Source organism: Equus asinus, chromosome 15 (assembly GCF_041296235.1).
Source record: "Equus asinus isolate D_3611 breed Donkey chromosome 15, EquAss-T2T_v2, whole genome shotgun sequence".
Lineage (NCBI taxonomy): Eukaryota > Metazoa > Chordata > Mammalia > Perissodactyla > Equidae > Equus > Equus asinus.
In genome coordinates this window covers 49,738,804-49,876,794 of record NC_091804.1, presented here as the reverse complement: position 1 = coordinate 49,876,794, position 137,991 = coordinate 49,738,804, and the positions used below count along the sequence as shown (strand labels likewise).

Genomic DNA, 137,991 nt, shown 5'->3' with positions numbered 1-137,991 from the left:
TGAGGGGTCTAAGGATGAGCGCGACCTCTCCCTGTTGCTTTCTTCATTGGCTTCAGGCCGCCACCCTCGCTGGCGTTCCTGCTCCCTCCCCAGGGGTGCTTTCTTTCTCCCTCCCTTGTTGGTGATGGGTGCCAGCTTAGTTCATGGTCCCGGTGCGGTGCTGAGCTGCTGAGGGAGCTGGAGGTCCCAGCAGTTGGTGCACAGTGTTCACTGATCCCCATTTTCAGTGGGGTGTCTCCCCCACCTGCACAGGAACCCTCTTTCACCCTTTCCAGGCAGGAACCCCCAGCCTTTGCTCCCAGGGGCAGAGAGGATTGGGTGCCTAGTTTTGTAGGTGGGCCCAGCATGGGGAGGCCCACCTTGCAGAGACCTGTGGCCACTGCTGCTTGCTCGCCGTCTCCACCTGCAGAGGCCCTGGGGCCCTCCTCCCCAGCCTCAGGCTCCGCCAGTGCCGCTATGGGCTGCTTCGCTGCATTGCTCCCCCTCGAGAAGTGGGCTGGTCGCCGGCCCTCGTGGTCCTAGTGAACTTGTGCCTCCTCTGTTGTTCTGTTAGTCCTGAGCTCCTTCATCCTTGCCCGGATTCCCCTGGGTTCCTGGCGTCCTGGTGTGTTCTGGGCCTTCCCAGGGAACTGGCTCTGGTCGTGTTCTGCTCTGTTGGTTTTTGGGGGCTGATAGGAGGCAGTGGTAGTGTTTGTCCTATTCTACTTTGCTTTTATGTGAATTATTTTAAAACCTTTTTCTAGTCTTTCCTCCTGTCTTCTTTTTGAGTTTTATTTTTTCTGGCGTCTTCAGTTTAGTGCTTCATTTGTTTCTGGTCTTTCTGAGCGGAGCAGATTTCTGCCTTAGTGCTCTTTCTGCAGACATCCCACAGGCTAGGATAGAATGCTTTCCTTGTCTCTAAATACCTTGTAAGTTTTTTGTTTGCTTCTTCAACACAGGAATTCTCTGAAAGTTGGTTTTTAATTTTCCACATATGTATGGGTTTTTCCTGTCTTTTACAGAACAACTTTTTGCCTGTTTCTCTCATTTATCACATTGTGATCCGTGAAGATGGTCTGTATAAAAAAGCAGTTTTTAAAAGACTTGCATTGTGACCTATGTGGTCAATTTTTAAAAGTTCTTTGTGCATTTGGGGCTGGCCCCGTGGCCAAGTGGTTAAGTTTGCATGCTCTGCTTTGGCGGCCTAGAGTTTCACTGGTTCAGATCCTGGGCGCGGACATGACATTGCTCATCAAGCCATGCTGAGGCGGCGTCCCACATGCCACAACTAGAAGGACCCACAACTAAAAATACACAACTGTGTACCGGGAGTCTTTGGGAGAAAAAGGAAAAAATAAAATCTTTAAAAAAAAAAAAAAAGTTCTGTGTGCATTTGGAAGGAATGCACCTCCTTCGTTTGGCAAATGCCACGTGTGTGTCAGGCTGAGATTACGAATTGTGGTTCAAACCTTTGCTCCTGTGTGTGCCCGGCCTGCTGTTCCGAGGGGCCTGTGGGACGTCTTGCACTGTGGTTGGATTTGCCACCTCCCGTAGAGGTGTCTCGTGTTTGCTTTCACAGGTGAGAGCTGTGTGAGGCGCACATGTATTCCTTCCGGGCTGTGTTCTCTTTGTGTGGCCGGTGATGCCAGCTCATGGTCCCCTCTTTGCTTCCTTGAAGCCTTGCGTTCACTTCTCGCTTCCCTCTCTACAGACAACTCCAGCTTTCTTCCTCTCCATAACTTCCTGGTGTAATTTCCTGACGTGTAATTGGAACCATCTCTCTTTTTCTTACTAAGAAATATAGTTTGTTTTTGTTTTTGTTTTTGTATTTTTTTAGGAAGATTAGCCCTGAGCTAACTGCTGACAATCCTCCTCTTTTTTTGCTGAGGAAGGCTGGCCTTGAGCTAACATCCGTGCTCATCTTCCTCTACTTTATATGTGGGATGCCTACCACATCATGGCTTGACAAGCTGTACCATGTCCATACCCGGAATCCAAACCGGCGAACCCCGGGTTTCCGAAGCGGAACGTGCACACTTAACCGCTGCGCCACCGGGCTGGCCCCAGAAATATAGTTTTTATTGTTAGCATCCTCATATTTATAAATCTAATGCGAATATAAACTTTGGTCAGGCATTATCTCAAGGTGATTTGATGAGTTGTAAAAATCTCTTAAAACTCAGTTATTTCACTTATGTTTGGTTGAAAATAGATGCTAGTTGAGGGAGTCAAATGACAGCTGCCTGCCTTTGGCTCACTGAGCAGGCCTGAGAGGCCGCCTGTGTCACGCTCTCACAGTCGCCCCACTGCCAGTGAGACATCGCCCGTGGACCCTGTGGGGGTCTAGGTCGAGCTACAACTTAACCCCGCTTGTGGAGAACTATTCAAATGAAGACGATGCCCAGGGCTAGCCTCCTCATGGTGTGAAGGTTGTTTAGAAGAATTTCTCGAAGTACTTTTGTATGTCTGAGAAATGATTATATTCTTCTTTCTGACTTCTTAGTTATTCTCAAAAGTAAATTCTACGTTCTCAAATATAGGCAAATATTTTATGTTTAGGCTCTGGGTGTCAAATATTGGAAATTATCAAAATGTGGTTCATCTTAAATTGTGTTGAAACCCTAAAATCTTTTAAAGTTTGGGAAGAAAATGAGATATATTTATGTGCGAAGGTAGCGTGTGAGGTAGGAAGTGCTTGCAGTCAGCGGGCTGCCGGGGTCGGGCTGCCGCCTCGGGTGTGGCAGGCGGGTGCTGCAGCCAGTCCCGGCGGCCCAGAAGCTAGACTGAGGCAGCGGGCTGTGCTCTCGTCCCGGACGTGAATGAAGCAGGAACCTGCAACAACCCAGCAAGGAAAAGACCGACAGCACAATTGAAAAATGGGCAAAGGACTTGGATAGACGTTTCTCCAGAGAAGATAAACAAATGGCCGGGACGTCCATGAAAAGATGCTCAACATCACTAATCGTCAGGGAAATGCCAAGCAAAGCTACAGTGAGAGACCACCTCACACCCATTAGGTGTGACTGTTAGCAAAAAACAGAAAGTAAGGGGGCTGGCCCCGTGGCTGAGTGGTTAAGTTTGCGCACTCTGCTGCAGGCGGCCCAGTGTTTCGTTGGTTCGAATCCTGGGCGCGGACATGGCACTGCTCATCAAACCACGCTGAGGCAGCGTCCCACATGCCACAACTAGAAGGACCCACAACGAAGAACATACAGCTATGTACCGGGGGGCTTTGGGGAGAAAAAGGAAAAAAAGTAAATAAAATCTTTCAAAACAAAAAACAAAAACAAAACAAAACGAAAAAAACAGAAAGTAAGTGTTGGTGAGGATATGGAGAAATTGGGACCCGTGGGGTTGTTGGTGGGAATATAAAATGGTGCAGCTGCTGTGAGGACAGTCTGGTGGCTCCTTAGAAAGTTAAGCATAGAATTACTGTGTGATCCAGCAGTTTCACTTCTGGGTTTATACCCAAAAGATCTGAAGGCAGGGACTTAAAGAGATACTCGGACATGAATGTTCACAGCAGCATTATTCACACCAACCAAAAGGTGGAAGCAGCCCAAGTGTCATTGACAAATGAAGATGAACAAAATGAGGTCCATCCATACAATGGAATATTATTCAGTCATAAAAAGGAAGGAAATCCTGACACCTGCTTCAGCGTGGATGAACCTCGAGGACACTGCTCGGTGAAATAAGTCACAAAAGGAGAAGTACTGTACGATTCCACTCATGTGAGGGCCCTAGAGCTGTCACATTCGTGGAGACAGAAGGTGGGATGGTGGAGCCAGGGGCTGGGGGAGGGGTGGGAGTTGGTGTTTAATGGGGACAGAGTTTCAGTTTTACCAGATGAAAGGAGTTCGGGAGATGGATGGTGGTGATGGTTGCACAAGCGTGTGAATGTGCTTAATGCCACTGAACTGTTCACTTAAAAATGGTTAAAATGGCAAATTTTATGTTATATCTCTATTTCCCAATAAAAATATATAAACCTAGATTTAATTGTGTAAGAATGCTATGCTTTTTTAAAAAAATTTACAGAAATTTATACATGCACAAAAATGGAAGGAATATAATAATGAACTCCTCTGTCCCTGTAACTCAGCTTCAGGCAAAATTTCATTTCTTCTGTACCTCCCCATTCTCCCACCCTTGCTGAGTTGTTTTAAAGCGATTCCAGAGATCTCATCATTTCATTCATAAATGTATCTCTAAAAAGAAAAGGGCTGTTTAAATCCTAGCCACAACATCGTCCCCATCTTTAACATCAGCCCTATCTGGATTGCTCCAATTGGCTCACAGCTCTTCACGGTTGACTTATTTGAATCAGGATCCAAACATTGCATCGGGTGATTAGCTCTTAAATATCCTTTCATCACTAATGGCTCCCCTTCCTTTCTCCTTGCCATTTATTTGTTGAAGAAACTGAATCCTTTGTCCTGTAGATTCCTGCCTCCTGCGTTTTGCACACCCAGGGTCTTGTTTCTAGAGGCTGATGAGACTCCGGTTGTCTGCTGGCACTAACTAGCCACCTCCTTTGCTGAAGTTGGGATTGACCTGTGTGCTCAGGGCTCATCTGTCTGCCTCAGCCATTAAAACTGAGGCCTTTAAAGAAGCGTGTGGGGCAGAGCAGTGTGAACCAGGACCCACAGCCAGCAGGGCACTGTGGGAGTCGGCTCTTAGTCCTACGTGTGCAGAGACCACGCCTGCCACACAGCACTCGCCAGTGTGTGTGGAAACAAATGCTCGTGGGGCGGGCGGGCGGGGGGTATGTAATGGGTCAGAGTGTCTGGTGGGGTGGAAAGTTCTGGAGGCGGATGGTGGTGATGGTTCCACACAGCGTGAATGTACTTAATGCACCTGAATTGCACACTGTGATTAAAATGGTAAATTTTAATTGTTGTGTCTATTTGGCCACAATAGAAATAACAAATAGAAATATGGTTGCTCTTTTTAAATATAAGAAGGCTTTACAATATAGTCAGGCATTTTGAGAATCTATTGGAAAACTAAGTAAAAACACATGTAAATATAACTATTTGAGAAAAATGTTTGAATCCCTATTTTAGTCACATATACCCTCTTACAAGATGTGACCTAGTTTATGAAAGACACCTTAATTTAACAACATATTTTCAAATAGTTTAGCTCTTAATTTCAACCTTTTGTGTTTTTGAAGATAGCGGTTTTCATGTCTGTGAATTTGGTACATTAATGATCGTTTCTCGACTTTAGGAATTTGAGAGTGTATTTTGCGGTAAAACGGGCAGAAGGCTAAAGCTGACCAGACCAGACTCTTTGGTGACATGTCCTGCACAGGAGAGCCTGCAGAGTAGCCCAGCCGTGGAGATGAAGTGACCAGGCTGGACACACTCCTGGGCGGCCTGCCGTCCCTGTGCCACCCTGAGCGCTCCCTACGGTCCTGGAACTCTGCGCTGACCGGCTCCCTCTCAAGGGACGTGACGCAAGTCGATGGGACTCCAGTGGGGACTTTGGAAGCGCATTTTGTAAAAGTATTTAGAACAAAATACTTATCCATTAGTGTCCTCATAGACCATTTGGGGATGAAGACATCTTGATAATTAGTAAGTAATTTTTCAATTATCTGTCTGATTCCATCATGTTTTCTTAACATGATAACTTAAAAAAACTAACATCCTTGGTAATTTCTTCAGTCTTAAAAGGTACATTGCTTTTTATTTATTTTATTTACATTTTAAATATGCCCCCTTAGCAACTGGAACAAGTTAAATTGTTCTTAACTAGAAGTAGTTTGGAAATTTTATTTCATTTGTTTGTCACTTCCCCTTGTAAGGATTTCGTCTCAGAGTACTGTATTGCAAAATGCAGTCCTATTTTAAACCTTCGCTATAAATTTTCCAGAGACTTCTTTTGTCCATAAATGAGACCTTGTCATGGTAGATTGCTTCAACGCCCTCATTCTCATACTGAGAGTCTGACTTTCTGTGTAATAAACTGTAGTGTTTGGAACTGAGTTTTTCAAATGAGTGGCTTTATTTATTACAAGAGATAATACCAATAGCCTTTAGTGCAATACAAAGTCACCATCAATAAATACTGCTAATCGGAGATAGTGAAAAGTTTGTACACAGAAGCAGGTAAATCAGACCAGACCTTTGTAGGGAAGGGACACCGTGCGTGAGAGCCTTTATTTTCTTGTTAGACTGTGGCCGTCATTAATCTGAAGATTTAGTATATCATTTTATTGGGATGGTATCTTAGTCTTTACACAGATGCTATGTAAACAAGTTGCTAAGTATTTTTTATCTATGGAATTGTACAGAACTTGTTATATGTACACCCTATGTCCTCTCAGATGCTGGGTTTACGGTTTTATTACGTAGGGCCTGTGTCTGAGGTATGCGGGTACAGCTGAATGGACCAAGGTCAGTACACGAAGAGACAACAGCTCGATGCAGGATGCTCTCAGGGACCAAGTGTCCAGTCACTGCGAGTGAGGACCTGGAGGGGCAGGCCAGGAAGGCGTCGCTGGACGTCACGGCACGGTGTGTCGTCCACTCCTTAATACCAGACACTGCTGCTCTCTGGGTGTCCTTCCACAGCTCACTGCTCAGCTCGGCATCGCTTTCTCACTTGCTGCCTTAAGTTATGTTTTAGGAGCTTCTAGGTCCTGATTTTTCCCCAGTGCCTCCCATCACGGCTCCTTGGCAGGCTGAGGTGTCGCAGATGCCAGGGGTCCCCTGAGCTCCAACAGCACCAGGAAGGCCAGGGTCACCAGGCAGCCCGGGCTCACCAGGGGCCCCGTCTCTGCCGTCTTTGCTCACGCCCTGCACGCCTTGCGGTCCTTGAGAGAGACCAGGAAGGTGAGTGTAGATGCAGTAAGAACAGAACATTTGTGGTCAGCATGCCACTCAGCTCTTTTCTTGTCCTAGCTTATTTCTGAACTCTGGAAGCGGCCAAAGGGAGGAGCGCCCAGGCTGGGAGAAGGGCAGGGGCAGACGTCTGAAGTGGGCAGGGGTGTGGCCGGCGCAGCAGGAGGCCACGCAGAGCCACAGGGAGCTGGGCTCTGAGTTTGTCCTAAGGACGCCGGCTCCGACTTGAGGAGAGTTAATTGGTGCCATGTGACGAAGGGATCTGGAGTGAGCAAGGGGGGTGCTTGGTGAGCGATGATGGTGACAACCATGGGGGTGGACTGGGTGTGAGTGGAAGAGGACGCCCCCACCAGGTGGTGGGCACCTGCAGGGTGGATGGCAGGTGGAGGCAGAGTAGGTCAGCAAAGGAGAAACCAGGAATGTGGGGTGCAGCCTCCAGGCCGGGACAGGAGGGGAGGGCGTGTGGGGTGCGAGGGGAGGGCCCCACCCACGGTGTGGAGGGAGCGCGGAGAAGAGCCGGAGCTGACAGCTGTGTTTTGGGAAAACCAGGAGGCCTTAGCCTTCCGGGATGTGTGTGCAGAAGAGAATGACCCCGGGACAGTCTGAGAAGCTCGGGGTGGACCACGGCTGGGCTGGCCTTTGCCGGGGACAGCGGCGCCTCCGCCCTCGTGACAAAGCATTTATATTCAGCATTAAAAACTCAGACATTCGGGGTATGTGTGGGTCAACTAAGAGAAAATTCTGTTAGAATTTAACTGAAATCGATACTAGACAGCTTTACTAAAGCAGAATTTAACTGAATCTACTCGACTAAAATAGACCCGGGGGCCTGTCCTCGACTAAAATAGACCCGGGGGGGTCTGTCCTCGACTAAAATAGACCCGGGGGGTCTGTCCTCGACTAAAATAGACCCGGGGAGGGCCTGTCCTCGACTAAAATAGACCCGGGGGGTCTGTCCTCGACTAAAATAGACCCGGGGGCCTGTCCTCGACTAAAATAGACCCGGGGGGTCTGTCCTCGACTAAAATAGACCCGGGGGGTCTGTCCTCGACTAAACTTCTGCATGACGAAGTGGTTACTAGAACCGTTCCTAACCTGCCTCTCAGAAGCCTTTGCCGAGAGGAAGGAATGGTTCTGCTAGCAGACGATGAGACGTGTTCATCACCCAAAGTTATACAATGGGAAGGATGCCCCAAACACAAGCTGTTAGCAACAACGGCCTCGTACCTTGGAGCCCCTGGTCTCCGTCAGGCCCGTCCACACCCACGCCAGCTGAGCCTTTGTCTCCTCGGTCCCCCTGGTTTCCTGTCAAAGGTATTTGACACACACACATGTTGAGAGTGCCAGATTCAAGTCTGAAGACAGACTCTGGTGCAGGGTCATGGACCACACCATGTGTGGGTGGCCCCGCCTTTGTACAAGTGGGGTCCCTACTTTTCAAGCTTCTCACTGAAGTGGAACATGTGGTCAAGCACACAGAGCACAGCGTAGAGCTCGACGGAGTCTGACAAAACGAGCCCACCTGTGCGGCCAACCAGCACCAGGGCAGCCGCTTCTGGCGGTGTTTTAGTTCCATTCAGAAGGCTTTTTGCCTGTTAAACAGCTAAGTGCTTATTTTGTGTTCCTATTTTCAACATGATTTTTGACCCACGAGTTATCTACAGGTGTTTTCAAATGTTCTTCTAATTGTCATTCCCATCTCCCACCTCCTGCTGGTTTGGTCTTGGTGGCCACAGTCACGGCAGGTGTGCTGAGGTCTCCTGGTAGGAAGGCCCCTGTGTCAGCCTGTGCCTGATGTGATGTCGGTGCATACAAGTTATTCTGGAATTAGGTTCCTGGTAAATGGAACCTTTTGTCAATACAGCGACACTCGTAAACCAAACAACATTCTTTGGGGCGGCCTGTCTTGCCTCATGTTAATAGTAGCAACCCCAGCTCTCTTCTGGTTGGTGTTTGTCAGTATCTCTTTTTTGATCAGATGCGTAGGCTTGACGAGCAGTGTGCGGCCACTGGGCAGTCGGTGCTCATCATCCCCTATTACATATGGACCACTGGTGGGGATGGCGTCCGTGGCCATGGAATTACAAGCTGACCTCCCCACAGGGCGTGGGCGTTTCCCGCATTGAGGCCCTTAAGTAGTTGGTTCCAGTGCAGTGTCCCTGACCCGCTGTGTCCCTGACCCACTTTGTCCCTGACCCGCTGTGTCCCTGACCCGCTGTCTCCCTGACCCGCTGTGTCCCGGGGGGAGAGTGGGAATGGAAGCTCAGCAGTAACAGGGCTTCTCCCTGAGGACCTGCAGTCTATTTTCTTATTTCATCCTCACGATAACCCTCGGATGTCCCATGCTGCCATATTGAAGGGACCAAGGCGCCAGGAGATGGAACGACCTGCCTGCCTCCTCCGGAGAAAGGCCATCTTCAGATGGAGTGAGGAGCCTCAGTGCTCCTGGAGGACACACACAGACCACTGTGTCTCTGTGGTGGCTTCACTTCAATATTGTCATGGTATTTTTCTGGGGAACCAATATAGGTGATTAATGCTGTTTTTGAATTTTATTTTCAAAAGACTTAAAGGCATTCAGGTCCCTATTTGAAGAAAACCCCGTGTGGTCTTTTATTTGAAGACAGCCACCCCTCAGTGCCCTCTCTTAGCGTGGCAGCCCACAGACGTGGGCACTTGAAGAGCTGTGTGACAGTTAATTTTGGACGGTCTCATAGCTGGGATGAGCAGATGACTTTGACGTTTGCCCTCTGGCACTGAAACTGTTAACCTCTAAGAATCCTGGAAACAAGTGAAGTGGTACCACTAATGATGGAACTCCTTCACCTGCCAGCAGATTTAACGTGAACCTCACAGAGGAAGCAAGGAACTCACAGAATTCAGTGTCCCTTGGAAACTTTTTCCTTAAGCTGTTTTTTAGAAACAGATTATTTGGTCATTAAGTTGGAATGAATGGAATCATGAGCTTTAAATCCTTCACTTGGGCCGTGGGGCTGGCTGACTGGATGCAGCCAACTCTGGGCAAACCGTTAGAACGTTAAAGTGAACCAAATGTTAAAGGTTAGTGTCCGACAGTTCACAGAGCTGTGTTATCCGTGCCCCGGAAGCCCCATCTCTGCCTGAGCACGGGGCCTCCCTGGACGTCAGCATGGTCACTGTGAACAGACGGGACCACGAGGGGGTCAACAGTCAGAGTGAGCATCCGTGATTTTGTCTTGTTTATAAATTATGTTTCCTAGTTCTTTATGGTCTTTAAAGTGGATTTTTCCAATTTTATAATTTTTGCCTTCTGTAACAGAAATGTTCATATATGCCAGTTTTCATTAAGGTATGTGCTATGAAGTATAAATGGAGTATTCATTCCTCACATTTTTATCAAACTTTTCTCCCCTAAATGTTGTTTTGATGGTATTTGAGAAAAACATCACATTTTTAAAATATTACAGTACGTGTGGGGTTAGTAAGGGCATTCACAATACTGGGCCCCGAAACCATGAAGGCCCCATTTCCCCTGAGCACACCTGGCTCACCGAAGCGGCAGCCCAACCTTTCCCAGCACTTGCAGCATTTCCAGAGGAGCCGTGTGGACTGAGAGGAGGTGGGGACTTGAGGCCACTCAGACGCGTGTGTTAGACACGGTCTTTGTAAGGCTGGGCAAGGCCAGAGCACCTGCCCACGGGCTCGGGTTCAGGTGAGCTTGGGTCCCAGTTTTCCCTCAGGTTCTCTTCCCTCCCTTGTCCCTGCAGAGGAGAACTTCTCTGCGTGGAGGGATCACGTTTCACAATGTAGGGGATGTCTGGGCAGCTGTCATGTGGCTGGGGGGCTGCCCACAGTAGAGTGGCCATGTGGTGGGGCCGACAGTACTCACCTCTGGGTCCGGGGTCTCCCAGCTCTCCGGTGGGACCACGATATCCAGGGGGCCCTCGAGCACCAGGGTGGCCAATGGAGCCTGGGGGCCCCGGGGGTCCCGGGGGTCCAGCTGGACCAGGCCGACCGATGGACCCTGGTGCTAAAGGCTTCCTCAGGTGAGCAGCTAACTGTGCAATTTGTTCTTTTGGAAAACAAAGACACAAGCATTTATTCAAAGAGCATTATCAAAAGTATTTTATGTAAAACAAAATATTTAAAGTGCCTTTCAGAAAGAAGTTTTGTTTGTTGGTTGAAAATGGCTTTAACTGCCTTAGGGTAAGTCGTAGATGCTGTGAGATTTCCTCTGTGTACCAAAGAGGGAATGACAGGCCTAGAAAGGGGATTCTGTTTGTTTTGGAGCTCCTTAAAATTCCTGTGGATCAGAGTGGCCAAAAGACGTCCACTTGGTCCCTCAAAGCCGAAAGGGCACAATTATTTGTCCCTTGTACCCATTCATTCAGCAGACACTTAGAACATGCGCCGTGTGCCAGGCTCTGGGAATCCTGCCCGAGGGAGCCCTCGTCTAGTGCAGACAGACAGACCAGAGCACCAGTGTGGACCTCCAAGGACCACAGGCCAGCCCGCAGCTCAGCTTGGCTGGGAAGCAGTGGAGGATGAGGCTGGGGGTGAAGGTGGGGCTGAGGCATGTACCCCCAGGTGCTCGTGGGGCACAAGGAGCCACCTGTGGAGGGGAGAGCGCTTACCACTGACCATGCTCCCGCACAGCTCCCGGATGTGCTGCTCGCTGGCCTCTTTCCCCTGAAATTCACCCCCCAAATTCATCAGCATACAGGGGCATTCTGGCAGCTCTCTGAGGCGCCCCCACTCTCACACCCTGAAAGGTAACTGATGACCGATGACTGAGCGCAAGGAAGGAAAGAAACACGTACCGGGACTCCGGGCTTCCCAGTGATGCCAGGCACGCCCTGGACACCCTGGAAGCCCACAGGGCCCGGGGGGCCTGGGACGCCCTCCACACCGCTGGTGCCATTGGGACCCTGGATGCCTTTTGGGCCCAGCTCCCCTCGACTGCCCGACTGGAGAGAAAGAGCAGAACGAGGTGGGTCGGGGGCGAGCCATGCCCAGGAGCTGCCAGCCCACATGCTGTGCCCTCTTGGCTGGCAGTTTCCACCTTGCCCGAGTTCTGAACAGAGTGGTCATTTATGATCTGCAGGCCGTCAGTGCCCCACAGGTAGCCTGGTGGCCCAGAGGTGGCCTGAGAAGCCAATGGGCTCCTTTGGATATTGTCACTGGAACATCTGCCAGGTACTCACCTCTCCTTTGGGTCCCACAGGGCCACTGGGACCCTGCAAAAGAGAAGGGGTACATTCTAATTACTCTGGTGGTGGTGTTAGCTGGGTGGAAATTAACTCCCAAGGAACGACTCTAACACATTATTAGCTGGGGATGGAATAAAAAATCAAACCATCCACCGAACTGCTATTTCACTTTGCCAAAACAGCAGCAGCCATATCCTTTTACCCTTCTAGGTACGTGTTTTACTATGCTAGGATTGTGTTCTATCTACTGATCTTTTTTAGCTTATTTCTGCAACGCGTGTTTTAGTAGCTGTGTGGTGCTTTTTCTCGTGGATGTGGACTTTGTTCCCACTCTTTCTTCTTGTAAGCCATGCCGAGCTGAACGTCTCTGTGCTCAGAGCTCCCCCATCTCCAGCTGTGTCCACAGGAAGCTGCCCGCTGGATGCAAACAGGGACACAGTCCCACCAGACAGACGGCCCATGACCGACTCATCCACGTCGCCATCTGGGTGAGAGCCTGGACACCACGTGCTGCTCGGGCCACATCACTGACTCCTCGTCGAAGCCACAGGGAGAGTCTGGGGTGAAGCTGGTCAGCCCACACGGCCCGACTGCCGAAGTCGCTGGGGCACAGTGCAAGGCTTCCCGGCTCGCAGGACTGCCACCCCCATCAGATTAACGGGAGATGGATTCCCAGGGTCCCGTTTGTCAAGGTTGTCTAGGAATTCGCCAAAATAACGCACACAGAACTGAGGTTGTCTTGGCTGGAGACATAAGAAGTTGTACTGGGCCACAAGGTACTGCCAGAGGATCCCTGGGGCTGAGCCATTTCCATCTCACCCAGACACAGGAAAGGCTTAACTGCAGAACTAGGAATTCTGCCATGTGGGGGCCAGATCTGTCCTGCCCCAAACTCCCTGATTGTTCTGGTTCCGTTGCCTCCAGGAGAAATGTGAATCTGTCAACGAACTCAATCGAGGATTTTATTTTAAACTTAACCTGTTTTAGTTCTGTGGAAGCAGAGTCTGCTTTAGTTAAAACTCAGCTGTGACTAATGCATGCTGAAAGGCCACTGCTGGAGGGACTTTGCAGGCAGCGTCTCTGTGCAGGAGAACCCCAGAGCCGGGCCTGCGGCCACCCCTCCCCAGAGGCCCAGCCCAGCCCCACCCGCTGCCTTCAGGGCCGCTCAGGGGCCGGGGCCTCCGTGACGCAAGGCTTCCCCCCTGGGAGTTTCTCCTTCTGCCAGGATGTGCAGGACCCAACCTCCTCCACAGGTGGGTGCCCCCACGGATCCCCAAACATGACTGGTTCATCTCAGCTGTCAATAAAAGTGGAGTCAACTTAATCACACTTACCAGTTCTCCCTTGTCCCCGGGAAGACCATCGGAACCTGCGATCCCCTGAAAATGATAGACCCCAAAGTTAAAGAACTGTCCGTGCCTTAAGCCGTTGTCAAACCTGGGTGGCAGCTGGTGCAGCAGACCCAGGCCCAGGGCAAGGACGCCAGGCTGAAGTCACTTGTTGACATGATAAGGCTTTTCTGCCAAGCAGAACCACAGGCGGGTTTCGACTGATCTAGGTCCTTGACCAGCATAAAAAGGGCCTGGTGCTGCCTGGAGGCCGGAAGAAGCTGAGCCATAGGGACACAGGCCCCTCCCACCCCTGAGCCTTTCCAGAGAGCAAAGTGCTGCCAGAGGAGTGAACACATTTCTAGTCTGCTTCTGGAACCCGATTCTGTCCCCTTTGCATGATCACTTTCCCAGAAGCTCAGCAGGGAACATCCCCTCCACTTTGAGGGTCCCAGAGGAGCCACCAGGCTGGAGGCAGCTGCTGTTGTACCCAGGAGCTAGCTGGCAACGTTGGGCTGCCCTGCCATTGCACCCAGGAAGGCGGCTCACATGGGTCCTGGTCCCCGCTCTGGCTCCGGGGCTGGGTGCCCAAAGCTATCGTCACTGCTCAGAGGGAGCAAGAACCAATGACAAAGATGGAAGGAGGGAGAGAAATGAGAAGTGAGGGTGCCACTCAGAGCTCCGAAGACGGCCCCACATCCACATCTGACTTCACAACGGGGGTGCCCACTCACCTGTTCTCCCTTAGGCCCTGCGGCTCCTCCCGGGCCCTGCAGCAGAGAGAAGCCTCGGCATTAGGGGGTTACAGGAATCCCGAAGGTGACCTGCCCGAGCTGTGGAGCCAGGAATGTGCACGCTGCCTGCACAGGGGGCTACATGGAACAGGCTCCCTCCCCTGGACTCAGTCCCAGCGACAGACTGTGCTCCATGTGCATCTCCTAAGTGTCTCGGGGGTCTTTCTGTAAACCCGCCTCATCTTTCTAGGCACGCCACAGCGTCGCACCACATGGGGCACCACGATGGTCTAACAGCTCTCTCCCACGTTTGCAATCCCAGTGAATTGGGTATTTCTGCGCACGCGATCCTGGGATAACTTCACAAGGTGGAATTGCTGAGTCAAAGAGACAAAAGCTGACATGAATCATCTTCCCAGTAGACTGGGAGATTAGGGACATGTCTGGGAAGCAGTAGGATCGCCCCTAAAATATTATAATAAAAACTGTCCATTTGCCCAAGAGCAGCCTGACTGAGAACCCGCCCAAAGGGCAGGACGGTGGGACTTCCCTGTGAATCCAGGGTGCGGTGAGGGCAGGATTGGGCAAGGTGGTGAGAGACCCAGTGACTGGCCCCTCACCCCACTGGGGACGGGCCAGTGCCCAGGGGCTCCTCTCCACCCTCTCTGAGGCCCCTGGCCCAGCTGGTGTGTCTCCGACCCCTGGAGGCTGTCCCAATCCAGGCTGGTAGTTTCCATGGCACCCTGTCACTGCCCGAGATGAAGGGGCATCTGGGACTTTGGCTGCTGGGCCTCCCCGTCTGCAGCGATGTCAGGAAGCAGGTGTGGCCTTCGCAGGGCCTCGAGTGCACCTCTGGAGGGCTCTGTCACTGCCCGGCAGGCGGCGGCCACAGAAGGCACTAGGGGTCCCCGAGCACCCGGTGCAGCGTAGCTGGGCCGGGCAGGAGTGTAGACACAGGCCCACAGCCTGCTCCCTGTGACCCAAGGCTGTGCCCTGGCCACCAGGCAACCACCAACCAGCCTGGGGCACTCTGTACCCCGACTGTCACAGGACAACGGGGACCCCACAGTGAACCTACTGGCTGTCGTAAGACCACTAGGAAAGTGTCTCGAAAAGTTAGACAGCCAGTTACGGTAGTTTAGAGGGATGGTTTTCACACTTACAGTAACGTCACCCTGTGCCAAGTAAATCCTCTGCGGAACCCGACAGATAGAGTGAGCAGAGGGCCAGGAGCCGCTGGCCCCGGCCCCACAGGCCCCACAGGCCCCACAGAGCCCGGAGTGTGCAACTGCTGGGCACCAACAGTGTGTAAGACGTCCCTGCAGGACCTCTGACATAGGGCCCCCGTCTGTGTGTCCCATGGGACTGTGGATGTGGGGGTAGGGGTGGGACACCCCTTGCTGGGACAGCCACTTACCCGGTCACCTATGTCGCCTCGGAGACCCTGGGGACCCGGCAGCCCGGGGTCTCCCACGCTGCCCTTCCGGCCCTACGGACAGAGACCCAGCTCATCAGTACCCACCAGGGAGCCCAGCAGGGACCCTTCACCCTGCCCAGCTAGCCCACCTGGGCTCACTGGACAAAAACCCTGACCCCAAACCTCACTCACCTGGAAACCTCGGACACCAGGGGCCCCAGGAGGGCCTTGTGGGCCCAGAGCACCCTGAAAGACAAAAGGAAGGTATGAGTCCAGCTCTGCTTTCCCCAAGGGGCTGGGCAGACGCAGGAGCTGGTCCTCGGCCATATAGCCCAATTGCTGGGGACAGAGGCGGGGGGCCATCCTAGGGGGAAAGTGGGGGGGGTTGCAGAGGTCAGGCATGCCCTCAGGCCCCATGCATCAGCCAGACTTGGTGCCACGCACCACTACCCAGGGCCTCCTGGAGCCCTGCAGCTGATGTCACCATATCTCCGTCTATGGCGGGAACATGAGGCTTGGGGAACTTCCACTGCAACTCCTGGGGCCCAAGGTGGGCAGCTCCCGTCAGCCGGGCATTGTGGCTTTGTTCCCTCAGCACAGAGGTCTCAAGGACAGGACCGCTCCAGCCTGGCCCTCACCATCTCCTGGCTTTCATGGGCTCGGCCCATTGATGCGTCCAAAACACCGCCCCAGCCCCCATGGAAACTGGGCCACACAGAGGCAGCTCCATGCCAATCCTCCCGTCCCAGGCTGTGCCCTCCACTCACCGCTGAGCCCCTGTGGCCAGCCTCGCCGCGCTCCCCAGGCACGCCAACGTCTCCCTACACACAGGGAGGAGGTAGTGTCAGCAGGGTCCACGCGCTGGGGTTAGGGGTGAGGGCAGTGGATACTTACTGGGATGCCAGGTTCTCCCGAGGGACCAGCCTCACCCAGCTCTCCAGCTCTGCCCTGCAGGGGAAGAGACCCTGAGTGCCCTCCCACATCCCCCGCATCCAGGACCGAGGTGCTGGCCCCCCTCCCGGAGAAAGAAGCCACGTACCAGTTCTCCCTTCTCGCCCTTGGGCCCTGCTCGTCCTGGGAGACCCTGCAGGGCAGAGGTCAGGGGTCAGAGCTGCCGAGGCCATGGGCAGCAGCACACAGCCCGAGGCAGAGCACCCTCAAACAGCGGGCAGTCTCCCCCAGCCCTGCTGACCCTGACGAGGGCCTCCAACAGTTTCCTTGGCCTCAATGCAGAGACCCTTGCATGAGCCCCCGCTCAGGGACCCATAGGAGACACCCCTGTCCTGGGAGTGCCCCCTGGCACAGTCCCTGGGGCCACTGCAGGAAGCCCCGTGCACTCACCGGCAGCCCGTTGGGACCCTTCTCCCCTGGGGCACCATTGCGACCAGCCTCTCCCTGCAGGAGATTGTGGAGGAAAGGGGTGCTGAGGCCCAGGAGGCTGAACTCCCTGAAGACTCCTCCTCCCCTGCAGGCCGCCAGCTGAATACCAACCTTCTCGCCATCGAGTCCCGGCACGCCATCCCGGCCATCCTTGCCCGGCATGCCCTGGGGACAGAAGACAGTGTGAGACTGGGCAGGCAGCATGCCCCTCGCTCCCCCTCATCCCCAATCCTGGGCAGCTCCCTTCCCCATCCCCCGCCTGCACTGGGCCTGCCCCTCTTGGGCCAGAGGATCCTGAATGCCCTGGGGTATCTGTGGTCTCACGGCTCAGTGGCCACGTGGTAACCTGTGCTGTAGGCAAGGGGGCATAGGTGCACAGAGGGGCTGCCAGTCTGAGCCCACGCCCACCCTCCACATCTGCCCAGACTCGTAACAGTGCCCCAGGGAAGTCCCGTTGTAGCCCGTTTTACAGATAGGGAAACTGAGGCTGGGTGCTAGGATTTGGGCCCAGGCCTGCCTGACCTCACACTCTGGACTAATTCTGGAACCGAGGACACAGCCAAGTGCTGGGAAGGTGGCAGCAGGGCAGACGGTCTCCCCACATTTCCCCTCGTCAGCCCTGCCTCCTCAACCCCCGGCTGTCCTACACTGACGGGGGCACCCAAGAGCCTGTGCTCTAGGGCCACAGTGGGGAGGGGCCCAGAGAGGCCAGGAGGGAATGCAGGTCTGGGCTGAGCGTGGGCACGTAACAGTGACGAGGGGACACAGGTGTGGAGGGCGGGCGCCCTAGGACCCTCTGAATGCCCGCACCTGTGCCCACCGTCTACCCCACCTGCCCTCACGTCTCACGTTCCCCTGGAACACAGATGAGCTCAACCTGAGACCCTCTACCTCCTCACGGTCAGGACAGCAACAGTTTTCAGGCCATGCAAAATGAAAAAGGGGGACTGTTCAAGCACTATTGCACATTTCCAGATGCAACAGCAGAGCGTGAAACTGAGTGAGGGCCACACGTCCGTGCAGCCGCCCATGCAGAGCCCAGGACCTTGGAAGGAGGATGACCCCCGATGGGAAAAAGAGCGACATCAGTGTCTGCCCCAGTGCTGGGTAACACATACTCACCGGCTCTCCACCCGGCCCGGCCGCTCCGGGGACGCCTTTGGGACCAGGTCTGCCCTAAAAGATACACAAGGGCCGCAGATGGGAGGTGAGGAATGCTCCTGCAGATTATCTCATGGGTTCCTGGGGGCCCGGGCGGGAGCCGTAGGCACACCCAGTGCCCATCTTAGCATCCCGTGGACATTGCAGCATTGCGCAACCCCTCATGGACCGCTGGCTGCTAGGCTTAGTTCAGGGGAACACGAGCTTGTTTGGAGGCGTCCGCAGGCGAAGGCCAGTTTGGGGACGGTCGCTTCAGTTCATTTCATGAGATGCTTAATCGTCTCTTGGCTTCACTTGTGTTCACTTGCTCAGCCCGAGAGTGGCTTTCTCTGTTCATTCATTCCCAGCGCAAGGCCGAGGACCACTGTCCAGGGCTCTCGACTACATGTGTCAGTGGCCAGAATTCAGACCCAGGAGTCTGGTCCTATGGCCCCTGTCCGGCTACTCCAGAGAGGAGCTTGTCGTCAGATGCAGCTTCAAGGAGCCGCTGGGGGCATGCGGGCCAGGCTGTGGGAGAAGAGCCTGGGGCGGGGGATTGCAGGGGGCCCCTCCGGCCCAGCCCACACAGGAGCAGTGGTCCCCCACCCCACGTCCCCCGGCACGTGCCATCCCTGTGTCCTCCCCCTCCCTGGAGATGAGGTTCTTCTCAAGGAAGTTCTCCCACTTACAAGGTCACCCTTGGGGCCTCGGAACCCCTCCGGGCCTCTCTCGCCTCTGTCACCCTGAAATGACAAGGGGAGACAGGGACAGATTTAACAACAGGAAGTAAGTGGGAGAGCTAGACTGAGGTGTGACTGGCTGGGGTCAGCCCCGGAAGTGGTCAGAGAGAGCAGGACTGATGCTGCTGAGGGTGGCAGAGGCCAGAGAGAGGCTAACCACACCTCACTTTATGTCCAGAAAGAGAAAGAACACAATCTCCCGTGAAAGACAAACTCCTTTGGTAAACTGGCCTCCCCTGGTATGCCCACAGGTACCTGCCCAGGTGTGCCCCTCAGGTGTGCCCACTCATGCCCCACAGGTGTGCCCACAGGACGGCTCAGCCCCGGGAAGGGCCCACGTAGCCCAGTGGGGCTGGGGGGGGCATCTGAGTGAGGGACAGGGAAGGGGACAGAGCCTGGGTCTGCCAGGGGCCACCCTCCACCCTAGACACGCACGTACCACTTTCCCGGGAGCTCCTGGGATTCCGGGGGGCCCTCGGAATCCAATGGGACCCTGTGGAGGAGAGGGGGGCATCTGGGGCCTCTCATCTGAAGCCTGGCCAGCATCCCCCAAAGGACCCAGCTCCACCTGGAGGGGCCCTGTCGCGAGCACCCCCACCTCAGCACCTCCCCAGCAGGTTTCTCCCCAATTATCCACCCAGCAGTCCCCAAGCCCCTGTCCCCCTCCTGCATTTGCCAAGGTCTCCCCTCCTGTTCCCCACTTGCCCCTCCCCATCCCCTTGGGCCTAAGCCACAACAGCCTTCTTAGATCCCAGTTTTGGGAACCATGCACGTAAGCGGAGGCCCAGAGGCAGCCTTGCCGAAATCACACGGTCCACCTATGGCCACAGGTGAGGACTGGTGCTCATGGGGTCCATCTGACATCTGCAGTGGCCCCCCAACCACCTGGGCTGACCTGGCGCTGGCCCACATCCCCCAACGGGCTGGGCTGGGTGGGGGCTGGTAGACTTACCCGGTCCCCGGGGGGCCCGAGTGGCCCTGGCAGTCCTTGTAGCCCCCGAGGACCCTGTGGGGAGAGAGCTGAAGATGCAGGGCCCGGGCCAGCAGCCCCCAGGGACTTCTCACACCCTGGGAGCCACCACGGGGCACTGGTATCTTCCCAGAAGCCCTTGGTTTCAGCTCAGGACCTGGAGGGGGACGGGGGCCACCCTCCTGGGATCAGCAGCCTGGTGGAGGCAGGACCCTGGCCTGGTTTCCTTTGCGGGTGTTGGTGGACCGTCCCCTGCAGCGCTGAGCCGCCCAAGGCGGTGGTTGTCTAAGCGGCTCCTATACTGTGTCCTTACCCCTGTCCAGCCCCCTCCACTCACCTGCAGCCCCACGGTGCCTGGGATGCCGGCGGGCCCAGGGGGGCCGGGGTCACCCTGCAAAGGAGGTGGAGAAAGTGGTGGTGAGCAGGTCAGCCCCGAGCTCTCCCGGGAGCTTTCATGCCCACCGGTCCCCTTGCCCACACCTGTGCAGTGGCGGGCATTGCCCCACTTCACAGCTGAGCCTTGGAGGCTGAGGGGGCACGTGGCCCCTGTTCCAGCAAGGCCCCCAGTGCTTCCCAGATGCCTTCTCCTGGCTGGCATGGGACCCTTCTGCTGGCCACTCCTGCCATACTAGAGGGCATCAGCTTGGCCCCCAGCCTGTGGGTGAGGACTGACAGATGCCTTCCATTGGGCAGGGTGGCAGAGACCACCGGGCGCGGGGGCATCTGTCCCAGCTCTGCCCAGCCAGGCCTTGGGGAGGCATGCGTGGCAGCTGCTCAATCAGTGCACCCGTGATGCAGCCAGCACCCCCTCACTCACCCCACCAGAGTCCCAGTCCCCCACAAGCGCTCTTCGCTCCCTGCGGCCACTGCTTGGACCAGCAGTCCTGACACACCCGTGACACGCCCCTGCTCACCTTCTCCCCGTCCTTGCCGACTTCTCCTTGCTCCCCTTTGTAGCCCGTGGGTCCCTGAAAGCCAGTGGTGGGTGACAAGTCACAGGCCCACCTCCCAGCTCAGGTGGAGAAACCGAGGCCTGGTTGGGAGGGGGCAGGGCTGGGGGGGGGCAGGGGGTTTGGGGCCTGATGCCAGCTCTCTCCTGAGCCCTCTCTCAATGCCTCCCAATCCTGAGGGACACGCCAGCGCCCACAGGTCACTAGTGTCAAGGGGGGATGGAGACAGAGCCAGGCCCCCAGGCAGGGCGGGAGGCCAGCCCCCTTTCTTCCTGCGACAAGCCTGGAGCCAGGGCAGACTTTCTGGACCCCATCCCCTACCCGCCAGATCTCAGAGCTGGAGGCTGGGCTGCCTCCCATGGGCCATGAAGGCGAGCCCAGATCTGAGTCACCCCGTGGCCACCACTCACCTTGAACCCTGGCATTCCTGGGGGTCCAGGGGGGCCGGGCGGGCAGATGGCCGGGCACTGTTGGAAGACAGAGTGGTCAGCCCCCTCCCAGACAAACAGGGCCAGACGGCAGCTCTGAGCAGGACGCTGAGGTCAGCACTCAGGGGCCCTGAGATGGGCCTTTCTGCACGGGTGGAGGGGACCTCGGGCCACACAGGGGCCTCCTGGGGAGCCCAGACAGGGCTTCATTCATGCTGGCCGCGGGATGTGGTGAGGTGCTGCCGGAGCCAGACCTTGGCGGCCGGGCCCCTCACAGCCTCCTCCTCACAGCCCGGCTCCAATTTCCCAGCCTCAGTGCAGACGCCAGGTTCAAAGCAGCCATTCAGCACTGGTGGCTGCTGGCCTCACAAAGGGGCCTTCATCCTGTGCCCCGGCTCCCTGCAGGGAGCGTCAGGCCAGGCTTATCCTCTAGGCACAAACGTGCTTTAGGAGGAGATGTGTCCTTCAGACACAGACTCAAAGCTCCCTGCCTCAGATGGCGTGGGGATTCTAGATCATTCCATGGCTGATCTGGCACAGAGCTGGCACCATCAAACTCCTCCCCAACTGCTGCTGCCCGGCCCGTCATCAGGGGCCCAGCCATTCTCCTCACTCTGGGAGATCCCTCCCCTCCCTCTGGGACACCAACCAGTCAAGCGCTCGGGACACAAGGTGGGGCGAGAAGAGCTGGCAGACAGCACCAGCGGGTGAGCCAGACTGGGCCAGCTTCTTCCTTCAAGAGCACAAAACCCTCCTCCGTGACCCCAGCTGCTGACCCAGCCCACAGCCGCACACAGCAGAGAAACAGACCCGGGGCCGCCCCAGTAGCTGTTTTTCTTTTTACACGAGTGACAAAGCTCAAAGACCAAGACAAGAGTGAGTCTCAGACTCTAGTCCAGAACTTTCTGTGGTGGGCAAGCATTGTGTCTGCGCCACCCAGTGCAGCCGCCATTGGCCACGTGTGGCTGGGAACACTGAGTGCAGATTTGATTTTGCTTAAGTTAGGTTCACGCTGCTGCATGTGGCTGATGCATGGGGACAGTGCAGGGCTAGAGAGTGGCAGAGGTGGGGCTGGGGGGGCTGTCCCTAGGGAGCCCCTATCCCTGCCCTCCTGCAGGTAGGGAACCGGACCCTCCCCAGACAGGTCCCCAAGGCTGTGGACCCAGCCAGAGCCCCTCTCATCAAGGCAGGCACCCCCCACCCCCTGCAAAAATGGTTGCAAGTGCCTACCTGAAGGTCAGTAGCGCCTTCGGGGAGGACCCCTGGGTGACCCTGCAACACAGAGATGGCTGACTTTGACACCACCCACCCACCCTCCCTGCCATCCACCACCTCCAGACCACCAGGAGACTCGGGGCTCTTCATCCCCCAAGGGTCACACTCTAGGCCTCCCTCCCCAAAGCGGACAGTGCTGGGTTCTGGGGGCCCATCTGCCAGGCAGGTGACAATGACAAAAACCACCTGTCCTGGGGACAGGGTGGCCGCTGGGCCTGAGCCCTATCCCTAAGTTGGCTGACCTCTGCTTCAGCCCTGAACTTGGCCCATGTCTGGGGAGTGGATCTGGGAAGGCTAGGGGGCCTGGTGACAGGGACATCAACAGTCACCCATGCCCGGAGTCTCTGCCTAGTACTTACAGGGGGTCCCGGAGGTCCTGGGGGGCCAGGGAGGCCTGGAAGTCCGGAGGGTCCCTGGGGGGGATTATGCCTTAGACAGAGCAGGACCAGCACCCTGCCCTGAGGTGAGGTGACCAGCTACTTCCAGAGAGAAACCTCCCTCCCTGACTGTGCCCTACGGGGACCCGCCCAGCTCCACCCACCTCCCCCGGCCCCGGCCTTTGCTGGGGTCCTCTGTGCTCATGAGGTCTGGTCTGCCCCTGTCCCTGGAGGTCAGCCAGGGCTTCCATCAAGGCCCTCCAGGAAAGGAAAGTGGGGGAGGGAGGAGGGGAGGGGGAGGAGAGAGAGAAGAAAGCGGGGAGGGGGAGTGGAAGCCCCTGGAGGATGAATCTGGAGCGTCTCTGCCTGCTGCTGCTGATGAGCCTGCCTGCTCATACTGGTCGGGCAAGGTCTGGGGCAGCCACTCACCGGGGGGCCACGGAGGCCGAGTCCACCTGGGAGGCCACTCACCCCTGCCTCTCCCTGGGGGAGGTAAGGAAGTAAGAGATGGGGGATGGCACCCAAGGAGCTCTGGGGATCCTGGGGAGTTCTGACCTCACTCCTGAATCCCCCTGCAGGGCCAGTCTGCCCACCCTGAAGGGACAGGGGCTGCAGGTGGGGGTCAGGTCCCTGTCCCCGAGGAGCCCCGCCCCCAGCCCTGATTTGGGTCCAGGCAGCCAGGTGGGCTCAGGGTGTGGAGGGCACGCTTGGGTGGGGAAGGGCTATCAGTACTCACGGGGGGTCCGGGGCGGCCTTTGCCCTGCAAAGCCAAGCAAGGAGTCAGAACTTGCTAGGGGCAGGAGGCGGTTTGCCCACAGCCCTCGTCCCTCAAGACGGTCAGGTGGGTCCTGGGGAAGAGCTCCTGGTGCAGGAGACCCTCCCCAGGGGAGAAAGGGCACAGCCTAGATGGTGTCCCAGGACCCCAGCCCAGGGATCAGCCCCCGGGAAAGGCAGAGACAGGAGACTCCTGGAGGACACCCCACCCTGGTGGGACCTCAAATGCCCACTGAGAAGAGAGGCGGTACTCACCCCCAGCCCAGGCGGCCCTGGGGGTCCCAGGTTTCCCTGTGGAAGGAAGCGGGCGTCAGGAGTGGGCTGGCCCTGGCACCCTCGCCTGTTTGCAAACTGGTCCCCCTCCCTCCCAAGTCCATCCTACAGCTCCTCTGAGGAGGGGTCCCCGCTCTACAGAAGGCTGAGATGGGGGGGACCTCTGATGCCCCAGTGCTCTGGGACGGCTCCTCTGCCAACAATCCTGCTGAGGAAAAGCCAGAAAAGGTCCTTTCCCAAGAGCCCTGCTGGAGACAAATGTGGAGAGGAGGACCACGTGCGCTGGGTGGGCCTCCAGGAAGGCCCAGCAGCAGGGCTGACCTGAGCCACACAGAAGCCCTCCGGTTAACCCACCTCAGAGGTCACTGAGACCTCCGACCTCCCAGGGAGCCTGGAACCTGGGGAGGCCTGGTCCTCTTCCTTCCTTGCATCCCAAAGACACTGTCCTTGCACCCTGTGCCCCTGTGCTCCCGCCCCCTCCACCCCCCGCAGGGTAAGTCTGCCCCTCCTGCAGCAAGCCTGGAGCTAGCCTACCCTCCCCACCTCCTCCCGCCCCCTCAGCACTGAAGGACCCGCTGGCCACAGGCAGCCACTCTCCCTTATTTCCAACTCAGAACACTCTCACCACTGAGGCCCCAAAGGCAGGGCTGTGTCCTTGTGTCCCCCCACCTGACTTCCCTGCCCTCTGCGCCCCAAGGAGGACCATGGGGCGGACAGTCACTTCTCGCAAGGAGGAAAGTTGAGCTCAGTTTTGCACTCAGAAGTCACGAGAGAAAGATCCTTCCTGAAGAGGGTCAGTCAGGAAGTGGTCTCAGTGGATGATGGTCAGACTTAGGGGACAGGCTGGGTGGCATGGGCCGCTCGGGTGGGCACAGAGAGGGGGTGGCGGTGCACCCGAGGAGGAAGGCACATAGAATCAGTCACCCCCAACCATACCAGCCTCCCAACACGGTCTGAATGCCAGGACAACTCTGAGCAGAGGCGAGCGTGGGACAGAGCACCATGGCCACTCGCCACCCCGTGCCCACCTGCCCTCTCCACCCCACCACAGGGCAGGACCCAGCCAGCCCCAGTCCTGCAGCTGTCCTCAGAACCACCAGCCCCATGCCTTGTGGACAGAGGGTCCTTGGCCTGGCCACCTCTGGCCAGGGACCTTGCCCTGAACTGAACTGAAGCCACTTGATGACATGGTTCAGGCACTTACCCGTTCTCCAGGGGCACCCTTGGGTCCTGGGGGTCCATCACGCCCTGTCAGGCCCTGGGGAGGGAGGCAGAGGGCTTGAGGGGTCACAGGGAAGGACATGCTCCCCGCAGGGGGACGATCAAGCTTTGAGCCCTTCCATAACTAAACAAGAGTCCAGAGAGGCCACAGAGGCCCACGGCTCTGGCACCTTCCTCTCCTGGCCCCACCCACTGTCCACCTGGTATGCCAGGGGCTCTGGCGGGAGGAGGGGCCGCCAGCGACAGGAGCTCCAGCAGGCAGGAGAGTTCGCTCCTTAGACCCCATTCCAGTCCTCACAAAGCCTGCTGGCCCTGAGGCCAGGCCTTGAGCCCTTGATGACCGATGGCAAGGCAGTCTGGAGCTGGGAGGGGCCTGGATAATGGGCGTTTGTTCCCAGACAAGCAAGAGCTGGTGGGACTTCCACCTCTGCTGTGGGTTGGCTCTGTCTGTGAGCCGCCAGGCCTTGGGCAGACACTAACCGGTCTGGGATGAAGGCCAAGGGACCCCTGCTGGGGGACATCCGGACATCTCTGGGCACTGGGCTTCCTGCTTGAGCAGGCCCAGCTGGAGAACAGCAATTACCTGACTCCAGGCCCAGAGGGGAATGGGAGGCCGCAGGGGGAGAGTGCTCTGGGAAGGGGGAGGAGAAGGGCTCTGGGGAGGGAGAGGGGAGAGGGACTCTAGGTAATGGTTGGGGCAGGGGCTTTCTGGGGAGGAGAAGGGGAGGAGCTCTGGGGACAGCGGCACACTCACGTCCACACCGGGCAGGCCTGGCAGCCCGGCCTCTCCTGCTTTCCCTGGCTTCCCCGGAGCCCCTTTCGGTCCCTGTCGGAGGAGAGGGCAGAGGCGTGAGAGAAGGTCGTCCGCCAGAAGCCCTTGGCCTTCACGGAGAAGAAAGGTGTCTTCCAGCTGGGGCTCTAGCAATTCGAGATGGGCCTCTCTCCGCCCTGCAGACCCTGACCCAGCTGGGGCTCCCCCGCCCACCCCTTGCTGGCTCTGGGGGGGCTGCCCTCTCTGCTGACCTCCTCTCAGTCATACCTGTAGGACATTCACCTGGACCCTTGGTTTACCTGGTCGCTTCAGCCTCCCCAGCTAAGGACTGCTGGGTCGCTCTGTGGGACCCCCAGTGAGCCCAAGGACCCTCAACTCCTGGGTCTGAACAGTTGCGTGAGGGCTCATCTGTGGGACCTCTGACCGGCTGGACGTGCAGGGCTGTATGGACCCCTCCCCTGGCCTGTCCGGGCGCCGGCCCAAAGAAAGCTTCAAAGCCAGACCCTGCCCAGAGACGCTGGGCCCCGCGCTGTCCCCTCCCACCCCTCCTGGCTCAGCCCTCTGAGGCCCAGCGCCTGGGAAGTGGTGCAGACCCCTCTGTCCTAGGCCCACCTCCACCCCCCAGACCAGAAGGGGGCTGCCCCTCTCCCCACTGCAGCCAGGACACTCACCGGGGGCCCAGGCAGACCTGGAGGGCCAACTTCTCCCTGTAGAGGAGGAGACGCCCACACGTGACCAAGAGTCCTTAGAAACCCCGTCCTAGGAGAGAAGAGGGGAGCCCCTCACCCCTCGTCCACATGTAAGGGCCACCTCCCCTCTAAGGCCACATGCAGAGGCAGCGGAGGGGGGCAGGGTGAGCTGGACAGATGGCTCAGTGCCTGCAGGGCCCGCACAGCTTTTGGGGACCACTTTCAGGTCACAGGGACATGATCCCCAGAAAGGAGGGGAAGAAGCATGAAGCCCCTCCTCTCCACCCAACTGAAAAGCTTAAGAAAGTGGGCCAAGAGGCCTCCCGCTCCGCCTGGTCGGAGGTAGCGGCCCCCTAGATGCATAGAGGCCCAGGAAGACACCCCAGCCTCTGCCCTCACCTCCTGCCACGACCACTAGGCCTGGAATAAATCTTTCCCCAAGGCTTCCATGCCAAGTCTTAAGCAGACGTGTCCCCAGAAGGAACTATTCAGCTTGGCTCCAGTCAGCCTGGGAGCCCTGGGGCACCAGGTGCCCAGCCCCCACAGGAGGCCGGGGAGGAACACCTGAGCAACTGCCCTGCGAAGGGTCGGGGGAGGCTTAGGGCCATCAGGGCCGGGCAGGGCCTGGAGACTTCAAAGGAGGCTGAGGACCCATGGGGGATGCACCCAGGGAGCCATATGGGTGAGGAGAGGCCTTGCGGGGGTTCTCCGCCTTTCATGGAGGGGCTGGATGGGGGGCTTTCACCCCAGGTGGTCCCTGTCGGGGGGCAGGATTTCAGCCGCCTCTCCATATTGCTTGGGCCACACTTGGACTGAGGCACCCACGGAGTATGCCATCTCTGGGGCAGAGCCAGCCTCCAAGCTCCCTCCAAGGCTGGCTCCAGCCCCCAGCAGCCCCCACAAGACCCACCCAGAGGGACAGGACTCATACCTCCACCCCCAGAATCCAGGAACACGGGCCCCTCCATTTCCAGTCCAAAGACCACCATGCGGCACCCCCACCTGCTCTGGGGATGCCATCCCCATGGGGTGTGCCCCAACTAGAAACAAGGATCATCTTTGTCCCGTTCCACATCCCACAAGGGGTGCTGGCTCATCACGTGATGTAACCCAGCTCTGGGAGGTGGACTGAGCATTTTCTCCATTGGGCCTGGGGGCTCAGGGAGGTTGAGGTCAGAGCTGGAACCCCACAGAACCCTCCGTGGCCCTTCCCAGCCCCCAAACTCACATCGATGCCGTCCTTGCCGGGCTTCCCAGGTGGCCCTTGGGGACCAGGGGGGCCTGGAGGTCCCGTTTTCTGAAAATGGAGAAATGTCATTAGGCAGCTGTGCCCCTGCCTCCTGTGGGGTGGGTACCCCTGGTTGGCCCTCAGGTCAGCCCGATGGAGTGTCCCTCTCCCCGATCCCAAGCACTGGGCCCTGTCAGGGGCACAACCCTGGACCGCCTCAGAGACCCCCATGGCAATATCCATGCGCAATATCCATGCTGCTTGTTTGTTTGGCCAAGACGGGTTGCGTCCCAGCCCAGCAGGGAGCCGCTGGGAACAAAAGCGACATTGTGCGTCCTTGTTGGCGGCAGCAGCCAGACCCCAGCCAGGCAAGGACGGGGTGGCCTCCTGGGCTCATCCCCAAGGTGTCCCGGCATCTTTGGGGGTTCAGTTGGGCAACTGTGACTCCGTGCCACAGATGGCAAGGTGGGCTATGGGGCAACAAGGCTGCACCAGCTTCTCCAAGCGCCCACGGCCCACAGCATCCCGGCCTCATTCACTGGCCCAGAGTGGCTGGGGTGGGGGTTCACCCCTGGCTGCACTGCTTGATGTCTGAACTCAGAGCCCTGGATCCCCTACTCTGGGCCGCTGTTTGCCTGTGCGAGCCCAGCACACCTGTGGCCCCATGCTCACCTGTGCCTCGGTCATGGTCACAGCCAGGAGCTGCCCGAGCAGGAGCAGGGCCAGGGTGGGGGCTCCGGCCATGGCTGCACTCGCTCTCTGAGCTGCGCCGGCGGCGGTGTCCGGCTCGGCTCGGCTCGGGGCTCGGTGGGCGGGGCGGGCAGTGGGCTGGATGCCAGTTCCCGCCCAGCCGGCCGCACACAAGCCCCCCATTCAGCTGGGCCCACCTGGGCGGGCGGGGGCTCCCCTGCCGCCCCGCGCCTCCCTGCCGAGACAGGCAGGGGGAAAAAAGAAGCCCAGTGGCATTTTTTTGGCCAGCCTCTGAGTTAAAATTATCCCAGCACTGGTGACTTACACACATATACCTTTTAGCAAAAAAGAAAGGCGCTCTTTTCTCCCTTTGCCCCTCGCCCCAGTGTGCAGAGGGAGGAATCCCACAGTGAAGGGCTCCTTTGGAGAAGGGGCAGCCCTAGTCCTGGAAACGGGGTGCAGGAGTTGCATATCCCATCTCAGGGTCCTGAGTGGGACCCAGGAAGCCCCCCAGAGATAGCAAGCACCCTTGTGCCAGGGGTAGACAGGGCCCCCACAGCCCCGGTTCCTGCCTTCTGGCCCTGTCCTGGGAAAGAGTCTAGACCCATGCCTGCTCGGCTGGGAGCACCTCCCACTCCCAGGGCCCTCGCCCCAAACTTTAACTGTACTGAGTGGTCTGTCCACATCAGCCATCACTGGCAGAGGCCAGACTCTCACCTGGCACCCTCCCATTTCCCCCAGGAGAGAGCCAAGTGGTGGCCCTGGAAGACCTGGCAGCCCCCACCCCAAGGGAGAGCCAAGTGGTGGCCCTGGCAGAAAGTAAGCACCACCATGACCCGGGGGCCCGAGCAAAATTGTGATGAACGGTGACTCCAAGGCTGGCATGGCAGTTCCCGTGTCTCATAAGCCTTGGGCAGCTATGGGGTTACAAAGTTGGGCAAGCCGTGCTTCACCCTGGGGGGTAGGGGAACATCAGGGTAAGGAACACCGCCTGGGGTCAGGCAGCCTCAATGGCCACCCAGTGGACTCTCAAGCATGCAGGTCACCTACAGGGCCCATTGAACGTGCAGATTCCTGGCCCCACCCGTGTCTGAATCTTCAGAATTCCCTGGGAAATGTCCTCTAAGCTTGTAGGGTGCTGCAAGTGCTCCCTTTCTGCAGGTGGGAACTCGGGACACGAGATGATGTGAACGCACACAGAGGGAGCGGACGGAAGAGGACAGGGAACATGCAGGGAGGCAATGGCTCAGTGGAGAATCTCACTTCACTGTGGGTTGGACTGTGGGCTCCCTCAGGCCTGGCCACACCTCAGATGGGGTGTGTGTGTGAATTCTATCCAGAAGGGCCAAGAGAAGCTAGAAAGTTCCTGCCCTCCAGTGGAGTCCGTGTCATCCCAGGACACTCTCAGAAACAGCAGGGTGGGGCTGGGGGCAAGACCCTTCCTCCCACCAGTTCTCCTCCTCAGTCCCTCCCACATGGTCCACAGCCCATTTCTCCCTCAACCCCACGTCCAGCACGTGGCCAGTGAGGGCTCCTGCTGGACCAGCCTCAGAGGAAGCCCAGCTGGCCTCAACCTGGTGCTTGGAACCTCACTCCACCCCCGCCCCCAGCACAAACACACCCCCGGCTCCGTGCAGACCCCCCTGGAGAGCAGCCCTGCCTCAAAGCCCAAAGAGCCACAGTGAGCGGCCTCATGCCACCCGTGCCTCACGGCGGAACCAGAGCACTGTCCACTGCTCTCCCCGAAGCCTGTGCCTAGGTCCCTCTGCTGGGCACAGACCCCCTCCCCTAGGGGTGCTCAATGCGATTTCCATCTCACTTCAGGCTTCGAGCTTCCCCATCTGAACTTGAGCCCGAAAATGGTCTCAACTAAGGACCCTGACCACGGGGTCACTGGGATCCTGAAGTGATTGACACCCCATACCCATCTCAGTTTCCCCTCCCTGGTGGAAACCCCATCTCTGAGCCAAACCAGAGTTCAGGCACTGGGGGTTCCCCCATTCCAGCAGACCAGGGCTGGGGGAAGGAGCCAGCTGCAAAGGTCAGACTCCTCTGTGACCCAGCACCAGGGAAAGTTAACTCGGTCTCCCCCTCCCCAACCACTTCCCGTTTGTCCAGCACACCTCTCCACACCATCAGTGCTTTCATGGATCACAGCTAAACTCTCAGAAGCAACCATGCTCCTCCCTCCGCCCTAAGGAGAGCAGTGTGCTCCGTCACTCCTTTCACTCCACCAAAGGCGAGTGTGCGGCTCTCCGTAGTCTCCTCACTGGTTGGTGGGGATGTAGAAATGCCAGTGCATGGGCGGAGGTGGGGGCGGGCCGGGCTGGCCCAGGGGGACAAAGCTGGGCTGGGAGCCAACCGTGCCCCGCGGGGAGGGGGCTGCTGTGGTGGGAGGCACACTGTGCCCATGCCAGGTCGGAGGAGCCCAGGGGTCCTGGGACGGCTGCGGGGGATGGCGGGAGCTGCGCTGCCAGGATGGGGACAGAGCTGGCAGAGCCACAGGCGCTGCTGAGCTTGCTCCCCAAGGTGCATCGCGGCACCCTGAGCCACGGCAGGCGAAGGCATGGGCCAGACCCGATGCCGCAGCACTGCTCCCCCGACCCAGCGCACCCCACAGGACTGTGCACAAGTCCCCAGACCTGCTCTTGAGCTGGTGACAAAGACAGCCAAGGGATCGTCTTGTCCCAGAGGCTCCAGGAGGACGTGTGCTTGGGGCCTGTGGTCAGGGTGCGGGCGAGGAGGGCACTTCGCACCAGAGGGAGGGAGTCCCGAGCAGCAGCCCTCATGAACCCAGCCCCAGCCCCCACCCACCACAGGCCCACTGTCCACACCCTGAGCACTCAAAGTCAAATGAGTTTATTCAGAAAGGCCTCGGAACCAGACTAAGAAAATGAGCCCCACTCCCCCAAGACTCTTAAAGGCCAATTTCCAAAGATAGGGGCAGGGCACAGAGCGGGGAGGTGGAAAAGAGGGCGAGGTGGGGAGGACCCACAGTCCTTGGCCTTCCCTAGGGGGGCGTGTCCTTCCAGCGGCTGCAATGGCTGCTGCAGTGACCACAGGGAGGGGCCAGCACTGCTGGGTGCTGAGGACAGCTGGCACCATGGCTCCCAGATGGACAGCTGGCTCTCCTTTCCCTTAAGACTTTGGAGGTTCGGCAGATGGCCCCACTTCCGTCGCCACAGCCTTCTCATCTGCTGTGGGTCCTGCAGCCACTGGGCTCTGGGGGGCACCCTGCTCCGGCCCCGAATAGCCTTCTGCCTCCTCCTTGACCCCATTCTCACCCTCTCTGGCCTCAGGGCGTCCTGATGGGGCAGGGGGCCAGGTGGGGGCTGGTGTTGGGGCCTCACCACCGGCCACCACCTCAGTGTCGACCACCACCTCAGTGTCGGCTTCGGTGCCCTGGTCCACCTTCCTTCGCTTTCTCGCCTCGTCGGCCACCTTGGCCACACTAGGCTGGGGGCACGGCTGCTCCACCTCCCCTGGGTCCTGGCTGCTCATTTCCTGGGTCCCTGCCTGGAGGCTGCCCTGGCTGAGGGCACAGCCCTCCAGGTTCAGGGCGATCTTCTCCACCTCTGAGGCACCCTGGAGGGCCTGTTCCCCTGGGGCCTGCTCAGGCCGGTTCACCTCCAGCTTCCTCTTCTTGCTCTCCTTAGGACTTGAGGGCTCCGGCCCCTCCTCCCTGCAGCCCCTGGCTTCATCTTCCTGGTCCCTCTCCAGGGCTGACGCCTCCTGGGGCTCTGCACTTCCTGGCTGGGAACCTGGGGCCACACTGTCCCCCTCCTTGTCCTTCCCCGGCTCACAGGTCCACCCCCGGGCACCAGACGCAAGGAGAGAGTCCCCAGGGCTCTCGTCCACCTCGGTCTGCCTGGGGCCCACCCGCAGGGGCGGACGAGGTGGAGAGTGTGGCCTGAACCTCTTCAGCTTGTCGTGGGGACCCCAGACGAACTTGGAGCGGGGCTCGAAGTGCTCCCACGCAAAGTGCAGCAGCTTGCGGCGCTGGTGCCGGCAGCGCACGGTGAACACGAAGTAGTCCAGTGCGCTCTGGCGCACGCCCGACAGCTCCCCGTGCACAAGCGTCTCTTCCAGGAAGAAGCGGGCCAGCGGGGCCTGGTAGCGCTCCAGGCCCAGCTCACCCAGCGACTTGAGGATGCGTGTGATGCGGAGGTTGTTGTGGCTGTGCCTGGGGGCAGGGTGAGCAGTGGGGGCGCTGGTGGGCTGCGCACCGGTCCCAGTCAAAGCCTGCCTTCCCCCACCCTGCTCCACCCCACCCTCCAGGACCCTGGTGTCCACCAGCAGAGACACTCCAGTCCACATGCCCAGTCTCTGTCCCCACCTGCTCCCACCCTGGGCCTCGCCTCAGTCCCTGAGAAAAAGGTCCCTGGTCCTGGACCATGCAGGTGCGGGATTGTGATGCATCCTCTACAGGGATGTCCCTTAGTCCCATGGAACCCCTTCACCCTGAGTGGCAGGAGGAGGCCAGGGGACCCTCCAGAGCAGGGGCCTCCAGTATGGGGGCCTCAGTCACCCGCATGCAAAGGGGGCTGTGCCATCAGCAGAGTGACTTCCTGTCTGTGCTCCCCACCCAGCGCTTCTCAATGGGGATGAAGGGGCTGTGCCTGCCGTCAACCAGGTGCAAGGCTCAGGGACGCTGACAGGCGGGTTGAGCCCCATTGGTAACCTGACCCCGGCCCACAAGGGCAGGAGGGGCACAGCCAAGAAGCCAAACTCCTTCTGGGGCTTTCTCTACGTTTCCACACCCTACCAGGTAGGACTACCCACACCTGCGAGCAAGGGAGAGGGTGCTCAGAGCCCCGGTCACTTGTCCAAGTGCTGTGCCCCTGGAAGTGCCCCCACATCTGCCTGAAACCTAGCACAGCCTCATGCTCAACTGGAGATCCCCACACTGCAGGGGTGGGGTGCAGGGCGGGGGGCAAGAGAGAAGGGTGGGGTGTATGGCAGGGGGCAGCAGGGTGGGGTGGGGCACAGGGTGTGGGGGGGCCACAGGGAGGGGTTGGCACAGGGTGGGGGCCACACAGTGGGGTGGGGTGCAGGGTGAGGGGGCAGCAGGGTGGGGTACAGGGCGGGAAGGCAGCAGGGTGGGAGGGCAGCAAGGTGGAGTGGGGTGCAGGGCAGAGGGACAGCAGGGCAGGGGGGGCAGCAGGGTCGGGGGGAAGCAGGCTGGGGTGGGGTGCAGGGCATGGGGGCAGCAAGATGAGGGGGCAGCCGGCTGGGGTGGGGCACAGAGCAGGGGGGCAGCAAGGTGGGGTGAGGCAGCAGGGTGAGGTGGGGCACAGGGCAGGGGGGTCAGCAGGGTGGGGGGACAACTGGGTGGGTTGGGGCAACAGGGTGGGGAGGTGCATGGCAGTGGGGGCAGCAAGGTGGAGTGGGACAGCAGGCTGTGGGGGAAGCCAGGTGAGTTGGGTGCAGGGTGGGGGGCAGCAGGGTTGGGGTTCAGCAGGGCTGGGGTGATGTAGGGCAGGCAGACAGCAGAGAGGCGGGGCAGCAGAGTGGGGGGTGCAAGGCAGGGAAGGCAGCAGGGTGGGGTGGGTGCAGATTGAGGGGGGCATCAGGATGGGGGTGGTGCAGGGCTGGGGTGGTGTAGGGCGGGCGGGCTGCAGGGTGGCGGCAATGCAGGGTGGGGGGCAGCAGGGTGGGGTGCAGGTTGAGGGGGGCAGCAGGGTGGCGGCGATGCAGGGTGGGGGGCAGCAGGGTGGGGTGTAGGTTGAGGGAGGCAGCAGGGTGGGGGCAAGCCAGGGCAGGGGGGCAGCAGGGCAGCCTCACTCGTTCAGGTTCCGGAAGCACTTCTCGTAGTTCTGAGCCCGGCACACCTTGCCCGTGTCCCGGTCCTCCAGCTGGATCCCGTAGAACCCCAGCATGAGCTCGTAGGCCTGGACAAACCGCTCCCTGACCTCCTTGGAGCTTTTAAACTCCTGGAAAACACACGCAAGGAGAGCGGAGAGCTCAGTGGCCCTCGGGCTGGCTGGTGCCTCTCTCAGGCCGTGATCCACCTAAGGGCCCGGCCCCAGACTTTTAGGGTAGAGTGACGAGGGAGGAGCCGGGATGTGTCCATGCAGCTCTCCCTTTACTCTGAGCTGTTACGAGGCTCATGGGCCTGAGGCACCTGCTTCAGCCCCGGGAGGATCTCCTTGAGCCGCTGGGCAGAGCTCAGGGGCCTCCGAGGCTGGCTGGGTGGCAGGAAACACCACCATCTCCTCTGCAGACCAGCTGTACCTCCCGCGGGCCCTCAGCTCCCCGAGCCCCTCACGTCCCTCCAGGGGTGACAGAGGCCAAGCCTCTGCTCTGGACTCCCTGACTTGAGGCCAACTGCTGCTGAAAGTCAGATTTTCCCAGAAGCCCGTAAAGAGCACCCAGGGGCGCAGGCGAGGACCACTTTGGAGGGAAGATAGTTACACTGGGGGCTCTTCCAGCTCCTGTGCTCCACGAGGCTTCCAACAGCACGTAAACACCTGTGGCCAGACAGGACCCCTCCCTGGGCAGGTGGCTTCTCAGACCCTAGGGCTCACCTCGACCTCCCGGAGTGTGAGGGGCTTGGCGTGCCAGTTCACTCCTGGCTCCCGCAGAGGAAACAGCCTTCAGGAGAAGAGACAGCACAGGCCCCCTGAGTGGCAGACAAAGGCTCCCAGCCACGCTGGCACAAGCTGGCTGGGTGGCCTGGAGCAGCTTGCCGCCCTCTCTGGGCTCACTGCTCAACTCTAGGAGGGGCTGGCTGGACAAACCTGTGCTGCAGGCTCTCCCGAGTCAATAAAGCCAAGGGGTGAGGGCAGGAGAGCTCCAGGGAGCTGTCACAGACAAGGGCACAGGACAGGCGCGCAGGGCCTACGCCCAGCAGCAAGGCTGATCTGCCACCATCCACCCAGGGCGGCCCAGCTTTCCCTTTGGTTCTGAAGTTCTTTCTTTCCGGTCATTAATGCTGCAGAATTGTTCTCCGTGACGCCCTGTGTGCTGTGTGCTGTCCTCACAGGCACACTGTGTTCGCAGGGCAACATCATGGGTCTCCCAGGCAGCAATGCAGGTGAGGGTCACCTCGAGCTGCCATGAGAACCCTGCCCCCTCGCGGGTCAGAGGGGCTCCCTGGCACAGGTGAGCATCTGCAGGACAAGCACTCCTACCCCGGCCACTGCTGGCCCCGCAGTGAGTGCTGTGCACCTTCCAGAAAGGATGAGCGTGCCTGCTCAGTAAGCACCAGGGTGCCTCGGGAAGAGGCCAGGGTCCTGCCTGAGGTGGGGAGCCCCTTCATCTGCACCCCTAGCCCCTCCCCCAGAGCCCTTCCCCCCAGCGCCTCCCCGGTCCCTCCCACTCACCACTGGATGTAGGAGTGATTGTCCTCCAGGAGGTCATACTTGTCCTTCCAGTTGAGAAGAATGTCCTCAATGAAACAGCCTAGCAGCCCCACGGGAGGGGGACAAGTCACCTCAGAGCTGCCAAACGCCCTGTTCCCGCCTCCACCCCTCCTTTCTGGAGGAACCAGGGACTCAGCAGCTCTGCACTGCACACCTCACATCATTTTAACCCCCCAACTTACGCCCTCTTTGCAGTCTGGAAACAGGACCCCCATTGCTGACCGAGGGCACATCAGAGAGAGAAGACCACACCGGGTGCACTGGGTGGGAGGGCCCAAGAAGCCCCTCGGGAGAAGGACAAGTGGTCCCAGCCCAGAAGGGGGTCTCCCTGCTCCCCCAAACCACAGCCTGTTAGCTGGAACTCTGTCCTCAAACAGAACCTCCAGGCAAGCCCCACCCAGTAGCCTGGTGTCCCGCAGGGCGGCCACTGTTTGTGCAAAGGGCCAGGTGAGTATTTGAGGCTGCGTGGCCACATGGCCTCTGCTGCAATTACGCTGCATTGTGGCGGGAAAGCAGCCACAGACAACACATAAATGAACGGGCGTGGCGGTTCCAATGAAACTTCACCTATGGACACTGAAATTTGGATTTCATGTAATTTTCACGCAACACAAAATATTAGTCTACCTTAAATTTTTCCCAAGCATTTAAAAGTGTAAAAGCCATTCTTACTCAGTTTACACATGCGGCTTTCCCACTCCAGCAGCAGAGCTGAGTAGCTGGACAGAGACCCTGGGCCTGCAGGGCCACCAACACTTGCTGCCCAGCCCTCCACAGCAAGTCTGCAGGCCAGCTCCAGGCTGCAGGCTGGGGCGCTGGTCTGCTCTCGGCAGCCTCCAGGGGGCACCTTGGGGCTATCTGAAGGCCACCAGCCCAACGCTGTGGCCTGTCCCAAAGCATGTCCTAGTGGACTGGTCAGGCAGAGGGGAGAGCACCCACCCCCCAGGACGGAGCTGCTGGCGGCCGAGGAGGACGCACCGTTAGGCAGGAACCGGATCTCGTTTCTGTAGAAGCTCAGGTTTGGCATGTCGCCATTGCCGTCTCTTTCTACCAAATCCTGAAGGGCCGGAGAAAGGTGCTGGGTGGGACATCATTGGAGACAGGCTGCCTCCGAGGGCCCATTAGACTAAAGCATTCCTAGGGGATGGGGTTCTGGGACCTCCAGACATTCTGCAGGCTGGTGAGGACCCTGAGCACCCAGCCGGCACCCCTCACCCCAGGAGAGGACCGGCCTCCCTGCAGACAACAGCAGCCCCCCCTGACCACCACCTTCCCCTCCTCACCACAGTGGGCCAGCGCTGGGAGGTCCCCTTCATCTGCACCCAAAGGCAGCCCAGGGGTTGCCTGAGACTCACAGGTGCAGAGGGCAGGGGCTGCGATGGGCTCGTGGGGCCAGGCTCCCGTGGACTGGTGCTTTTACCATGTTTTAAAGGTAAGGCACCCGTCACCCCAGACACAGGGGAAGAGCAGTAGGCCCAGGTGGGGTTTCAGGCAAGACACGGGACACATTGTCCAGCTGGCCTTCTCTGGCTGGAGAGCAGGAGGGTCTTGTCCCTGCCGGGCTGCTGAGGTGTGAGGGTGCTGTGGGCGGCTACGTACCGGGTAGTGGTGCCGGTACCTGTGCGTGTCCTGCATGGCTCGCCGGTTTCGGGACCCCATCATCCTGGACTGAGAAGACAAGAGGCGAGATGAGACCCCCATGGGAGACCCTCCCCACTCCTCCAGGCAGGCCAGCAAGCAGGACCCACCCCAGCGAGCCCTCGTCCTGGTGAGGGCCCCAAGGACCTGGGTCAGCAGTCAGCAAAACCAGAGGGGGCTGGAGTGGCTGCAGCAAGGGCTGTCCCTGCTCCACCCCTGCTCCACTCCTCACTCGCTCCAGCCCTCAGGACCCCCAGGCCAACGCGCAGTTCTTGGAGTGCAGCCCCCCAAGCTCCAGCTTTGCTTCCTCCTCCCATGTCTGCTAGCTACCCCGACTCGGGCCGCAGCCTGTTATATGCCCCCAGGAACCCCGCCTGCCCCAGTGCATTCTCCTTGTGCTGTGCTCTAAGTTGTCACCAGGCTTGAGTCCCCGAGGGTAGTGGCCTTGCCACCTACACCCCGGTAGGGGCCCCAAATGCCTGTTGCAGGGTCCAGTGAAGGGATGAATGATCAAGCCCCAGGGAGCCAATCCCAGCCCCACCCAGCCCCACTCTCACTGACAAGACCCTGTGTCTCCTGGCCTCCAGCCCTGTGGGGGTTGGGGTGGAGGGAGGCTCCTTGCTGCCCCCCAACCCCTGCAGCCCCTGTCCCTGCAGACCAAGCACCCAGGGATCCCGGGAAGGCTGGGAGGTAACTGGTAACCAGGATACTGGGTAAAAGCAGCCCGACCCACCCTACTTCAAGGGTGGGGGGCACGGGGCAGGGTGAGCCCAGCTTGGGGTCTGACTGAGGCTAGGGGAGGAGGAGGGGCTTGGGCAGATACAGCCCCTGGGTGTGACAAGAGGGCACAGCTCATCCTGGGGAAACTCCTGGGTTCCAGGATCCTGGAAGGAGCGAAGGAGCATTGGAAGGAGAGTTAGGAGCCAGGCCCACCACTGCGTCCCCTGGCTCCAACTCTTTCCCCAGCCCCCAAGATGCCCTCAATGGTTCTGAGCTCCAGCTGGGGTCTGGAGTTGCCTCTCTGCCTGATTTCTAAACCAGGGCCAGCTGGTGAGGTTCTCTTCTACCGGCCAAGGGCCAGGAGAGGAAACAGAAACTCAGCAGAAGTTGGCCCCACCTCTCCATCAGTTTCTCCTTCTCCTCCCTGCGGCCAGCTGGGCACCTCTCAGGGTCATCAAGAGGATGGGGCTTAACTGGACCCCGGCCGTGTACAAAGCTCAGAGCAGGGCCAGCCCCACAGGTGCACATACGCCACAGCCCAGGACAAAGTACAAAACAGCTCCACCAGGACGCAGTGCGGGGCAGCCGGGGAGCGCCATGGGGGTCCATGAAGGACCGAGGCCCAGTGCGGGGCAGCCCGGGAGCGCCATGGGGGTCCATGAAGGACCGAGGCCCAGTGCGGGGCAGCCGGGGAGCACCATGGGGGTCCATGAAGGACCGAGGCCCAGTGCGGGGCAGCCGGGGAGCACCATGGGGGTCCATGAAGGACCAAGGCCCAGTGCGGGGCAGCCCGGGAGCGCCATGGGGGTCCATGAAGGACCGAGGCCCAGTGCGGGGCAGCCCGGGAGCGCCATGGGGGTCCATGAAGGACCGAGGCCCAGTACGGGGTAGCCGGGGAGCGCCATAGGGGTCCATGAAGGACCAAGGCCCAGTGCGGGGCAGCCCGGGAGCGCCATGGGGGTCCATGAAGGACCGAGGCCCAGTACGGGGTAGCCGGGGAGCGCCATGGGGGTCCATGAAGGACCAAGGCCCAGTGCGGGGCAGCCCGGGAGCGCCATGGGGGTCCATGAAGGACCGAGGCCCAGTGCGGGGCAGCCCGGGAGCGCCATGGGGGTCCATGAAGGACCGAGGCCCAGTGTGGGGCAGCCGGGGAGCGCCATAGGGGTCCTCGGGGGAAGGGGAAGGGATTGGGACTTTGTGGAAGAACAGAAGCTGTAGCAGGAGGGAGCCGGGGAAGATTGTGGGCATCTCACGAGGTGGTCAAGGAGCCAGAGCACTGCTTCAGGAGCATGGCCTGTGGAACTGCAGAGAGGACAGTGTCCTCTCACTTAATCCATGCCACACCTGGCAGGAATCTGCCTTGGGGACAGAGCCAGACTCCTGCCCTCTGACTCCAGGCCTGTGAGCCTGACCACTGCCTGGCCTGCCTCCTCAAGCAACTCACACCTGCCCAAACACTGCGATGTGCAGAGGCAGCTGGCCCTCCAAGCAGGCCCAGGAGGCCCTGTGGGTCCTTCCTGCTGACCACCGCAAGACACCCAGAGATAAACCCGAAAACCAGAGCTCTCATCTGCCACCAGGAGCACCCATCCCAGAGACCACAGGAGCTGGAACCCAAGACTCTCTAGACACAATGCAGAGACACCTTCATCCAACAGCCATTGAGACACAGGGCGACAGCTCTCATCCCCCCCTCGTAACACCTGGAACCCCAGCTGGGACGACAGCACCCACAGACGGAATGCAACACCCAGTGAGTGCCAGCAAGTAATCACCGGTAATGATGAGTAATCAGCAGCAACAGAAGTAACCAGTGGTAACTGGCAAGTAACCAGTGGTAACAAAAGAAACAGCTGGTAATGACAAGTAACCAGTGGTTATGATAGGTCACCTACTCTATGACAGTAGTGATAAGAGTAACCAGTGGTGACAAAAGTAACTGGTGGTAGGGACCAGTGATGGGTGGTGACAAGAGTAACAGGTGGTGGTAACCACAAATAACCAGTGGGCAGGACTGGCAGCCCACTCAGGCAAGTCACATCAGCGCAGGCTCTAAGGCCACCTCCAGGATGGCGGAGGTTGGCCCCAGCCCACGTGGGTGGGTGCCGCACCCAGGGAGCAACAGTGGGGTTGGGGCACACTGTGGGCTCATGGGCCTGAGCACCCGGGTCTTGGGGGGTGGGGAGAGGGTGAGGTGCTCCCTGAGCGGCACTAGGGTGGAAGCAGGGAGTGCCAAGAGGCCGAGAGGCTGGCAGAAGCAGTGGAGGTGGCCAGCTAGAGAGCTGGGATCTATTTAGAGGACAGAGATAAGGAACTGGAGGTGGGATGTAACACAGGGAGGGAAGTCAAGGATGCGCCCAGGGCATCCCCTGGAGAAAGTGTCATTATCATATTCAGTCCTGGGGATGCAGGTCTGAGGGTGGCCCTGGATGTCCCTGCAAGGTCCATTGGCTGGGCCAGAGGTGGGGGGGCACAGGTCAGGGCAGATCTCAGGGTGTCCAGGGGGTCATGAGGGGAGCAGGACAAGGTCTCAGGTCTGGAAGAGAGCAACAGCTGGAGAGGAAGAGCCGAGCCCTCAGCCGGGTCCCTAAGAGGTGCCTCCGCTCCAGCCCCGGGGGGACGGCTTTCCCTGGAGCAGGGACACCTGACCCCCATTCCGCGGCGGCACGGCAGGCCTCCCCAGGGGCGCGGGGGTCCGGGCCGGGCGCCGGGCCGTCCGGAGGGGCTGCACCTGGAGCGCTCGGGGCCGCGGCTCCTCCTCGTCCTCGTCGTCGTCCTCCGCGTCCGCGTCCCCCGGGCCGCCGGCCTCGCCATCCTCGTCGCCACTGGCGCTCGGGCCCTCGTCGTCGTCCTCCTCGTCCTCCTCCCAGGTCGAATCCCAGTCCTGGTCGTCCATGCTCGGGCGGCGGCGGGGACCGCGCTCCGGCGGAAGCGAAACTGAAAGAAGAAGGAAGCGCGGGGGCGGGCCGGGGGGGCGGGCCGGGGAAGCGCCGCCCAGCGACCCCGTGCTGCTGACGCCGTCGGCCCCGAGGATGCCCGCCCCCAGCTGTCCCCATGGTCATGACTGCCTGGAGGTAGCCACGCACGGAAGTGTCCTCCCCAGAAGCATGTAGCCCGAAGGATGCCCCCCCAGGGTGCCCTCTGGAAGATGTTTCTAGAGGACCCCTGTCCCCCAGAGACCCTTCCCGAAAATCCCTTCCCCCCTGAACGTAGCCCCTGGAGGACACCTCTCCGCCATGATACCCACCCTGGAGGATGACCTCAGGGACAACGTCTCTCTGAAGAATGCCCCCTGGAGGCTGTCCACAGAGGATGTACCCCCCCCAGGAGAGCCCCTCCCAGAGCACCCCCTCCCCCGACATGCCCCTCAGAGGGTTTCCCCTAAGGCCCTCCCCTCTGAGAAGGCCCCTCCCTGCAGGATGCCTACCCCGGAGAATCCCTCCTCCAGAGGATGTCTCTGGAGCACCCACCCCTAGAGAATCACCCCCCAGGATGCCGCCCTAGAGTAATGTCCCCGCCCAGGGGATGCCCCCAAGGATGCCCTCCTGAAGGAAGCCTCCTCTGGCGGATTCTTGAGGATGCTGATGTCTTGGAACCCGGCCCCCCGGGGAATATCCTTTCTCCCCAGAGAATGGCCCTCCTAGAGAGTGTCCCCCTGGAGGGTGTCGCCCCTGGAGAGTATCTCACCGGAGAGTGTGCCCCCTGGAGAGTGTTCTTCAAGGACGCCCACAGCAGGATATCCCCCTACGAAGATGCCCCCTAGAAGGATACCGCCTGGAAGTTGTCCCCCCCAGATGAATGTCCCCCGAAGGTGACCCTCCAGGATGCTCTCCAGGTGTCAGCTGGGGCTGTTTTCCTCACCTGAGGAGCAGGCTGCTTCCAGGCTCTCTCGGATTGTTGGCAGAACCACCTTCTTGGGGCTGTAGGACGGAGGTCCCCCTGTCCCTTCCACAGATGGTTCACCACTGGGCAGTTTGCTTCCTCAAGTCCAGCAGGAGGGTGTCCCCAGTGTGCTCAGAATCCGATAATGCACGTCCTCGTGGGCCTGACCTCTGTCCCCTTTGCCACATTTTGTTGGTTGTAAGACACGGGTGCTGCCTGCACTCAGTGGGGCCACCGTACAAAGGCTGGAACACCAGGAGGTGGGGTTACCCTCGGGCTGCTTGACACAGGCTGGCTCCAGATAAGTGCCCCCTTAGGGGCCTCTCGGGGCTGGGAGGTGGCTGGTGGTGGCTGCCCTCTTTACAGACATTGGCAGGTTTCAGGCAGCTGAAGGCCACCTTCGGGTGCAAATTTCCCAGTGCCCGTGAGTCCCTTACTTAACCTCTGCCTTTGACATCTGCTGGGTGGCCACGGGAGCTCCAGCAAAGTCGGTGACCCACGCCTCAAAATGAAAATTGGGAGTGGCTACCCTAGGTAAAATTCTTCTTCTGTAATTACTATACCATTTTGTTGTTTTTAGCTAAAACTCAAGTCTGGCTTTTAGATTTGGCCATGAGGATAGCTCCTGAGAGAGCTGCCTGTGGGGAATGGGGGTGAGAAGGTGAAGTCTAGGCCCAGCCCACAGGGACGCTGGCCTCTCCCAGCCCTGCAAGCCAGCTGACAGGCCTCAGGCTGCCTGTGCCCGGAGGTGGTGACACTTTTTAAGCTGTGCAGCTGATGACAGCCAAGAGCTGTGGAGAACCTTCCAGTCTTGGTCATGGGCACAGCCAAAGCCCTTTCTCGGTGGTAGTTGTCAACCTCCGTCAGCTCTCTGGGCAGTCTCACGTGGCTGGGTACACACTGTCTCACTTCTGAAAGGAGTGGTGGTGCCTACCCCCCCCCCCCCAAAGGGATAGTGTTCTGGGCATTTCTGCAGATTGTCCTCCATCAACGGCCAGGGTGGGTTTCCCGGGGAGTAAGAGAGCCAGCAGCTGCCGCCAACTGTGGATTGCTGACTTGGGCCTGACCTTCTTGTAGCCTATCTGCAGCTGGCCTTGGAGACACTGAGTGTGACGTCTGGGTAGGTGGGGGGCCTCTGATGGAGGCGTGGATGGGTGCTGGGGCCATCATCCAGGGTTTGGCTGTGCTGAGAGCACTTTGGTGTGCAGGCTCTGCCCCTTCTCTGCCCCAGAAAACAGAGACAAGCCTGCTCTGGAGGAGGATGTCTCTTCATCATCTGGCCTGGCAGTGCTCAGCGCCCACAGCCTCCTCACTGCTGTGTGCTGCCAGGGCCACACTGCAGGCCACTTCCCCAAGAGACTTGTTCTTAAGACATCGCCCAGCTCCTGCTTTACAAATCCTTGCCACACCCAGCTGCGTCTCTAGGTGTTCCTGTGTGCAGTCTGTGCAGAGTTCTTCTCCGAGGGTGTTAATGTGGGAAGCCCAGATTCTGCTGTGGGAACAAGCTAGAGCCGGGGCTCCACGTGACAGGGTGGCGTTTCTTCCCCTCTGCTGTCCAGGGACGCCACTGTGGGCTCAGCGTCCAGACAGCTGGCTGTGAGGCTGGGCAAGGGGCTAAGAGTGGTGCGCCTGCCACAATGCCCCCCGGAAGTCACACCCACAGGCACTTGCAGAGGGGCACTCCTCGGGCATCAGCAGCAGGAGGTCTGCCTGGAGGCGGTGCTCCCGCCTGAGGGGTCTTGAGGAGTTAGTTTTGCTGAGGTGGACTCAGGTTAGACCTGCGGGAACACTTTCCTCAGGCAAAAATAGTTACAGCCACGTTATCTGGCTGAAGTCTGCCCCATCCCCACGCGACCTGCCGTGTGGGAAGCCTGACTGCACCCTGCGCGTGCCAAGCAACATGAACTGACCAACTGCCTGGGAGCCACGGTCCCTCGGGACCATCCAGGGGGTCTGGCTGGGCCAGAGAAGGGAGAGCTGAGCACACACCTACCCGATTCCCACCGGCTGGCCATGCAGGAAAGGTCTTTGGTGGCTGCAGGGGAGGTGCTCGGGCCCAGGTGTCCTTGGCGGAGGGAGCCTGTGTGGAGGGTTCTCGTCTTCGGTCCACAGAGGTTTTTAACAACTGGAATCTTAGCAGAGAGTGAACTGCAGAACCAACCACGCCGTGTCCCTTAGTTCCGCGGCCCCGTCTTCTCTTTCAGATCCGACATCCGACTTCCATCGGCGCCTCCTGCGTTACGTGGTGAGGGTACGAGACCCTCGTGTCACAGAACAGACCCCTAGGCCAGGAGAGCTTAGGTGTGACACATGCCTGTGAGTCTGACCTGCACAGACTGAGCTGGACCTGCCCACAGGGAAGCCAAGATCCTGTGAGCTGGTCAAGATGGAGCAGCGCAGAGAGCACGGGCATCTGTCCACCCAGCATGGCTGCTGGCTCAGTCTCACTGGCAGGTGTGAGGCCATAGGGAGCAGGGCGAGAGCGGGACGCCCGAGGCTGGGGAGCACCCACTGTCTGCCCTGCAGGCTGCCCCCTTCCCCTGGAAGGGCAGTAAAATGTAAAATAATTGAAATGAGGCAGGTTTGATTTATTGATTAGGCTTTTCCAGTGTGTTCTGAGGTCCCAGAAGATGCTGTTTCAGATGGGGGTTCACCAGTGAGCCTGGGGAAGAGCCCCCCGCCCCATCCTGCTCCTTCCTTGCACCACGTGCCACCCCCGTGCCGGCTGTCCTGCCTCCCTGACAGGTCGGGGCTCACACATCCTGACTCCAGCGACAGGACCTGGCACAGAGCGAGGACTGATGGCGGGCTGCAGGACATGCTGGCCATGAGAGGGAAGCCAAGAAGGCAGGCGCGTGTTCCCCCCCAGTCGGTTCTAGAACCTACTACGACGCGGACCTCTGCCCCCTCTTCCCTCTCAGACGCATGCAGAGCACACTGCCTGCTCCGTGGCGGGGGAGAGCGACAGAGAGCCCCGTATGTGAGTATTCAGGGCGAGTGTGGCATCTGCTGCGCTCGGACAGCAGCAGACCTCAGGGACGTCATCTCAGAATGGAGAAGAAACGCTGCCTGGCCTGGCCTCATGGGCTGTGGCACCTTCTGACCTCCTGCTCCTGGACGGTGGGAAGGCTCCGTCCGCTGGGGGGCTGGCAGTTGTCTCCTCGTGGTTTGTCGAGAGGAAAAGCCGGGGCGTGGTGGCTGGCCAGGAGGGAGAGCGCCTCCTTTTCGGTCCACGTGGAATGGCTGGACCCTCGTCGTGGAGAGCAAGCAGCCCGCAGCCTCACGGCACACAGGCCATCCAGCCCGAAGGAGGCGCCAGCTCTCCCATTTGCTCTCCCAACATTTTGCAGTTGAAGGGCTAGTCACCCTCAACAAAGTAACCTCTCTGGCCTGTTACTATTTTGTATATACACTGTATCCAATGAATGTTAATAAGTCATCTAAGTGTAAGCTGCAGTTACAAACCTTGGAAAAACACCAACTTCCTAATGTAGGAAAAGGTAACTCATCTTCGCTTCAGAATCACACGACTCCAGCTTGCTTTTTGTGCTTTAATGTTCCGCAGTCGAACGGCAGTGTTTAGTCACCCTGGGGCCACCGCCTGGGCAGCCCACGGCTGAGCCTTCCCCTCACTCACTCATTTGGTCTGTTTGCTAGCTACTCAGTAATACAAAAATAACCGCTACAAATTCTCTGTACTGGCATATAAAAACTGAGCAAAAAGTACCTCAGTAGTCATCACCTTAAAACAAAACATCTCAGAAAAAATACAACACAGGTTCAACTTCTGCAGTATTTTCCTCATAAAAAACACTAGTAAAATAGGCTTCTTAAAAATTAAATAATGAAATACCAACCAAATTATATACATCGTTACAGTACAAGTGAATGAGGCAAAACATCCAGTCCTCGGTTTCTCAGGCGGCGAGGGGGGCACGGCATGGGCCCAGGGGCCTGACTGTCTCCTGAGGAGGCAGTCACTGTAGGAGTGGCTCACAGATGGACAGATGGACGGATGGATGCACGGGAAGAGCCGAGTCACCCGGGAAGACCAGCGCTCCTCAGAGGCGGGAGGGGAACTCGTTCTACTGCCTGCTGTGCCGGGTCTCCGCCTGGCCCACTGTGCCTCCGCGGCCAGGAGCCTCAGGCCCACCCGCGCTTCAGCAGAGGTGGAGCTGATGCCACACCACGGGCAGTCACGCGTGGACATCCAGAGAAGACAGAGCCTGGCTCGCAACTCACACCTCTCAATGCCTGAGAGCAGGCGTCCTGGGCCCGAGGGTCCACCAGAGCCCAGATGGTCTGAGCGGGCAGTGTGGGGCCTCCGGCGTCTGGCCAGCTGCCTGCCTGGTGAGCACGGCTCCCGCCCAGCCGCCTTCCTCTGTGCCCCGGGGAGCATCTATGTTCGGCGCCGCTTGGCGGAGCTGGGGCTGGAGGGGTTGCTGTTGGCGGTCAGGACTTTGTCGGTGACGCGGCTGCGCTTCCGCTTGTCCGCCCCTTCTTTGGACCCCAAGTCTGAGGAGTTCTTGTCTTTGTCTTTGCTGGGTTTTTCTGTGGCTTTCCCCAAGCTTCCTGAAGATGAAAAAACTGGGAGACAAAATCATTTGGCTGAAAACAGAATATCCAGAATTTTATTTCATCTTCCTGTTCAGTTAAAAAAAATCTGTATCTACACACGTGACACTCTGAACCAAAAGTCTTCTCCTGAGCTGGGGGCGCCCGCATGGCCTGAAGAGTGCCTGGTCCTCCTGAGGACTTGCCTACCGTGTGGGCCTCGGGTAGCATGCGGTCAGACTGCAGGACCCTGCCCGGCCGTCCATGTGCGCCCGTCCTACAAGGCGGAACAAGGCGTGGGCCCTGCGCATCTCTGCTATCCAGGGTCTGTCCTGCTCTGAGACGACAGGCACACGTTTTACTCCAGTCGGGCCCCTTGCACTGCGCACTGTCCACCTGAGTGGACACTGGTGCCCGAGGCTGCCCTGTGGTTCCTTCACGGAGTTGGCCACATGCACGACTTCCACACACATCGAGGCTCCCATCTGAGCAGATGGAAGCTGCCTTCTTAACTGCTGAACCAGACAGAGCGGCTCTGGCTACAAGTGGACTTGAAACACAGGCCGGGGTCGTGTGGCTGCGCCCTGCAGGGAGGCCTTGCAGCGGGTGGGGTGCTGGGTCCCGGGCCTCAGGGGAGGGGTGGGGCGTGCTCCACACTTACCATCGTCGGCCCCGTTGTGGGGGTCCACGTCTTCCTTCATCTCCTCTTTCATTTCCTCTTCAATGATCACTTTTCCTGTGGGGGACACAGCTGACATTTACTAGAAGCCAACCTGCGGGTGGCTCAGGCTGGGCTGCTCCCGACTCGGGAGGTGTGTGTGGACCTCGGCTGCGGCCAGGCTGCTTTTAGAGAAAGTCGAGTGTTCTTGATCAAAGTCCCCCCTCATCCCTGGAGGCTCCCCAGGCCTCCCCAATCCAGGTGGACTGAGCATCACACCAGCAACCCTCACTCCTCCCTGAGGTCATGACCTTCACCCTGACACCACATCCCGTCTTGTCTAATTCCCAAATCTGACCCCTGGAGTCTCACCTTCTCGGACTTCTTGAATGATCTCTTCCGGAAGGACGAAGTTCCTCTCTGGATTCGGGAATGGAAGAATCTCAGACTCATGCTGATGGTAAACAGGGCATTTTATTTTTTTATAAGAAACAAACAAGAAAAAGTGATTTTAGCAAGTCACTAAAAACGTGTAAGAGCCATTCAGGAGCAGCCAATGAACACACACAGCTGTCCTAGAGGGCTGCAGCGGGTGGGCCCCGGGAGTGTGAAGACCCTTCGTTCTTTCTGCTGGCATGGTCAGCGGGGCTGGGCTTCTCACACAGACTCAGGGGAGGCAAAAACTACAGTGCAGGCCACGGGCAGGAGCCCCCAAGATGAGGCTGGGGTGGCTGCCACGGGGCAGGCTGGACTCCCTGCCGACGGCTCCCTTACCCCGAGAGCATAGTCAGAGGGCGGTGACAGCCCTGAGGAACGGACACGGCACCTGAGTGCCCATCCGCCTGTCAGGAGCCAGGCTGCTGGCAGGAAAGCCAGCCTCACGGCAATCAGGTAAGGGAGCAAAGTAGAGCAAGGCATGTCGAACGCTTATGGGGTTCCACCTGTCCTGCAGGGCACACATGCCAGGGGGGCCAGGACCCTGGAAACACAGACTGCTGGCCAAAGGGAAAGCTGAGCTGCTGGGAGGGTCTCAATTGGGAGGGAGATGCAAGAGATGAGGCCTCCACACCGCAATGCGCTGACTGACATTTGGGAGCTTCAAAAGCTCCTCCATTCCTGTGCCCATGGGTCACCTGTGGGTGGATCCAGGGACTTGTGTTCACAAGGCCCCGGGTGACTCTGGCATCAGACTCATAGTGGTGATGAGGTCTAAGGAGGGGACAGTCCCAAGGTCTTGGCCAGTCCTGAACAAGTGGCACCCTGCAGCTCCCTGCGCATCACACGGGCCCCGTGTGGGGCCTCACAGCTACAAGCTCCTCTGAGCCACTGTCTGCAGCTCAGAGCTGTCTGTCTGTCTTTCCGTCTTCCCCTCTGCACCAGGGGCTCCCCCAGGACAGGGACCCTGCTGCACTCATCTCTGTGTCCAGATCCGGCCCCCCCCAGCCTGGAGTCAGGCCACGGGGAGTGCCTGGGGACCAGGTGACCCCACAACATGACAGGCATGGGAATTCACGAGAGCAGACGTGCTCTGACCCACAAGTGAGGCCACTCCAGGAGGCCCTCCTGCAGTTTAGCAGCTTGTCCTGAACGCAGCAGCAGTGGCTCGAGTTTCTAGGGCGCATGCTGCAGGCTAGGCGGTCAGTGCCAGGCTACAGCTGTCATCTTTATGCCCTTTCTACGCTATGACAAAGAGTTGCAAACGACTCACCCAAGGCCAACAGGAAGCAAGTGGCACTGCAGGATCTGGACGCAAGGCCAGGGCAAGCGCTCCCCGTCTCGGCGAGACCCCCCGGGTCTCAGCTGGGAGGGCTGGTGCAGCCCAAGTCCAGGGGGAGACAGAGCCTTACTAACCCCGGAACAGGCTCCCACCCCTCTAGTCCCCTGCCCCCTGTCCCCCCCACTCTCCAAGTGCACTCGCCTCTCTAAGCTCCTTGATCCACCAACTCTTGCTGCTGCGGGGCCTCGACACCTGCCGTTCCTCTGTCTCTTCTCGCCATCCTGGTTACCCAGGTAACCTGCTCACCTGCCCAGGCTAGCTGGGGGTTCCATGAGGCCTCCCTGTGTGCCTGGTACTCACTGCTGTTCCCCTTAATGTGACTCCCCTCTGGCCAGCTTCCTGCCTGGAGCACTCTGGGCCCTCCCATAAGACCGACAGAGGCCTAAGGGCCCCCCACAGGCCTAGCTCTCCAGTTACCTCTGTGGAGAGACCTCCACTGACCACCCAATCTAAGAGACGTTCCACACAAGTAACAAGCTACCAGAGCTAAGCTTGTAGATTTTGTAGAACTACTTGGAGCTCTCTTGTTATCGTGATCCCCCACGGGACGTCCACGGGACATCAAGCTCTCTGAGAACAGGAGTCTGGCACAGCCCCAAGGGGAGGCAAGAGGGGCACTCTGCCACCCGATCTGTCTGGGGAAGGCGAGGCTCTGGCCTTGGGAGGACTGGGGAGGGAAGGGTCAGCTCACCAGGGCCTGCATGTCATACATGGTGCTCAGGTGGTCCCAAATGACCTTGGATGGGACCTGACGACCAATGTTCTGGCTGAACTTGTCCCGGATACAAATCATGTGGAAGTGCCGGTTCACACCTACAGGAGGAAGGGATCAGCAGCTAAGAGGGGAGGAGTAGATGGGGCAGGGAGGAGAAAGGGGGCAGAGGTAGGAGATGGGGGAAGGAGTAAAAAGGGGGGCAGGGGGTGGGGGTACAGGAGGGGGTAGGAGTGGGTTTAGGAGGGGGTGGTGGTGCAAGAGGGGTTGCCAGGTGGGTGGGTGTAGGGGGAGGCAGGGGTGGGAATGAAGGAGGGAGCAGTGGTGGGTGTGTAGGAGGGGAAAACGGTGAGTGGGTGCAGACAGGTCAGGGGTGGGTGCCGGAAGAGCAGGGTCCGCGGGGGGCACGGGGTTGGGGTGCAGGAGGGGCAGGGTCCGCCGGGGGCACGGGGTTGGGGTGCAGGAGGGGCAGGGTCCGCGAGGGCACTGAGTGGGGGTGTAGCAGACTCCGCCCCGCCCGCGCCCCCGGCCGTTGCCCGCCCGCCCCGCCCCCACGCGGGTCCGCGGCGCCCGGCTCACCGACGGGCTTGTGGCCCAGCATGGCGTGGAAGAGGCACACCTCCACCTCGGGGCTCCACACCACCGTCTCCTCGGCCGGGCTGGTGGCCGCCTCGCCCGGCCCCTTGTCGCCCGCCGCGCCGCCGCCGCCCACCTCGGCCTCCCCCATAGCCCGGCCGCCCAGCGACGAGCCCCCCGGCGGGAGCGGGCGCGGCCACGGCTCCGCGCAGGCGCACTCGCGGGGCGGGCGCGCTCTCCGGGGCTCGCGCTCGGGCTCGCGCGCGGCGTCGGCGCAGGCGCAACTGAGGGCCGGCTCGCGGCGCCCCCTGGCGGCCGGGCCCCGCGGCGCAGCGCCGTCAGAACGGGCGGGTCGCGGAAATAGAGCGGACTTGGAGGGGGCAGGGAAACCTTTAAATCAGGCGGTGGCGGTGGCTGCGCAGCTCTGGGTACAACTCCGTGAACTGCGCGCTTCAAAGGGCGGAATTGCAAATTACGTCTCAATAAAGCGGCTAAGAACAAAAGAACCAGCAACCGACAATTCTGCGGGCGCGGGCTCCCAGCGCTTCCATTGTTGCCCTGGCCGACAGGGGGCCCAGCCGCCGGGACCACCGCCTCACGGGTGACCGGCAGGTGGGCCTTGTAGGGTTAACCCGGGCGGCGGGGGCGGGGCCTGGGCGGGGCCTGAAGGCGGTCCGGTGACGCGCTCAAAGCAGCACCCAATCAAGGCCGTTATGGCCGCCGGCTCCGCCCCTCCACCCCCGCCCCCGCGGGCTTCCTTCCGCCCCTTCCCGCCAGGCCACGCCCACCGCGGTGCCCGCCCCGGACGCGTGCGCAGAGCGCGCTTTCCCTCCCGCGGGATGTGGACTCTCGGTCGGGCTTCCGGGTCCTCTCCTGGCTCTTCCGCGGTCGTTGTGTGGGCCGCGCCGGGCGCTGCGCCTCGTTAGGCTCCGGGTTCCTCCTCCGGGCAGTGGGACCACACGGCGCGTCCCCGGGGCTTCCGACGGGCTGGCTGCCCTGCCCGCCGTCTGTCCGGCCAGCCCCGCACGCGCGCTCGGGCTTCCTAGTGCGCAGCTGGAGCCACGCGGGTGCGCGCCGCCCCTTGGCCGGTGCAGGCTCTGGTCAGCCTCACCCCCTGGGACGACACTCAGAGCGGGGTCAGCTGGCGGGGCCTGAGTCTCCGCTTCCCATCTGTGAAGGGGGCTGTCCCCACAATGCCACGGGGGAGAGGTGGCTTAGAGAGGATTCCGCGATGGCCCAGGTCCACCAGCAGTCATGTGGATTCGAGATCTGGCTGGACATGCTGATTCCGGCGGCCAGTGCGCCTGTCCTCTGCCCTGCCCCGCTGGTGGCACTTGTCTCAGCTGGTTGCTGCAAGGCAGGCATGAAGCTCGGCTCGAAGCCACTTAACACAGCAGTAAGTGCCCGACAGATGGTGGCCCTCAGCATTATTAATCTCCTTACTGTTCCCTGGACAGCGTGGGGCCCCTGCTCCCTGGCCAGGTTGGCTCTCTGCTCCTCCGCCACTCCATCCCGGCATCTTCAGTCCAGAGAGCCTGGCCCCCAGGACCCCCCTGAGCCCTGCCGGGCAGCTTTGGCCCCTCTGTTTCCCTCTCAGGGCACTCAGCCTCTTCTGCAGTGGCTGCCGGGTGGCTGTGCCTGTATCCTCGCCTCATGGCCCAGGAGGCTCCGGGGGCCGGTTGTCCTGTGTGCCTGCACCTAGCTTCCGTGCCTGAACCGTGGTGGGCCAGCTGCGCTCCTCAGACACCTGGCTCCTTTTGTTATAGGCAGATCCTGGAATGTGTATCTGGGGATCAGACTCGACACAGGGAGGTAGGTTGAATGATTTGGGCAAGAGGAAACCGCCTTCTCCATGTCTTTCTTTCTTGAAACCTCCTGGAGCTGCCCCCTTCTCTGCTCCACCGGCATGTGCGGAACAAACCCCACCTGTGGGTTCCATGCTCGGCGTCAGGAGGGAGCTGAACGCTGTGCTCACCTGCCAGGACTTTGCCTAATACCCACTTTGGCTCATGTCCCTCTTTTTATGCAGATGTGAGCACAGCTGGAGCCAGACTTCGGCAGGATTAAGGAATCTGGAACAAAGAGGAGCCTGGGCTTCCGAAAGGGCGTGCCGGTCACCACTGTGACTGCGCTGTCCACCTCTTGGTTTTGGTGAACCAGACAACAGGCTTCAGAGCGATACCCAACCCTTGGTTGTGTTGGTGATCTTTCATGGGTGACTGGGCCACCCAGGGGGTTCTTTAGGATTAGTGGTTCCAAAATAAGATGAGGATAAAAGGTTAGAAAGTGAAATGAGAGACGATGCGTGTGGGCACATTGCGTGTCCGTCTGGAGGATCATGAGGGTCTAGGCAGGAAACCTCTGTAGCCAGTGAGCAGAGAGCTGCTGAGGACAAGTTTCTCTGTTGGGGCAGTTTCTTCCTGCCTTGATTATAAAGGCAGGAGGTGTAGATTATCCAGAGATGAAAACACGGCTGGCTAGGAAGCAGGTGGTCACCCAGGGGTCACTTAGCAGTGGTTTATTGAGCACCTGCTGCATGCCTGGCACAGGGGGTTGGAGAGGGACTGGACATGGTGCCTCTCCTGAGGGAGCACGTAGTCTGGGGATCAGACTCACATAGAAGGAGGCGGGAGATCTTATGGTGCAGAAGGAGCTGAGGAAAAGAGGAGCCTCTCTGGGGGTGAGGACAGCCCCTGGCCCAACAGGACTTCGGAGAGAGGCCTCAGTGAGATGGCAGGCTGACTCTGAGCCCCCTGCTCCCGATCTCAGTGCACAAAGGTCCCTGACTCTGGGTGTGGCTCAGACATCCAGAACATCCCCACTTGGGGACCTCGAAGGCCTGGACACTTGCTGGCAGCAGCTGGCTAAGACAGAGGGCTTCCCCTGGACATTCTGGGCCACCTAGACCTCCAGAAGCCCTGGGGGGGTGAGGGATGGGCAGCCCCCCACCCTTAAAAAAGACATTATTTCCTCTTCATCTGACGGTGGGGGCTCAGGGCCAGATGGAACCTGCATGGAGCTAGTAAAGTGATGAGTGTCACCCCACGCTCCCTCTGCCCCGTGCATGAGTGCGAGGTGCTGTGAGGGTGGCAGACCTGGTGGTTTCCCTGCCCTGTGTGTGTGAAACAAGGGAGGGGCCCCATGAGTGCCCCCTGTGGGGCTTCGGACAGGCCGAGTGAGAAAGTGGAGGCTTGTGGAGAGAGGCGAAGTGACATTAGGTCTGTGGTGGGGAAGGGGGGAGGGTGTGTGCGTGTGTGCGTGTGCACACGTGTGGTGAGAAGGAAGTCTCAAGAAAGTAAGCCCTGGGAGAGAGAGAGAAGAATCAATGGATAAGGAGCAACAAGTGTATTAAAAAAACTTTGAAATCTATCATCTATCTATCTATCTATCTGTGTATCTATCACCGATCTCTATCGCTCTGTCTGTCTGTCCATCTGTCCATCAGGCCATCCATCCATCTGTCCGTCCATCCGTCCATCATGGAAGGTATGACACACGTAACAGTGGCCCCCTGGGGTGGGACCACGGGGCAGTGGTGCAATGAGACCTTTCCCTGTGTGCCCTTTTGTACACCGGGGTTTTTGAATCACATGACTGTTACCTAGTCAAAAAATTAAGTGAAAAAATCTAATGTGCGATATATTATTTGCAATTGTTAAGAAACAATAAATCTGTCTATTCTTTATGAGGTATAATTGACATTTAACGTTCTATTAGTCCCAGGTGTATAGTGTAATGATTCGATATTTTATATATATTGAGAAATTATCTATTTATTGAGAAAAGGTGGCATACTGCTTGTCTGTAAAAGAAGTCAGCAAACAATGAAGCACTTGCCAGGCTGAGGGGGCCCGGGACAGCAGAACCACAGGTGGTCCCATGTCCACACCGAGATCCAGGCTCGGCGGAAATCTGTGCTCTGTGCTGAGCTCTTGTGGGGGATTACCCCCGACGGCGCCCTCTCTGAGGCAGATGCACGGAGGCTCCCAGGGTAGGAGCCTCGCGCTGGTCCCACGGTCAAGAGCAGGCCAGGGTTGATCTCCAGGCCCACCCCCTGGGATCCTCCTTGCTCCCCGGCCTGCCAGGCCTGACCCGCTCCAGTTCCTCTGGGTCCCCACCTGGTCTCCCCCGTGCAACCCACCCTCCAGACCCCTGGGGCCACAGATGCCTCTCAGCCGCTTGGTCCCTCTCTCCCCTGCCCAGACTTCAGCTCTCAGGTCAAGGTCGCTGCCCAGGGGGCTCTCCGACCCTCAAAGGGTCCTGTTTGGTCCCCCAGGGTCCTAGTGCTCATCAAGTGTTTGGTGCACCCTTGTCACCTGCCTGTCATCACAAATCACTGGTGACAACTCATTCAGTGTCCACCTTCCTTGCCAAGCGATCAGTCAGCTTCAGGGGTCAGGGCTGGTCTGGCTTTGCACCACTGACCTCACCTCCCAGGCAAGGCCTGGCACATCACAGGTGGACAATAACCATTTGTTGACGAATTGACTAACTGACCCAGGCACTCCCTTGGTCATTGTGACTTAATGAACCCCTGACCTGTGTTGCCCAAATTTCCTTTGAGGGATGCACGTGGCCTCCCAAGTACCTTCATCCCAGGAGAAGGGAGCTTGGACCTTAGATGAGAAACACCTAGGCCCTGGAAAGGGATCTGTCTTGTGGTTAACGAACACGCAAGCCTTATGGTTTATACATCTGTCATATATGAGTTTAGCCAGTCTAAACTTATTCCCCAAACCAGCTCTGGGTTCTCACCAAGTGGAGTTTCTTGCCTGGGTTGCTGATGTCATGTCTGAAAGGTGGTAACCACCACTAACCAGAGGGCACCTGTTCCCCACCCCCAAGGGGACACCTGGTTCTTGGTTACAAGAGGTCCAGTGGAAGGAGTGTTTGGAAGGCTTTGACCAAACATGCCCCTCGTGTCCACACACCTCGTGTCCACACATCCCTCATGTCCACACACCTCGTGTCCACACGCCCCTCGTGTCCTCATGCCCCTCATGTCCACACACCTCGTGTCCACACATCCCTCGTGTCCACACACCTCGTGTCCACACGCCCCTCATGTCCACACACCTCGTGTCCACACGCCCCTTGTGTCCTCACACCTCGTGTCCACACACCTCGTGTCCACATGCCCCTCGTGTCCACATACCTCGTGTCCACACGTCCCTCGTGTCCACACACCTCGTGTCCACACACCTCGTGTCCACATGCCCCTCGTGTCCACATACCTCGTGTCCTCATGCCCCTCATGTCCACACACCTCGTGTCCACACGTCCCTCGTGTCCACACACCTCGTGTCCACACACCTCGTGTCCACATGCCCCTCGTGTCCACATACCTCGTGTCCTCATGCCCCTCATGTCCACACACCTCGTGTCCACACGCCCCTCGTGTCCACACACCTCGTGTCCACACGCCCTTCGTGTCCACACACCTCCTGTCCACACGCCCTTCGTGTCCACATGCGCTTGGTCACACCGTCCTCCCTCTGGCTGAGTCTTTGGGAGGGAAGTGGCCTTCCACCCCTGCGAGGCTGCCGCTGCTCCTTCCCGCTGCACTGGCCAGCGCTCACGCCTGACTCCTCGGAGGAGCACGCTGACGTGAAAGAAAGAGCTCAGCCTTTGGTGTTGGAGGCCGGCTCTGGGTCTCACTCGCCCACGTCCATCTGCTCGACCACATCCTTGGGCCTCGTCCAGACATCTGGACGTTAAGCACAGCTAGGTTTTCTATGTCCCCGGGCTGAGGGTCCTCGCAGGTGAGCTGCCCTGGACCAAGTGGCCACCAGTGGGGTGGCGCCCGGAGAGGCTTGCAGCCGGCACGTCCCGCCTCTAGGGGGCGACTCCCATCTGCTGTTTGGACCCGAACCGGGCTCTGGTCTCAGAATGAACCCAGGGAAGGCATTTCCTGCTCCCTTGGAACCCGGCCCACCCCCAGGGCCCCCGACACAGCATTTTGAGAAGGAAGCCCAATTCTTCAGACGGGGCATATGAGAAATCACTGTGGTGGCCCGAAGGCTGCGGTCAGCTCCACTGACCCTTTCAGCACCCTGCCTGGTACTTCCCCGTCCCCACCACATCACCTGCAGGTCTAAGTGGGGCCAGGGAGGTGGGGAGCTGGGGGTACTGGGCTTGGCTGCTGTCACTCCTCCCGGTGGGGGGGTCTGGTTTCTTTTGGGGTTGCCACATTGAACGTATAAAAATGGATGACACTCAGTTTGATGTGAATTTCAGATAAACAATGAAAACTTGTGCCTGTAAATATGTCCCAAATGTTGCGTGGATAGACGTAGCCACATTATTTATTGCTTCGTTAAGGTTCAAATTTAGCCGGTGTCCAATCTTTTTCCTGACGATCCTTCTCTTTTGCCTGAATTGTCTTCTGCTCAGCAGCTTGAGTTGTCTCAAAACATGGGGCCGGCTGCGTCTGTAGTGTCCTGCCTGCCTCTGGCTGATGTGAATTTCGTGAGTGAGGGAGAGCGTAGCCCCGCCACCGCTCGGTCACATTGGGATCTGTAGAGTGAGTGAGCGACTTGCTGTGATGGCCGAGGGGAGGCCGCAGGCCCTGGCTCTCCAGGCACTGATTTTGTGGGTGCAGAGGACCCCAGGTAAGGATGAACAGCCATCGATTCCACCACCTCCTGCCTGGATGGGCAGATCCTCTGTGCATTTGCGCCAGGAAAAGCTGCCCTGTCCTGGAATCCTGTCTTGTGTGCATCTCACATCCCTGGAGCTGTGGGATGGGCCAAGAAGAGGAGGAGGGTTTGAGTTCTGATAGACCCAGGCTTCTCAGAGTGTGGCCCCTCACCATCAGCCTCAGCATCACCTGGGACTTGTCAGAAACACAGATTCTCCCCACACATATGTACGCACGTGTGTGCAGGCACACTATCTGGGGGTCTCGGTGCGGGGACCACAGTGAGGACGTGGCCCAGCTGCCTGGAATGCTCTTCTCGTGGCCTCGCAGTGGGGTCGGGAGGGCCAGGCTGAGCTGCTTTTTATCATCTTTTTCTGTTCCACTCTTTCTGGGAGTCAGGTCTCACTGGCGTTTACTGCCTGTCCTGGGACATGGCGCCCTCTAAGCCCTTGGTCACAGCTCTTTGTCATGAGAGCCAGGCACTGCTGGAAGGACCTTTGTTCAGCTGGCGAATGGTGGCTATGAGAGCTGACGGCCACACCTACGACAGCAGGGACCAAGCTGTCAAGAAATGAGAGGAGGGTCTTCTGATTACTGAGCCAGTGGCCACTATTATCCCCTTTGTGGATGGGAAGACCGAGGCAGGGATGCTGGGTAGCTGGTCCAGTAACAGATAGGGGCCAGGTTTTGCGCTCTTCCAGTGGGACCCCAGAGTGCCGACCCTCAGTCTCTCACCTTCCCTAAGAGGGGGAGTCCCGCCAACAGCAGTTGTTTTCCCTGCTGGGACTGACCATCCCATCCCCGCTCCCTCCAGCCCCTGGCCCCCGGGTCCTGTGGACCAGCTTGCAGGAATCCCCTCCTCCACTGAGGGCCGTGGAGAGCGAGGGCTGAGTGTGGGGAGCCCCACCACAGGCAGGGTGTGCTGCCTTCAGCCAGAGGGCAGCTCTGGGTTTGACCAGGCGGGCAAAGCGGATGGGGGACAGACAGACGATGGGGCCTCGTTCCCCCACTTCTTGGCTCAACATGGCCCTGCCAATCCAGGGGGGCGGGCAAGGAGCAGACCCTTGATCTCCAGAGGCTGGCGTTTTATTGATGTTGGGTTTGAGGACACCTGTCCCCAGGGCAACTCAGAGCCAACTCCAGCAACACCCCTGCCCCACAGAGGCCCACCCCTGCTCCCCACCCCACCGTTCTCTTTTTTAAGATGAAGGCTTTTACACGGCCATCTGATGGCGAGTCGTGCATCACTTCCTGCTGTTATTCTCTTGGATCTCTTAGAGCCCTAGGACAATTACGACTTCAAAAACACCGCAGGACCGCGATGCGACAAAGTGCCGTGGACACTGTGCCTGGCTTACCAATCATTTCAGCTCTCAAGTCAGTTTCAGGCGGACTAAGCAGGGGCTGAATTTATTTTAAAAAGATGGAATCTTTCCCCACTAATTCAGCCTCCAAAGGCCAGCTCTGCTTTCTTGTGCACATACAACAAAGGGAACGAGTGTTTGGTCAGTGTGGTGGATGGCTAATGTTCTCTTTGCAAAAGGGATCAATTCTTTTAGTAGGCAGGAAAAGTCCTTCTGAAATGCGGTTCCTCCTGCCCAGCGCTGCCCCTGGGCCGAGCTCTGTGGTGTCTTGGCTCCTTGTGGTTTCCATCGCTCTGAGGAGGAAAGATGAGGGGCTTTGAGGGGCATCAGTGTGTGTGCCCGGGGAGTACAAGCTGTAGGTCATGTACGGACACCACGGACGGGGGACGAAGAAGTGGCCCACTGGGCTCACCGTGTGCCCAGCAGGATTGAAGAAGAAGGATGCCCCTCTGGTGCCATCTCAGAACCAGAGACAAGGAGAAAAGCCATGAGCTTTCGGAGAGAAACCAAAGGACTCAGGCAGAATGACGGCCGGCTGGGACCAGCAAATTTCACAAGGAAAGTGATGCTAGACCCAGAACCCGGCCAGCCTGCGTCTGCATTCGGCGTGAGGACAAGGCGCCATGAGGCTCAGGGCTTCACTGCACATGCAGCACTGGGGGTGTCAGCTCGCCAGGAAGAGGGATGCAAAAGCCGAATTAACAGCCAAGGGGAGCTCAGGGCGCAGCGCTTGGGCAGTCCTGTGGGAGGGCCTAACGCAGGACTCCTTTCCCACCTGGGGCCCAAGGGACACGTGGTTTCTCAAAGGATAATGTTGCCGCCCTCGCGACGTTGAAATGCTGGTGATCAGCAGCACCTGGTCAGACTCTCCCTTTCTACCACAGAGGAAGTCTCAAGTTTGCCATCGAGCAGAAACGTCCCGGATCTGGACGCTGTGAGGGGAACATGCTGAGAACTGGGCGGCTAGGAGGGGTCAGAGGAGGAGCGTTCACACCGCCTCGGTGGCAGTGGTCGGAGTTGATCCCACGAAAGAGGTTTCTCTGAATTATTTAAAGTTACAAAGCTTCCACCAGCAGATTAAAAATAATACTACACCGTGGCCTGGTGGTTAAGGTCAGCACGCTCTGCTTCGGCGGCCTGGGTTTGGTTCCTAGGTGTGGACCTACTCCACTCACCAAGCCATGCTGTGGTAGCATCCCACACATGAAATAGAGGAAGACTGGTGCAGATGTGAGCTCAGGGCGAATCTTCCTCAGCAAGAAAAACAAATACGGCTAAGGAGAATTGGGGGGTGGGAGGGAGTTAGGAAGGAGCATAAGTGGCCCCAGGTTATCATCTTTCAGAGCATGTATACATCGAACAATCAAGAAATAAAGATGGCGGCAGATTTAATGTTCTCAGTCACCAGTGTCTTCGCTTGGCTGCTGTGACAGAAGACCCCAGACTGGGGGGCTCATACACAATGGACGTTTATTTCTCACAGCTCCCGAGGCTGAGGTCCAAGGTCAGGGTGTTGGCGTGGTCGGGTCCTGGTCAGGCCTCTTCTGGGTTGTGGGCGACCGTCTTCTCTTGGGTCCTCACAGGGCGGAGGGGCAAGGGTGTTCTTGGGGCCTCTGTTGTAAGGGCACTAACCCCATGCATGGGGGCTCCACCATCAGGAGCTAATCACCTCCCAGTGACCCACTTCCAAACCCCCTCACATGGGGTGTTAGGCTTTCAACACGTGAATCTCATGGGACACAAACATTCAGAGCATAGAACCTGGAAAAATTAGGAGGAAGCCTTGAGACAGAGGCCCCTGGGAAGGGGGTGGGCGACGGCAGGGACCCCCGAAGGACCTGGCCCTGGTCCCTGGGCTGCCGTGAGGAACATGCTACTCAGAGGGAGCCCAGCACACAGCCAGGTGGCCCGGGAGCGTCTATCACCTGCGGCTCTCCCCGCTGAACCTCTGTGCTGGCCAAACTCTCGCCACCAACTCCATGTTCACTTTTATTAAAAAAGCTGAAACACACAAAGGGAATTATCTTAAATGGTCCAGAAAAAGCATCCATATAGAGAGAGACTGAAAGCATATGTGACAAACTGGGCCGACTGGGGCGGGCGTATGGGAGTTCCCGTGTGGGGAGGGCAGCTTCTTTGCTCAGTTAGAAATTGTTTCAAAGTAAAAATTTAAAAAATACATGAAGATTGGGAAGGAAAAGAGAAACGTGAAGAAAACCCACCGCAGTGGTGGTTTTTTAAAAACAGTATTTGCGTAATTTCACACACGACTGAGCCCCAGCCCTGCCTCTCTTGCCTCCAGAGCAAGCTTTTCTGATTATGCCGACTCCCAAACCCACTGCTTAAAAGGATGTCGTTTCCATTTTCCTGAAGTCCACAGGTTGACAGATGGAAGTGGTAGTCAGTGGGGGGCGGGGGGAGATGAAAGGGCTTCCTGGCTGACCCCCCTTGGCCCCCACCCCCTCTGCCCCTCGAAGGATCTCGTGGGGTCACCGGGGGTCTTCCTTGAGCATTGGGGTGTCTCTGCCAGGAGCACAAGATGCTGTCGTAGCACCGAATGGGGAGTGGAGGCCTTTTGGGGTTGGGGGCTGCTCTGGGTTCCTGGAAACTCATGTAGAGACAGGCTCTGGTGCTTCCGCCAGCGTCCTGCATTGGTTGGAAAAGCACAGTCACCGAGACCCACCTGCTCCTCAGTTTTAGATGGGAGGGGAAAGACCCTCTTGCCTTGTCCTGGGTGCAGCTGAGAACCCCCATGGCTCCTGGCAGCGACCCTGGGCCACTGGCCCCCTGGAACCGCCACGGTCCTGGACACAGTGTTTGCTGAGAGCTGTCCCAGGACCGTCATGAGTCACCCGCCACATCCAGAGTGCTGGCTGTGACTTGTCTGCCTCTGGGCTCTTGGCTCCCACCAGCATCTCGAGGGCAGCTCTGGCCCAGGATGGGTGTGGGTGGCCAAGGAGGCCTCGACCCAGGGTGGCCCCAGCAGCGCAGGTTTTGACCATGTGTTCTCCGACGGCAGTCGCTGCTTTGAGAATCCGCGATATGAGAGCTCCTGTCCCTTCTCTGTCTGGAGGGCACACTCTCCTCGCCCCCTCTCAAACCCGGGGCCTTCCCTCCCACTTGTTCTCCCCCGGTTTCTGTATTGACAGGGTCAGGAGTCGGGAGCAGCAGAAGGGGCCCCGGCTGGCTTAGGGGAACAGGGAACAATTAGGGGACGCCAGGGCCCACAGAGGCGATGGGAGTGGGGGACGCTGGGGCAGGGAGGGTCTGCAGTAGGACCCCCAAGGGGGCCGGAGCACATGAGGTCCCCTCTCCTCTGACTTTGGTCCTTCAGTCCAGGCCTGCATGATTATCACCCAGTGGGACGGGTCTTGGTGGGAAGGAAGTTGTTCCTCAAGGAAAGCTGAGGTGCTGCCCGGAAGAGGGACGGGCCCTGAGCCCCTAACTGTGCCCGACATGACTCCCAGTTACCATGAGAATGTCTCCCCGCTGCCTTCACACTGGCTCATAGGCAGGGGAACGGACAGCTCAGGGGAGCCCAGGATGGGCCCTGACAGGCCACCATATGCAGCCCCGTCCGAGCCCCCCCCACCCTGAGCTCTCAGCCCTGAGGCCCTGGCCTCAAGCTCTGTTGTTGGGTCCTGTGGCCCCTTGCTCACCAAGCACCCTTGTTAGTTGATCCCTGAGGTCTGTGTGGCCAGGCTGGGCCTCAGCGGCCAGTTTGTGCACAGTTAGGTTAAGTTGGAACAGATAGCAGCATTGGCCCTCCTGGGGACAAATGCCTGTCCTGAGACTGAGGCAGGAGCTGGGCTCAGAGCTGGGTGCCTCTGGGTGCTGGTCCATCTGAGCCGTCCCACCTGTTGAAGACCCTTCCTTCCCCAGGCTGAGGCTTGGAAACGCGCTCAGAGTCTCAGACGGTCAGCCAGGACCCAAGGAGCGAGCTCTCCTTGGCCAGCTGGGTTCTGGCCCGGGCCGAGGGCTGCATGCGCCCGTCCCTTCCACTGTGATGCAGCTGCTTCCTGTTTGCTGAGAGCTGGAGACAAACAGCAGGCTGGTTGTGCCCAAACCAGAAATGCCAGTTGGCGCCCCTGTCCTGCCCCGTCCTGGCCTGCTGCAGCTGGATCTGAGAGCCCTGGGTCATTCTTGAGCTCTGAGCAGACGCACACAGGCCAGCGAGCTGTACGTCAGTCAGGAGGACTCAGGGCTTGCTGGGTCACTGTGGGGAAGGCCCGTGTCGCCTGCATCTGGCCTGTGCACGTCACCAGGGAGAATCTGTTTTCTGGTCACTGAGCCCAAGGAGTGAGGCCAGTTTGGCTGTTGTCTGAGGCCTCGGAGGAACTGCTTGGGAGTTCTACCCAGGGGGGTGTGCCGGGTGGAGGACACCACGCCGGTCTCTTGGTGAGGCTCCTTTGGGGTCTGAGTGTGGGGTGGAAGCTTCTGCCTCTGGAAAGACCACGATTGTTGACCAACCCCGAAGGAGTCTCTTTTGTTCCCTGGGAGCACACCTGCCGTGTATAGGCACGCTCCGCCAACCCGGGTCAGGGGGAGGGTTCGGGGGGAGAAGCCCACCCCTGGACAGCTGTCCCAGAGGGCTTGGCAGGTTCATTACCCTCAGGGCCCCTCCCTGTCCCCGAGATCCCCAGTGCTTGAGGGCTTGGAGCCCTTCCCTCCTGCGTGTCGGTGCACGCGCTGACGGAACTGCCTTCTCTCTGAGCCGCATCTCTGGAGAGAGATTCCAAGCACTTATCGTGTTTTCCCAAGAACTCGACACATCACAGCTGACTCATGAAGTCACCAGCAGGTACATCTTTGCCCCAAGGCCCCACTGCGGGCTGCGGGCTCCTCCTTGTCCTCGTTTATTAGCTTCCCTGCTACTGCCCAGAACTAGAGTGTGGCCACACAGGACAGGGAGCCGCTCCCTCCTGCCTCCTTGCCTGGTCCTGGGGCTGGGAGCTGGGGGGCTGCTGTCCACGCTGTCTCCTCCTCCATCCCCCTCCCCAGTGCCCCACCCCTCCTCTGCCCTCATCTCCATCCCACACCCCTCCCCTCCCCCTCCCGCACCCCTCCTAGGTCCTTCCCCATCCTCTCCTCCTCCACGACCCCACACCCCCTTCCTATTGCCCCTTCCTCTGCCCCCCTCCCACCCAACTCCACCCCTACCCAGGCCCCAGGTTTCCCTCCTGCTGTACTGACTGTGCCCTAGACGGTGACCTCCTGCAAACTCAAAAGAAAATGTAGGAATTTTTCCTTGATGGCTGTCGAATCTGGATGATGTGCATGCAGGTGCTCATTGTACTCTTCTCTCATCTTTTCTGTGTGTTTGACATTTTTCATAACAAAAAATTGAAGAATATAAATACCCATCTCTATGCTGATGAAGATTATTACTATAAAAACTGAACGAATACTCACCACATGGGAAACTCATCCTGGGTCCAAAAGTCCACGAGGAAAAGTGACCCCGGCCTCATCCCGTGGCCACTAAGGGGGCAGCATCATGACTCCTGCTTGCGGAAGCTCGGTTTTCTATCCAGAATCCTTCATTAAATGAAAACAAACGGGAGTCTACTCTACCTAATGCTCCATCGTCATTTCTTTAACTAATGGTACGTCATGGAGATTATTCCATTTCAGCCTGTATTTGCCCAGTGATTTGCGGAGTGCCAATGCCGTGCCAGGCACCACCCTTACCTGGAGAAACGAGAAGGTGCAGTGAGTCCAAGTGCACAGACCTGTGAGTGACAGACGAATGCCCCCAGACGCTGCCCCTCTGCCTCGGGCTTCCTCTGTGCGCTATGTGGTCAGTGAATGCCCAGGGGTAGGCTTCACTGCCGCCTGGTGGGCCTCGGTGGTGAGCACCCAACTCCCCCGCCCCTCGGTGGCTCCCCTGCCTGCTGTCTCCCAGGGCTCCCTGGCAGAGCTGAGCCCCCAGCCCATGGGCGTCCCCTGTTCATCGATGCCCACCTGACCCCTGGGATCATCTCCCAGAGATACTTGGCACCCAGCTCCTTGTCTGTTTCAGAATCTCTTGTGGGACTCGGAAGAGGAATGCTGGCCACTGAGGGACAGTGCAGGCCAAGACTCGGACAGGACCAGGTGTGGCACATTTGAGAAACAGTGATCGGCTTGTGTGGCCAGGGCAGAGTGGACAGGGGATGGTGGCAGGAGGAGTGAGCCCAGAGCTATTTGGGCACCAGAGCAGGGGTCTCTGTGGCCTCTGCCCAGACTTGGGCTTCTGTCCAGAGTGAGATGGGAGCAGAGCAAGTTGGGCGACCAAGGTGGGCATGTGGAGGAGGCTGGCAGGAGCCTGGTGCCCTGCACTCAGGAGCTGTTGTTGCCTGGGGTCAGGGCATGGAATTCAAGGAATCTGACCAGCAGCATGTTTGTGCGCCCAGGAATTGCTGTAGGCGCTGAGCGACACACACCTCTCACCCTAGGCTGTGCCCTTCCCTTACCCTGTCATGGTCCCGAGGGACACACTCTCCCCACACTAGGGTGGCCTGCGGGAGACAGGCCCCTCCTATGAGAAGCCCTGAGTAGGGGAGGAACCATCTAGAAGCAGCAGGCAGACAAGGGTGGTGGGGAGGGTCAGGTCTCCAGCTTCCAGGCAGGGCCCATTGGGGGATCCTTGTCATGGGGACTGCATGAGAATGGGGCTCAGCCTGTGGCTGATTTTCCACCCTCACTTTCTGTGGCCACAGTCACTGTCCTGCCCCAACCTGAGCAGCTGGTGGAAAGTTCTAATTGTGATGTGTGTGCTCAAGCACCAGATCCCTTCCAGTCTTCTCCGTGGCTGCAGCTTTGCAGGCCATTTCCATGACATAGCCGCCAAGCCTGTCAGAATCTTCATTTCCAAAAGGAAATTTCCTTGGCAAAGTTTGACAGGCACTGACCTCGTTATTAGCTGCTGTTGTGGCTCTAAAGGCAAGGAATTTCCTCATGTTGCCTCTGCAGACAGAGGGACAAAACGATCAACACAGCTTCTTCCTGTAGTGTACTGCATGTCTCCTTGTTTCACCTCTGTACATTCATCCATCCGTCTCCTTTCATCTATCCATCCATCATCCACCCATCATCCATTCATCCATCCACCCATCATCTATCCATCTGTCCATCTACCCATCATCTATCCATCCATCCATCCACCCATCATCCATTCATCCATCCACCCATCATCTATCCATCCATCCATCCATCCATCCATCATCCATCCATCCACCCATCATCCATTCATCCATCTACCCATCATCTATCCATCCATCCATCCACCCATCATCCATTCATCCATCCACCCATCATCCATCCATCCATCCACCCATCATCCATTCATCCATCTACCCATCATCTATCCATCCATCCATCCACCCATCATCCATCCATCCATCTATCCATCATCCACCCATCATCCATCCATCCATCCACCCATCATCCATTCATCCATCTACCCATCATCTATCCATCCATCCATCCACCCATCATCCATTCATCCATCTACCCATCATCTATCCATCCACCCATCCACCCATCATCCATCCATCCATCCACCCATTGTCCATTCATTCATCCATCCATCAACTCTTCCATCTATCCATCCATCTATCTACCCATCCATCCACCACTCTATTTACCCACACATCCACCCACCTATCACCTATCCATCCGTCCATCCACATGTCCACCCCTCTATCCATCATCCGTCACCCATCCATCCTACAGACATTTGCTGGGCGCCCACTATGTATATGCCAGGAACTGAGAAGCAAACTCAACACAGTTCTTCAAGTTTGAGATAAGGGAGGAAGAAGATAAGAGAACAAGTCAATATATTGCTAGTGGAGAAAAGCAGAACAGGGCCGAGGTGAGTGAGGTCTGCCATGGTGGGTGGCCCTCTCGCCTGGAGGCCACAAGTTGCTCACCTGGGGTTTGTCTTCAGCCTGTTGCAGTGCTTATCTTCCTGCACATCTGAGAGCTGTCTCTCTCCCTCAGAATGGCACCATCCAGGTTGACCCAGCTGGCCCCCATCACCACAGTGTCTCTGCGAATGATGCTGATATTTCTCCATCTGTGTGCCTTGGTTTCCCAAACCATCCCGACTCCCGGCCATTGAAAACTGTTTTCTATAAGAATTGACACTTGATTTTCTCCCATAGCCTTCTCTTTCCTTCTTCCACCTGCTTGTGAGTTGGGAACGGCCACCTCTGTGGGGTCTGGGGCTTCACCAGTGGCCAAATCAGGCAGGAAAGCCGATCTTACGCCTTGGCAGACACGGGCCAAGTCAGGACATTGGACAAAACTGATTCCTCTGTGCTTTTGACACAACCTGCTTAATCCCAGGACTCAGGGTCCCAGCATCTCCGCCAGAGAGAGCATTTCCCACAAACCAAACCCTTTCTCCTGAGCTTGAGTAAGAAATGGACTCAGACCCTTCAGCCCATCCAAGCACAACCCTTCTGATGACCCCAGGGCTGAGTCTGTGTCACAGCCAGACCCTGAGGGTCAAAAAGGCCTGCTTGGGGACCCCAAGGCTCAGCAGGAGGGGTCACCGGAGCAGGTGAGCCAGCAGCCATAGCACGCAACAGCAGAAGGATGGAGCTGGTGAGGCATCGGGTCCCAGCCAGGGGTCTAGCCAGGCCAAAGTGCGTGTCCCTGCATCCTGCCTCTTCTGTCCACTCACTGCTGATCATCCTGTCCAGGCCAGTTCTCCCCTACGGCCATCTTCCTCAAGAGCAGTGCTCGGAATGCCACGGAGTGCGGGGCCTTGCTGGCTTAGGAGCTCAGAGCTGTGTACCCCTCACAGACAGTGAGTCAGGGCCCCTGTCTGCCTCACCAGTGCCCCCAACTCAGATCCAGGACGCGGCATGCTTAGGAGGAGCCCAGTGACAGCCGCAGAACTCCCAGACTCAGACAGCACCTGCAGGGAGGGTCCCAGTGCGTTCCTGGGGCTGTCTGAGCCAGCTGCCCCCATCCTGTGGATGGTGACTGCTGTAGATGCCACCTCTGCCCTGGACCACGGGAGGAGCTTAACTCAGGGCTCAAGAGCAGGTTTATCCTCTGCTACAGGTGCACACAGACAAACGTTCAGGGAAAGCAGCGTGAAACTTTCTGAATAGCAAAAGACTGAAAATACCTTAGGTTTGCATGACTCAGGCACTAGTTAATGTAGCAGAGCCGAGCAGTGGGACGCTGTATCAGTTCCTTATTGTCACCACAACACATGGCCACAAATGTAGTGCCATCAAACATCCATCTACTGTCTCGTCTTCTGTAGACAATGCGGTCCGAGGGCCAGGCCAGCTCAGCTGGGTACTCTCCTCAGGGTCGCACAGGCTGAAATTGAGGTGTCACTGGCTGAGGTCCTGTCAGGAGGCTCCAGGAAGAAGCCGCTGCCCTCTCATCCAGGCTGTGCTCAGGGTCCAGCTCCTTGTGGGTGTAGGACTAACTCCCCCTTCCTTGCTGGCTGTGGCCCGAGGTGGTTCCCAGCTTCTCTGGCTCAGCGCCCCTTCCTCCATCTTCAAAGCCAGCAAAGGCGAGCCATGTCCTTCTCACACTTGGCATCTCCCTGACTTCTCCTTCTGCCTCTGGAGATGCCCGGGAACGTTCTCTGCTTTCAGGGGTGTGACCACGTTGGGCGCACCTCGTGATCCAGGACCCTCTCCCTATCCTGATGTTGCAGCCATAATCATATCTGCAAAGTCCCTCTGCCCTGTCGCATAGCCCAGAACCTCCACAGGCTCGGGGATCCGGATGGATGCTCTGCCTCCCGTAGACACTAAGCAGGCTTCGCGAGAGTGAGGCATGTCTGGGATCTCAGATGGGAGAGCCAGGGCTGCACTCAGACACGACAGAGGGCTGCCGTCCGCCCAGGTCCCTGGGCTTGTGGCCTTCCTTCCACGAGAACAGACACGCCCTCCGGGGCTGCCTCTGGGGAGGACCTGAGGGGCGGCAGGGAGACGGACAGTGACATTTCTTGGTACCAGCTTTGTACCTCTTTTGTGTGATGCCATGTGCGTGTATTACCTTTTTGAAAAGTATATATATATATTTGAAAATGATATATTTTAAAAAACAAAAAATGAAAAGACAGGGTTTAGAATCGAGTCTGGTCGGGGCTCACACAGAGACTTGCAGACTGGGAAGCTATTGCCCCCTGGCAAGTGATTGATGGAAAGTCATTTAAAGGCCCCACGGGCACTTGCCTTTCAAGAACCCCGGGTTCTGGCTGGTGTTTGTGGGTGGTGGCCAGCAGCCAGGCTATGCTCACTGCTCCTTGAATTACTATGGGCTTGGCTTTCTGGACAGGTGGGACAGCTACCACACAGGCGCTCCTCCGGCTCTGGCCTCCCTTTGCCCGGGGAGGCGTCTGGCGTCCGACGAGCAGTGCCCGAGTGCATCCTGGGGGAGGAGTGTGCTGGGGCTTCTCTGCCTTTTCTTTTCAGGAGCTCTAGCATCTCGGGGTCAGGCACATTCTCCCCTCTCAGTGGCACGTGGGCTCCTCTCTGAGAAGGTGCCACATCTACGGGCATGTGAGAAAGTCAGAAATAAACTATTTAGCAGCTTCAAACTGGAAGACAACCAGGTAACGTGAGAAGGGACAGCGCCAGGCAAGCGGAGGCACACCAAGTCACGTGCAGTTGGGCTGCCGGGGAAATAGAACTGAAAATCTGCCCGCTGGGCAAAGCCTCCACGAAGGTAGAGGAGAAAGAAAACGGTTTTATCATCTAATGAGCATTAACCAGAATGCGATGTATAGCACAGGCATCCCGCTAAGAGATGGCGGAGACAGAAGGACACCCTTTACCGCAGCCACACGATGCAGCCCGTTGCACACATGTCCTCTAGGTAAACAACAGCTAGTTCTCGAGTAGGAGGGCTCGACAGCACCATTTGTCACACGTAATTCATCCTAAATCCGCCTGCTAATTGGGGTGACCATCTGTGTTAGCTAATTGGCTTTATCCAAAGGAAAAGTAAATTCGCATCTTTATGGCAGAAGGTGATTTGGGGTGAGATCCCCATGGAAGGCAGGCCCCGCCCACATGGCTGGGAGAGGGGCACCACCTTCCTGATGCTTACATTTCTGAGCCGGCTCCCAGGGCCTTGAGGAAGACAGGCCTGGGCTGTGAGCTGGCAAGAGGCTAATTTAGCTTTTTAAAAAGATTTATAGCCCTCTCAAAGGAACGTACAATTACACGCCTTCTAAAGTAAACGTTGAAAGAAAAGGCGAGGGAAGTCTCCTTCCCTTTCTGCACCAGGGAAAATGAAATCTTTTCTTTTTCAACGTCTATTTACCAGTGCAGGGGCCAGCACCGCTGAGCTCCCGCTGAGCCCATGGGTGGGGAGGCCCAGGGACTATCATCAGATGTGGGGGTACGTGGGTGTGCAGAACCTGGAGGGGACGCCCAGTCGGCTTCTGGGGTGAGCTCAGGTAGGCCGGGGTCCACGCCGTGGGACAGGAGGGCCTCTGCTCTGCGCTGCGGTCAGGGAGCTCGCACTGAAGCATTGCTGGTGGTGTGGCCTCTCCAAGGGCCCATCGGAAGTGCCCAGCTCTAATGTAGATGAATGGCGGGGCCGCTCAGAGGAGCCCGACTGCCTTCCGGGAGAAGGAACTGGGTGATTAAGGGTAATTTGGGCCCAAGAGAAGTGATTGATGTGGACAGAGCCAGCACTGAAGGCTGCTGTGTAGACTCGGCTGTCTGTGGGACGCCAGGGCCCCATCCACAGGGCCGGGCTGCCTCTGGGATGGGGGTGGCCCTGGGGGCCCTGTAATGCCAACCCCCTGCCCACATGTCCCTGAGGAGCTCGGGATAAGAGCTACAGCTGTGTTGTCCAGCCCCACCTACCTGTCCTCCCATTGCCCTCGGCTCTCCCACTCCAGCCACATGGTGTCACCTCCCAGCCACTTTCTCCGTCCCTGATTGCCGACCCCACGACTGCCTCATTTCCTTGTCTGTTTTCCTGATTTCCATCTGACCCCCATGAGAGCACCAGGGCCCCACCCTGCTCACCACAGGGTCCCCGCATGGCCCGGGTCTGGCACTCATGAGGGACTCAGGTAAACCTGTCCATGGGAATCTTCACTCACTCAGTGGGCCCTGGGGGAGAGCTGCTGAGGCTGCCTCCCACCAACTGCCTCCTCTGAGCAGCCTCCCCAGATTAGAGTCACCAGCTGGAGGGGCTCTGCTTCCTCGCTGGGCTGGAGGCTCCTTCCCTCATGGGCGGCCCTATCTGGGCAGACAGGTGTGGGCAGGAGGCCACAGAGGCTGCCAGGAGGCCATAGGGGGACTTTGGTGCTTTCTTGGGTACCCCCTCCTTGCCCCGATGAGGTGCCAAAGGGGATGCGGATTTTACAACTGGGTTTTTGTGTCTCCATCAGGCCCCTTGGAAGACTTCGAATGGGAAAAGCTATATGTGTGCCCATTACCCATCCAGGGAAAAGCGTATTTGGAGGAATAAGGGACAATAAGGTGACTCCTGGCATGGGGGGCAGGTGGGCTGAGGAGGGGCAGAGCAGCTGCCCAGGAGCATCCACGGACCTGAGGCCGGAGGCCGGCAGGGGAGGGGGCCCTGGTGGAAAGAGTGCAGGGCCGGAACTGGGAGACCTGGCGTGTCCTCTGCTTTGCTGCTGACCCTGGTGACGCGGTGGGGCCTTCCCTCCGAGTCTCGGTTTCCCCATCAGTAAAGGGCGCCATCCCCTCCCTGGGCCCTAGGCAGGGGTACAAGTGACTATTTCAAGGCCACTTAACTGGTGAGAGGGCAGCAGGGGGGTGCATCCCTTCCCTGCTGTCCCTACCCCTCCTCACTGTCCCCCCTTCCTGTCCCTCTTGCCTCCCTGCTGGCCCTGTCGGCCGCACCTGGGCTGCATCCAGTGATGGCTCCATAAAGAAAGAGGGGAGACGTGGAAAGACTGGTCCCCATTCCAGCCCCCAAGACACCTCTGAAGAGTCATTCCTGTCCCCGAGCCCCCACGGGGTCAGCTGGGGCCTGCTGAGACATGGCATGTCCTCTTCCTGGACACTCTGGGCACAGGGACCTCGAGACTGCACAGGACAGGCCATTTTACTTTTGGAAACATCTGAATGTAAGAAATGTATTTTAACTTTGTGTCTAAAAAAAATGGCTTTGTGGGTGCACACAAAGGAAGGAGAGAGTGCCATGTGTGCTGACATGGCTGCAGCTGTGTGTGAGCACACGTGCTTGTATGTGTGCGTGTGTGCACTTGTACATGTGTGTGTGTGTGTGTGTGCGCGTGGAGGTGTGTGTGTGGATGCCTGTGTGTGCATGCTCAAGAGCTCTGCTCCGGGGTCGGTGCGTTTGTGCGTTGTGCATTGTGCAGCCGCGTGCTGGCCCCTCTGCCGGCAGTGATGATCTCCAGGTGGGACTAAGTGGAGCCTTCACTCTGTACTATGTACAATTTCATGTTATTTAAATTTTTCACGAGAGAATGAAATGCTCTCATAGTAAAAGAAAAGGGATTTGCATCTTGAAAGTTAATGTGCACACAGGCAACTTGACAGGCCAGGAGCACCGGCTGGGGGACCAGACACAGGCGCCCCTTCTGTAGCCCGCAAGCACCTTGGGCCCCATCCCTGTCTTGCTCCCTGGTCCCAATTCTTTCCCCAACCACAAGGCTGAGCTCACGTTTCTTGAAGAGTGAAGAGGCAGGCAGGTAAATGTGTGGACACTGGGTGTATAGGAGGGGTGGCCCCTGGCGAGAAGCTCATTGTCAAGCAAAGCAGTGAAATGACAGAAGATGCCACCAGAGTTGTGTGTCCACCAGGAACCCCAGTGCGGTCGGGGGGCAGTGGGGTGGGTGAGGTGTTTCCCTGACAGCCACGGGCCTCCTCCATCATTGTTGCCGCCCCCTCGCCTGCCCCCCGCCTCCCCACCGGGGGAGGCAGCTCCCTGGGAGCTTCCCTGTAGCTTTGCCATTTCAAGATGCGCCTGGCAGTTTGGCACCTTGAGCCAGCATATCTCATGTTGATAAGACTCTCAAACGAATGCCTGAGGGGTCAGGCACAGACCAGTGTGTCCTCCCAGCCACTCTCTGGCGAGCTGGCCACCACAACCAGGAAGCCCTGTCCAGCCATCGGCACAGGCTGCCGAGCTGGCCCGCTGTAGGGCTCGAGTCAGGAATTCGCTGCCTGGGGAGGTGGGGGGAGTCTCCTCCCGGAAGGGCAGGCAAGAGAGTCATTTCAAGTGGAATCTGAGTGGTTTGGTTGGGGCCGCGGTTCCCCTCACCCATGCAGAGAAGCGACACATGCAATCCAGAGTCCCCTTTTGTTCCCAAAGCATCTGGTTTGGGATCCACGGAGTGGTGACAGGAGGTGCAGGTCGGGAAGCTTGAGCGCGTGTGATAACCGCCCCCGGATGGTGACATCCGAGTGTTAGGGCCACCTCACAGACTGCAGTGAACGGGTCATCCTGAAGGTTCAATGAGGCTGACATTTTCCTCTGGGCTCCTGGTGATTTCATGTGTCACAGAGACAATGTCACGGGATATTCTGCCAGAACCTTCCAAAGGGACTTGAAGAGTCTTGTTGCAAACACGACCTGGTGGGGATGTGCTCTGACACAATTCTGCAGAAAGCATTGGGCAGCAGCAATAAAATTACACATGCACAAACCCCATGGCCCAGTAACACTGATTCCACTGTCGGAAAGGACAGCCCAGTAGCACGCAGAGAGCAAAACGAAGGACGTGCAAGGCTTCATCCCCCTTCCTGCGGAAAGTGTGACTGGAAACGGCTTAGTGTCCAGCATCCCTGCACCTGTGCGGCGGCTCCGCGGAAGGTCTGCAGCCTTGGAACGGAAGCATGCACCGCTCAGAGGACAGATTCACAACCTGTCTGCAGAGCCTAAGAAGCACGGTGCAGACTTACGGCTCCGCCGAGATGGAATAAGCCCACGGCAGACCCTCCCTCCCACGGATTACTGAAGACTAGACTGGATGGAACACAAAAGCGGTGACCCAGGACCCTGCGAAGTAAACACCAGCAGGTGCATTTGGAAGGAGGTTGGAACTTGAAGACAAGCAGCAAGTGGACATGAGTTTCCTGGGTTATTTTTCCTCATTTGTTCCCGAGCTCCGACTCCCACTTACAATCAGTGACGGGCCCTGTGACCCAGTCCGGGGATCCCACCCGAGGGGCGCTTGCCAGGACCCCCTGAGACGAGGACTGGAGTCCTAGCGGTTTATTTGGGAGGTGATCCTGGGACGCCGGCAGAGTGGGGAGCTGAGGCGGGACGGGTCGACACGGCGTGTCACCCAGCAAGCCTGTGCCGTGGGCCGGGGCCGCCCGGGGCGCTGGGAGTCAGAGGGGATGTGCTCCTAAGGTGGCGGAGGGCTGCTCCCAGCTGACTGACAGCAGGAGGAGCCTGCAGACACCCAGGAAGTGCAGCATCTCTGTCACAGCCCCCTCCCTGGGACACTCACCGGGCACTCGGCAGCCCCAGCACGGCCAGTGTGAAGTGACTTGTAAAGACAGTCTGTGGGTCTTGAGGGGCAAGTAAGGGGAGCGTTGAGCCCTTACAAGGATGGGACAGACCGCTGGTAACAAACCTTGAGCAAGATGTCCCTTTTGGAGCTCTGTTCAGAGAGGCAGAACCTGGGAAAGCGCCTCCTCCCAAGAGATGGGCCCGGAGCCCAGCAGGTCTTCATTCCAGCCTGCAGGATCCCTGAGCGTTGTGGGTGGGAGATGAAATGGCCCTGTCCCCTGAGGTTGGGGGGGTGCCTCTTGGAGGAGAGGATCAAGGGGGAGGACTGTGGTTCCAGGGGTGCTCCTCTCTTTGTGTGCTCATTTGATGCCAAGATGACCTCAAACCTGTGGCGGCCCCTGAGGTTCTGTCCATCCTAACAGGCAGGATGCTTCCTCGCCCTGCAGCGCGTGTTCTCCTGGCCTCAGGTTGCGCCAGCTGACAGGCGGCTCTGCCGTCTGCTGCTGTCTGCTCAGAGGGGGGGTTGCAGAGTTGTGCAGGTGACGGCAGATCTGAAGACATGAATGTCATTTGGGGGGACACCACGGCCATCCGGGCTCGGTTTGTGGGTCTACAATGCGCCAGGTGCCGTGCTGTAGCAGTGGGCCAGCCGGCAGGCGCCTGAGCTCAGGGGCACGGGGGCGGGGACCCCAGTCCTGCCTGGGCCTGCGTTTCCTGAGCGCCTGCTCGGGGCCCAGCTCCAGGGGGCCCAGGGGAGAGGGCCCTGCTGACCCCAGCAAGAACTGGTGGAGGAGGTGGGGGTAAGTGGCTCCATCCTTAGCTTTTTTGTCTTCTAAGGACCAGGCCCTGTGTATCACGGATAAGAAAGTGGGAGTTTGACTCTGATGAATTTCCCTCAAAAACAGTTGCAGGGGGTTTGTGTTTTCTCTTCACTGACTTCCACTGGCACCGTGAGTGACAGCCCCAGTGTCTGCCGTTCCACACCCTCCTGAGCCAGAGAAGGGAGGCCACTGCTCGGGGACAGGGCGAGACATGGGGTCATGTGGCACTTGGGGCCTCCGTCCGGCAGGCTCTGGACCCAGCTGCTGACCCCTGACCCCAGGGCCCCGGAGTGCAGCGAGCCCTGGCGCCCGCCTGTGCTGTACTCCTCCGCCCCAGGAGGCCCTGTCAGTCTTGAAGGTCCAGGTGGCAGGCACTGAGCTGGGGGGTCGTGCTTCAGGCGCTGGGGAAGGGACGGGGCCAGGCTCTGGGGTTGTAGGACTTCCCCAGGGCTTCCGAGAGCGGGGTGCAGCCCCACACGTCTCTCTTCACCCCAAGGGAGGAGAGAAGGTGGGACCAGAGGCCCAGGCCAGTCCGGAGGGCGCACATTCGTCTGCTGACCACCTCGTGAGCTGGACCACAGACTGGGACCTGGCTGCCTCTTGGAGCCCAGGAAGGAAGCCCAGTGGGGTGGGAGGCTGTGCAGCTGGGTGTCAGGTGTGTGTACTCATGTGTGCTGGGAGGTCCCTCATGAGGGTGGCAAGACTCTGGCTTGAGGCCTGCCCCTTGCCCCCAATCTGTCCTAGCTAGGTGATTCCTTTCATAAAGTCAGTCTGGACTGGTTTCCATGGTGTTCTGATAGAAACCAGAATTCAAATCATAATTGTGGGGAGTGTGGCGGGGCGGTGGTGGGAGAGAGGGAGGAGGGAGAGGGCGGGAGGGAGGAAGGGGTGGGAGGGAGAAGATGGGGGGGTGGGAAGGAGGAGTGGTAAGGAGAGAAGAGGGAGAGGATGGAGGCGAGATGGTGGGGGAAGGGAGATAGGCAATGGGGGGTGATGGGAGGAAGGGGGGGGAGCGAGGGGGTGGGGAGGGAGCTTTTCCTGTCCTCAGGCTCCTGCAGTGGCTGGCTGTTTGTTTTCTTCCTTCAAATGTATTTTAAAATGTATAGGATTCTCTCCCAAGCCCTCTTCCTGTTGCCTAGCGATGGCGATGGCAATGGAGCCAGAGGTACCTGCCCGTTACGAGGGTAGATTCCTCCCCTGTCCCTGTGCTGGAATAGGGACCCAAGCTCAGAAAACCTGTAGGAGGTAGGGAGGGGCTCAGCCAGAGCTCTGGCCTCATGGAACAGTGGCATTGAAGTATGGTCAAGGTTCAGGGCTGCCTGCTTGCTATCCCCAAATTTCTCTCTCCATGACTGGCCTGAAATTCTACTGTTAGAGTTTCATTCCTTTGGATATTCTTGTAAAATGTCAGTGTGCCTCTCAGAGCTTGCCAGCAAGTCCCTTACACCTTGGAGTGAGTGAGAGTCCCGAGTCTTCCCTGCTGACCGGGTGAGGGGTTGTGGGGCAGGAGGGTGGGTGGTGGCTTACAAGTGCAGGGGCCAGAAGCACTTGGAGCCTCAGACCCTCATCCCTGTGTCAACCAGAATGGGGTGGTGAGTCAGCTTTGAGGAAGGCAGGCCCCAAGGAGCACCCGGCAGGTGGATGAATGAACGGATGGATGGATGGGTGGATGGGGGGCTGGGGAAGGGTATGGGTGGTTCTTGCTCTTCGGTGGGCCTGGACTCTGCCGCAGGGGTTAAAGGTCCAGGTTCCGGGGCTTCTGCTCGCACAGGGCAGGCCGGGGCCTGGGAAGCCGGTCTCTAAGGCTCTGCTGGCCGTTCTGATGCCAGGGAGCCCCTCCCGCTGAGTCCAGGCTGCTGAGGAGACTGCAGGGGAAAGACAGAGGCTCTCTCGGAGCCCCGCAGTCTGGAAAGATGCTGTCCTTCTCGTCCCCCCAGGCTCGGGGCCTCGGGGCCCTGCAGCAGTGAGATGAGGGCAGAGAGGCAGGGAGGTGCGGACGCCCTGAGTCAGAAGGCATCTCCCATGGAGGGCGTCCTGACCACCTGCTGGCAAGAGGTTCCACACGGGGCGGCTATGTAAGAGGACAGGGTTAGTGACCCCTGGCCCAGGCTTTCCCCAACCTGCTGACCCCTAGGGAGAAGCTGACCTTGTCCCCTCAGTTCCCTGGGTTGGCTAGAGGGGCCGTGGGGACCAGAGTCAAACGGTCACAGGACCCTGCACCCCCTTCAGTGGGCCTCCTCTGTGCCCAGCCCACAGATCAGGAAACTGAGGCTCAGGGAGGGGCTGGGCGTTGTCCACACAGCCAGCATGGACTCAGGTCTCCCTGGCTCCAGGCCTCAAGGGGACGCCTTGCTTCACAGGGGGGCCTGCTCCCGCACAAGCCCCTCTGTCTCTGCTGCTTCTTGAAGCAGCAGGGGGTGGGCAGCACCAGAGTGGGGGATCCCGGGCCCTCAGACCCCAGCCTTCGGGGGACATGGCCAAAGCTCATGCGTTTTTGGTAAAAGGGCCCTGGGGAGGGCTGTCAGCTGTGCCAGGAACGGGTAAGGGCATGAACGGACGCACGCAGGCCCATGGGCCCTCAACACAAGAGTCTGAGCTGTGCGGGTGACAGTCTCCTTTATTGAGAGGTTCAGGGGTTGCTTTTGTCGACTGTAGTACGTCACGGGGGGTGGGGGCGTCTTGAGCATCATGCGAAATGACACGACGGGGTTTCGCCATCAACACTGAGCAGTCACACAGGACACTGGACACTGAGGCTGACACCCAGCACGCAGAGCCGGCTTCGGCAGTTACAACGTGATGTGGCCGGGAGCTGACTGTGCTGAGCTGGACGGCATATGGAGGGGTGTCTGGCGACACGTGGACAGGTGTCCCCAGCTACATGAAGTGCGCACACAGGGACATAGAGACCAGCAGTAAAGGGGATCCTGCCCTGAAGACCTGAGCCTAGAAAGGGGCCGCAGGGCATCTCCATCCGCGTCAACTCCGTCCCCATCTCAGGGAACCGTCCCTTCTGTCCCTTGCAGGCTGGCTCCTCCAGCACTGTCACATCCAGCCCTGGCAGAGGCTGAGAGGGTGGAGCGACCACACCCATTTCTCAGATGGGGAAAACGAGGCTCAGATGAATCTTGGAGGGCCCGAAGATCGGGACCGCCAGGGAGGGGTCTGAGAACCTCTCAGAGTGAGTCCAGGTCCTCAATCTGAAGCCTGGCACTTGTGCCCAGCCTCAGTCTTTGCCAAACTCTGATGTCCACTCGCTGAACATGGCTGGAGACTGTGCTGACCCCTGCACCTGCCCGGCTAGGCCAAGCTCCCCTGCACAGCAGGTGCCTGCGTGGGCGCTCTGGGCTGGCCTTGTCCCCTGGAGTCAGCAGCCACTGGGTTGTGGGAGGGCTGCTTGGCCCGAGGATCGCCTTGGGGGCCTGAGTCCTTGGCCCTGTTCTTGGTGAACTGAAAGGACCTGTGGCTCCGAGAAGGATTTTCAGGGTTCAAGTAACAAACCAACTCACAGCAGGGGGGCTAGATCCGAAGTGACCGCAGATACCGCCGTTTGTGTGGATGGGAACTGAGTCCTGGCAGACCCTGAACTAGGGCCAGGTCTTCTGAGACCTGAGCCAAGGCTGCCCACGCAGGCTGTCCGCCTTCTGACCCATCTCCCTTCTGGACGAACGTGGGAGAAGCTACTTGAAAAAGGCCTCCATTTTGCTTTCCGGGCCCCTTCTGCCACTTGAGGCCCCAGCTGGTCCAGGGCAGCTCCCTGGGGTCTGCCTCCCCCCGGCTCAGGGGACCTTCCTGGGCTGGGCTGTCCTTTCTGTTTGGAGAGTGGCTCCTGGAGACCAAGGACGTGCCTGCCTTTCTGGGCGCCTGGAGCCGGGGCTGGGCCCGCCGCCTGACAACTGGTAACAAACGAGTCTGGGCCTCAGCCTGGCTGCTGGCCAGCAGGCTGCCTGGACCCACGGCGCTTCCTCCTCACCTGCAGCCGAGTTCCCGGGACCAAAATCTCTTGTGATACGGCAAGTTCTTTCCGCCTCAGGGTGTTCACCCTGAAGCAGCTCGGAGCCGGGCTGCTGGAGCTCACTTGCACAGCTGGGAGTGGAAGCAGCCAGGGATCGCCCTGTCCTGACCTGGGCCACCTGGGCCCGTGCGGGGAGGCCCGGAGAGAAGACTGTGAGGCCGTCGGAGGCCAGCATCCCTGCAGAGACTTGCCACTTTGGCAAGGAGAAGGGGGAGGCCTGGGTCGGGCTGTGCCAGGCAGACCCTTCCATTGTCATTCTGGGCACATCAAAGCTCCCTGGGAGTCGTCCTTGTCAGGGTGGGGGGGTCCAGACACCTGTGGCACCTGGGCTGACTCCCTCTTGAGCTGGACCAGAGGCGGGATGGAGCCCTCTCCTCTCACTCAGGTACCAGGACAGTGGTGGTCCTGACAGCCAGGCTCCCCCCGGCGCTGCCTCTCGGGTCCCCCTGTCCAGCCCAGCTGCCCAGGGGCTCGGCCCCACTGCTCCTTTCACTTCTCTTCCCTCTCAGCATCCATTAGTCCAGGGACAAGGAAGATTGCCTTTGACTCAACACTAATTTCTCCTCATTAGGGGCCTTTTGGATCCGGGAGAGGAACAATCTCTGACTTTCAAAGAGAAGAGGAGAGAGGGATGGGGAGGGGTGAGGGAGGAGAAGCTGAAAGAAATGGGGCCTCTGGGGTGTGGGTGCCAGGTCCTAGGCCTCAGATGCCACAGTGCAGGCCTCCAGCTCACCCCCATTCCAGCTCCCAGGTGGGGGATGAAGGCCAGGCAGCCAGCCCCCTACCTGCCCCTCCCTGCCCCTCCCTGCTCCATCCAGCCCCATCCCTGCCCCCATCCAGACCCCTCCCAGCCCCCTCCCTGCCCCCAACCAGACCTCTCCCTGCTCCATCCAGACCCCTCCCTGCCCCCATCCAGTCCCTTCCCAGCTCCCTCCCTGTCCCCATCCAGACCCCTCCCAGCTCCCTCCCTGCCCCCATCCAGACCCCTCCCTGCTCCATCCAGCCCCATCCCTGCCCCCATCCAGTCCCTTCCCAGCTCCCTCCCTGCCCCCATCCAGACCCCTCCCAGCTCCCTCCCTGCCCCCATCCAGACCCCTCCCAGCCTCCATCCAGCCCCATCCCTGCCCCCATCCAGACCCCTCCCTGCCCCCTCCTTGTCTCCATCCAGCCCCCTCCCTGCCCCCATCCAGCCCCCTCCCTGCCCCCATCCAGCCCCCTCCCTGCCCCCATCCAGACCCCTCCCAGCCTCCATCCAGCCCCCTCCCTGCTCCATCCAGTCCCCTCCTAGCCCCCTCCCTGCCCCCTACTTGTCTCCATCCAACCCCCTCTCAGCTTCCTTCCTGCCCCCTCCCTACCCCCTCCTTGTCTCCATCCAGCCCCCTCCCGGCCCCCTCCTGCCCCCTCCCTGCCCCCTCCCTACCCCATCCTTGTCTCCATCCAGCCCCCTCCTGCCCCCTCCCTGCCCCCTCCCTACCCCATCCTTGTCTCCATCCAGCCCCCTCCTGCCCCCTCCCGGCCCCCTCCTGACCCCTAGTACAGGGTCTCCCGGGTGACGTTGCTGGAGAAGGTGTGGTTGCTGGACACGCTGTTAGCCTTCCTCGAGAAGGCTGGCCTCTTCCTCCTGCGCCCCCACAGGGGACAGAGGCAGGCCAGGGTGGACAGGAAGATCTGGCGGAAGTTGGCGGACACGAGGTTGTACAGGATGGGGTTGACGGTGGAGCTGACGTAGAAGAGGGCGTTGGTCAGCATGTAGAAGTAGTGGTAGAAGTCGTAGAGGAACCTGCGGGGAGAGGGCGCAGACCCGGCTGCGGTCACGGCCTGGGGCTCACGGCAGCCAGCGGACGCAGGGCCTGGGACAATAATGAACAACTACTTGCAAATTTTTTGATGTGGGGCTATTTCATGATGAATTTCAGGGTTTTGGCTTCTCCTGAGGAAGAAGTTGGAAGTTCTGATCCCACTCCTGCCTGACCTGTCAGCTGAGCTGGGTTTGCATCTACCGTCCCCAGGCCGGGTGTGGCCGCTCCACTTTGCTGCAGTCCCCACCTCTCCCTGTGGCACACCTGTCCTGCCCTTATGTGGGCAGAATCCCAGGCCCCCAGGGCTGCAGGGCTCTGCTGTGCTGGGCCGCAACTCAAAAGACAGGGCAGGAACCGCCTCCAAGTCTCCTGAGCTGTGCACCTTGCCCTCGGCTTACTTGCCTCTGCCCACAGGGATCTCACCCCTTCAGCAGACAGCTCACTTCATCACCAGGCAACCCTGAGTTTCAGAAACCCTTTATCTGAGGTTGCGCTCTGCTCCTCGTAACTTCTCTTTACCTCTCCCAGATTTGCCCTCCCCAACGATTCCTTGTCACATTGAAGAACCCGTGACCCTTTGACCTGGCAGTCCTGCTGTGCAGAAGAGCTCGCGCTGCGGGCCCAGGGAAGGCTTCCATCTCAGAAACGCCTGCTGGCAAGGCTGGTCTCGCCTGGGACAGGCACTTGGATTTCAGGAGCGTCCCCACCATCCCTGATAGGGTAGGAGGGGCTCCTAGGTCCAAGCTGTTTGTGCAGACACCATGGATTGTACTGAGAACCTGCATCCTTCTGGGAGTCTGGAATGTTGGTGCCTGCCAGGCAGGGGTGCCTGCGTGACCGGCTCCCCCAGTAAAAACCCTGCATGCTCAGTCTCTGGCAAGCTTCCTGGTAGACAGCATTTCACATATTGTCACAGCTCATCCTGGGGGAGTCAGTCTGGGAAGGGGCTTCTGGAAGCTTGCCCTGGACCCCCAACTCCTCAGGTGCTTTTCCTTCTGCGGATTTTGCATTGTCCTTTCGCTGCCATGTGTCACAGCCTGGGTGTGGCTCTCTTGGAGTCCTGGGGGTCCTAGTGATGCCTCCAGCCCCGGGGGGAATGTCTAGGAGCCCCGAAAGCTGCCATCCCTCCTCCCACATCCAGCAGGGCCAGCCCTTCCCTGTCACTCTCTGACATCTCTAAACCTGTCCCCGGTACTGACTCTCAGGGACCTGCTTTCCTTCTGCTGCAACCTGTCTCTCGGCCGAGAAGCTTCCCGGGGCATCTGTCCCTCATGGCCTTCTTCCCCCGGCCAGTCACAGCCATTCCCGAGGGCTGACTCGGGGACACCTGGCCTGCACCCTGGCGTGAGCTGCTCCTCTCAGCGCCCCCACCTCCCACGCCCACCCATTTTGGGGAGCAGCCCCTGGCCTCGGCGTCCCGGTACTCACGGGGTCCACTGCTTCTCTGAAATGTAGCAGAACATGAGGCGCCGCACGTGGTAGGGCAGCCAGCAGACCACAAAGGCGAGGACCACGGCACCTGAGACACAGAGACAGGCCGCAGAGAGAAAGAGACAGGCTTCAGGGAGAGAGACACACCCAGAGACAGGCCTCAGGGAGGTGGAAGGGGCACCCGTGCTCACGGACTAGAAGACTTGACTGTGTTAGGAGGACAAAGCGGTCTACAGACTCGACGCAATCCCTACCAAAATCCCAACGACACTTTTTGTAGAAATAGAAAAACCCATCCTAAAATTCATATGGAATCTCAGGGGACCCCGAATAACCAAAACAACCTTGAGGAAGGAAAACTAAGCTGGAGGGCTCACACTTCCTGATTTCAAAACTTACCGCTAAGCCACAGGAATGAAAACACCGCGGTGCTGGCACAAAGACAGACCACAGAGACCAACGGAGCAGAAGAGAGAGCCCAGGGACAAACCCGCACACATATGGTCACATGATTTTCTACAAGGCTGCCAAGACCACTCAGTGGGGAAAGGACAGTCTCTTCAACAAATGGTACCTGGAGAACTGGACATCCACATGCAGATGAAGTTGGACCCTTACCTCACACCATATACAAAAATTAACTCAAAATGGATCAAAGACCTAAGTATAAGAGTAAAGAGTATAAAATTCTTAGAAGAAAATACAGGGCTCAAACTTTACAACATCAAATTTGGCAATGATTTCTTGGATATGACATCAAAGGCACAGGCAACAAAAGAAAGATAATTTGGACAACAAAATTAAAAACCATGTGTCAAAGGACACAGTCAACAGAATGAAAAAGCAATCCACAGAATGGGAGAAAATATTTACAAGTCACATGTCTGATAAGGGGTTAATATCTTGAACATAGAGATAACTAATCAACAACAAAAAAGCAACCCACCTCAAAAATGGGGAAAGGACTTGAATAGACTTTTCTCCAAAGAAGATACACAAATGTCCAATAAACACGTGAAAAGATGCTCAACATCCTAATCGCCAGGGAAATGCAAAGCAAAGCTACAAGGAGACACCACCTCACACCCACTAGGATGGCTCCTATCAACAGAGCAAACCAACCATAAAATAAGAATTTCTTTTTTGATGAGGAAGATTTAGCCCTGAGCTAACATCCACTGCCAGTCTTCCTCTTTTTGCTGAGGAAGATTGACTCTGAACTAACATCTGTGCCCATCTTCTTCTATTTTATATGTGGGACACTGCCACAGCATGGCTTGATAAGCAGTACATAGGTCAGCGCCCGGGATCTGAGCCTGCGAACCTTGGGCCGTCGAAGCAGAGTGCACAAACTTAACCACTATGCCACCAGGCTGGCCCCTGGAAATAAGAATATTTGATGAGGATGTGCAGAAGTTGGCACCCGGGTGCCCTGTTGGTGGGAACGTAAAATGGTGTAGCTGCTGTGGGAAATAATATTCAGTTCTTCAAAAAATTAAAAATAGAATTACCATAGATCCAGCAATTCTGCTCCTGGGTATATGCCCCGAACAATTGACATTAGCGATGCCAACAGACATTTGTACATCCCAGCAGCACTATTCACAGCAGCCAAAAGATGGAAGCAACCCAACTGTCCATCAACAGAGGAATAGATAAACAAAATGTGGTATATCCAAACAATGGGATGTTACTCGGCCCTAAAAAGGAAGGAAATTCTGATACCCACTATGACATGGATGAACCTTGAGCACTTTATGCTCAGTGACATAAGCCAGACACAGAAAGACAAAAATGTGATTCTGCTCACAGCCCCCACCCGCCACAGGGCCTCTGCACCAGCTGTTCCTCTGCTCGCAGCTCTATTGCCAAGACCAGCTCCTGGTCCTGCTGGCCTCAGCTGGACGTCACCTCCTCAGGGAGCCCCTCCTGGCTGCCAGATCTAGCCACACAGCTTCGTTTTCTTCTCCATGCTTATCACTGTCCGAATGTGTGTGGTGTACATATTTGTCTCCTCTGGTGGAATCTGTGCCCCCACTGGAATGTAGAGGGGACCTCTGCTTCTGCTGCCCCCAGGCTCTGTGAGAAAGCTGCTTCACCCTAAGTAGGTGCTCAGGAGACTTGTTGAATAAATGAGTGACTGGATAAATGAATGAGTGAGTGAGAGGAAGGATGGATGAGTGGATGGATGGATGAGCACATGAATAGATGGATGGATGGATGAATGAATGAGGACATGAATGGATGGATGGATGGATGAGTGAATGGATGGATGGATGAGGGAATGAGTGAGTGAGTGGATGGATGGATGAATAGATGAGTGAATGATTGGATGAGTGCATGAATGGATGGAAGAATGAATGGAGCCAAAAGCACCACCAACCTCAGATGGAGCCAGCACTCTGAGTCTTGGCCCTGTCGTGCTGTGTCCCTGGGTCTTTAAACTTTGCCCCATTTGTTGGTGCCATGCTTGCTACTTTGACGGCCTCTGGCCACCACCCGCCCCCCGAAGGTCCCAGTGGTTACGTACGTAAGACCCGGACACCGTGCCGCAGGGCCTGGACCCTTCCGGGCTCAATGGACATGCTGAATGAGCTGTGCTGGTCCCCAACGGTGCACACCTGGCCCTGCTCAGCGGCCTGGCGTACCATGACAGTCAGCTTGTTGGCGATGATGGTGTTCAGGATGGAGATGAGCACCATGGGGAACACGAAAGACATGAAGGTGTTGATCTGTGGAGAGACGGGGAAGGCAGGCCATCAGACCCACATGCATGAACACTGCCCTGGCCCTGCCCCACTGGCTGGGGTCTAGGGCCTCGAGTGTGGAGCCACTCGGTCTATTGGGGCGGCCAGGCAGACATAGGCCGCCTATCCCCAACTCAACTCTCCACCTGCTCCTGCCACCCCTGGCTCAGAGGAGGTTCACAGACTCTCTGCCACCTCAAGGAGCCTCTGCACAGGGTCCAGCCTGTATAATGTGGAACGCGAACTCTGGGGTGTCCCAGCTGTGGCAAAGGCCGGGGCTCCAGGTTCCCAGGTCTGGACACACGTCCATGGATGAGGCCCCTGAGCACGTGGCTGCTCCACCTGACCTCTCCAGGAAGCCCAGCCCAGCATCCTTTGCCCTGCAGGCAGATAGTTCACATTCGGACACAAACAGAAAACCCTTCCTCTCACTCCATCCCCACTGCCACTCAGGGCATCGAAAAGTGCTCCTTTAGCACCTCTAACTGCCACGTCACTCTGCACCCGGGGAAACCGAGTCTCAGGGAAGTCATGGAACTTGCCAAAGACACTGGCTCAGAAGTGGCTGGACCTGGACTTGGCCAGGCCTTGCGATGACACCTTCTCAGCCCAAGCTGGCACCTGCCCAGGCACCTGCTCAGCCCGAGTGGCCGTGGCCCTCTGGAGAGGTGGGTAGCTGGGTCTCCTCCTGAGCTGGCGCTGCTGCTCACAACAGGAGCAAAAACACAAGTGGATGGCTGAGCGATGATGGGACGTGCGTGAGCAGGATGAGCAAGGATGCGTGTGGCCCTGACGGGCCTCCCCCAGAGCTGGTCCTAAAACAGGCATCATCTCCAGGCTGCAAAATAATCGCCTCAAGTGGCTCAAAACTGTGTTGGCTTTTTATTCCTTCTTAAAGGCTCTGTCGTGTCATATCCCGACGCCCCTCGCTTCTCTGCACCTGCATGAGTGCCCTCGTGACGGGGAGGCAGTGGCTCCTTTCCGGCCCTGCCAAGCTGCTCTTCACGCTGATTTTGAACTTCAGAATCCAAGAGGCTCCGGGTGGTACCTGGGGGGCCTGCCTGTGCTGGCTCCGGCCTGGTGGCTGCAATTCACCCAGCAGTTCCAGGGCGGCTGCAGTTGGGGTTTGCTGGGCGACCCTCCTGCCACCTCCTCACCCAGGTTTGCCCACAGCCCTGAAAGCAGAGCCAGGGGTCCTGCGTTGAGGCCTCCTCAACACCACGACTGTGACGGTCTCACCAGGGGTGAGGACAATCACAGCCCTGTCCTGCTAATGCGGGCAGTGGCTACTGAGACCCAGCAGCCACAAAAAGTGCAGGAGGTTTCGGAACACGGGCGGGTTTGCTTCCTGAGCCTCCTGGCGGCCGAGCGTCTGTCCAGAGCAGGGCAGACTCACACACTTGCTCTCTTTGGGACACTGGCCAAGGCCTCCAAAGGTCCTGCCTACTCCCATGTGCTCCAGGCCCCAGTCCGAGGACTTGAGGCCTCCCAGGAGCTGGTGGCCTGAAGTTACCTTCAGTCCCATTTGAACAAGGCTCTGCTAAACTGGAGGAGGACCACGCTGGAGAGGGGCCACCCAGACCCTCGGGAGCATGGCTGTCCACACTTGCAGCTCCGGCACCCATCATGCGTCATCTGCCCACATGGGTTCCTGGGAGCCGCCTCCACCAGGCACCCTTGTGTCCTGCGTCCGCCTAGCTTGGGTGGCGGGTCCAGAGACTGGGGACCCATCCTACCTCCCCCGGTTTTGCTGCTTTCCACTTGCCCATCTTCTGCGGGATGATGAGGTGCTGATGGCCGAGCGCCAGCTCTGGGAAGGTTTCTGGGGCTCCCTGCTGGGTGGGGGACTGGGTAGGGGCGCAGAGGGATGCCAGGGCCGGGTCCAGGAGACAAACCAATTCCCCAAGAATCGCCACAGCCTGGGTATAATTTAACTAGAACAAATGTATCCAACACAGAATTTAAATGTCAAAACATTTAAAATACCATACCTTGCTGGGCACAGGCAGCAAAAATAGCTAACTCGGGGGCTGGGCAGGGCTCACAAGCAGGGGTCCAGGGCCCAGCTTGGTGGGTTGTGGGGTCTGGCCCAAGGGCCCCAGTGGCTCCTGCAGTTGGAAGAAGTACAAGCCCTTGGTCCCGAGGTCTTGGAGCAGGGTGAGAACCCCCGGCCCTCAGGCCTGCCCTGATCAGAGGCGGGGCCTCTGGGTCTAGAGACGGGGCTCAGGCCAGCACTGGCTTTCAGAAGGAGATGCTTTCTCTCGGCTTCTCCACCCCTCCAGCCTGGAGACTGACACTGAGTCTGGACTGTAGGGTTGCTGGGGTCTGAGTCTCAGGGTTTTCCTCCTCTTACCAAGGCTCACGGCACGGATGGGGGCTCAGCCTGCACCCCTTTCCTGCATCTACCCCCCACTCTGCAGCAATGAGCAAAGAGGAATAATCCAATAAACCATGTGCAAAATCTCTGGGAGATGCTGAAATGTCACCACCTGAGGGAAAAGAAGCCTTGACTGAGGGAAGCCAGGGCGCTCCCTGGACTGACACATGGACACGGATGGGCTATGTGTGGTCTGGGCATCTGTCCGAATAAAACATGAGAGTGACTTGGGAATAGACAGGCTGGTTTTAAAATTCAAATGGAAAAAAATAATAACCTAAGAATAGCTGGGAAAGTCCTGGAAAGGAAGAGAGATGGGTCAATATGGGACGGGGAGACAAGAGCCTCACCAACCACTGGGCCACACTAAAAAGAGACCGTAATGAGAATAGTTTGGCATCAATGAATGAATGGACAGAGAGAACAACGGGGTGGGAGAGAGGCCAGAAACGCCCGCTGATGAAGACGGTGTCTAAGCCAGCGGGAGAAGTAGGCTGGACCCTCCGGGCTGCTGCCCCTGCCCGGCCAGCATCCACTGCCCCTTCCTGGGACCTCCTCTCTGCTTCCCAGGAACCACCCACCCCTCCCCCAGTCGCCTACCTCCTCTCCAGACCTGGCCAATTGGCACATTCCAAAAGGCCTGAGCTGGCCCTCATTGGACAAATGCAGGCCACGTGTTCACCCCTGCACCAATCACACTTGTCTGATGAGGACCAGCCCCAGGCCTTTTGTTCAGGAAAGAGACACCACCTTTTCAGGGGCCTGCTGTGTGATAAACTGCATTTGTAGCTGTTGCTGTCATTTTCCCCTCTTGTGGCGAGGACGTGCCTAAGAATGAAGCCAGTACATTCAAAAGGAGAGCACTCCACGACATCAGGTGAGCTCCTGGATCCAGCTATGCCTGCAACCATCCGTCCTGGACTTTTAGTTTTTCTTGAGCAAAATAAATATTCCTTTGTTCCCCTTAAGACAACCTGAATTAGTTCTTGGAGCTTGTATCCTGACTCACAGAGATCTCACACCAAAAAAATCCAGATGGAATAAAGATTAAAACATAGAAATAAAAACAACACAAGTAGAAGAATTCGTGGAAGTTTTGCTTATTCACTCTATGTATTAAACTGTTGGAATTTTAAAAAATAAAGTGGTTCAGGCGCTGCTGTAAAATTTTGCTATAAAATTTAGTGATGGAAAAACATCAATTCTTTCAGCCCTGGGAGATTCCTGTCCCACCTCGCCCTCCAAAGATTCCTATAACTGAGGCCCTCCTTTCCCACTCTTCCTCTGGACTGTGGGGTGTTTGAGGGCAGGGACTGGCCTGTGTGCCCAGGGACCCTGGGAGGAAGCAGATTCCAGAGCTGGAGCCTTGAGGGATCCAGGTCCCGGCTTTGGGCAGCTGAACATCTCCATCCCAGAGCCCACCTTCTGTCCCTGAGACAGTGGCTAAGCACCCTCCAGGTAGCTTTGACTGACCAACGGGCAAGCTTTGACCACCCAGGGCAGCCTGCCTGAGGGAACACAGGCCTTCTGGTGCCAGGCGAAATGTGGAGATGCCTCCCTGCCTCGCTGTCCCCCTCTGGCTCTGCAGCCCTGACCTGAGCTGAAGACTCTTGAGGTGGGTGGGGCCTCCAGGAAGCTGCAGGGTGTCTGGGGGTTGGGGTACCTGGGGGGCTTTAGTGCCTGGGGTTGGGGGGTGGACTTTGGGCTCAGGCAGACAGGAGCCCTGCTTGTCCACTGGTTAGCTGTGACCTCAGGCAGTTCTGGAACGGCCTCTTGGTCTCAGCTTTCTCATTTCTGAAAGGGGGACAACAAAGGTACTTACCTGGGTGCTGAGAGCACAGTTTGTCCTCCGTGGTACCCAGGTCGGTACTGGGAGGAAAGGAAGAAGGTTGGGTGGGGCTTCAGCCTGGGGAGCTGCGATGCTCTGAGGGCATTGGCTGGCAGTGGCCAGTCCCGTCTGAGAACTCAGGGCCTCCAGCATTTGCAATTTTGTGAGGGAGATAGAGTGACATGGTTAAACAATAAAAAGGAAGTGTGCATTTAGGGGCAGCTGGAATGGGATGGTGGGTCTGCCCGGAAGAGAGGGCTGACCCCCAGGACAGTGGGAAGGCACACAGCCTGCCTGCAAACAGGTGAAGGCAGGTGAGGAGCCCCCAGTGTGGATGCAGACCGACTGGCCTGGCCCCTGGTGCTCCACCAGTGAGGGGATTCTCAGCCTGGGGCAACTCTTCTGCCTCCTCAATGGTCCTTGACCCCTCCACCCTTTTTCTGAAGAATAATTGCTTGTTTGGTACCAGGGTCTGTTTCTCTCCAGTTTATCTCATCATGTTTAGATAAAGAGACAGCCCCTGGACTCTCCACTGTGGTGCTTCAAGGCTCAACAACCAGCCCATGGTGAGTGGGAAGGTGCAAAATATCACTCAGGATGTTTGCAAAACCCAGTGGCTCACAAAACAGCTTCTGAGGCTGCTGAGAGGGAGGTGGAAAGAAAAGGCTTGTCCAAGCCCTCCATTGTGGAGACCGCTGGGACCGTCTCAGCTGGTCTGGCAGGGGACTCCCCACCCCAGCAGATGACCAGCCCCCAGCCAGGCCCAGACTCACAGGGGTGACTTCTGGAGACAGACTCCAGATGGAACAGAACCCTCCTCATACCCAGAAAAAGCTGAAACGGAGCAAATACCTGAGGTCCCTCACAACTCCCCTTCCTCCCTTCTCGGCCACAGCCGAGGGCAGGAACAATCGTGTAGGTCATTCCAGAGTCGCTGAGTGTCATGGTCACTCAGCACAGCCTAGTTCGAAAGGCAAAAATCCAGGAACAACTTCAGTGCGTATGGTTTGGGCTGGTTGATAAGTTATGATGCATCCGCAACATGGGGCACTCTGTTGACAGGGAGAATGAGGACAACAGGGTGGGCCAAGAGCATAGTTCAGTGAAAAGAGTGAGCACAGAGCAGCTGGCATGTTGGTAAAGTGAGGAGACGCCCAGGATGGTTCTGGAGAGAAACCTAACAGACACTGACACAAGCTGATTCATGGAGAGTGCTGGGGAGCTGGCAGGCCCGTGTTTCCATTTATTCCATCTGTGTGCTCTAAATTCAAGAGGACATGCCAGGTGCCTACGAAGTAGAAGCTATCGGCATCCTCACCTTACAGTGATGCAGATGAATAGAACACATATCCACTGAGTATGGGCGAGAGCTAGACAAGGGTGGAAGGACCTCATCCTCATCAGTGAAGAGTCACTGGGTGTGTGCCCCATCCCAACTTCCCAGAGGGGACTTTTTTCAGGTAACTGCAAATTTTTGAGAATGACTTCTAGTCCAAAGGCCACAACTCCTTGGTGATATCTCAGGGCTGAACTTCTATTCATTTCTCTCTCCTTTCTTTGATCTCCCTTCTGGTCCACCCTGGTCCCCGAGCTCTTCTTCTGGTTTCAAATTTCTGGGAGAGGCTGGACTCTGGAGGGAATTCTGGAGCCCTAGGGAGACTCAGAGTTCAGCACCACGGACAGTGCCCATAGGAGCAGATGGGGCTGCACTGGAGGGCATGGCCTGGGTGTGACAGAGGCCTGGGTGGGGCGGACTTGGGGACATAGGGACCTGGGGTGGGGGAATGTGGTGGTGGGGGACCTGGAGTGGGAGGACCTGGGGAAATAGGGACCTGGGGGCTTAGGGACCTAAGGGCATAAGGACCCATGGTGGGAGGACCTCGGGTGGAGGAGACCTGGGGTGGAGGGAGATAGGGGAAGGGACCTGGGGTGAGGGGACCTGGGGGGGAGGAAATTGGGGTGGGGGACCTGGGGGGAGGAGACTTGGGGAGAGGGACCTGGGGCGGGGGGACCCTTGGAGTAGGTGAGCAAGCTGTGACCTCTGCAGGAGGCACCACCCTGTCCCCCAGCCCTCCCGCCTGTGTAGCCAGCAGCCCTGTACTGGGGAGTCTTCCCTCCCAGAGTGCTGGAGCCACAGAGGACACAGTCTGAGAGTGAACTTGGCGAAACAGAAGCCACTCTGCCGCCACATCCTGTCTGCTCCTGGCTGCACCGCAGAGCTGGCACCAGACAGACTGCTGGGAGACCCTCAATCAGATTAGGAAAACGGCCTTCCCAACATGCCTGTCCCTCCACCTGTGCTGGAGGAGGGTCCTCGAGGAGGGCCAGAGGGGAGCCCTCCCCTCGGTAGCACACAGGACGGGTGCTGGGCGTCTGGCCTTGGCCGAGAGTTGGGTGGGGACTCGTTGGCCGCTCTGGGTGCAGCAGCTCGGATTGCAAGATGCTTTTCGGTCAGGCCAGCACCTCTCAAAACTGCATCGAAGCCATCTGTGCAGAGCGGCGAGCCATCAAGGGTGTGGGCTGAAGGCCTGTTTGCTGTGTTTTCAAATATCTGTTGGCTGAAAAGCCCATGAGAATGTTCAAACCAGTGGGACATCTGCTAAGTAGCAACAAGCAAGGCTTTAAAAGTCCTTGAGGAGAACAGGCGGCAGGGCAGTGAGCCTGTGGGCAGACATCTGACGCCGGGGAAGGGCCCCCACCTCTGTGGTCACCTAACAGAAGCCATAGCCCACATGGGGTGTGCCCTAGCTCTCATCCCCACCTGCACCTCCACTATGAGAGTGATTGTTTTCTTGCTTTTGACAAAGTCTGTCTTGTAGAGTGGCTCCCAGTCTGCAAGAACTCGTACTGCTTACACTGCCATTCAGACACAAGCTGCTTGGATCAGGGTTGTAAGCCTCTGTTTGGACTTTTCTAACATGGAGGGCACTAATTTGACTCTGAGAGATTAAAAGTGGTGCCAACTCATTTAGCACAGAGCGTTCTGGAGGCTTCGAATGTGCCCGTGACAGAAGTCAAGCCATCAAAGTTTTTTGCCTCATGCCAGGAAAGCTTGGGGACCTGATCTGATCAAGACCCTGGGGGCCGGCATGTGGATATTGGGAGTGGATTTCCAGGGAGCTGTGCACATCCCACAGCCTTGCCCGAGACTGAGGTCCTACGACACTGGGTCATGCCGTCCTGTCAGGGCTGCGAGCTCCCAGCAGGCATTGACCACATCTCAGAAAGTGTGTTTAGAAAAGAGCCGTGCCCCCAGCCACAGTGCAAGGCCTGGGCTCAGCGTGGGGCCTTGTCCTCCGCCCTGGTGCAGCTGGCCCACCCCCTGTTCTTCACTGTTGTTGCTGGCAGCTGAATCTCCAGCTTTTCCCACAATTTTCAGTGTTTTCCTGCCACGTAATTGTGTGGGCAGTTTAGCAAATATCCTGTTCCCTCCCAATTTTGAATTACCGTCCACCGGCAGAGCCGGTCACTGCGCCCCGTGGACATCTGGCTCTGTACCCAGCATCTCGGCCCCTTTCAATGGAATTAGCGCTCTGTCCTGCTTTAGGTGAATCTGATTCTGGTGGGCCCAGAGCTGAGGGGCTGGTGTGAGGGGGAGGACTAGGAGTGGCCACCCATGTCCCCAGGGCCCCAGTTGGGGAGGGACTCACCCCAAGGCGACCAGCATTTGGCTCTGGTTTCTTCCCAAGTTGACCAGCCCCTGGGCTTGGAAGGTACCTTGTGCTCTGGGTTTAATCCCCAGGAAGCGACACTATGCTCCTTCTGCCAGGCCTCCTCCTGGGGCCTCCACCCCGAATGGCTGTGATGAGGGGCAAGCGCACCTTAGAAACGTGGGTGGGGCACCGCCCTCACTCAGCCCCCACGCGCACGGGCGAGCCTGGCTGCAGATCTCTCGTAGAAAGAAGACTGGTCAGTAAGGAGGGAATGCAGGTGGTGGCACCAAGTGCAGCCAGAGGGCCAGCGTGCAGCCACGCGCCGTCCCAAAGCACATTCCCCGATAACATGTCAATTCAAGGCCCTTCTTCCCTTTGTCCCTAGAGACTAGTGGGCCTTAACGTGGCCTTAACGTGGCCACCTGACAACACACTGTTCCATTTTGCTTTTCTCCTTTACAGCCATGCAGGACTATTTGCCACGGTAAATTGACTCAGCTTCTACGTGTACGAACGGCCCAGGGCACGTGAGACGGGCTGTTCTCCACACATGTGCGTGTGAGACAGGTCGCTGCAGGGGTGAGGGGCCTTGATCTCTCTGTGTCTAGAGCTGGAGTGGAGAGCAAGACAGGCCGGCATCTGGGTCTTGCCAAGTGACCTGAGCACGCCCATCCTCATGCTGGGCCTGACTCCTGCCTATAAAGAGGGGGTGGGCTGAAGATTCACCCTGAAGATCCTGACCCTCAGAAACGATGGCAGCCCCCAGCTCGGGTTCTTTCCCCGCCTGCCCCCTGGGTGGAAGGGAGGCTTGCCAGCTGGACCCCCAAGACCCAGGCCAGTCGGAGGCCCTGAGCGCCTGCACGATGTTGACATTCTGAGGCTTCGGGAGCCAGAAGGGGGCTGGTTGGCTCCAAGGGAAGCCTGGCTCCCCTGAGAGCTGGAAGGAGCGGCTCGCAGGGGCTGCTGAGGCTGTTGACATTCCATGAGTGGCTCATCTGCCCCTCATTGCTCTTGCGGGAACTCAGTGGTGGCTGAGGCAATTTAAGGGAATGAGGCTGTGCGGCTGGGCCCAGGAACAGGCTCTGCCATCTTTTATTGGAATGTTCCAGCACTTACTGGCTGCACTGTCCCTTCTCTTTACTCACCCCATCCTGGGTCCATCAGCCCATCCTCTATCTCCCATCCTCCGAATGCACCAGACTCCCAGGCTCACCTCGTCTGAACTTCACAAGCATTTATTAAGTGTCTGCTGAATGTGAGACCCTCTGCACACAGACTGAGGTGAGTGCAGAGGACAGAAAACACACATGACACAGAGGCGAGCAGGAGACAGTCTGCTGGGGACAAGGGGCCATTTTCTGAAAGAGGGATCTTTACACAGAGACCTGAGGGATGAGGGGCACCCTTGGGCTGGAGAAAGGAGAGGAGCACGTGAGACCTCAGGAGCCCAGGGAGGCCAGGCAGAGGACAGATCACAGAGGGCCGGCACCAATTCCCCGGGTTGTGGAAGCAGGGGGAGGGGTGAAGCAGGGGAGAGGACGATGCAGGGGGAGGGGGTGAAGCTGGAGGAGGGGGTGAAGCAGGGCGTGCCTGCAGCCACGTTTGCATTTGGGGACACTCTGCCCGCAGGGTGGGTAGAGCCTGGGGTAAGGGGCCAGGGAGGGGCCCAGGCCCAGGAGACAGGCGATGGCCGGCCCCCACTGGGATGGGAGCAGTGGAGAGTTGGCAGAGACTAGGGGGCTGAGGTAGGACCTGGGGATGAGTGGATGTGGGGGTGAGTGCAGGCAGGAAGCAGCCAGGGTTATGCCAAGAGGAGGACCCCAGCTAGACTCTCCGCCTCTCGGACAGCCGGAGCTGTGTGCGCGGTAGTGCAGGCAGCTCCATCGCAGAGGTGTGTCTCCTGCTTAAATAAACCTCCATGCGAGTGTCTTTGCTGCTGATGACCTCTGAGGTCAGAGGGTCCTCCTTACATCTTTTCTCTAACAATCTGAGTCTCTTTCTCATGGAAATGTCCTGAGCAGGGAAACTTTCTGGTGTCTTCCAACAGGTCCATCTTCCTGGAGGCACGGGTATCCTAATTTCTGCAGAGCTGTCCCTGAGCTGCCAGTGCCCTCTCCCCCATAACGACTCACTGTTAGGTGCACAGAAGGCATCGGTACGATGGGATTTGTTCCGCTGCAGCAGAATCAGAGAGTAGACTGAAGTGTGGGGCATCCTCTGAGCTGCCCTCCCAGCCGAGCCTGGACAAGTGCAATTGCCATTGAGATGGGTGCTGCAAATCCAGATGGGCTGGGGTCACCTGTCAGCTCCGGCCATAATGGAGGCCAGTCATTTTGCTCCTGTTGTTGCTGACACATGTGTCCCACCATCCACCGGGGTGCTAATAGCAGCATCCTGGCATGTGACAGTCCGGCTGCATTTACTGAGGCTCACTCAGTGCAACCTTGTGCTAGCTCTGTCAACACTGGCGAGATGAGTTTTCTCTGATGGCTTTGAAATGGCCACTTGAAGGCACTCAAAGGCCTTGGCCTCCCTGTGCTGGGCTGTGCCTGGACCGTGCTGGTGGGCAAAATCAGCCACTTGACTGCACTGATGATGCGGTCTATTGTGTAACAGTCAATGCCATGAGGTCTCTGCTTCTGGCCAATCTGTCACTGTCCCCGAGAACTCAACCACAGGACGAATTCTCACCAACATGGAGGCTACAAGGCAAAATCCACAGCAACGCCGGGGATGGAGTGGTGACAGAGCATGCCCACGTGTGGAAAAACAACCTCGAGATCACCCCCTGGGCCAAGGACATCTGATCAATGTACCGTTCCCACGAGACCAAGGCAAGGTCCTGGTCCTTTGTGCCTGCTGTCCCTGGACCCGCTGCCACCAGCCCCTATGTGCTAAGTGGCATGCTTGCCCACAAACATCACCACAATGGCCCGGCATCCCTGCAATGACCAGGGCCTCCCAGGGGCCTGAGGGCCTTCTTGATCATCGTGGAGAGCCTTGGGGTTGCGGGGTGCCATCTTAGGGCTGGCGCTTCTCCAGATGTCCCAGATTGTGAGGCAGCTCATCATGAACTCTCCATTAACAAGACTGTGCTGTGAACTTGTCAGCCTCACGGCCACGGAAGATGGTCCTCAAGGATGGCTGATGGTTTCTCACACCCTGGACGCATACCTTTTGCAACGTGACTTGGTCACTCCCTTAAAGAGGTGGGGTCTGGGGCCCATGGCTTGACTGGGCTGGCTCTGACCAGTGCAAAGCAGCAGATGTGTGCCCTCCGAGCCAGGCCTTACACTGTCTGCTCTCGCTCTCTCAGGATGCGGCTGCCACAATGTGAGGACGCCCTGATGGGCCTCCTGGAGAGAGAAGCCCAAGCAGGACCAGGCACTACCTCCAGACAGGTGCATGAGGCAGCTTGGACCATCCAGGTCCAGTGGAGCCACTGGATGACCGAAACCACATGAGTGACCCCAGCTGAGACCAGCTGAGCCAGCCCAAATTGCCACCCAAAAGATCACAAGCCAATAAATAGTTATTGTTTTATGCCAGTAAGTTTTGGACTGTTTTTTACACATCAGAGGCTAACTGATACACTGCCTCACAGACAGGGTACCATATTTCCTATTTACCTGTCCCACCATTCCATTTCCTCTTTGGAGAGAAACATTCCTCAAGCAAATAAAATACGGCCCCACCACTGAGCCCCGATACAAGAAGCGAGAGGGAGGGAGGAAGCGGTGGAAACGCGGGCAGGGGCATTTGTGTGGTTGACCGGGCTATCCTACCCCACAATGTGGTGACTGGTTTTCTTTTCAAATTGGTACCTGAGCTGACATCTGTTGCCAATCTGTCTTTTTTTCCCCTTCTTTTCCCCAAAGCCCCCAGTACATAGCTGCAAATTCTACTTGTGGGTCCTTCTAGTTGTGGCATGTGGGACACCACCTCAGCATGGCTTGATGAGTGGTGCCATGTCCATGCCCAGGATCTGAACCAGTGAAACCCTGGGCTGGTGAAGCAGAAGGTGAGAACTTAACCACTCGGCCCTGGGGCGGGCCCTGGGGACTGGGTTTATAAAGATAACTGGGTGTCACTGTGGCGTCTTACTCCACCTGCGGCACGCAGAGCTGGGGGAGGGGCACGAGGAGAGGAGGGGACGGTTTTCTTTTACTTTTGTTTCCTGTGAAGGGAGGCTCGTCAGTGAATCTGGCCTGTGGGGCTGACTTCTTGAAGAACCAGCAGCGTGTAATTAAACCTCGAAGGAGAAGAGCCAGCTCTTTGCTGCTGGATCAAATTCGAGAGTGAAATCAAACACAAGTGAGCCCTGGGCAGCTGAGCGTGCATGAGCCGGGCGAGCTGGGTCCTTCAAGGGGTCTGGAGTCTGACGATGTCTAAGTGGTGTCTTCCCGAAGCCCCTACAATCGACAAATGTCAGTTCACGCTTCAGTTGGCTGATTGTGCATGTGTGTGTGTGTGCTGTGTGAGTGTGCATGTGTGTGCTGGTGTCTGAGGGTGCACGCGTGTGTGTCTGAGTGTGTGTGTGTCTGTGTGTGCACATGTGAGCCAGCATGTGTGCCTTTAGCTTTTCTGTCCCCGTTTTGCTGTTGGCTCACACAGAACCAGGGCGGTCACTGGAACACACAAATGCCTCGTGACCTCGAGGCCTGAGGACCTTGGCCTCCCGCACAGTGGCCGCCGAGGGGGCCAACTGGTTCCTCATCTTCATCCTGCTGCAGCCAGGTTCCGAGCAGACCCCCGCCTCCCTCCTGACCCTGCCACCCCTGAAGGGACAGGTTTCAGCTGAAATTCCTCCTTGGCAACACCTGAGCTTTCGTAACCACCGCACACTGGCTTCTGTCGAGGGACGAAAATTAGCAAATTTAGGTGATAATTAGCAGACTCTGAAAACTAGTCTATGTAATGAGGAGAATGGTGGAACACAGAACTCACATTTGGCATTCAGACCAGACAGACCCCTTTGAAGGAAACTTTGAACCAGAAACAGAAACAGAAACAGAACAGGAAAGCTGGAACCCCGGTTTTCTGGCAACTCTGCCATCTGCCCTCCTGGGTAGGGCTGCTCCCCTCCCAACCTCACAGGCCACGTCCGTGGGCATCTCCTCACCTGTTTATTGCATTTATTTCCTCTTTTAGCCTCACTCCAACCTGAGGACATGGACTTGCCTCACATCACACAGATGGGAGAGATTCATCTATGGACTGAATGTTGGTGCCCCCAAATTCATATGCTGAGTCCTAATGCCCAGTGTGATAGTGTCTGGAGGTGGGGCCTTTGGGAGGTGCTTAGGTTATGATGGTGGAGCCCCACAAATGGGGTTAGTGCTCTTATAACGGAGGCCCCAGAGAGCCCCCTTGCCCCTTCTGCCCTGTGCAGACACAGTGAGGAGGTGCTGGCTACCACCCAGGAGGAGGGCCCTTGCCAGACACCAAGTCTCCCGGCACCGTGATCTTGGACCAGCAGCCTCCAGTCTGGTGTTCCGTCAGAGCAGCTGGAGCCAACTGAGACAGCCCTAAGTTGTTACCCACCCGCAGGAGGAACGGAGCAGGGCTCGGCCACCTGCCTGGGGAGGAAGCTGGGGGCCAGGGCCACTGTCCTCCGCACAGTGTGGAGGAGCTGGTGGCTGCCCACCCTCGTGGGGAGGCTGCTCCCTGGAGCCGGGCATCTCGTCCAGGGGCACTTCCTCTGCATCATTCCTCTACCCAGGAAAGGAATTGAATCTCTCTCCTAATAACGTGTTTGTCACAAAGACATAATTGGTTCATGTGTTAGACTCCGAGTGTTCCAAGCCTGTAACGTCGGGGTTTTTGTTGCAGAGTGCGGCAATCCAGCCGAAGCACCACCAGCCTTTCAGGGAAGCAAATGAGGCATTCATTCATTTCCCGCCGGCCCGGCTCCCCCTCGGGCCCCCCCTCTTCCGCCTGCCTGCGGCAATCAGGCAATTTGCATCATGTGAGTGGGGCTGTTTGGAGCTCCAGGTGGGGACAGGCCGGCCTCTCTGGCACAGACAGAGGCAGGCTCGAGGTCTCCCTGAGTGCCTGGCATTGTCCCTCTGCCGTGGCCAGCAGGCAAGGCGGTCACCTGAGCACCCGGTGGGGGCGGAGCAGGTGGGGAGAGCTCTGCGTTTTCCTCTGGTTGGCCCCTGGCCGTTTAAATGTGTATGTGTTATTCTCCCGGTCGCTGTCCCCACCCCCCACACAGGCGGCTGCCTGGGGACAGAGGCTAGCGCCCCAAGTCACTCAAATACTTAGAATGTGAATGAACAAATGAATGAATGGCTGCTGTCTTAGCCAGCTCGAGCTGCTCTGACAAAGTACCAGGGACTGAGTGGCTTATAAACAACAGAGACCTATTTCCCACAGTGCTGGGGGCTGGAGGTCCGAGATCGGGTGGCGTGGATGGGTCCCGGTGAGGCCTCTTCTGGTTGCAGACGGCTGCCTTCTGGTGTCTTCACCTGGCTGAAAGAGGGGGAGGGGGCTGTCTGGCCTCTTCTTCTAAGGGTGCTAATCCCATCGTTGGGGCTCCACCCTCATGACCTCATCACCCGAAGGCCCCCTTCCTCACACCCTCACAGTGGGGATTAGATTCCAACACACAAATTTTGAAGAAACAAACATTCGATCCATAACAGCGGGCAAAGGGAGGGACGAGCTGTCCCAACATGGGTTGGGGGCCCTAGCCTGAGGGAGCCAAGGCAGATTCTGGAAAATGGCCAGAGAACACAGGAAAATTTTGCGTGTGCACAGATAGGCACGCTCCCTTTCTGCTGGGGCAGAGTCCATGGCAGCACAGCCCAGTGGAAATAGAGTGCCAGTCACATGGGATTTAAAATTTTCTAGCAGCTACAGTAAAAAAGTAGAAACAGGTGAGAAGAATTTCAATAAGATATTTTATTTAACTCAATGCATTCAAAATATTGTCATTTCAACACACAACCAGCATCAAAGGTGTCAGTGAGATATCGTCCATTCCTTTCATACTCAGGCTCTGGAATCGTGGGGGTGCATTTCACACTGAAAGCTCCTCGTGATTCAGACTGGCCACTGTACTGAATAGGGACCTCTAGAGTTTTTACGAGAAGCCCTGCAGGGCGGGTGCCAGCTGGCATCTAACCCACAGGCCATTGTGGGCCGCACGGGGCCCGGTGCATCAGCACCTGGTCCTCAGCGCTGTCTCTGGTCAGCAAAGGAGAGAGAGTTGTGGCCCATGGGCCCCCAGGTCACCCCTAAAATAGGATGTGTCAGAATCTGCACAAGGTCAAGCATGAGTTACTCATTTAAAATGACTCACGAAAAAAATTGCGCTAAGAAATGAAGCCCCTCTGTAAGAACAGTGGGGCAGGAAGCCCCTCTGGAGAACACTCACAACGTTGGGGGTCCCCAGACAGCCTGCATTTGGGTCCCCACCTTCTGGAAACAGCACGGGGCTTCCTTTGAAGCATCCAGGTGCACCAAAGCATGAGAGAGCAGAGCCGACCACACGGAAGACGTCACAGGTCAGGGCACAGGGCACACTCCAGGAAGACACTCTCCTCTCTTGCCCCATCACCCACCCAGCAAAATGAATGAACCAGAGTTACACCAAGTAGCTAAGCCCCAGGACCGGATGCTGGGGAGTGGGGGGCGGGGACGGCAGGAGCAGCAGGGATAAGAAGCAGACTAGGTGTCAGACAGATGGGGTCCCACGGTCACCCCCGCTGTGCTTGTCTGAGCAAGTGGCTTCCCCATTTGGAGCCTCAGTCTCCTCATCCATCAAGGGGAAAGGAGAAAGAGCCCCCAGCCCAGAGGGTGGCCCTGAGGGTCAGAGTTAGTTCTCAAAACTATCACTGACCATGTGAGCAGTTACTATCAGCTGCCAGGATGCTTTATTGACATAATGTATCAATTGCACCCTCATTGCCACAGCAACTCCTCATGTGAGGTCTGCTTTCCAGCTCAGAACCTTCTCCCTCAGCAGCTGAGACCCCACATCAAGAGTGGCCCTCAGAGGGTGGTGTCCCCTCTCTCTCACTCTCTGTCTCCCCCCCGCCCCGCAGAAGCCGGATCACCACACTGTGGGCTCCCTGAACTGCCCTCCAGCATCCTTGGGCGAGGTGGCCTTGAGCAGGTCAACCGCAGCCAAGCTTTCCAGAACTTATCTTCCTGACCTGGAAAGCTGGAACAGAATGCGGGACTGACTCCACGTGGGGGGGCTGCCAGCAGTGTCCCTGCCCACGGGAAACAACAGTCCCCTTGGAAATGCTGGTAGCCCACAGAGAGGTGCGTGGGTGAGCACGTCAGCCAACTGCTTCATGAGGGAGTCACAGCTTGCCTTTCCCCTAATTAGCGTTAATTTTCACCTCCAGAGCTGTGACTTGGAAGGATGGCCATGCAGGGGAGCCTCTGGGCAGCCTTGCCGAGGACCAGGAGGCCGTGTCCCTGTTATGACTGGTAATCAAGATTCATTTTCTCTGACAGATCTTTTCCCGAAAAGACGTTCACACACTGTTTATGACATTTAAATTACTTGGAATTTGCAAGTCCAATGCTCGCATAAATATTCATGGATGTCTACTTTCTGTGGCTCCCAGGACACAGACCGCCTGGGGTGCCACACCTCTCTGCAGCGATGTGACAAGTCCGACTGACGCCTGTGGTGGCTTCTCACCAGAGAATGTTTTGGAACCTGAAAGCTGCCAGCCGCCAGAGGCCCCTTGCACCCAGATGTCAGCAGCATCCTCAGGCCTGGCCCACCCCACTGTGACCCCAACAGGCCAAGAAAGAGCCAAGGACAGGCAGGAGGTGAGAAGCTGAATCAGAGAATGCAAGAGCGAAGTGGGAGGGAGCTGGCCACTCACGTCTTCCATTGGACTGACCTGCTATTCTTGAACCAAAGGTAGCCATGGGGGACTGTGGCACAGAGCTCAGAGGTGTCCAGGTCCCTGGGAGTGGGACGAGGCAGTGGGCTCCCCCAGGACACACTGCACAAACCACACCTGGTCCATCACCCGGCACAGAGCAGGGAGCATTGGGGATTCCCTCCCCGGTGGCCACGGGCACCGACGAAAGGCTACGGCGGCCCATCTGTGAGTGCTGGGCCATCTCAGGGAGCCTGCCGTCCACACCGGGGAGAAACATCCAACTTTCTGTCATGGCTGCGTGACCCAGCCAGCCCTCGGATGACCCGCCCTGTGACGGGCCCTGTGTCCCTTCTGCTCGTGGGGTGAAAAATGCTGGTGTGCTCCCAGAGGGTCAAAGGCCTGGGAACTTGGGAGTCAGTTAAAGATAATCCTTTTAAATCAAGCAAGGGGATTGGGGCAGGCCCAAGGCAAACTTCCTGTTTAAACTGCCAGTTTAACCACTACTAAAGCCAGTTGTAGCAAGAAGTTTGGAAATCTGCACGAGCCCGAGCAGAGCCCGAGGCCCGTATTTCCAAATGCCAAGGGAAGGGCTCCCCTTCTGCCAGGCGTGGTTCACAGAGCTCTCAGAGGACGATGCATTCAATCTTCACCACAGTGCAGACAGGGAAACTGAGGCAAAGGGAGGTCTCATCACCCCGCCAGCAAGTGCAGAGCAGGGAAGTGCATCCAGCCACCCCGCCTGGCTCCCACTTGCAGGTAGCGCCAAAAAAATGAAATACTTTAGGTAGAAATCTAAGAAAATATGTACAGGATCTATAGAAGGAAAACTACAAAATTGTGATGAAAAAAATAGTAGAACTAAATAAATGGAGAAAGGTTCCATGTTCATGGATAAGAAGACTCCATATTGTTATGATTTCAATTCTTCCCAACTTGATCTATAGCTTCAATGCAGTTCCAACCAAAATCCCAGCAAGTTACTTTGCAGATATTGAGAAATTGATTCTAATGTTTGTATGGAGAGGAAGCAAAAGCCCCAGAACAATACTGAAGAAAAACAAAGAGTGACTGCTTGAGTTCAAGCGTTAGTATAAAGTAATGCAGCACGGTACCGGCTACAGGACGGACACACAGATCAGGGAACAGAAGAAAGAGCCCAGAAACGGATCCACACAAATACAGTCAGCTGACCTTTGACAAGGAGCAGAGGCAACAGAGTGGAGAAAGGACAGTACCTACAAGAAATGGTGCTGGAACAACTGGACGTCCACATGTAAAAGATGGGCCTTATATCTCAAAAACATTAACTCAGAATGGCTCATTGTCCTAAATGCAAAACGTGAAACAATAAAACTTCTAGATAATAACACTGGAAAAATCTAGGTGACCCCGGGTTTGGCGATGAGATTTTGGATACAGCAACAAAGTCATGATCCATGAAAGGAAAACCCATCAGCTGGAGCCCACTGGAGTTAAAACTTCTGCTCTGCAAGGTCACTGTGAAGAGAATGAAAAGACAAGCCACAGACTGGGAGGAAATATTTACAAAAGCCATACCTGACGGAGCATTTGTTATTTCATAATCTGATAAAGGATTAATATCCAGAATTCATAGAGAACTCCTAAAATTCAACAACAATGAAAAATAAACAACTCACTTCAGAAATGGGCAAGGGGCTTGAATAGACATTTCTCCAAAGAAGGTACACAAATGGCTAAGGAGTACATGAAAAGATGCTCAACATCACTAATCATCAGGGAAACGCAAATCAAAACCACAAAGAGGGGCTGGTCCCGCGGCCGAGTGGTTTTTCATCAGGCCACACTGAGGCGGCATCCCACATCGCACAACCAGAGGCACTCACAACTAGAATATACAGCTATGTACTGGGAGCTTTGAGAGAAGGAAAAAAAAAAAAGGAGTGATAACAGTTGTTAGCTCAGGTGCCAATCTTTATAAAAAAAAAAAAAACAGATGAACAGAGAGCCAAAGGTAAAAAAATAAACCAAAAACCCCCACAAAGAGACACCACCTTACACCTATTGGGATGGCTGCTATTAAAAAAACAAAACAGAAAATAACAAGCATTGGTGGGGAAGTGGAGAAATGGGAACCTCTCTGCACTGTTGGTGAGAATATAAAATGGTGCAGCCAAAGAATTGAAAACAGAGTCTTGAAGAGACATTTGTGCACCCAAGTTCACAGCAGCATCATTCACAACAGTCAAGAGGGGGAAGCAACTCCAGTCTCCATGACAGACGAACGGATGAGCCGAGTGTGGTCCATCCACACAACGGAATATTACTCAGCCTGAAAGAGGAAGGAAATTCTGACACCTGCTACACAACATGGATGAAACTTGAGGACAGTATGCTCAGTGAAATAAGACAGTCACAGAAGTACAAATACTGTGTGAATCCACTCACAGGAGGTCCCTAGAGGAGACAGATTCACAGAGACAGAAAGCAGAACGGTGGGTGCCAGGGCTGGGGGAGGGGAGAGTTAGTGTTTATTGGGGCCAGAGTTTCAGTTTTCCAAGATGAAAAGGGTTCTGGAGGCAGACGGTGGTGATGGGTACACGACAATCTGAATGTATTTAATACACTGAACCATAGTCTTAAAAGTGATTAAGACGGTAAATTTTATGTGACTTTTCCCACAATAAAAAAAATTGGAAAAAAACCTCCAAAATGTACAGAGAATTCTTAAAATTCAACAGCGGCAGGAGCTTAGCCCCAGCGGCCCCACCCACCATGCACAGCCAAGGTGGGCTGAGCTCGGCTCCCACAGAGGGGTCTTGGGATGTCCCTGCACAGTGCAGGTGGCAGGGGGTGGGACGCTCCCACAGTGAGCCCCTGGCCCTGTCACCCTTTCCTATTCCCCACAACCTCCCTCCCTGAGGGTCCTGCTGCCTCACACCAAGGGCCGGAGACCCAGGCGGGTTGAGCCCTGTCCCCACCCTCCGGACTAGGGAGCCGAGGCTGAGAGCTCGACCACCCCGCCGAGGCCGAGGCTGATGCCGGAGCATCTCAGGGGCTCACGGGGCCAGGGCTAAGGCTCTGGCGTCTTCACCACAGCCTGGGACACAGACACCTCGCTCGTCTTTGGATCCACGGGACCAGGGCAGGGAGGGCTGGACACTCTCGGTCCTCGGGTGGGGAAGCCAGGTTCTCTGGTGCCGAAGGATCCGCTCGAGTGGTGCTCTTCCTTCCCCAGACCTCGCCACAGCTGTCCTACCACCTCACTCAGCACCCTGAGCTCCGCCCAGGCTGCCAGGAAGTGTCACAGACCCGCTGAGCGCCGCTGCGGTGGCTGGGCTCGGACAGGCCTGACCCCTGGCTGTGCTGGGCAGGGACCTGGACAGAGGTCGAAGAGCCCAGCAGAGAGCACACGTGCCCCGTGGGGACGCAGAGGACAGTCGGAGGCCTGCCCAGGCCTCCTTCATGGTGATTTGATGCAGGTGCAGCGCTGGCTGCTGAGGGCTCCCACCTGGCCCTGTGCAGGCCGTACCACGTCCAAGCTGTTACTGCTGGCCCAGAGGCGTCTGATGTGCGGGCCACCTCCCAGCCCCTGCCTGTGGGCGGGACAATTTCCGGAGCAGTTCAAGCTCTAGGGCTCCCGTGGGATCAGGCTGAGATCCCCTCCCTGCCTACCCCTTGCTTCCCTCTTCCCTTAACCTGAGACCCTCCCCCCCACCCCCCCGCCCCAGCCCCAGAGCAGAGGGAGGAACGGAGCTCTTTCCAAGGGGCTGGTAACCACAGCCCCTGCACTGACGGGCCATCCCTGTTGCTCCAGGGAGCTATTTCCTCCTGCCCAGCCCCTCGTGCCTCCTCCACTGCCCTCCTGGGGGCCACAGGCACAGCAGAGAAGCCGGCTCAGCTCGGGCAAACCCAGGGACACAGGCAGGGGAAAAGGCATTGAGTGGGTCTGGGCACAACTGCATCTCAGTGTCACTGTCCAGGTGTGGCTGGACCAAGGGCCGGACACTCATCTCTCGGCTCTTGCAACCGCCTTCCTCTGACTGTTGTCAGGAGGGGTGGGGTGGGGTCAGCAGACGGTCTTGGGGTCCCTCTCCAACTCAGCACCTCCAGGTTCCTTCTGAATACAAACCACCCAAGACCCTTCTCTGCCCCGAGGCGCCTCCCTCCAGAGCCCAGGCCGGGTGATCGCGGTGTTAGGGCCCTGCTGAGGGCAGCTGAGCACCGGGCCGGTCAGTCCAGACGGGCCCGGTGGACAACCCCTCCAGCTTTAATGAGGAGCAGGTGTTTGACCAACTGAAGCGATCGTCCTGCAATCTGCTCGGCAGAGAAAGCGCAGCCTCCCAGAGGCAGCTTGCTTTTCATGGATTCTTTTTTTCCTTTCCTCTCTCTTTTTGAGCAAGGCACACACAGAAATAAACTTCCATCATGCACATGCTATCTGCAGAGCACTTGTCTGGCCTCAAGTGGAAATGGGGCCCAGGGAAAGCCACAAACCGCTTCAATTCTTACCGAAATAGAAACAGCTTTGCAGAGGGGATGTTGAGCAATGAGATCTCTGCCATTTTTAGAAACCAAACAGTGAAAATCCGCAGGAGTGAAGCTGCTGTTGGAAACAGAAGCTGTGCTCACTCATGCAGTGGGCCGTCCCCGTGTCCACCCATCAGGGAGCTTCGGCAGCTTGCCGACCCCGTGCCGGGCGCTGGGGAGTCAGAGCTGCCTCGCCTGGCTCTGCCCTCCTTACTCATGGAGGAAGCAGAGCATGAGGATGGCCACACAGGAGCTGTGGGGTTGACGGATGGAGGGCTTCATGGAGGAGGCAACCTCAGGGCCACTGAGTAGGTTGGGGGACATGGGCGCCTGGGGGGAGGTGAGAGCACCGACACCAAGGATCCCAAACCTCCCTCCTGCTGGGTTGAAGCTCAAATGCTGGGAGAACCCGAGGGAAGGCAATCCACCCCCTCCCCCAGACTTGAAAGCTGCCAGGCCCCTCCTCCAGGAAGCACTTCCTGCTACTCCAGCCCACATTGTGCGTAAGTCAACGCTGCTCTTCTTTGTCGTCACAGAGCTCTGGGAGGGGTGCGAAGAGTCAGGCTGGCCCTGTTTTGGCCCTGCATGTGCCGCGGGCTTTGGGCAATCCCGGAGCCTTGCTGGGCCTGGCATTGTTTGCTGTGACATCAGGCGAGAACGTAGGGAGCTGAGTGCTGGGTGGGCCTTGCGTTGGTCACAGCACCAGGTGCCCAGGGCACAGGACACAGCTGCTCTGTCCCTTGGTCTGCTTTGTTGGCCCTTGCCCAGGAGCCAGACCTGGCCAGTTGGAGACATCTCTCCTCAGACTCCTGGGAAGGACCTGGGCCCTCATGAAGTAACTCGGGGTGGCTCCTTGGGCGCCCATGCCCACCCGCCCTCGGGCACACCTCTGGGCTCCACTTTCGCCCTGAGGAAGCTCCTGCAGACCCAGGTCCAGCCCTGGGCCAGGGCGCAGGCTGAGCAGGATGCTGCCCACCCTTGGCTGTCTGCGTGGATTCCTGAAGCCCAGGGGCCATTTGCAGGAAAGCTTTCGGGGTTGGAAATGTCCAGTCCGGAGTTCACTATTTCTGGCCCAAGGATCTCCCTCCAGCCACCCTGGACACAAGTCCTTGTGGAAATCCGTGTCCAGCTGCCTGTCTGTGCTGCCCCACGGCCGGCCATCCACGGGCTCAGAGCTGCTGCCCAGGAGCCATCTGCAGAGACACTCGTCTGAGTCACTTCTGCTGAGTGCCGGCGGCCTTGTGGATCAGAGAAGTTGGCTCCAGACCCGCTTGCTGGCTGGCCTGACTCAGGGAAGGAAGTCGTGATTCCAGGTGGCAACAGCCTTGTTCACTTTTGGTGGCAGAGGCCAGCTGTTCGCGCCTCGCTGTGCTCCGCCATTTGAACCCACCTGTTCCCAGCAAACCCCATCTGGACTCACAGTGTTCCCCACCTCCCTCCCAGCCCTTGCTGTTCCCCGATGCACGGAGATTCGGGGGTGCCAATGGGCTGAGGTGCCGTGCTGGCTGGGGGACAGTACAGACGCAGCTGCAGAGAGAGAGTCCACGACACGCGAGGGTCGCCCACGGTGACAAGTGTGTGGGGCTGGTGGGCCCCACACCTGACCCTGGGCCGAGGGGGACCTTCACAGGCTCCCATGGGGACACTGATGTCACCTGACCTGGTTTCTCGAGATAACATTTCCTGTTTGGACAGACGGTCTTTCCAGGACTCCAGGAGCACCTGGAGCCTTTGGGACCAGAGAAGACAGGTGGGGCTAAATGCTCACCCTCCCGCTGTGCACTCCTGATGAGCAGCAGAGCCCCACTCCAGCCCGTCGTGTAGCCACGTTCCCAACTGGACTCAGATGCATGGATACATGCACAGGATCCGGTTTTCAAAGCAGCCCTAACGTCGATGTGCCCGCTCCAATGTCAGCGTAGACGCATGTGTTCATGAGCGTCTGCAGCCTCCTGCAGTAGCCAGGGACAAGCAGGCATCCTGGCTTCTCACTTGAGGTGCCCATTATTTTCGGAGAATGCACCGCTTGACTCCCAGTTCCGTAAAAGGAGAAGATAGGCCTCGGTGATTGAGAAGCCCCTGCCTGTGTCTGCAGGGCTGCCCTGCTCAGGGGTGGCTGGACTCTCCCGGGCCCTGCATGCAGGTGGCAGGGGATGCCGGCTCCATCTTACAGGTGGGACACTGGGTGCAGAGCAAGGGGTCACATGGGGCCTGTCACCTCCCGACCCCAGGCCCAGCCTATCCTCCTAGTCTCCTCTCTCTGACCGGGGCCGTCCATCCGGGGTAAGAGAAATAAATGAGTTTAATTTATTGCAACAGAAGTGGAAGTCCACAGGCATTGTGGGCCGAGCTGCCCGCTCCCAGAACCTGGAGCCTCCCTGGAGACCTGTTTCCCTGTGATTCCTGGCACATCAGCGCTTGGGTTTAAACCGTGGTTCCTGTACCACGACCCCAGCTCACAATTTCAGAGAGAGTGTCAGGGGAGTCAATGCAGGGATGCCCGTCTATTTTGTGAATTAGTTAAAAAGGGCAGGGAAGGAGTCCATTAAAACTCACAGGAGGTCCCCCACACAGGGCTGGAATCAGTTCTAAATGCTATAAATGTCAACCTCAGACATTTGCAAACCCACACGGCCAATGGGTTCCATCACTGCCCATTCCCTATGCCCCTCGGGCCTGGGGTGGAAAGGGCTTCCCCGGGGCAAGCCTCAGAATCCTGCAGCCCTGGCCGGTTGTCCCACCTGCCCACACCCTGGTCATTAGTCCCACCTGCCCACACCCTGGCCATTAGTCCCGCCTGCCCACACCTTGGCAGGTAGTCCCACCTGCTCACAACAAATGTCAACTGCAGCTCCCCCTTCATGCTGGGATGCGGTTGGTGGTGACCAGCCCCTGGGCCTCTGACATGGCTGTCTTGGCGGAATGCGGCAGGTCCCGGCTGTGAGGACAGCCCCCTTTGGCCGGTCTGCTCGAGCCCTGGGCTGAGACAGGACAGATCTCCTGGCTCTTCCGGGAACCACCGGGGCAGGCGGCGGATGGAGCCGGGATTTGGGGACTTGAGGCAGAGCCACCAGGAGCCCTCCCACACCCGGGTCGGGGAGCTCCAGCCGGCAGCCTCACGCTGGGCTGGGGAGCGCCCGTGAATCTTGACTGCAGCCTGGCCTCGCTGCCCATCACCGCCTTTCCAGCTCCCCCCTGGGCCAGGGCAGCCTCCTGACCAGGGTCCTGGCATCCATGCCTGCCCCTCTGGCCCTCCACGCACAACAGAGCCATCTCAGGTGCTGGTCCCAGGAGTAAGCCCAGGCCCGTTCTGCATGCATGTCCCCTTGACCGTCACAGGCCACGTGGAGGTGCCTTTGTGGACCCTGACCCAGGCTCAGCGACCCTGCAGGTGTGCTAAAGGTCATGGGCTTAGAGCAGAAAGGACAGACCCTGGAGCCGTGGACGTCCCCAGACGCTCCGTGTCCCCGTCTGCACCCACCATCTGAGCCCTCGACTGCTGGAGGGGCCTCCTTACCCGCAGGCTCACACGTGTCATTAAGTGCACCTAAGCTTGACCTCAGCTCATCACAGTGTCGAACAGGACCCGGAAGGAACCACTAGCCTACTCCAGCTGCCAACTTGAAGAGCTTTCAGCCCAGGAATAACCTGCCAAGGTGTGGACAAGCAAGACAATCGGCCAGGGCTGGTGCAGGATTCAGAGACTCGCCCTGGGGAAGCCCTTACTGCCCCCGGCCGGGGTGGGGCACAGGAATTGGGCAGTGACGGAATCCAGCAGCCGCATGGGAAGACGGCGCCCACAGCTCAGCAGGGAGGAGATGGGGAGCACGCATCGCAAGCTCACTCCCCACCTCCCTCGGCCTCCTCTGGGGGCCCCCATGGGCCTCGCCTGGCTGGGGCAGGGCCGGCAATGAGGACAGCTGGGCTCAGTGTCTCCAGCCTGGGCAGGACAGAGAAGGCGGAGGGGACTGGGGTGAGGCGGCCAGATGGACGCTGCCTGGCATCCTGCTACGGCATCAAGACGGGATCACTGCTCCCGCCTCATGGGGTCCCAGCGGGGATTAAATGAGATTATGTAGGAAAGGCAGTTCTCGGCATGCCTGACCTGCATCCCTCTTCCTCTCCCGGGACTGTGTCCTTGCAGGGCGGCCAGAGGGCGTGTCCTGGACCCCACAGGAGGCCTCATCTTGGCTGGTCTTGGGCCGGTCCCAGAGAATCTCATTTGAGGGCTGGAGGTCTGCATTCAGCTCCTCCTGTTACTTCTCTTGCATTTATCAAGCGGCCCCGGTGCTGGCCGTCACCTGGAACTGGGGAACCCGATCAGGTGCTCGGAAGGGTGAGCTCAGTGTCTGCACCCTGGGTGTGACGAGGCTCAGGAGCCAGCCCCTGCCAGAGTTGGCCCCTGGTCCCATGTTCTGTCTCTGCCTCTGAAGTGTGGTCTAGTGGGGTTACTGGTGGCCCCCAAAAGACATGTCCAGGTCCTAACCCCAGAACCCGTGAATGTGACCTTATTTGGACAAAGAGTCTTCGTGGGCAATTAAGGATCTCGAGATGAGATCATCCTCGTTTGGGGAGGGCCCGAAATCCAAGGACAAGTGTCCTTAGAAGAGACAGAAGAGGAGAGACGCAGATGTAGAGGAAAAGCCACGTGAAGATGGAGACAGAGACTGCGGTGATGCAGCCACCAGAGCTGGGAGAGGCAGGAAGGACCCCCCCCCGCCCGGAGCCTCAGGGGGCGCGGCCCTGCCTGCACCTGGACGTCAGACTTCTGGCCTCCCGATCTGCGGAGAATAAATGTCTGTTGTTTTCAGCAGCCTGGTCTGTGGTCCTTTGTTACAGAGGCCCCAGGACACTAGCACATCTGCTTGTGAGACCCGCACAGCTTCCCGTGGCCTTCATGACAGGCAGAAGCACAGAAGGTGTTCGGGATTAGAACTTTCTCGAAACATGGATATACACCCCTTGTGGTTTTACCTGGAAGCTTTCTGAGCATCTTCCAGCTGATCTCCAGATCTGACACAAATGTGGGTATTTTTAATAAGTAAGACGAGCATCTTTTAAACAAGCTGTCAGGAAAATGAATTGCAGCAAATTTAATGGGTGTGCCTTGTCTGAGTGCCCTACAATTATCCACGTCTAGTCTGCAGGGGAGTGACAGGGCGGGGGCCTCAGGGGCGTCTCGCTGCTCCAGAAAAGCTTCCTTTGGCTGGGGTACACTTCCCGACCCCAGACCACCACTCAAGCCTCTGTTTGGCAGCTCGCTGTGGCTGGTTGGTGTTCTTTCCCAAACGTCTGGGCCTGTGAGGTCACACAGGGCCCCACTGTCTTCAAGGGTCCCCGTGAGACCTGCAGCCCCCCCAGCCCCGGGCCTGTCTGCCCCTCCCCTCCTCAAACCCCATCCAGCCCAGTGGCAGGGCAGATGTCCCCCAGGTGTGGCCCAAGTCCCCTGAGAGGACAGTCCACATCAGAAAAACAGGCCTCAGGGCTGGGCAGAATCTGGGATCCTGGCATCGTGCCTGCCTCTGGGGACACCAGGGTCTTTGGGCCAGCCACTCTCCTTCCTGCCGCCTGCTAAAGCCACGTGGGCATCACCACGGGCGTCAGCAGGGACCTGCCAGGGCTCAGCCCCTGAGCCATCCCTCGTGACGGTCTCCTAGCCTGCCTCCTGCCCTGGACGCTGGGGCCTGTGCTCCTGACCCGCTGCTGTGGGAAGGCAGGCAGGCCACCGGAGCGCGGTGGTTCATCAGGAACCGATTTCCACTAAGTCCACGTGCTCTCCTGCAGGTCCCCCTGCCTCCCCATCACTGGAATGGGGAAAATAAAGGGGCCGTGTAACAAGGCTCCCCACAGTGAGGACAGTACAGAGGGGGTCTCCAGGCTGCACGTCCGAGAGGGTCCCTGGGCTGGAGAGATCCCTGCCCTTGCCTGCTGCTCCTTCCCTTTAAGGGTTCCCAGGAGTGGCTGGGCTGATGGGAGCAGCTGGTGAGCTCAGACTCAGAGACCCCGGGAGATGGGGTCAGTACAGATGCGACTGCTTCTCCCTCATCCCTGGGGAATAAATAGTAACCCTCGACAGCCGCTTCCGACTGTGCGCATCCTGTTGGGCGCAGAGCCCAAAGCTGACTGACTTACAAATGAGTAAGTCTTTGATTTTGGCTCCAGACCAGCATGTCCTGGACAGTCTGCCGCACGGGGCTCCAAAGTGAAATGACCCAGAAGCACTTCCACTCCCTCTGGACTCTCAGGAGCTGGAGGCATTGCAATCCTGCCAGAAACTGAGAACTTACGCTCCGGACAGCAGCATCCCATGCCTGCTGTGAGCAATTACAACTTCCTCATTGCTAAATAAGGGCTATTCCAAACAGCCCCGGGACTCCCTGAACTGCAGAAGGCTGGAAGTGGCGTGTTTTTTCAATAGAGGAAACTTTTTTGAGTTATAAGAATACAAAACTCACTGAAGAATGCTCTTAACCTTTAAATATGTCAAGGGAGAGTTACCGAAATTTACAGTAAATTCACCTTTTAACAGACAAGGAGCTAAAAATGTTTAAGTCCAAACAGTGTTGCTCTTTTCCATAAGCTTCAGTATAAGATGTATTCAAACACACTGGCTGTCTCCAACTTTATGTTTCTGGAACAACTATGTTTCTTTGTTGTGCATGCTTTTGCAATATTGTTTTAAGAATTCCTTTGAACCAAAGTCTTTCATCATAAGCTGCCTCGGAAATTTTTGAAAGTAGGGGCTGTTTAAAATCCACAGATGGCTTCCACTTGAGGTACTGGACTAGCTCTCCCGTCATAAACAACTACAAATTGTACACAATGCATCATGAGATTGTTTTCAGACACTGCGCAAGTCCAGTGCAAGGCTGCTGTCCCTGAGAGAAGGGAAACTCACACGGTGAGCCCCACTGTCATCCATTTCTCTGCTTGGGGACACTTTCCTGATTGCAACATTAGGAGCTGGGTTCTGGGCAGAGCATGTCTATTTCAGCTGAGAAGGCAGAAATCAGACACTGGGGCTGTGGGAATGGCTTGACTCTGCAGAGCAAGGGACTGGAGAGGGGCCTGCACAGTGGGGTCCTCAGAAGCCTGCAGGGGCTCTCCATGGGTTCTGGGCTGGCTGGGCTGTGTGTGCAGATGGAAACCTTGAAAAGCTTATGAGAGGGTGGCTGGCATTCTGGCAGAGCTGGAAAGGAGAGGGCTCATTAACACACCAAGTATCCCACTGAGATGCCAGCAAGCCCACACCTTGGGAGTAAGGACCACGCCCTAGAGAAGGCCGATTCTAGCCTCACCCTAACTAAACCCAAACACAAACTCACAATATCCACAGAGGAGACCGAGTCTAGATTTTGAGTCCTCCCACATTAGAAGGTCTATAAAGCGTCACTACAGAAGTGTAAAATTGAGTCTGCACAAGGTCAGGATGATCAGTCTGCAACTGAATGGCCTCTTCAAATGGGAACCAACGCTCCTCAAAGAAAGATAACAAAATCCAGAGTCTCTTCAATGTGTCATCTACAATGTCCAATATGAATAAAAAATTATTAGATATGCAAAGAAATAGGAAGACGTGACCCATTGATAAGAAAAAAAGCAGTCAACTAAAACAGACCTTAAGGTGAACAGCGAGAAGTGGGAGGTGTCAGGTGCGAACTGGCACAGTGTGAACTCTTGTCAGACTGTGACAAGGTAAGGATGCATGTTGATGGCCCCAGAGCAGCCATTACAAGAACAAATACAGAGAGATATATCTAAAAAAGTCGGTTGAGGGGGCTGGCCCCGCGGCCGAGTGGTTAAGTTCACGCACTCCGCTGCAGGCGGCCCAGTGTTTCGTTGGTTCGAATCCTGGGCGCGGACACGGCACTGTTCATCAGACCATGCTGAGGCAGCGTCCCACATGCCACAACTAGAAGGACCCACAACGAAGAATATACAACTATGTATGGGGGGCTTTGGGGAGAAAAAGGAAAAAATAAAATCTTTTAAAAAAAAAAAAAAGTCGGTTGAGGAAATAAAATGGAATACTCTGACTTCCCAGCCAGATGACTAAGAAAGGGATCTCTGGAAACTGGAGAGCGTGGGAGGAAACCTCAGCCAAAGGAGAGGTGGAAAAGGGGATTTCCTAATTCTGTGCATGAACCGACACAAGCGCTGGGGTAACCCTGAACTGCACAAGTAGGAAACACACCTAGAGAACCAGAGCCAGGGTCTGAAAACCGAACTGTGACATAAACCACCTCCAAGACCCAAGACTAAACCCTGAATGGGTTTAAAGGATCTGAAAACAGAGCTGATGCTGGAACCACCAGCACAAACAGTACGAGGAGGAGTGGTTCTGCCTGGGCTGACTGCCAAAAGAAAAGAATCAACTGAAACATCAACATTCTCCAGAGGATTTTAACTTAAACCCAAACACCTCAACAACACAGGCATACCTCGCTTCATTGAGCTCTGCTTTACTGCACTTCACAAATATTGTGTTTTTTACAAATTGAAGGTTTGTGGCAACCCTGCATTGAGCAAGATTATGACTCGCTGAAGGCTCAGATGATGGTTAGCATTTTTTTAAAGTTTTAGCTTTTTAGAAACTTTTTTCTTTTTTTGGTGAGGAAGATTGTCCCTGAGCTAACATCTGTGCCAATCTTCCTCCATTTTGTATGTGTGTCGCTGCCACAGCACGGCTTGACAGTAGTGTAGGTCTGTGCCTGGGATCTGAACCCACGAACCCCAGGCTGCTGAAGCAGAGCACGCAAACTTAACCGCTATACCACCGGGCTGGCCCTGCAACTTTTTAATTAAGGTATGTGCATTGTTTTTTCAGACGTAATGCTATTGCACACTTAGTAGACTACAATAGAGTGTAAACATAACTTTTATATGCACTGGGAAACCAAAAACTTCGTGTGACTCGCTTTACTGCAATTTTCGCTTTATTGTGGTGGTCTGGAACCAAACCCACAACATCTCTGAGGTGTGCCTGTATTCAAAATGTCCAGGAAGTAATCCAAAATAACTCGACACTGAAAGAAACAGGAAAATAAGACTAACTCTGGGGGAAAAGATGATCAATACATGCCACCTTCAAGAAGACTCAGACGATGGAAGTACCAAAGACTTCAAAGCAGGGGTCACACCCACGCTCCCTGAGGTAAAGGGACCTCTGGAAACGAATGGGGTGATAGAGTTCATGAAAGAGAGCAAGAAACTATACTAAAAGAACCAATGAAAATTTTAGAACTAAATAATACAGCACTGTCAATCCAGTTGACCCTTGTAGAATAATGTACCGACAGCAGAACACACACCCTGCAAGGAGCACATCTCATTCACCAACACAGACCATTACCCGGGACCATAACAAACATCCACACCTTTAAAGAGCTGAAATCATGCAAGTACGTTCTCAGAACATATGGAATTAAATCAGAAAGCAACAACAAAATGTTATCTGGAAAATCCCCAAACATTTGGAAATTAAACAATACACTTCTAAATAGCCCAAAGTTTAAAGGTGAAGTCTCAAGAGAAATAAGAAAATGTTTTGAACTGAATTAGAAGACAACATTTCAAAAATTTAGAGGTGCTATTAAAGCAGTATTTAGGAGGAAATTTATAGCATTACGTGTTTGTATTAGAAAAGGAAACAGGTCTTAAATCCGCAGTCTAAGCTTCCACCTTAGGAAATCAGGAGGAACTGGCCCCGTGGCTCAGTGGTTACGTTCACACACTTCACTTTGGTGGCCCAGGGTTTTGCAGGTTTGGATCCTGAGCGTGGACCTAGCACCATTCATCAAGCCATGCTGAGGCAGCGTCCCACATAGCAGAGCCAGAAGGACCTACAACCAGAATATACAACTATGCACAGGGAGCTTTGGGGAGAAGAAAAAAAAAAAAGAAGAAGATTGGCAACAGATGTTAGCTCAGGTGCCAATCTTTAAAAAAAAAAGAAAATCTAGGAAAATAAGATCAAATTAAACCCAAAGCAAGCAGGAAAAGGAAGCGCAGAAACGAGAGGAAATAAATAAAGTTGACTCAGAAAGATAATAGAGAAAATCAGTGACACCAAACGCCGGTTCTTCTGAAAGAATAATAATATTGATCCACTCCTAGCTACAGTGGCCAGGGGAAAAAAAAACATATAGATTACCAATATTAGGAATTAAAAAAGAGAAACAGACATTATAAGGAATACTTACAAACCATTCTATGCCCCTAAACTCGACAGGTTATATAAAATGGACCAATTCCTTGAAAGATACGAATTGCCAAAATTTACTCAAGAAGAAACGTATACCCTGAATATCGTATCTATGAAAGGAAATGAATTCGTCATTAGAAACCTTCCAACAAAACTCCAGGCCCAGTTGAAGAATTCTACCAAACCTGTAAAGAAGAAATAACGCCATTTCCACAAAATCTCTTTCAGAAAACAGAAGAGGAGCTGACACTTCCCAACTCATATTACGAGGCCAGCATCATCTTGATGCCAAAATCAGACAAAGACAGGGCAAGAAAATAAAACCACAGACCAATAACTCTCACAAACATACTCACAAAAACTCTCAACAAAATATGAGCAAATTAAATCCAGCAACATCTAAAACGGATGGTACGTGACCAAGTGGAATTTGTCCCCAGAAAGTGAGGCTGGTTCAACCTTAAAAATTAGTCAACGGTTTCCGCCAACATGCGGTTCCTAAAGTAGTCAAAATCATAGAGATGGAAAGTAGGGTGGCAGCTTCCCAGGGCTGGGGGAGGGGTGAACGGGGAGTTGGTGTTTAATGGGGACAGAGCCCCTCTTTGGGAAGATAAGAAAGTTCTCCAGATGGATGGTGAATGTGCGTAACGTCACTGAACTGTGCGCTTAAAAATGGTTACGAGGGTAAATTTTATGTTATGTATATTTTACCACAGTAAAAAATTAATTAATGTCATACATCACGTTAACTAACGAAAAAACCCACATGATCATACAATAGGTGCAGAAAAAGCAGTGGACAAAATTCAACAGCCATTTATGATAAAAACTCTCAGCCAACTAGAAATGGAAGGGAACTTTCTTAACCTGAAAAAGAGCATCTACTAAAAACTTAAAGTCGAAACCTCAAACTTAATTACAAAGACTAAAGACTTTCTCTCTAAGATCAGGAACAAGGCAAGGAAGTTTTCTGATTAAATATGAGTTTAATCAGCCTGATCAAACATCACACTGGGAGTCTCAGCCAGAAACATAAGACAAGAAAAGGAAATTAAAGGTCACAGATCGGAGAGGCTGAAACAAACTTTCTCTGTGCACAGAGGACCGGGCTGTCTGCACAGAAAATCCCAGGGAACCCGTAAGAGAATTTCTAGAATTAATAAGTGTGCTTATCACGGTCACAAGATATAAGGTCAATATACAAAAACCAATCATATTTGTACATACTAGCCATGGAAAATTGGAAATAGAAAGTTTTTTTTAAAGTACATGTATAATGACTCCAAAAACATGAGTACTTAGGTGTAAATCTAACAAAATCTGTGTAGGACCTGTATGCTGCAAACCACTGCTGAAGGAAGGGATCAAGGAGAGAGAGTCAAACGCAGACACGTGCCGAGCTCACGGGCTGGGAGCCTCAGCGCTGGGAGGCCCCGACCCCCCACACTGAGCTACAGACTGACGGCCCCCATCCAAACCTCCGCAGACCTTCTTGTACAGATTGGGAAGCTGGTTCTAAACTTTACGTAGAAAGCACAGGATCTACAGCAGCGAAAGCAATTTCGGAAAAGAAGAACGAAGCTGAAGGACTCAGGCTACTCGACAGACTGACTATAAGACTGTGGGAGTCAGGACTGCGGGGCGGGCGCAGCATGGACACGCAGCTCAGAGGACCACATGGGAGTCTGGACACAGCCCCACCCTCGAGGTCAGCGGAGTTTTTGATTAAAGTGCAAAAAAAACTTTAAAGGAGAAAAGATCATCTTTTCACAAGTGGTACTGACCATTTCGGTATCTACATCTCACATCCTATCGGCAAATTAACTCAAAATGGATCATAAACCAAAATACAAAACATAAAACCATAAAAATTCTAGAAGATCACGGAGAAGAAAATCTTTGTGACCTTGTGTTAGGCACCAAGCTCTTAGACACAACACCAAAAGCACATTCCATCAAAACTTTTGGTAAGTCAGACTTCATCAAAATTACAACTTTTTGCTCTGTGACATGAAATGTTAGGAAAATGCAAAGATAAGCCACAGACTGGGAGAAAATACTTGCAAGCCACACATCTGACAAGGGACTTTTATGCAGAATACATTTTGAAAACTCTTGAAACTCAACAATAAGAAAATAAACAACCCAAATTTAAAAATGCAGTCTACTGGAACAGACACTTTGCCAAAGATATGCAGATGCCAAATAAACACATAAAAAGATGCTTAATATCATGAGTCATTAAGGAAATGCAAATTAAAATCACAGCAAAATACCACTACACACCTACTAGAATGGCTAAATGGAAACAAAAAACAAAACCAAGAACTGACAGAACCACGCACTGGCTAAGATGCACAATGAGTCTTTCCATTTTGCTGGTGGATGTTCAAAATGGCACAACCACTTTGAAAGTTTGGCAATTTCCTGTAAAGTTAAATGCACTTTCTGTATGACCCAGGAACCTGACTCAAGTATTGACTCAGGAGAAATGAAAATGTATGTTCACACTAAATCCTGTACACGAATATTTGTAGCAAATATTAATGTAACCGCTCAAAACGGGAAACAACCCAGATGTCCTTCAACTGGTGAATGAATAAACAAACGTGGTCCCTCGAACCACGGAATCCTGTTCCACAAAAGAGGAAGCGCTGTTGACAGACAACAGCATGGACGGATCTCACACTCATTATATAAGTGAAAGAAGCCAGACTCGGGAGGCGACATCCCGTGGGGCTCCCTCTCCGTAACATCCTGAAAAAGGCCCGACACCAAGGAGGGGAATGGATTGGGGCTGTAGGGGCCGGGGTGGGGCACGGGGGACCCCAAAGCAGCAGCAGGAGGAAATGTTTCAGGGCGCCAGGACAGGCCTCTCCTTTGAGGTGGTAGTTCCACGACTCTGCATTTGTTCAAACCCATAGAGGTAAACAGAAGAAAAGTGATTTTTATTGGATTTAAATTTAAAAGTAAGCCTAAAAAAAAAGAAAACCATGTATCTGGTGTCCAGTCACTGTTTCCACCTTCTCCAGGACCACCCTGGTCTGAGCGCCCTTGACCGCCCGCCTGGAACCCCGCAGCAGCTCCCTGACCTTTCTCCCTGACCCCCAAATGCCTTCTCAGCAAGGCAGGCGGACGACCCCCTCAAACATAAGCCACATGGCTGCTGGCTCAGACTCTCCTGTGGCTACCTGTTTTTTCCAGAATATGAGCCACTGCGTGGTCTGTGTGGCCTTCTGATGCCTGTTACCCTCCTGCACTGCCCTGTGCTCATGCCACTCTGACCACGCAGGCCTCGCGCTGTCTTTTCATTCCAGCAGCGCCCCAGGGCCTCTGCGCTTGCTGTTCCCTCTGCCTGGAATCGTCTTCCCACAGACGCCGCCACACTTGCTCCTCTATTGTCTCAGTGAGACCTCCGACCTGCTCTCTGCTTAAAGTGGCATCCCCACCCCGCCTTGGCTGGGGTGTGCACTCCACGGGGCAGAAGTATCTTTGTCCACTGCTGTGCCCACTGTGCCTGGCACACGGTGGTCACCGAGCGAGCGTGGAAGGAACGAGGGAGGATGGATGTCATCGCAGGTGCTCAGAAGAGAATTCTTCACACACGTGACGCTGGAGAGACCTGGCTCGGGCCCTCGCCTTCAGGCAGCGAGTGTTTCTCAAAGGAGCTGGACAGATGCTGACCAGCTGTGGATGGTTCCCGGACCCCACAGGCATGGGAACAATGCCGGGCATCAGGGGTTTCCTGCGGGACTCAGGACCCCCCAGAGTGTAGATGAGACTGGATGACGAGAACAGCTCCCAACTCCGGGAGGGGAGCCCTTTTGGGAGGAGACAACTCTCATTACCCTAGAGCAACAAATCAGAGGGTTGGTCTCTCCTTAAATGCCACTGCACTACTGTTGTGGTGGGTAACCGAGCCCTTACTCGGCTCCCGGAGCTGTCAGGGAGCTATCCCCGGCATTTCATGTCCATTACTCTTTGGACCACAGAGTAACCACTACCTCCAGTGGGCAGGCAAGGGACCTGAGGTCCAGACGGCACATCGCTTGTCCGGGGTCCTGAAGCTGGCCAGTGGTGAAGCTGGGATGTGACCTCGGGGTCTGGGCTGCTGCATCATGCTACTGAGACAGGAACAAGTCTAACCAGACAAGGCCATCTGCAAGGCCCCGGGCCTAACCAGAAACGGCCCCCAACCAATCAGCAAGCTAGGAGAATCAGATAGAAGCCACCAAGATCCACATTCTGCAGCCTCAGGACTTTCCTGGGCTTATGCATGCACCCTGGTACCCAGGAGTCCAGCGAAGGTGACCCTAGCTCCATTAGCATAGAAAAATCACACCCGGGATGGGAAGCTAGTGTGCTAATGATACACGCATCGCACATCCGAGTGTGCTACATGACAGCGCGGGCGCAAGCACAACCCAGCTCTCCATGCCATGACCAGGCCCTCCTCTGAGCCTTTGCCTAATAAAAGCCCCACAGTCCCCCTCCCTAACGAGCCAGTCACCCACCCCTTTCCTTTCTGCACCGGTTCCTTCGTGCCTCCCCAGTGCACAAGCTAATACACTTTTACTTTCTGCTCCCATGTGTCGTCTCTCGATTTCCGTCCTGGGGGACAAGAACCCACGTGCCAGTAACATTTGGGTGACCACGAAGGGATGGGATGGGACGGGAGTTTCTTGAGTCTCAGTTGAAGACCGGATGGGCTGGCGTCAAAATGGCCTGGTTGCCTGAATGTGGACATAAGTGGCCACAGCAAAACCTTCGTTTCGGACTCCAGCATTCAGTAAGTCAGGTCAAGGCCTGGGAGCCAACATCCCCCAATCTGACCAACTTTCTCAAAATCTCCCTCTTTTCCTTCTTGCTCTCTCTCTCTCATCCTCTATAGGAGAATCTTCTCCCCTCTGGTTTCAGGGGCACCATGAGGCCCTGGGTCAGTCATTAGCCCGACAGTCTGGTTTTCCCGGTTTTGGAGAGTCCACATTCACCTCTGGGAGCTCTCTTCTTCCAGGCCTGATCACCCGGCAACCCCAAGTGAGGTGCCCTCTCTTGGCAGTCCCGGTTTCTGTTAATCTATTTGGGCACGTGGAGTGATTCCAGGCTGGCCCCTAGGTCAGTCACTTGACTGACAATCTGGAACTTTGTTTTGCCTCCTGTCAAGAATCTGTTGAGTATTTCAGGCGTCTACTGAGTCAGGTATGGCGACAGGGGACCTGCGCTTTATTCGGTAAACCTTCTTGCCTGCACTGTGTGCCCCAACATGGGAACTGTTGTTTGTGTGACCCTTATCCTGATAAGCCTCGGGAAGAGTCTGTGAAGGCCAGGCCTGATCACCTCTTTCCCTCCTTCGTCTGTCTCATTCATCACCTCCCCTGTTGTCATCAAGTCAAGGTTAAGTTTGGGCTGGACCTGAGCAGAACCTGGGCCCTCTGTAAAGTAGAAAACTTGAAAACTTTTTGCCAGGGACTTAACTTTCAACTCTGGCATTGGAAGACCCGGCCCCTGGCCCACTCCAGGCCTTTGCCTCCTGCCCGCCTGGCTCACCTTGTGCTGGCTCAGGGACTAAGTGCCTGGGCTGAGCGGGACTTGACTAAATCTTATAACGACATTGATGCCCGCAGTCAGGCTCTGCACCCTTCTCCGGGCCACTGACAGTCGGACACCAGCTTTCCCATCACGGGGAACACCCCAAGCGTCCCTGGAGACTCACCCCTCGGGTGCATTTTAATTAATTGGAGACACTTTCAATTGCATGGGTTCTGCCCCAGAACCTCCATCTTGGAGAAACTTAAGTAGTTTCTCTGTGCCTTTGTGATGTAGGTGGACAGGCAGATCAACCTACAATGTCTTTTGAGTTACAACCCAGTTTTTGAGAATTCAGGAGCAAATGTCCTGAAAAAATTCCTTGTAAGACCGGAAAAGCAGCTCTAGAAGCGGTTCGGGTTCCACCCATTTCTCTCATCTCAGAGAGCTTGCAAATCCTCTGGGGAATATTTAGCCCATCACTAATTCCCAGGACCAAAAAAAAAAAAAAAGGAAGAAAGAAAAAAAAAAACCCAGCCATAAGAGTGCCCTTGCCAAAAATCTAGCATCTTGAGTGTCTTCTTCATAAATATTAGTAAAAAGGCTCAAAACAAAATTTGGATTCATAACTAGTGTATTACTGTACCTGATTCATGGCAGTAATTTTAACACAAATGCCGTGGAGACTCTGTGTATCTGTGTCTATGTGTGTGTTATGTATGTGAGATATTTTACCTCCGGATGGTATAATTTTGAAAGAGCTCTGTTCAATTGTCTTGCTTAAGTTATTTCTAATGCAACTAACCCAAATGTCTTCAAGTCAACATGATAAACTAATCTTTGGTAACTGAAAGCCTGTTTAAGATTTTTGGTTTGATTAACATGGACATGTGTTCAGAGTTATCAGCATTGCTCTGATGTAGACATGCAGCCTTTATTCCACATCTATTGGTCCAAAAAGCTGATGTTTTCTCTATTAAAAAACTGGTTAGCAAAAACAGTAACTTAAAAGGATGGCTGATTTTGTCTAAAGTCTCATGAAGTTTTGTAGGCAATCTAAATAATTATGGGGAATGAGTAAATCAAATAGATGTGAAAGAGATAAAAGTGTTGGGTAAACTTTTTACATGTTATGGCATGTATATTTAACAGAACTTCCAAAATCTCTCTGGTAACTTGAAACTTTGAAGTTTTGCCAGGTGAAATTAAACAATAAAAACTCATTGAATGTCTCAGCCATTTTTCAAAGAAGATAACATACTGAAACATGATTGATAAACATGTCTAAGTTTATCTACTTTTAGCTTCTTATTACAAAGAAACCAAAAGATGTTTGGGTCTATTAGTAAACATGTCTTATATTTTTATTAAGATTGCACTATGAAGTAGCATGTTTCTAGAAATCGTGAAAAGTATTTATAAACTTGCCAAACCACAGAATGCTAATGTAAAAGACAGTTTATAATTGCTTACTTTTTAATTTTCACTAAGGTCTATAATGATTAAAAGTTCTAAGTAGTATAAGTAAATAAGTTTTCACATAAAAAGTAAGCTGTTGCAAAAATTAGAATTTGGTTTTCTTTCTCTTAAAAGGGATAATTTTCTTAAACTCTTAGTCTGCTCTTGGTAAAGAGGTTATAAAAGACTTTCCTTTATTTTTGAGTAAGTTTACCTAAAAGACAGAAGATCTATGTTTTTTGTTTTTTTTTTTTAAGATTTTATTTTTTCCTTTTTCTCCCCAAAGCCCCCTGGTACATAGTTGTATATTCTTCGTTGTGGGTCCTTCTAGTTGTGGCATGTGGGACGCTGCCTCAGCGTGGCTTGATGAGCAGTGCCATGTCCGCGCCCAGGATTCGAACCAACGAAACACTGGGCCGCCTGCAGCGGAGCGCGCGAACTTAACCACTCAGCCGCGGGGCCAGCCCCAGAAGATCTATGGTTTTTAAAATAATTTCCTATGTTCAAAAAGACTGAGGTCTCTCTATTGAGGCTTTTTTGACTATTTTAACTCTCTGCCCTTGACTATGTCTATTGTCACTTTGAATGGCTACAGTAAGCATTGTTTCCTATTTGACCAAGTGTTTTAAAATCTTTTGATATTTTTAACAAGCTTCCCCTCAAAAAAAAAATTCAAATCCTGAACGAAGCCTTTCTTTTGACCTGGAAGAAGGAAAAAAATTTTTTTTGCTTCTTTGAGAATCTTCAGAGGGCCCCTGGGACTTCTCAAAGAAATCTGTTCTCTCTTCTTATAAAGAAGGAGATATGAAACTAATTAGGCTTATTTGGTATGTCAAATTACATGGGAAGCATTGTCAAATAAGTGATGATAAACCTTCTTAGGTGGTATGTGGATAAATGTTATTGATATAAATGTTTTAAAATCATATAACATTCCTAAAATTCTGATCTATCCTTGTGGTCAGCCATAATTGTAGTTATTTTCTTGAAGTGTTGTATGTCACAGAAGTAGCCAAGCTTCTTTGTCAATTGCCCTTTTGAGTCTTTTGTCATTTGCAGATAGTTGCTTTTTCACTCTGATGCTTTTCACTTTTGCAAAGATGTTTCCTCTTTGGACAGATTCATGGAAAGGACTCGGATACTTACTCTAGAGTACACGTTTCTGATAAAATTTCAGATCATAAAACTGAACTGGGTAAGAAGCTACAGAACTCTAATGGAGAAACTAATGGCTTCATAAAACTGCTAACGAAAGATCAAGATCAAGAATTGGTTACATGGGACTAAGTGAACTGATGAGGATGATTATAATTTATATGACTTTTAGTTTGTGATATTGCTGATTTTTTGATGTTTTGTTTTGGTTCCAGATTTAAGGAAAGCTTTTCTCTCATGCTAACTATGATAGCAATTTGGTAAATTATACCTCTGTAAGCAGAATTGAAACATTTATCTTTTTCTCTCTACTTTATCCCTCCAGAATTTGGAAACTCTTAGTGAGTGAGTATTGTTGCACGGAAATATAGTTATTTGCATTCTCCTTATAACAGAACACAATTGGAACCATTGATTATAATACCAAGGTTTTGACTGGAAAATGTCATATTTGAGAGAACCATACAGACTCAGGTATGACAAGACAGCTTTTGAGGAATAAAGGTCGACTTTCTGAAATAAAGGCACTTGGAAATATCAGCCTGGTACCTTATTTACAGGGTTCCCAGCAACCTTACTGGGTGAGTAAAGAAAGTCACTCCTCTGGCAGGTGCAAGAAAGCTCAAGGATCTGTAGGTATTGCAGGAGGAGTCTGACAAGTCCCTGGCTTTGCTTGGTTGGGCCTTGAGAGGATTTTAAAGTTCAATGTGAGAGTCCTTATTTAAAAAGTTCCAGCAAAGCAGATTTGAAAGAACCTATATAATTGATTGCTATTCTTGCTGAACTTATGTAAATAATTGGGCCAAGTTTATTGAAACCAGACTTATTTTACAAACCAATGAGTCTTAGTTGGTTATCTTTGGTAAAAATGAGTGTCATTTTAGAGAGAAAAATTATGTTTCAATAGAAACTATAGTATACATTCATGGATATTAGGTTCTAGTTCTGATAATTATCTTTGAGGTTTTTGTTTTCTATCTGTAAACTGGACCAGATGCTGAATTATTCTAGTCTCATAACATATCTGGCTCCAAATCTCCAAACTAATGTTTTCATTTTTTTCTCCAATCATTTTCATTTGGAATCATCGAAAACTGAACCTGACCTTTTCCTGAAGGCCTGCAGAGTGAAGGTGGATGCTGGACAACCTGATATAAACTTAAGGGAGATTTACGTCTGTGCCATGTAAGCCACTCAGAAAGATACCTGAACACCCAATGACATCTCGTCGTGTTTGTGTCCTCTAGGCTCCAACAATTCCACGTTAAACTGATGGTCATGCAAAGATTCCAGCCACTTCCAATGGCCGACCCACCTGGTCCTCATTCTCATCCCTACTGGACCCTGCAACAAGCTGAAAAAGATTTTTACTCCTCCTGGATATAGGGACCCCTTCTCAATGCCCCCTGACAGCAGAAAGTAGCTTCAGAAGAAGATACCTTCTCCCATGATCTTTAAGATTAAGGAGGATAAAATCTCCCAGGAGAAATAAGACAGGAACCAGCCTAACGAGACAGGGCCATCTGCAAGCCGCCCTCCCCCCCCCCCCAAACCAGTGGACAAGCTAGGAGAATCAGAGGCCACCAAGATCCACATCCGGCAGCCTCCAGACTTTCCTGGGCTTATGCATGCACCCTGACACCCAGGAGTCCAGTGAAGGTGACCCTAGCTCCATTAGCATGGAAAAAATCACACCCAGGGGTGGAGAGCTAGCGTGCTAATGATACATGCATCACACGAGCTGGCATGTTGAACAACAGCCCAAGTGCAAGAAACACCCCAGCTCTCCATGCCATGACCAGGCCCTCCTCCCCAGCCTTTGCCTGATAAAAGCCCCACAGTCCTGCTCCCTAACGAGGCGGTCACCTGCCCTTTTCCTTTCTGCACTGGCTCCCTTGTGCCTCTCCTGTGCACAAGCTAATAAACTTGTACTTTTCTCTCCCATTTGTTGTCTCTCTTGATTTCTGTCCTGGGGGACAACAGGAACCCAACGTGCCAATAACACTACTGGCAATAAACCCCAAACTGCCCATTCCTGAGTGGCATGGAAGCACTGGCCTGTCTCCATCTAACTCCCCTGTCTCCCTTAACTCTCCCCAAACCAGATCTGTGTGTTGATGAAGCAGCCCCCACAGGTGCACGTGTATGACGTCCCTAAAGTGGGCAGGGTGTGGCTGCAGATGGGCGGCTCCGTCACGGCCATTTGAGGGAGCAGCAGAGGGCACGGGGCCGGGTACTGGGCCTGGCTCGGGTGCCCTGCCCTCTCTGGGCCTTGGTTTCCTTGTCAGCCCTGAGGAATCTGGCTGGTTCCTCTCAGGAGCTGTGCTTTCACCTGGGAGGCACCTGGCGGGGGCTGGCCCGCAGCCTCTTGGTCATTGCACCTTTGCTGGCAGCAGCCAGGTCAAATGCCAGGGTGTTGCTGGGGAGGAGGGGGTCTCAGGGCCCAGGCAGACCCCACAGCCGTGAGCTCAGTAACACCATCCTCCCCCGGTGTGGGAAGCAGGCCCTGCATCCCCCTCTGCCTCCTGGATGCCAGGCTCTGACTGATGCCCAGTGGTGATGGAGCAGCGGGAGCAGTGGGGAGTAGGGTTCAGGGGCTGCCTGGGGCTTCAAGCTCCCCATACTTGTCTCCAGGGCTCCTTTGGTCCTTTCAGGCCATCGAGCCTTTGGGAGGATGCTGAGGTGCCCAAAGGCCGGCCAGAGAGAGGACCTGGTCCCCAAACAGCCTTTGCAGGGTGAGGGCTCAGGGGCTCTCTGATCTTTCATTTCCCACAGACTCACTGAGACACAATTTATGTAATTTACCCTCACTAAAACTACCCTTAGCCTATAGTTCCATGGGTTTTGGTAAATGCTCAGTTGTGTAACCCACACCGCCGTCAAGACAAGAACATCTGTCACCCCAAAGTCAGCCTCCCAGCCCGTCAGCTACTGATGTCTCCGTCCCTGTTGCTTTGCCTTTCCCAGAACGTCCTGTAATCGCAGTCACATGGTTGGAGGCCCCGTGAGGCTGGCTCCTCTCACTCAGCACAGCGCATCCATTTGGGAACCCGAATCCTAAAGATCAAAGGGAGGCCTGAGACCCCGCCCCCTCGCGATGAGGGCCCAGAGTGGTCAGATCCAGAGAAGGAAGCAGAATGGTGGGCACAGCTAGAGTTTGATGGGGACAGAGTTTTGCTCTGGGAATGATGGAGAAGTTCCGGAGACGGCTGGTGGCGATGGCTGCACTTAAATATGTGGATATTTTACCACAACAGAAAAAGAGGAAGGCTTGTGGTTCCTTTCCTCCTTGTAACACAAGCCACTAGGTCATGCGACAGGATGTCTTGCTTTTCTCTCTCCGGTGGAGAGAAAGCAAGGCCTCCCGCCCTGGCGTGTGGGTCTGATGCCTGCTGCCCTCGCAGCCTTGCCGCCCTGCTGCCCCGGGCCTCGCTGTCCTGCTGGTGCCGTGGCTGAGCCTCCTGCACCAGCCGCCAGCCCCGTCCCTCCAGAGCTGACCTTCTAAACTTGGGAGAGGAAAACAGCCCATTGGCCGCCATCCCCAAGCTCATGAGCATGACTGAGAACGGACTGCCCAGGGCTCACTACGCCCACTCTCTGCCCTTGGCGCCCCCAAAGCTGTGGACCGAGCCTTGGGACAGACTTCGTCCTTGGAGAAGGACGTTCTCTCACAGAACCACAGCACAGCTATCAAAACCAAGAAATCAGACTCAATGCTGATACAATATCACCAGCCCACGGACCATCTCCAAATTCGGCAATTTTCTCAACAGCCATCACAGCCATTTTCCCTCGGGCCCGGGGTCTGACTGGAAACCACGCCTCGTGCTGAGTTGCTGCATCTCTTTAATCCCCTTTCTACAGAACGGCTCCTCAGCTGACTTTAGAGCGTCCCCAAGTTAGGGGACTCAGGGACTGAGGGTCTGTGCTCTGGGCAGGGGCCCCTCAAAGGGCTGCTGTGTCCTCCGCACACACAGCAGGAGGTGCATGACGGCACCAGTTTTGGGGAGTTCCTGTTGGTGTCTGCCATGTTTCCCCAGTACACTGTTAATTTGTAGGGACCTTGTCACTGGTCACACTGCGCCCACGAGTGTCAGCCTCACGGAGGCCGAGTGCGTCACGGTTACCAAGCCCGTGGGTCAGGGGCAGTGGAAGGGACAGAACCAGTGAGGGGGAGTGAGAGGGAGCTGGACCGGCCCTCAGTGTGCCGCCCACGGGTGAGGACACTGGGTGCAGCCAGCGGCACAGGACAGACACACTGAGAAAATGGTCGATGGCCTGATTTCTTTGGAACCAATTTTCTTCCACTGTGTGGAGCCAGGTCTTGGCCGCTTCTCTCTTTGAGGAATCGTGTCCAACTTGAATGGCCCGGGTGTTCACAATGCCGGCTCGAGTCGGTGTGCCCGTGGCCTCCGAGCAGGTGGGTGTGGGACACCAGTTCCTCCTGCGTGACCCCCTGGCTAGAGAGGGTGAGCCCCCACCCAGCATTAGTCAACCCCTTCTGAAGTCGGGTCCAACTCTACCGGGAACACATCTGTTTGCACAAAATGTGAAAGAGGTTTTCTGGGAAGATGAACGAGGAGGTAGGGAGTCTCCAAGAGCAGGGGCCCCGGCACGGAGCTGCTGCGAGGTTGGCAGTCCTGGAAAAGGGCAATAATGAAGGGCTGACGCAAGGAGCCCCCAGCTGCTGCCTACGTGGGCCTGACCAGCTCCCACCTGGCGATGAGGAACAGGCTGTGTTAGGTGTGGCCTTGAGGGAGGGGCTCTCTAGAAAGAGCTTAAATGAAGCAGCTCCTAATTCAGCCTCCCCACCCCACCTCACCTCGTGCAGAAAGGCTGCTCTGACCCAGGGCGGCCTCTAGATGCCCCACCCCTGCTGGCAAAGCAAAGGCGCTGTCACGATGGAAAGCCTGCACCACCAGCTCGAGCATCCTGAGGCCTGTGGGTTTGCTGCAGACGCAGCAGAGCTGGGCCTCAGGCTTGGGGCTCACACTGGGCATTCTTCCCACATGTGTCCACCAGCACGTGCCCCTGAGGGTTGGTTGGAGGTGACCCTGATCCTGGGGTCTCCGCTCGGAGTGTCCAGTTAGAGAAGTTGGGCCGTGGCTCCCTGCAGGCGTCAGCCCCCAGACCCTCTGCGCTGAGCAGCACAGACACCTCCGTACTTTTGAGGGAAAAGATGAGGCCTTCAGATCCCCTTCTGTTAACTGAGCTGTGGAGACAGCCTGCAGGAAGCCACGAGGGACCACGGTGAAACACACACCGTGTGGGTGTCTGCACACACACATATATGTGGGCACGTGTGTGCATGTAACTGTGTGTACATGTCTGTCTCTGTGTGCACGCGTGTGTCTTGCGCATATTGGTGTGTCTATGTACGTGTGTGTATGCACGTGTGCATATGTCGGTGCATATGTTCATGTATGCATGTCTGTGCGTGTGTCTCTGTGCACGTGTCTCTGTGTGTGTTTGCATGTGTGTGTGGGCACAGTCCCCCAAGTTTTAGAACACTAGGCTGGAGGAGGTCAGCCCCTCCCGTGCCTCCTGCTACAACTGGGAAGATGAGAACACACGTAGGGATAGCGTGTCCAGGGAGCTGGGGCTGGAGCCCACGCCAGACTGGACACGGCCCTGGTGCTGAGCTAGCGGCGGTGTTAGCAACCGCCCTGGGGCAGTCGGTGCATTCGCTGCTAAGTCCTGGGTGTGGTGGGGGCTGGGGGCAGCTGAGGTGAAACGAGGCTGGACAAGCCCCCAGCCAAGTCAGATCTGAACCAGACACTCAAATACCCCAGGCCTCTGCCGTTCTCGCTCTCCCCATCTCGCTGCTCTCGCACAGGACGTGCTCAGTGCACATTCATCGGGTGAGCGGACATGGGCCCTGCCCAATGTGAAGCCAGCGACACAGAACCTGTGACAGCAGGACCCGCATCACGCCTGGGCTCAGCGCAAAAGGTCTGGCCTGAATTGCAGTGGACCAAACAGGACTCAAGGCCAATCCACATGGGCAGGGCTACGTGTGTGGACCGACACCTACCTCATGGAGAAGCATGAATGGACGGTGGTGGCAGCGCTATTTCTTAGAGGGACTTCCTAACAGCAAGACCACTTGATCACTCAAATGCGCGTCTTCTACCCCAGAAATTTCACTGTGACCAACAGTCTGGGAGGATCTGAATCCAGTCCCTCCTGGGGGCAGAGGAAGAGCCACACTAGGGACACACTGCAGGCGCTGGGGCTCCTCTTCCTGGCCACCTGGTGGCTCGGGACCCTGGGCCCTTGCTGGCCTGGGACTGCCCTGCCTGCTCCGTGAACTCCACTCGCCACTGTGCGGCCTGAGGTCCGGGCTGCACACTCAGAAAATGCCCAGCTGTGTCAGCAACGACTATTCAGAGCTGCCCAGAAATTTATCACCAAGCCACCTCATTTCCAACCATGGCTTCTGCTTGCAAGTCCCAGGACGGACTCTCACAGACCTAGAGGGCTGTCGGCCACACGGCAGACACTGGCTGGAGAGGCCCCGTTCTGGAAAGAGGGGCCATTTTGATGGGCCCAGGCCTCCACACCCCACCACGATCGGAGAGGGAGATGCGGACACAGCTGCCCAGCCCCTCTCTGGCCTGACCGCTGTTTATTAACAGTGGACATTTGCCCACACCTGCCAAGTGGCCCAGGACCCTGAGTGGGGAACCTAACTTGCCCCCGAAAACCTCTCCTGAGATGGCGGATGGCAGTGCCGAAGGGACAGGGGAAGGCAGCAAGGCCAAGGCCGTGCTTCTCCTGTAAGGACCGTTCCTTCAAGCACACGGGCAGCCCGCACGCAGGACCCCGAGAGGCCTCTCGAGAGCGGTTGGCACACCGGGAAATCGGCCCACCCATGGTTCCCAGGTGTGCTGCCGAGGCTGTTAAGGAAAACGGGGACCTCCCCTCCCCGAGGGCATCAGGAAGCCAGCAAGCATGCAGTGAACGCTCGGCCGGTGCGGCGTCCGTATGCAGAGAGCCTGTCCCAGTTGATGCTCAACAGACACTTGCCGAGTGGACACAAGACCGGGACACGCCCCGGGCCGTACCCAGCATCACAGCCTCAGAGCAACTGGACTCAGAGGAACGGCGCTTTGGGAGGTGAATCGATGTCACTCAGGCGTCCGATTCCGTGGGATCGACAGACGGGCCACGGAGTCGGGGCAGGATGCTTTCAGGGGGCCGTGCTCCCTCTGTCTGTTGTTTGTTTTTGATGATCACAACACCCAGACTGCTCCTGGCTGAGCCCATGGGAGCCAGAGGGCGCGTGGGTCTGAGCGGAGCGTCTCCGGGCGGGCAGTGAGCGCCGCTCACCCCTTGTTGCTGACCTGAACTGCTGCGTCATAACTTTGGAGGCAGGCAGTGTGGCTGCTGCCCCCGCAGCCCCCCAGAGCAGATTGGGAGAGGCCCCTGGGCATAGGCCGTCAAAGACTGGAGCATGGGAAGGAAGAGGAGACCTCAGAGGAAGCGGGAGGGTAATTTTCCAGTCTGTTTACCGCACACGGCGCCCTGACTGCTTCTGCTTCTGCTTCTAGCGCGAGGAGGGCGCCAGTGGAGAGGTGGCTGCGCCCTCACTCATCTCCCTGCTACACGCGGCTGCTGGCGGGGGCCTCTCACACAAGGGACACCTGTAGCGACAAGTTCTCAGTGCAGGCGAGGGGGCTTGGAACGTAATTCTGACACTTGGCCCACCTCGGTGATGACCGGTGGAGGGTCAGCCGCAGCCCAGTGATTGACTATAGACGACAGCGCTGGCCCCAGCACACCAGCTGCCCCCACCCCAGCACATGTGTCATACTTGGGCTTCCAAGGAAGCAGCACAAGTTGTGCTGGGAGGCTGCTGCTGGCTCTGGCGTGAAAGGACAGCTGGCCGCGCTGGCCCCCTCCTGCAGCTCAGCAGAGAGCATGGCGGCCCCACCCAGATCCTGCCTCTTGGCCTTCCTTGTCCCACCCTGCACCTCCATGGCTACCAAGTCCTAGGGCCATGGCACCATTCAAAGTGGCATTTCTTCCTGGACTCCCTCCCATGGACGCCCTCCTCCTGCTCAGGGCCCTTGCCTGGCCAGCCCTTGACTGATTAGCCTTCTCCACAGGGCGGGAATCTCCCCACCCTGCCAGGCTGCCTCGTCCAAGCCGATTCCCAGGGAGGGCTCCCACCTGGGTGCCTGTGGCGCTTTGCTCAGACCCTCAGAGCGGCATTTGTCACCCGGTTCCAGTGTTATACACCTCACACAGGCCCCCCACCTGCCACCACGCTCAACACCTTAGGATCTTCCCAGCAGAAACAACATCGTCACCGACAGTAGGAGTGCCTTTGAGCATTTCTACGAGCCAGGAACCACACAGCATGGCACACACATTCGCTCTTGAATCCTGTACCTTCTGAGGTTGGAGCTATGATTACCCCATTTCACAGAAGGGAAAACTGAGACTGAGCTAAGGAACTGGCCTGAGACAGCACCAGGCTCAGCTCCATCTCCCAAGTGTGGGCTGGGACAGGGCAGGCAGGAGGCACTGGGGGAGCAGACTGGGGGCGCTGCTACAGAGGAGAGGGACCCAGCCTCTTGGGGGCACAAAGTCTTTGACAAGCTGATGAAAGGGACTCTCCAGAGGAGGCCAGCAGTGCACACAAGTATCTCCCATCTTAGGGAATTTGAGACAGCTGAGCCCCATCCGTGGACCCCCCAGGAGGCCACTGACCTGAGGTTCTGGCCCCTTTGACAGAAGGAGGGGATGAGATGGGCGCTGAGATCCGGCAGCTCTGGAGTGAAGAGGGGGGAGTGTCAGGCTGCTTCTGAGGCCCCTCACCCCTCTCCCTCATTTCCCTCCCAAGAGTGACATTTCTCCAATTCCCTGTTCCTAGAGGGTGCCCACATAGGAAATCACTTTTGGGGTGAGGAAAAGAGAGATGTGGCGGCTTCTCTGAGGGGTGCCTGCTAACCTTGCCCCGGCTGAGAGCCTCATTTCTCCCTGGCCCTTCTCCCCTTGAAGAGGCCGCTCACCTGGATGACGACCTTGATCGTGGCCGTGCCCACGATGGGCGTGCACACCAGGCCGCCGGGGTGCTGGCCGTCGGCGCTGCGATTCTGCTGGCCCATGGTGAAGAGCATGGGCACGGCCAGCAGGCCTGAGGCCAGCCAGATGGCACTGATGAATTTCTTGGTGCGGCTGCGGGACATGAGGGTCTTGGCCTTGAAGGGGTGGCAGATAGCCAGGTAGCGCTCCACACTCAGGCTGGCCACGTTGAGAGCCGTGGCATAGGTGCAGGCGTCGCGCAGGAAGTAGTAGCCACGGCAGACGGCGTCGCCGAAGGCCCAGGGGTGGTGCACCCAGATGAAGTTGTACAGCTCCACCGGCATGGCGAGCAGCAAGATGAGCAGGTCGGACAGCGCCAGGCTGCCCAGGTGGTAGTGCACGGTGCTCTGCAGGCTCTGCAGCGACTTCTTGCGCGCCAGCGTGAACGCCGTCACCGAGTTGCCCACCGTGCCCACCACGAAGAGCGCCAGGTACACGGCCGTCACCAGCACCTTGGAGTAGATGTCCGTGTTCACGTCCAGGTCGCTGTTGGGCGCCGCTCGGACCTGCTCGGACGCGTTGCCCGAGCCGTTGCCAAGGCCGGATGCCAGGAGCGTCGTCTCCATCCCCGACGGCGGCAGCGGGAAGGGGTCGGGGCCCGGCGCGCCCCCGGGGCTCGGCGCGGAGCTGTTGAGGCGCATGGTGGGCGCGTGGGGTCGGGCGCCGCTTTCGTCGGGGTCCGCGGCTCGGTCGGGCGCCTCCGCGGCCGGAAGCCCAGGCGAGGGTGGGCGCGTCTCAGGCAGGGACAGAGTACCAGGGGCCCGAGCGGAGGGCGCGAGACGGCGAGGGGGCGCGTCGTCCAGGCGGGAAGCACCAGACGCGGACCGTGCCACCCGGAGCGCTCCGGGCTTGCGCTCACCCGGGGCTGCGGGCTCCGCTCCTCTTTCAGACTCCCGGCTCTGGGCTGCGAGTTCCTTCCGGGCTCCGCGCTTGCCCCGGCTTCCTCCGATCTCCAGACGCCGCGGTTCCTCGGGCTCCGGGGCGGCAGTGCCGACTCTGCTGGAGAGCACCCGGCCGGCCGGGGCTGCGCGGGGCGAGCCTGTGGCGCCGAGCGGAGCGCACGCACCGCTGCCCCGGCGCGCTCTCTCCCTCGCTCACGCTCTCCTCCCTCGCGCTCTCCGCGCACACCCGCGCCGCACACCGCCCCCCGCGCCCGCGCCCTCCCGGGCTCCGCGCCTCTGCTGAGCTGGCGGCGGCGCGGCGCGCCCAGCCGTGGCGGGCGGTGGACCGGGGAGGAGGAGGCCCCAGCCGGGGTCCCCGCCCCGCGGAGTGCAGGGCTGGCGGGTCGCCCCCGTGTTTTTGCTCCCAGGGACAATCCGGGCTGGGCGAGTGCCCCGGGGAGCTGGGATTCCGGAGGGGTGCACAGGAGATAATGGCTCTTTTCAGGCACCTTCCCCCAGGCGGCACATCCTCCTTTCCCTAGTCTTCCCAACTTCTCACTCCCCCGCCCCGCAACCCCGCCACGAAGGGAGCCGTTCCCCTCACAGCATCTCGCTCAGCGGGGGTGAGGGGGTAATGGAGGGGAAGGGCGCAGCAGGAAGCTTCCCGCTGGGGTGGCTGGGCTGCCCCTCCCTTCTGGGGTGCCTACCTAAGGTGCCTGAAGCTGGTGGCCCAGGGGGTCCTGGCACAACCAAGGGGGTGGGTGAATGAGGGGGGCAAAGAGTGGGGAACAAAGCAGCACCCCTTCCCATGCAGGCTGGGTCCCTGCACCGGGCACCCTGGAGGAGTGGCCTTGTCCAGGCTGCTGTGCTATGAGCTGCCATGCCCCAGCCCCCATCACCGCCTGGAGCTGGTCATCAGAAGTCACCCTCAGAGCCTGTGCCAGGCAGGGTTAGGGAGGGGCAGCCCTGTCCCTGTGGGGACCTGGCTGGCGGCACTTGCTGTGCTGGGAATGGGAAATGGGAGTAGGCTGAGAGGGGCTGGGTGTTGAGGGGAGGGAGTGAAGCTGAGGAAAACCCACCCAGCCCCCAGCTGCCAGCCCCAGCTCCCAGCCCCAGTCCAGCCTGCCCAGCAGGGAGAAGTTCAGGCTGATGAGCTCATGGCCAGCATGGGTCTGTATTTATTCCTTCTTGGCTTTGCCCGTTCCACCAAAACCTGCTGCTCCTGTCAGGGAGTCTGAGCGTGGGAAAGTACTTTTAGCCTTCAAAGGCAGCACCAAGTCCCTTTGCTGGATGCCGGTGCGGGCGGCTTGGAGGCGACAGACCCCCTGGCCCTGCTATTTAATGCTTGGGCGAGTGTCGTAGCTTCTCTGTGCCTTGATTTCATCATCTGTAAGATGGGAATATTGGCTGAATGGCCGCTGCTTGAGGCCAGGCTGCTGCAGACGCTGTCAGTGCTGGCACACAGGCACCCCGGGAACACCCGTGGAGTGAACACCGGGGAACAGACCGTGTGGCGACTTCAGGGTTGTGACGGGGACATGCTCGGGCCAACAAAAGTTGCTTTAAAACCCCACCAGGTTAGACTAGGCTTGTTCTCTGAAGACAAACCCACCACTTAAGTAAACCCATCTTGGGATTGAGACCTGAGTGTCTGCGTCACAAGAGGAAGTGATGGTGCTGGGCCCTGTTGGACCCATGGGAGCTCAATGCCATCTCGGCACCCACGGTAACACTGGAGTCTTACCAGGGATGGTGACCTCTGGTCACCTCCGTCAGGAGCCCTCCAAGGGCAAGGTACCTGTCAGTGGCCACTGGAGCCTGTCCCTTTGCCGGCCTCTAGCTGTAGATGCTCAGGACGATGCCAACGGAGACGCATTCCTGCCGGTTGCCTAAGCTCACTGTTTGGTTTTCAAACCCCTGACCTTTCTGCTAAGCTGGCCTTCTTTTCAAAGATTTATTTTTGAGCCAGCCTAGGAGCTTAAAAAGTCATAAAAGGCAACTTAGCACAAATATTATGACAAGGCATTTGCTTGAAGCCATCAAGGAAATGTCGCTTGGAAGGCCTTGTTCTACAGGGGGCAGCAGACGCGTCCACGGCTCCCTGGTGGCCTGCTCTGGATGCTCCTCCGGCATCGAGAAGCCGGGATGGCGCAGCAGCCGGAACCTTCTACTCCAAGTTGTTTGCCCCTTTCTCCTCTGATTTCCCCGACACAAATGCTTCCCAAACAGCTGAGACCCTTGAGAAGGTGTTGGCATTGTGCTCGGGGAGGACCAAGCCAGGTCCAGCTGTGTCCGTTGGTGATTGGGCTGTACCCGTGGCCAGCACCCGGCTCCCACAGTGACATGTGGAAGTTTGACCCTCCAAATGCTGTGTGTGGGAGGGGAGCTGCACCATCCTGTGTGCGGCGAGGGCTGGGAGCCGTTCACGAGAGTCTGTGTTTCTTGGGAAGCAGGAGTTCTGGTTGAGGAGGCAGCAGGCATGTAGGGTGGCTCCAGCTTTCTTCCAGCCCGTGCGTGATGTAGGTGGCGTGGGGTCCTGGCTGCTGAGCAGGGTGGTGGCTCTGCCCCGGGGCAAAGATCAAGTCCAGAGAGCTGCCGAGGGAAAGATGCCCAGGTAGCCCTGCCATGGCTGGGGTCCCTGTGGGGTTTGTTTCCTAACTTGCCCCCAGCTCTGTGGCGCTACCTGGTATACAGTTGGTGCTCAGGGGACTGGCTGAACTAGGGGAGGAAATATGACAACAGACAGTGGGAGGGGAACGTGTGGTACCCCCATGGTTCTCCAGCAGGCTTCCAAATGAAGAGGGTGTGGTGGAGGAACTGGAGGCAGACCCCGGGCTGGCACCCTGAGGCATCCTCAGACCCGCAGCTGTGGGAGGTAGGGGCTTAATCGTCTCATCAGAGACTGGCGGCCCAAGTCGGACAGGGTGGTAGGAGGGCTTTATCTTTCTGGCTACACTGCAGAGTGCCAGGGGGGCCCTTCCACCCTGGAGACCCCCTCTGTCTCCAGTCCCCATACCCCTGTTGAGCAGCTCTCACTAGCAAGAAGGCTTCTTCACCAACTGACAAAAATAAGTTCACAGCAACACCTGTATCAGTTATCTATTCGTCTATTGCTGCGTAACAAAATACCCCAAACTTAGTGGCTGAAAACCACATACATTATTATTATTATCATTATCATTATTATTATTATTATTGTTTTCTACGAGGCCACAGGCAGATGGAGAGACATGTACATTTATTTAGAGACACTCAGACTGTGTAATATGCATAATTGGAGAGTTTAGCTGTCGATTTTCCCACCCACGGCATGGAAATTGCACATGTTCCAGAACATACAGCATTCCAAGGAGGATTTTAAAAATAGAGCAGCACGTACAAGTGTAAGCGAAGTGCGAGTGGTAGCTGCTGGAGGGGCAGGCAGAACCTCCTTCCAGCCTGGGCACCAGTGGGTTCCCAGTGTGTTCAGCTGTGGGCAGACCCCGGGGGTCCGGCTCAGGCCTACTAAGCCTCGCTGTTACCTCCTCGTCCCCCAGATTCCTGGATCGCCCATTGGCCCTGGGTCGGCTTTCTGGGCCTGGGAGCCATGTTCACAGGAAGAACCAGAAGAGAGACAGGCCATGGCTGCCCGTGAGTGCATCCCGCTATCGTGAGGGCCAGGCCACGGTAGGGGCTGTGGGGTGGAGAGCTCGTGGGGGCGACCGGGCTGGGTAGGAGGTGGCACCTAGATCAGCCGTGCCCTGACCTTGGGCTCTGGCCCCCTGACCATGGGCCCAGCCTCAGTTTCCTCATCTGTGAAGTGCAGACAATGTGGCCCATGTCATTAGGTTGCTGTAAGCACCACATGACAGATATATGACCTCTTGCCACCCAGAGGTCACGGCTCAGTACACGGCAGCTTTAACCTGTGG

General features: G+C 56.8%; 5 protein-coding genes and 1 long non-coding RNA gene across 9 annotated transcripts in view; 2 read left to right on the top strand and 4 right to left on the bottom strand.

Moving 5' to 3' along the window:
• TCFL5 (transcription factor like 5) overlaps window positions 1-5,981 on the top strand; it is a 15,625-nt gene extending 9,644 nt beyond the window's left edge. The window contains exon 6 of one of the 2 annotated variants that reach the window (XM_014849285.3): window positions 5,215-5,981. In XM_014849285.3, the coding sequence (XP_014704771.3) occupies window positions 5,215-5,337 (123 nt within the window). In that variant the 3' untranslated portion in view covers window positions 5,338-5,981. The remainder of the gene's footprint in view (window positions 1-5,214) is intronic. The other variant, XM_070486242.1, reaches the window with a different exon arrangement.
• On the bottom strand, window positions 5,976-28,541 carry COL9A3 (collagen type IX alpha 3 chain). The gene is made up of 32 exons (XM_014849160.3): window positions 28,391-28,541; window positions 27,719-27,787; window positions 26,473-26,508; window positions 25,784-25,855; window positions 25,013-25,066; window positions 23,791-23,826; window positions 23,498-23,521; window positions 23,191-23,244; window positions 22,744-22,797; window positions 22,340-22,381; window positions 21,092-21,148; window positions 20,646-20,699; window positions 20,069-20,122; window positions 19,714-19,767; window positions 19,201-19,254; window positions 18,711-18,764; window positions 18,004-18,057; window positions 16,993-17,046; window positions 16,843-16,896; window positions 16,541-16,585; window positions 16,396-16,449; window positions 16,269-16,322; window positions 15,694-15,747; window positions 15,502-15,573; window positions 14,085-14,120; window positions 13,357-13,401; window positions 12,017-12,049; window positions 11,633-11,779; window positions 11,447-11,501; window positions 10,702-10,884; window positions 8,061-8,138; window positions 5,976-6,805 (listed from the first exon to the last, which is right to left on the bottom strand). Exons 1-32 carry the CDS (start codon window positions 28,460-28,462, stop codon window positions 6,615-6,617), a joined length of 2,049 nt encoding a protein of 682 aa, XP_014704646.1. The 5' UTR covers window positions 28,463-28,541; the 3' UTR covers window positions 5,976-6,614.
• A 2,710-nt stretch (window positions 28,542-31,251) lies between these two features.
• Window positions 31,252-42,115, bottom strand: OGFR (opioid growth factor receptor). Of its 2 annotated transcripts, XM_070486241.1 has the most exons (8): window positions 41,992-42,115; window positions 40,862-41,067; window positions 37,372-37,440; window positions 36,751-36,829; window positions 35,734-35,812; window positions 34,936-35,002; window positions 34,193-34,341; window positions 31,252-32,591 (listed from the first exon to the last, which is right to left on the bottom strand). In XM_070486241.1, exons 2-8 carry the CDS (start codon window positions 41,024-41,026, stop codon window positions 31,547-31,549), a joined length of 1,653 nt encoding a protein of 550 aa, XP_070342342.1. In that variant the 5' UTR covers window positions 41,027-41,067; window positions 41,992-42,115; the 3' UTR covers window positions 31,252-31,546. The 2 variants fall into 2 exon arrangements, with proteins under 2 accessions (XP_070342342.1, XP_014704647.2); XM_014849161.3 differs by lacking the exon at window positions 41,992-42,115 and having other exon boundaries at window positions 40,862-41,082.
• Window positions 42,116-45,549: 3,434 nt separating this feature from the next.
• MRGBP (MRG domain binding protein) lies at window positions 45,550-50,548 on the bottom strand. Of its 2 annotated transcripts, none has more exons than XM_044748647.2 (5): window positions 50,293-50,548; window positions 49,693-49,814; window positions 47,597-47,678; window positions 47,228-47,302; window positions 45,550-46,599 (listed from the first exon to the last, which is right to left on the bottom strand). In XM_044748647.2, exons 1-5 carry the CDS (start codon window positions 50,438-50,440, stop codon window positions 46,412-46,414), a joined length of 615 nt encoding a protein of 204 aa, XP_044604582.1. In that variant the 5' UTR covers window positions 50,441-50,548; the 3' UTR covers window positions 45,550-46,411. The 2 variants fall into 2 exon arrangements, with proteins under 2 accessions (XP_044604582.1, XP_044604584.1); XM_044748649.2 differs by lacking the exon at window positions 45,550-46,599 and adding an exon at window positions 46,645-46,843 and having other exon boundaries at window positions 50,293-50,546.
• Window positions 50,549-51,104: 556 nt separating this feature from the next.
• LOC106836332 (uncharacterized) lies at window positions 51,105-53,657 on the top strand. The gene is made up of 3 exons (XR_001399312.3): window positions 51,105-51,685; window positions 52,056-52,101; window positions 52,319-53,657. It is a non-coding gene; the product is annotated as an uncharacterized lncRNA (long non-coding RNA).
• A 26,435-nt stretch (window positions 53,658-80,092) lies between these two features.
• NTSR1 (neurotensin receptor 1) lies at window positions 80,093-134,571 on the bottom strand. Its single transcript, XM_014849164.3, has 4 exons — window positions 133,127-134,571; window positions 84,325-84,526; window positions 81,792-81,882; window positions 80,093-80,344 (listed from the first exon to the last, which is right to left on the bottom strand). The coding sequence occupies exons 1-4, from the start codon at window positions 133,838-133,840 to the stop codon at window positions 80,095-80,097; spliced, it is 1,257 nt and encodes a 418-aa protein (XP_014704650.3). The 5' UTR covers window positions 133,841-134,571; the 3' UTR covers window positions 80,093-80,094.
• Window positions 134,572-137,991: the final 3,420 nt, after the last annotated feature.

What these genes read in the sequence shown, in the direction of transcription:
- COL9A3 (XM_014849160.3), bottom strand. Translation starts at nt 28,462, where the DNA reads ATGGCCGGAGCCCCCACCCTGGCCCTGCTCCTGCTCGGGCAGCTCCTG. An exon ending in CGGGACTCGATGGCGAGAAG is followed by an intron (nt 16,897 to 16,992) that starts GTTGGTATTCAG and finishes AATCTCCTGCAG; the next exon opens with GGAGAGGCTGGTCGCAATGG. An exon ending in GGGAGACCCCGGACCCAGAG is followed by an intron (nt 8,139 to 10,701) that starts GTGAGTACTGTC and finishes TACCTTTGACAG; the next exon opens with GAAACCAGGGGGACCGAGGA.
- OGFR (XM_070486241.1), bottom strand. Translation starts at nt 41,026, where the DNA reads ATGGACGACCAGGACTGGGATTCGACCTGGGAGGAGGACGAGGAGGAC. An exon ending in GATCCGGTTCCTGCCTAACG is followed by an intron (nt 35,813 to 36,750) that starts GTGCGTCCTCCT and finishes TGGGGCTGCTAG; the next exon opens with GCTGTTTCATTGAGGACATT. An exon ending in TCACACTCCGGGAGGTCGAG is followed by an intron (nt 34,342 to 34,935) that starts GTGAGCCCTAGG and finishes TGTGTTTTCCAG; the next exon opens with GAGTTTAAAAGCTCCAAGGA.
- MRGBP (XM_044748647.2), bottom strand. Translation starts at nt 50,440, where the DNA reads ATGGGGGAGGCCGAGGTGGGCGGCGGCGGCGCGGCGGGCGACAAGGGG. An exon ending in GCTGGGCCACAAGCCCGTCG is followed by an intron (nt 49,815 to 50,292) that starts GTGAGCCGGGCG and finishes TTCCTCCTGTAG; the next exon opens with GTGTGAACCGGCACTTCCAC. An exon ending in TGTATGACATGCAGGCCCTG is followed by an intron (nt 47,679 to 49,692) that starts GTGAGCTGACCC and finishes GTTTACCATCAG; the next exon opens with CATGAGTCTGAGATTCTTCC.
- NTSR1 (XM_014849164.3), bottom strand. Translation starts at nt 133,840, where the DNA reads ATGCGCCTCAACAGCTCCGCGCCGAGCCCCGGGGGCGCGCCGGGCCCC. An exon ending in CGATCAAGGTCGTCATCCAG is followed by an intron (nt 84,527 to 133,126) that starts GTGAGCGGCCTC and finishes GTCTCTCCACAG; the next exon opens with ATCAACACCTTCATGTCTTT. An exon ending in TCAGAGAAGCAGTGGACCCC is followed by an intron (nt 80,345 to 81,791) that starts GTGAGTACCGGG and finishes CTCTCCCCGCAG; the next exon opens with GTTCCTCTACGACTTCTACC.